This window comes from Trachurus trachurus (genome assembly GCF_905171665.1).
Source record: "Trachurus trachurus genome assembly, chromosome: 15".
Lineage (NCBI taxonomy): Eukaryota > Metazoa > Chordata > Actinopteri > Carangiformes > Carangidae > Trachurus > Trachurus trachurus.
Genome location: NC_139906.1, coordinates 7,474,370 through 7,618,548, shown reverse-complemented (window position 1 = coordinate 7,618,548; position 144,179 = coordinate 7,474,370). Strand labels below are relative to the sequence as shown.

At 40.4% G+C, this 144,179-nt stretch overlaps 9 protein-coding genes, 3 long non-coding RNA genes and 1 pseudogene across 16 annotated transcripts; all 13 read left to right on the top strand.

The window, feature by feature from the left end:
- Nucleotides 1-37,076: 37,076 nt before the first annotated feature.
- LOC310997708 (high-affinity choline transporter 1-like) lies at nucleotides 37,077-47,248 on the top strand (the record flags this gene model as incomplete). Its single annotated transcript, XM_083987498.1, has 8 exons — nucleotides 37,077-37,260; nucleotides 42,029-42,142; nucleotides 42,236-42,391; nucleotides 43,189-43,337; nucleotides 43,741-43,884; nucleotides 44,213-44,366; nucleotides 46,120-46,337; nucleotides 46,685-47,248. The coding sequence occupies 8 exons, from the start codon at nucleotides 37,077-37,079 to the stop codon at nucleotides 47,246-47,248; spliced, it is 1,683 nt and encodes a 560-aa protein (XP_083843624.1).
- Nucleotides 47,249-52,136: 4,888 nt separating this feature from the next.
- Nucleotides 52,137-58,693, top strand: LOC310998132 (uncharacterized protein). Of its 2 annotated transcripts, none has more exons than XM_083988060.1 (7): nucleotides 52,137-52,558; nucleotides 53,358-53,474; nucleotides 53,595-53,696; nucleotides 53,875-54,830; nucleotides 56,412-56,534; nucleotides 56,651-56,853; nucleotides 56,933-58,693. In XM_083988060.1, the coding sequence occupies exons 4-7, from the start codon at nucleotides 54,687-54,689 to the stop codon at nucleotides 57,405-57,407; spliced, it is 945 nt and encodes a 314-aa protein (XP_083844186.1). In that variant the 5' UTR covers nucleotides 52,137-52,558; nucleotides 53,358-53,474; nucleotides 53,595-53,696; nucleotides 53,875-54,686; the 3' UTR covers nucleotides 57,408-58,693. The 2 variants fall into 2 exon arrangements, with proteins under 2 accessions (XP_083844186.1, XP_083844185.1); XM_083988059.1 differs by having other exon boundaries at nucleotides 53,595-53,785.
- Nucleotides 58,694-59,654: 961 nt separating this feature from the next.
- On the top strand, nucleotides 59,655-62,185 carry LOC310998136. Its single transcript, XR_014595975.1, has 4 exons — nucleotides 59,655-59,736; nucleotides 60,674-60,786; nucleotides 61,169-61,362; nucleotides 61,435-62,185. It is a non-coding gene; the product is annotated as an uncharacterized lncRNA (long non-coding RNA).
- A 2,669-nt stretch (nucleotides 62,186-64,854) lies between these two features.
- On the top strand, nucleotides 64,855-68,067 carry LOC310998135. Of its 2 annotated transcripts, XR_014595974.1 has the most exons (5): nucleotides 64,864-64,975; nucleotides 65,518-65,634; nucleotides 65,778-65,812; nucleotides 66,216-66,418; nucleotides 66,499-68,067. It is a non-coding gene; the product is annotated as an uncharacterized lncRNA (long non-coding RNA). The 2 variants fall into 2 exon arrangements; XR_014595973.1 differs by having other exon boundaries at nucleotides 64,855-65,634.
- Nucleotides 68,068-70,278: 2,211 nt separating this feature from the next.
- Nucleotides 70,279-71,390, top strand: LOC310997707 (proteinase-activated receptor 2-like; annotated as a pseudogene). Its single transcript has 3 exons — nucleotides 70,279-70,449; nucleotides 70,583-70,769; nucleotides 70,868-71,390. The product of its transcript is annotated as a proteinase-activated receptor 2-like (transcript).
- Nucleotides 71,391-74,216: 2,826 nt separating this feature from the next.
- LOC310998133 lies at nucleotides 74,217-77,614 on the top strand. 2 transcript variants are annotated; one of them, XR_014595971.1, is made up of 4 exons: nucleotides 74,217-74,325; nucleotides 75,914-76,024; nucleotides 76,138-76,340; nucleotides 76,418-77,614. It is a non-coding gene; the product is annotated as an uncharacterized lncRNA (long non-coding RNA). The 2 variants fall into 2 exon arrangements; XR_014595972.1 differs by lacking the exon at nucleotides 74,217-74,325 and adding an exon at nucleotides 74,585-74,698.
- A 16,699-nt stretch (nucleotides 77,615-94,313) lies between these two features.
- On the top strand, nucleotides 94,314-95,011 carry LOC310997705 (uncharacterized protein; the record flags this gene model as incomplete). The annotated part of the gene is made up of 2 exons (XM_083987496.1): nucleotides 94,314-94,375; nucleotides 94,483-95,011. The coding sequence occupies 2 exons, from the start codon at nucleotides 94,314-94,316 to the stop codon at nucleotides 95,009-95,011; spliced, it is 591 nt and encodes a 196-aa protein (XP_083843622.1).
- Nucleotides 95,012-96,834: 1,823 nt separating this feature from the next.
- On the top strand, nucleotides 96,835-104,421 carry LOC310997704 (uncharacterized protein; the record flags this gene model as incomplete). The annotated part of the gene is made up of 4 exons (XM_083987495.1): nucleotides 96,835-97,008; nucleotides 97,156-97,334; nucleotides 97,423-97,934; nucleotides 104,288-104,421. The coding sequence occupies 4 exons, from the start codon at nucleotides 96,835-96,837 to the stop codon at nucleotides 104,419-104,421; spliced, it is 999 nt and encodes a 332-aa protein (XP_083843621.1).
- A 7,844-nt stretch (nucleotides 104,422-112,265) lies between these two features.
- On the top strand, nucleotides 112,266-113,354 carry LOC310997703 (mas-related G-protein coupled receptor member A4-like; the record flags this gene model as incomplete). The annotated part of the gene is made up of 4 exons (XM_083987494.1): nucleotides 112,266-112,448; nucleotides 112,581-112,765; nucleotides 112,875-113,250; nucleotides 113,343-113,354. The coding sequence occupies 4 exons, from the start codon at nucleotides 112,266-112,268 to the stop codon at nucleotides 113,352-113,354; spliced, it is 756 nt and encodes a 251-aa protein (XP_083843620.1).
- Nucleotides 113,355-123,141: 9,787 nt separating this feature from the next.
- Nucleotides 123,142-124,280, top strand: LOC310997702 (mas-related G-protein coupled receptor member A8-like; the record flags this gene model as incomplete). The annotated part of the gene is made up of 3 exons (XM_083987493.1): nucleotides 123,142-123,330; nucleotides 123,473-123,660; nucleotides 123,770-124,280. The coding sequence occupies 3 exons, from the start codon at nucleotides 123,142-123,144 to the stop codon at nucleotides 124,278-124,280; spliced, it is 888 nt and encodes a 295-aa protein (XP_083843619.1).
- A 2,029-nt stretch (nucleotides 124,281-126,309) lies between these two features.
- On the top strand, nucleotides 126,310-128,250 carry LOC310997701 (uncharacterized protein; the record flags this gene model as incomplete). The annotated part of the gene is made up of 3 exons (XM_083987492.1): nucleotides 126,310-126,501; nucleotides 126,657-126,844; nucleotides 127,731-128,250. 3 exons carry the CDS (start codon nucleotides 126,310-126,312, stop codon nucleotides 128,248-128,250), a joined length of 900 nt encoding a protein of 299 aa, XP_083843618.1.
- Nucleotides 128,251-137,021: 8,771 nt separating this feature from the next.
- On the top strand, nucleotides 137,022-138,157 carry LOC310997700 (mas-related G-protein coupled receptor member B4-like; the record flags this gene model as incomplete). Its single annotated transcript, XM_083987491.1, has 4 exons — nucleotides 137,022-137,210; nucleotides 137,350-137,537; nucleotides 137,647-138,006; nucleotides 138,118-138,157. The coding sequence occupies 4 exons, from the start codon at nucleotides 137,022-137,024 to the stop codon at nucleotides 138,155-138,157; spliced, it is 777 nt and encodes a 258-aa protein (XP_083843617.1).
- A 1,706-nt stretch (nucleotides 138,158-139,863) lies between these two features.
- LOC310997698 (uncharacterized protein) lies at nucleotides 139,864-141,090 on the top strand (the record flags this gene model as incomplete). Its single annotated transcript, XM_083987490.1, has 3 exons — nucleotides 139,864-140,055; nucleotides 140,211-140,398; nucleotides 140,568-141,090. 3 exons carry the CDS (start codon nucleotides 139,864-139,866, stop codon nucleotides 141,088-141,090), a joined length of 903 nt encoding a protein of 300 aa, XP_083843616.1.
- Nucleotides 141,091-144,179: the final 3,089 nt, after the last annotated feature.

Sequence of the window (144,179 nt, the reverse complement as noted above, 5' to 3'; positions counted from 1 at the left end):
CGAGTGGCCGTTATAGTGACTTTCACCGGTAAAACAGGTCGGAAAAACACGAGTGGGTTGCCTGGAACGCTACAAAGTCGTAAGTTGTGACTTGAAGCTGTAATTTACGATTTCAAAAGCCTGCCTGGAACGCAGCATTAGCGAAAACGACCGGATCACTCACTTCTGCTTTAAGCCGTTATAGAGTAAAAACAACACATGATGAAGTGATTATTAAATGAGCTTCTTAAATCCATAACCTGCTGAGTGTCTATGGATATTCTCATTCATCCAGGTCATCGTTCTTTTCTGGGCAAATTGAATCGTAAGCAACTGGACTTGTATTTGTCTGGGAAGACGTTTCGCCTAGTCTCATCACTAGTCCAAAAAAAAAAAAACCTGCTGAGGTGTGCTGAGAAGATTCTGTTCACCAAATCCCTCAGCTCTGGCTGTGTAGTCTGACTGACTCACTACTGATACACAGCTGAACCGTTTGTAACTGAGTGACGTTTAACATTCCTGTTTCGGGAACTCAGTTTGATGAATGAATGTTTAGTAATGTTGCAACTAATGGCAAAAAGATTATGTCAACAGAAGCGTTTTACAGCGGCACCTGAGCTTTAATGAAACATGCAGTGAGTGCTGGTGATTTACTGTAGATGTGATGTAGCCTACAGTGTGTCGGTATAGGTGCATGCTGTTAGCTATATGTTAGTCCTGCTAAGACACTGGAGCCTTTATGTAGCCTACTTGTCAGAAAAATGTGCACCACCTCTCTGACGTAACCGCTGCTGCAACCGCAGAGCTCATTCAACTCAATCTATCAGTGAGGGAAGGTTAAAGACCTGATCAAACAGTTAAAATCAACATCATTCTTTACAGATCAGTCGCATTAGATTAGCTTTAGCTCGATGTACACAGGGATACAACACATTTAAAAATAAAATTTAAACTGCAAAAGGAAACAACAGTTGCTTTTGGAGAATGGTATTTCATAATTCTCCCTCATTTCTGTTTTACTTTTACACTGTCACTGTTTTTTAGTTACAGTTTCCTGTTTCAGGAACTCAGTTATTTAAATTCATACAACGGTGACGCCGAGCTAAACCTTGAGTTTTACATGTTTTGTATGTTTACATTGACTGACTTTTATGATCTCATTAAAACACAGGGCTGACATCTAGTCACCAATCAACCTTGAGATAACATGATAATATAAAAGGCACACAGCTGCTGAAACAATGCGAGAGAGAAAGTCAAATGCTGAAATATAGAGGCAGATTTAAAGCAACAGCAAAGGAACTAATCTTAGACCCAGGATCCAGGATGCAGGTGCTGCGTTTGGTCGCTCTGAGTCCTCACAGCACGTGGACAGAGTTAGCACGGTCTGGGTTTTCTGCTCTTCTTCTAACAACAAACACAACAACAAACATGTTAAAGAAAAAACACTCTGGATGACTCAAATTGTTGTGATTGTATGTAATGAGGTTATATTTAATACCTGGAACCTCGACCTCTGCGCTTGTAATACAGGATAAACCCGCCCACCATCAACACCACCACCGCCACCGCTAGTGGTACGGCTATGGCAACACCAGGCCAGACTGCGGGGGGTTTTTCTGTCAAGAGAGCAGAAGGGTCAATAGTTCCTTAAAATAAACAGAGAACAGAGCAGCACACGTCGGGTGTGTGTGTCACAAACACTTAACCTTCATTCAACCACATCCTGAAAGCAGAGCAGCACGGGGTGAGGGCAAGTGAGTGTGAAGTCAGAGCTGATTATTACATTAATAATAATAATTATCATTAGTAGTAGTAGTATTACATTCAAACTGGGTTAGGGATAAGTCAAATAAATAAGTAGGCTAAAACAACACTTGAAGATAAGTACAGTGTTTACAGATGTGATCGCAGATGTTCAGCTGTGTGGAGCACGAAGTTAAGACATGTTTTTTTTTTACGAATGTGAATAAGGAACAATTTCTGTGGTTGTACCTGGTCAACTTTCAAGCACCCAGGCTCAGTCAACAACAGGAAGTTGATTCATCATAACATGATCAGATAAAAACACGAGAGACTGAACAGACATGAATCAGTCACACTTTCATTCACTAAATTCATATCGGTCTCACAAATAAACATTAACAAACGATAATATGATATAACATATCCCTACCATGTGGAGACTGTACAGGGCTGTCAGTGCAGTTGGCTGTAAAAAGGAGATATTCATACTTCAGATCACTGTGTGTAAAATAAATCACTTGAAGTCAGTCTTGAAGCAAACTTTTACAGATACTCACTCTCACAGGTTGCCTTAGGGCGTTCTCCTCCCTGTGCAGAGAACAGAGCAGGATCATTGATCAATTATAGCAGATTAAAAGTATTTTGAGTTGTATTTCATTAGCTCTAAAGCCCAGTGCCTCTGTTCAGACAGTTTTACATGTTGCTGTGTTTGCTTTTTACCTCAGAGATGCAGCTGCGCCGGTACATAATCTTCTCTACGCACTCACGAGTGACCAGAGTTGTTTCATTCTTGCTCACCACCCTGCCGTCGGTTTTTGGTCCGCTGTTTGCCAGTGGAAAGTCCTGAAGTCAGTATGTTGAAGACAAAACAAAGCAACTTTAGTGACCTTCACATGGATACACCACTGACAGATTAACGTACCTATACGTGACATATTCTGTGTGTTAAAAACAGGTTTATCTTATCAAGATGCATCTTGACACGGAAAAAGCAAAACAAAACTTGGAAACACTTAATTTCTTCTTGCTTCTCTAACTTACAGAGTGGTTCGACCATGAAAAGTCACACTGGCTCTGTTTAAAATCTGGGATCCTGTAAGTCGTCAGCCCTCCAGCCTGAGTGACGTTGCACTCAAAGTCATCTTGTCCGGTAGAAAGCCCCACAAGGACCACTGAGAATGGGAAAAAGAAAAAGAAAAACACGATCATGATAGTCAGAACATTGGGCCTCATTCACCAATATCTTCTTAAGAACCTTCTTAGATTCTTTCTTAAGTTGTTCTTAAGAAGTTCCTTAAGAAAACCCTACGTCAGATTCATCAACGCGTTCGTAAGCCTCAGAATTGTTGGCAGCTGTGTTCTTATGCCATCTCCTCGTAAGTTGAGGGCGTGTGCCAGGTGAGTCTAATTAACATAGGATTAGCATAGGTAACAGCCCCACCAATGCCCATAAAAGGGCATGAGACTGCAGGGCCGTGTGCAAACAGAACCCACAGGCACTGAGCAGAGAAGGTGAAGTGAGAAAGAAAGTTGTGCGCAAATTAAAATCTGGGAGGGAGCACCAGACTCCAAACGTAAAAAGAACTTAAGTAGTAAAAGTGGCGCTACTGCGGCAGGAATGAAACAAAGAAACAAACAAAAAGCTAATATTTAGTTTATATTTTTATATTTAGGCTATATTTAGTAGCGTCACTAGTGGATGCAGGCAGCTCTTCGGTTGTTATCAGAGGGACCACACTCTCACGTGTGCCATCATAAATATCATCATATTATCACATATGAAAAAAAAACAGTTGTGTGTAGTGTGAACACTTACAGTAAGTGCACTGTTGCAGCCCGCAATTAGGAAAAAAAAAATCATATCGGCAGCTGTATGCCCCCCCCCCCAAAAAAAAAGAGAAAAAAAAACAACTGCTATGAATTAAGTGTCTATAATGTTTTTTAAGAGACTGCAATGATTTGTCAATTATTATTATTAATAGCCTATATATGATTATTAAAAACATCATAAAAGATAAGAAAATAATTCTTATTCAAATCATATAATATCATACAACTGCAGAACAAAAGAAAACGCTATAATCGGTTATTTTTGCAGAAGTCTCAGCACCTAAAAGTGCGTAAGTATACTCCTGACTGTTCGTAGATTTTGTTCTTAGTTAAGAACAAATTCTGGATAAGAAAACATTCATGAATGCCACAATCTTCGTAAAAACTTCGTAAGTAGGACTTAAGAACAAATTTGTTCTTAAGAACGGTTCGTGAATGAGGCCCATTGTCTTCTTGATGCAGGTGTTGAATAACAGGACTCCTGATTCCAGTGTTGCCCTGTGAGTCACAGACAATTCACACAAGTTGACAGGCGTCTCCACTAAACACTAAACATTGAGGACAGATAAATTCCTTTTCAAGTGCACTCAAAGACATTACATTCCCCTTATACTCTAAACTAGGGTTTCTCAACGGGGGCGGTACCGCCCCCCAGGGGGCGTTCTGAACTTTGTGGGGGGCGCTGGGAGCGTGAGGGCTGAGAGGGGGGCGCTCAGGCAAAAATGGGGGGCGCCACAACATGGCTCCTACAAAGTTCATTTGAGCTCTACTTTTTCAACTTTTTAAGTGCAAATAACCGACATAAATAACCTACTTTTCAACTGATTTAACCCGCAAATATAACACTCATAATGCGGGAAATTCCCGCACACGTTCAAACCAACCATAGTGCGCACTACAGGAGCGCTGCTTCAGACGGTCTGACTTAAATGACACACACACACACACACACACACACACACACACACACACACACACGTCTTTGTATAGTTTAACCATAGGCTACTGAATGAAGTTAGATGGATTTTTTATACCAAGTACAGCCAAACATTAGCGTAGGCTACAGGCTGAAGAAAGAGGAATAGCAGAGCTCCTATGACTGCTCGTCCCTGCGAGGAGCAGGTGACCCGAGCCGTCTTTTTTTTTTTTTTTTTAGCGGCGCCGTCTTTACAGGTGAAGCACACGCACATGTCCGCCCGACTTTACCCGACAGGGTTTTCCTGCCGATCTAAGGTGATTTTTGGCCCCCACCTTAATAGTTACAGCGTGCATGTTGGGTCTTTAGATATAGCGTCTTGCACAAACACCCCGTTTGAAGAGGGAAGCCCGTAAATTACCAGCGGCGTCATGTCAATAGAAACCGAGGGGGCAGGTGCCCCCTCAGATTTGAGGGATGATTTTTTTTTTTTTTTTTTTTACTTACTTTACCTTACTTATTATTTTACCATCTAGCTATGATCAGTGGTCATACTGAGTGAAATGTATTACAAATAATGTCATAGTCCATCTTAAAAATACATCATTGCCTTTTTCCAAAAATCACAACCCCCCTCCTTTCTGATGGATGTGGTCTCTTCCGCCCTGACGCACACACGCGCACCTTGCCTGCATCAGTCCGTGCTTGGCGTAAAAAAAAAGAAGCTTTTCTGCTGTTTTGCTAGCAGTCCCTGGCCATGTGCATTTGTTTACAATGAAGCTGAAAAATCAATATATGGAGTGGTGAAATAAGTTTTTTGAAATACATCCACTTTATTGTTCCACATTGTTAGCCAAGATAATGTTTCTGAAATTCAGTTAACCAACTTTTCGGTCCCCAGTTAGTGCCCAAAATAAGTGATTTGAGGGCATCCTCAAAATAATTTTGCACGCACAATAGGACATTCTAGCACCAAATCAACAATCTTTTTATTATTATTATTTTTTTAACCGCAACATAGGGTTCACGTCATGATATTGTTTGTATTTTGAGCATTAAAACTTCCATAGTCCATAGTTTTCTTTGTTTGATATGTCAAGAGACTTTTGGTTAAGTAACCATGGACAGCTCCGTCATCATTACCATCATTATGGGCTGTTTTTGTTCTAGAGAACTGTAAAAAATAAATAATTTAGGTCAAATGCTGGAAATTTGAAGTCCGCTTTTCGAAAATGTTCAAATCCCTTGTGAAAACACACCTTCGTCATGAGGACAAACTGTTTTGGTGCTTGAAATATGTTTACCAGAGTCTTAGCTTCACAAAAGCAGTGAAATAGGAATAAAGTAACAGTTAAGTGTAGAAAACAAGTTTAAAGCGAAATTTTGTAACATTGTTTTTTTTTTTTTTGGGGGGGGGGGGGGGGGGGGGGGGGCGGTCAGAGGATCATGGTATGGTCAGGGGGGCGCTGGTACAAAAAAGGTTGAGAACCACTGCTCTAAACAAACACTGATAAGTATTCTTCAGTAATACTGAGTTAATCATGACACCACAGCTGTCACACTCTGCCACAGCTACCTAGTCAAATTAATGTTGTGCAACAACTTTCATTCCATTTCTATGTGAAACTATTTGGTATACAGCCTATTACTTAGACTAGACTATATGAAATTCTCAGAACCCCCTTTTCTTCTGCAGAAACCTGAACTGTGGGAAAGGCACACGCTCTGAATCACAGCCTGACCTTAAAGTATGTCTAGTTGGCATTAAAATGAGCAATAGAAAAAAGATCAAATGCATGTTATGGATTGTTTGTTTGTTCTTGCAAGCTCCAGTGGAAACACAGAATGTCTTTTTCTTAGTGAAGTGCCTTTTTGCTGGCAGAGAGCACACTCATTTAATACAAAGAACCATCAACATAGAGTCTAGTCTATGAGTCTGCAGCTTGCAAGAAAAACAAAAACCACAATAGGCTACACTCACCTGATCGTTTTTCTATTGCTCGTGTGTCAAAGACTCTTTGTCATCCTGTGACTCCTGAAGTGCTTCTGTACAGTAGGAGTGGGGATGAAAGGGCGGGGTTTCCGGGAATTCCTTCATTTATTCAATCATATAGGTCAGCCGAAATATTTCTCAGTCGTAGCTCCATAAACTAGTATTTACTATATAACGACTGACAAAGGACCGACGTACAGTAAAGAGGATTTAGTTTTCTTGTTGCAGGCATGACTACCTACATGACCGGAGCAGGAACATGACAGAAATGTGTCATCACGTGTCATCATTAAGCGTAATAAACATTCATTAAAGTCACATTAACGCCTATGTAGAAGTTTCCCATCCGTGTCTTTATCCCTTCATCCCTCTGTGCATCCTTCGCTGGAGGCTGCAGCCTCCCCCCTCCGCGCTGCTCTGCTTCTGCATCTCTCACTAATGAAACAAGTTTCGGTGCGAATGAACCGCTGCTAAATTAACTTCATGCAGTAAAAAAGTTGAAGCTTGAACTCACCTGCGAGGCACAAGGGAAACATTTGGAACCACTCTTGCATGCGTCCGCCGCACTTGTCTCTGTCTTCAACAGCTCCGCTTCTTAACACTGTCGAGAGAGAGACGGCGGGTGAACAAACAAGTGCCAAGTTACTCTCCGGGAATCACATGACCTGCATCGGAGGAGGAGGAGGTGGAGGAGGAGACAAGGCGATGGAGGGCGACGTTATCTCATAGCGTATGATCCATGCTCTGGTATTTGAGGATTTAATTTAGTCTTTAAATGAATGGAAATAAACATCGTGTTAGTTATTGTAATAGTTCAAACAAGGCAACTGAAACCAGCTGAGCCCAGATGCAGTCCTGCAAGTTTTACACCGAGTTTTTCCCAATCCAAACTCCGGGGGGAATCCAAACCACACACAGGGGGGAGAGAGATATTATTATACAATAAGTGCAAATAACTAGGGAATAAAAGTAAGAGAAAGAGAATTAATGGCAACCAGTAGAGTAATGAATTATAGAGATTAGAGAGAGAGAGAGAGAGAGAGAGAGAGAGCGAGAAAGTTGCCATGCAGGTTTACAAAACTACACAGCCACACACATGACACACCTTACATATTTCATCTTCACTGTTACTCAGTTGCTCGTGAGGGGATTCCCTGTTTGTGTGACAGGAGCAAAAGCAGAGCACAGACTGTTCACATCCCCTATGTTGTTGAAAGGACCTGGAATGAACTTTAGTTTTATCTGCTTCATGTTTCCTCGTCGTCCAGACGGCATCGTCACTCCAACACAAACATCACAGACTTATTCTGATGAGAGCACCCTGACACATAACTAAAGAAAATACATTTCATTTGGACTGGACATGCATAAGTAACCTAATTAACAAAAACATGCACATATATTAATGGACTACTACCTATAGCCTTGCATTACATTGTACTGTGATTGTATTATTATTATTACTACTGTGTTTTTTTTATTTTTTATTTTTATTACAACATCTGGCAAGGGGACTACCAACGTAAACCAGCCCTGGCTGCAATCGGGTACAACCACATTCCTTATAAAGGGATGCTGAACATTGTAGCCTACACTGTCCTCCTGAACAATAAATAAATTGAAAATGGAAACGGAAATCATCATCATCATCATCATCATCATCATCATCATCATCATCATCATCATCATCATCACAATGTCATGACATAAACCAATTCATGTGGTATGCACAGTTTGGTGTTTTTTCTTTATTTTTTAACGATTTAACGATGTGACACCGCTCCACTCGGCACAAATGAAGGCTATAATATCATATCTATAGCAAATCTAGTATTTTCTTAGTCCCATCTTGGTGATATGTAATTTGAGCTGAAATATCAGTCAGCAGTGACATCACATTTGGCCAAAATGTGCCTAATGTGACTCACAACCAGTGTTGTAACATCATTCATCGCTGACTTTTATCACCATCACAGCCAAACTTGGCTGTCTGTGACCTGTTGACCCTTATTAGAAAAACCACTCATGGTCATTTAGTTATGCTTGCAGGGATCTATGGTTGAGCTTGTGTGTGATGTGATGTATTGATTAAAACCAGATGCAGCCTGAGACACGGATTCTGAAGCCCAGACCCGACGCGGCCCGACTCACGAGCATTCATTTTTGGCCGGAACGTGCTTTCGATTGGTTTGATCGGCTCGGCCTGTTGAGAACTCACATTTAGGAGCCGATACAGATCCATGCACATCTTGGAGCTCAAAAGAACAGACAAGTAGCCCAGAAAGAGGCAGGTGCTACAGTAAAATACTGGGAGTCATGTGACATACACTCAGCGTTTCACATGAAAGAAACATAAAACGTTAAAGAGAAAATTCGAAGATACCGCCACTAGTAATACTACAGCTATTGCTACAGCTATTGAAGAGCAGACTGGCCCGTAGACCACCACCACCACAGCCATCACACGAATGAGAACAGGGCAGAAGTGGTGGAACAGTGTGGTGTGGTCTGAAAGAGGCTCATGGTGAAGCAGAGGAAACTGGCTGGTCCAGGTATTTTTCTCACCAGCCACAGCTCCCCACTAGACCAGCTCCATACAGTCCAGCCATTCTTGCCATTACAAGGATAGGAGCCTAAGTCAGTGGCCTACCAAATGTGCTCTTTTTTTTATCTGAAAATGTTGTCTTTTCCCATTATATTCTTCTAGAGTACACCAGAATGCTTAATTTCCCTCTTAAAATCATAATATTCCAGCCCCCCCCCCCCCCCCCCCGATAGGGGTTTAGTTCATCGTCATTTTTGGTTTGCAGGTAGGCTACCTATGTGTTTGTGTGTGGTGTGTGTGTGTGAGAGAGAGAGAGACATTTAACTACATTAAACATTATTATGAATAGCTAAGATATAAGATATTTGTGTGTGTGTGTGTGTGTGGGGGGGGGGGGGGGGGGGGGGGACTATATTCATATTAATCATATCATGGCATTATCCTCTATGGACCTTGACTTGGTCCTTTGACTTGGCCCGGCCCAGTGAATAGAGCGGGGCCAAGTCACAGTCCAATGGGACTATTTTTTTGTGCCGGTCCACAATGAGCTCAACAATGACCACTATCTTCCCCTGAAGAGTCTCGGGTGCATTGCCTGTCAGCTAAACAGAAACCAACACACACACACTCTCGCTCACGCACTCTCACACACACATGGGGAGAAAAGGTTTTTGACACAGGGGAACTTCCCTCACTCAGCTCTTGGTTAATACAGTATGTCCACTATGAAAATGTAGGTTGAAACCCAGGAACTATTAGGCTACAATAACTAACACGATGTTTATGAGATAACATCGCCATCTCCTCCACCTCCACCGCTGCAGCAGGTCTTGATTCCCAGAGTGAGTCACACTGGCACTGTTTTTTTCACACGCCGTCAGTCTCAGTTTACAGGGTGTGTTTGTGTCGTGGACTCGTGGTGCCACCGAGACAAGAGCTGTGACACCGGGTCAGAGACTCTGATCACGCAGGTTTGGTTTTCAGCCACAATGTGGAAGGAGCCTCCACTCCCCCTGTAAAGTCATGTATCTAACATCACAACTAGTCCAAAGCTGCATGAAGGTAAAAATGAAATATAAGGTAAATATCCTGCATGGTCCTTCTCCTCTGTGCTCCTCTGATCAGAGCGGCATCCCTAGCAGCGGTGAGTGTCTCTGAGAAGGTTAGGGAGCAGGTCACTGCTTTACTATCGGCCACTGATTGGTTTTGCAGTCTGAGGCGATCGGTAGTCGCAGAATCTGCAGATGATTAACAGACAGCAGGGAGGGAGACGTGAGGCCAGGACAGATTTTTCACTGTGGGGGAAACTCCAGTTTGCCTCTGATACTTCCCATTTGTTCCTGTGTGTATGTGTGTGCTGTGACTCTGTGGTCAGCTCCAGATGTTTCTGCTCTGTGGCTCAGCAGGTGGCTTTGTTTAGCGTTTAGTTTAGACCAGACCTATTTGTTAATGTAATGTCAATAAAAAGCAAATCTAGTGTTCAGGGTCATGGTAAACTTTATTTTCCCCTTAGTGAAATTTGTCTTGGGCATCAAGCTACATCAGTAATCACATAAAAACAGACATACAATCACATAAAATACATTTAACAATGACAACACATTGACATACAGAGACATTAGCCTACACAATTCAATTCAATACACAATTGTCAAGTGTGTGTTCATTGCCAATGCTCTATTGCGCTAGTTTTTACCATTATTCAACAGTTTATAAGCTGCAACAAATTATATTCTGAGGACATTGGTTGAGTGGAGTCTGAGGAGATTTTTGTTGCTTGTTCCATAATTTTTTTATGCCAATTATCTTCATTGCTGTGTTGTGCATGTTAGCCAATCTGTTTTTCAGTTGCAGGCCTACAGTAGCCTAGTACATGCAAACTAGGCTGTGATTCTGCTTTGTAGAAAATGAGCATGATCTGCACCATACAGCCTCAGTTGTCTCAAAAAATATAGTCTCTGCTGCAGTTTGTTGCACAAGTTACCAGCGGGCAGCGGGTGATTTCTCGTATCTTGGTGATATGTAATTCGAGCTGAAAAAATGTTCTGACTCACAAACCAGCCAGTGTTACAACAACTTCTCCATTACTCGCTGACATTGTTTTTTTTTTCTTTTTTAATCTCTTTTACAAAAGGCACATGATTTGAAACTTCCGGTAAAACAACGTTCAACTGATGGTATTGGGTAATGATTTCAGCATGCTAGCTACATGCTAGAGCTAGTATGCTGAGGTGAAATCAAGTGTGTCTGTGTGTGTGTGTGTGTGTGTGCGTGCGTGCGTGCGTGTGTGCGTGCGTGCGTGTATGCCGGTACAATCGTGTCATATTTATGGCGAGTGGATTGTGCCACGGTTACCCAGCCAAAGGATGTGGAACTGACGTCTGAACTACGTCGCCTCACCATACGCCGCCTCACCATACCCCGTCGCCTCACCTACGCCGCCGCCCCCCCTCTCCTCCCCACCACCACACACACACACACACACACACACACACACACACACACCTGCAGTTTGTAAAAAGTAGCTACTACTGCCTAAGCTGCACAAAGCACCGTCAGTGCATATAAAACACAGCTTAGGCCTAAGAAAAACAAAAAGTGAATCCAATATTGACTGGAATTCACTCAATTACTGTAAATTGGGGAAAGTGACGATGAGGGGATCGATGTAGGCTACTTTTTTTTCTTCCAACTTTATTGAACAACAGACAATTCAGACATCCCAGCTCACGTTTCAGTACAATAGCTAGATTTACACATGACAGCATAAGAGTTAAAGGAGCATTATCGCAAATCCAAATTCTTAATTCGGCGACTAGATGGAGCCAGGCGGAGCATATGGGCAAGCTGTCAGAGAGAGAGAGCAGCCTCGTTCAGTCCCCTTCTTTCTTGGTGACAGAGCTTGTAATCAATAATGTTCTTGTTATGATGTTTAAGTTCTATGATTTCTGACTGACTGGGCAGGTTGGATGAGAAACTGAGGGGCCGGGGTGAGTGTGAGGAAGACACAGTCCTGTGTGTGTGGGGGTGAGTGAGGGGGAGCAGAGAAAGAAATGAGCTGTCAGATAAGTTTGTGTTCCCATGAGAATTGTAATTATAATAAGTGTGCGATTTGTGGAAAAAAAAAAAAACAGAGGGGGGGCTCATTGGGGCATCTCCAGGTTGTGGACCTGTAGTTTATATCTACAGTCACATCACAGTATGTTAATAGACAGGCATCTATATGGGACGCTTTTAGCTATTTAATTTAAAACAAATCAGCTCAGCAAAGATGGGAAATAATATCTAATCATAATTAATTCGAGAATGGACGAGAATTAATGCACGTGAGTCTGGCCGCAATAACGGATCAGATCGGACCATCAGGTCTTTAAGAACTGTAGCAGGAATTAAGCACTTTGAGAGGTTTTGTTCATTCACTAGAACTTGTAGAAAACAGACCCAGCTTCTAACAGAGACCGGCTTTTATTTGCTCAAACCTGGAGACAGACCTGACCCAGTGCAACCGGCATCTCCAGACTCGCCTTTTTTTCTCTCTTCTTTTTGAGAATTTACAGTAAGCTACGATGGTCTGGGAGACGCTGTGCGCTACTGTAGGGGAGATGAGAAGGCTCGTGGTTCAAATGATACTTGATCTAAAGAAGCTCTGTCTGACCAGAGGGGGGTTACAGTAGCCTATATCCTCCAGTCTTTAGCCGGTCGCTGCGGAGCTTCATTAAAAAAGAAGCGCTGGTCACGGTGGAGCTGAGAAGAGCGGAGTTTCCACTGCTGCAGCTGATCAGCTGACATGTGGTCAAGACACACACTTGTCCAGGACTTCAACCTTAGAGCTTTCTGTCTTCAGACTGTCCTGGCCTGTCCCTGGACATCACACAGGGACAAATCACTTTATGCTGTGATTTAAGTAGGCTATTAAATACAGTAGGCTAATCATCATAATAGTGACAGTGTAGGCTACTGGCAGGAAAGACCATTTCTATTCTCACTGTTCTCAGGTCAAATATGTGATTAATTTCGATTAATTAATTATTAAATCGAGTCCAGGCCCTTTTGTTATAATTATAATTATGTAGGCTACTGACGACGGCGTAGTAGTGACGACACGTCTGTGGTGACAACGTGAGTTTCACACGTGAGTTTCACACATCTGTGGTGACGACGTACTTAGTTCAGACATCCAGAGCAGGCGTAAATTTGTTGGTAATTCTAACATACGCCGCCGTCACACGTTCCTTCAGTGCACTCGCCGTGACGTCGCCGCCGGTCTCTCATCTGCTGTCCCATCCACTCCCATTCAAAAATCCACACGTTCTGACGGTGACGGGAGGGGAGGTTGCTCCTTCTCCTTCTCCTGGTAATCCTTGATTTGGCACAATCCACTCGCCATAGTCACGCGTGAAATACAACCTGCGCGTAACAACGCACGCACGCGTAACAAAGTAACCATGCGTGCGCACACACACGTCGCTGCGCGTCTTTCCAGTTGTTTTGACATCGATTTCACCCCATAGAGCGTGCACGTGTGTGTGCGTGCGCGTGTGTACATGTATGTGTGTCTGTGAATGTGTGGGTATGTTCTGTTTTCACTTAACTAATGTGTGAAAACACTCATAACACTTATAGGTATCTTTTTCTTGGTATCTAGATAACTGCTTTGTTTCTCTACACGTCAGCTTGCTACTTGAGATTATTAAACCAGCAAATGAACCAGCAAAAATGGTGACATAGTTTTTTTTTGTGGGCTTATATGGTACGTGGGCTTAATACAGTAGGTATACACTTACCCAATCTTCTGTTTGTGTGTGTGAGAGAATGTGTGGGTATGTTCTGTTTTCATTTCACAAAATGTGTGAAAACACTCATAACACTTGGATTTCTAGGTATCTATAGAGAACTGTTTTGTTTCTCTACACGTTAGCTTTCTATTTGAGATTATTATAGTGTTGATGATTTTGGTATTTACTGTTCTAATACATTAGCCTACACATGTAAAAAAAAAAGAAAAAAAAAAAAGAAAAAAAAACACACACACACTGACACAACGTCAGTGCAGGATAGGTAAATTTGCAACCACATGAATTAGTTCCACGACTTTTTTTTGGATGCAGTGTACATTACAGGAACAACACAGTTTTATCTTGAGTTTTTGACTTGTCTTGTCTGCTGTCATGTGATGTGATCCTACTTTTAATGATATGTGATTGGGTTTTCTTATGTGGACCCCACAAACTACTGAACTATAATAATATTTTATAATAACTATAAAACTATTAAATATAACGTGGGAATAACGAGCAGTGACACTAAATGACTTGTGTGTTAACTTAAAACACAAAGACTGTGACTCTGTTCTGACCTCTTCTGGTGGTAAAAATATTTTAAATGCGTCCAAAAACAAGTGCAGTTTCGCACAAAAGACACAAATACATCAACACATATGGACACACACACACACACACACACACACACACACACACACACACACTGAGACACGGATACATGCACAGGTACCTGATTTCTTTGAACCCTGCACCTTTTATATGAAGTGGGGCATGGACACACACACACACACACACACACACACACACACACACACACACACACACACACACACACACACACACACACACACACACACACACACACACACACACACACACACACACACACACACACACAGATGCACAAATCATCGCAGGCAGAGATTAACAGAAACTCATGGACCACTTATTATAAATGGAGGGTGACAGAGAGAGACTGAGAGTGACAGTTTGTTTTATCTAAAACATACGACCACAAAAGTGAGCAAAGTGATGTGGGTTGATGTGGGTGGTGTCTTCACAGTAAATGAGAGGCTTTAGAGAAAGAGGGAGAAGGAGGGAGGAGCAGGACTGGTGCTGCTTAACTTTCTCTGCCCATCTACCCCCCCCAACCCCCTTCTCTCTCTTTCTCTACAGCCGCCCACCACCGATATGTCGCAGCCTCCTGAAACAGGCTCAGGTGGAGTCGCAGCGCAAAACCACAGCGCACGGTGAAGGAAGAAGTTTGATTAACCTTGAATCCTCCTAATAAAAGAAAGTCAGAAAACAAAAGGAGGGAATAGCGGAGTCAAAAATAACAAACTCCGACCTCACCACCCACGCATTGTGTGAGTGTGTTGACTCTCACTTCCTCGCCAGACACACACACACACACACACACACACACACACACACACACACACACACACACACACACACACACACACACACACACACACACACACACACACACACACACACACACACACAACAAGACGTGAACGTGGAGGATCACAGGGTAGCAGAGTGTGTTTGTGTCCTGTTACCATGGCTTTACTAAACTAGATGTGTGCACATATCACACACTATCTACCCCTCCTCCCTCCTCCTCCCTCCTCCTCCCTTCTTCCACCACATTTTCTTTTGCTCATGGACCAATGGGATTCCCCAGAGGCAGATAAAAGCAAGATCACACTGATTCAGCAGCATACTACTGTGTTCACATCCCCTCTGTATGAAACATGAATGTCTGCTGCAGCTGCATCGGTTCAGAGTGGCGGGGTTACTACAGGTCACTTCCACCCAAATTACTGGAAATCCAACTCTTCTTGTACATCATATGATCATTATGTACACACAGTGTCTGAGCAGAACGATGGAAGATATGACCTCATCATCGGCATCCAGAACGTTTATCAACACTAAACTTGTCATTACTCAGCACAACAGTGTCTGACCACTCTGTATTACACAAGTTCAGATTTACTTGTTAACTGTTAATGTATTGTAAATGGTAAAGTGGAAACTGTTGGCATAATGGAGAGATAATTTTAACTTTTAATGGGCTTTATGCACAGCTCCACTACTTCCTGAAATAAGCCAGCTCCTTTATTTCCTTTCTTACATTATTGGACCAACTGATTAATCCAGGTGTGTCTGACCTCACAACAATGGTCAGTAAGTAGTGGAGCTGTGCATAAAGCCCATTGGATGTAAAATAATGCATTACATTTAATCAGCTCATCAAATGTTTTGATCTTCAGTGAACAGCTGATATGTTATCTTTTTGTGACTTGAGGAAATTTAAACACTTAATAAAACACGGCTTCAGGACATAAACACCTAATGACCTGATAATGTTGCAGTGTGACCTTTAAGTGAGTGAGTCATAGTGGTGTAAAGTAGCCTACGTATAGTGATGTTACACAATATGTCTTCCTGCTGCATGCAGGATATTCATATATGGTCTTGTTTTTGATCAAATCTCACAAGGCACGAGACAACATCATGTTCCAAGGAAGCACTGTGGTGACAACAGTAGGTACAAGGTGAAGGAGTCTGGATGAACATGAGATCGAGAAAAAAGTGCAATGTATGTGTATGTGTGTGATCATTTATATGTATTTTGCATCTAGGTGAGGGGCAGAGGAGCAGAAATTTCCAAATATGGTTTGATGATGTGCAGTGTGGTGATGGGGGGAAAAAAAGGAGTTAATAATGGGAACTGGTTTATGTTCACAGGAATTTCGTGTTGTCCAGGGTGTGGCTCAGCACAGGTGGCTCACAAACATGCACAACTACAAAAATAGACACATAAGAAACCAAGTTCAAGTCCAAATTCAGTTTTTTAATTAAATTAAATTTAATTAATTCATTTTGTGAAATAGTGTGACAAAACAGTAACATGGGGAACACAAGGCATAAGTATCAATAGACAGTAACAGGCAATGAGAATCTATTCAACAGACAATAACATAAAATACAATGATGAGGTGCCTAAGTACCGTTATCTTGTTAAGTTAGTGCAATGTATGTGTATGTGTGTGATCATTTATATGTGTTTTGCATCTAAGTGAAGAAGGGCAGAGGAGAAGAAATTTCCAAATATGGTTTGATGATTATACAGTGTGGTGGTGGGGGAAAAAAAGGAGAGCGAGAAAACAATGGTTAATAACGGGAACTGGTTTGTGTGAAGGGGACTTTCGTGTTGTCCAGGGTGTGGCTGAGCACAGCACAGGTGGCTCACAAACATGCACAACTATACAAAAATAGACACTTAATAGAAAATGTTCTCCCACGTGACTGATCAGTGTTACGGCTGCAGGTGGATTAATCACAATCTGTGACTGATAGGCCGTGTGTTACTACGGCTGCAGGTGGATTATATATGTGGTCTTCTGGTTTACACTGAAGCAGTGGAAACACAAGACACTGTAAAACCATATCTGTGGTGAAAACTCGAGGCACAAGGCTGGCTGTGAGAAATGAACAGGATATCATATTACCATACATGATTGGAATTTCTATTCAGCTGGAGTTGAGCCACATGCAGGAGTTTCCAGATCAACCTGACTGTGCCAAAACCACATCCTGCGTAAGAGTGAATGCACTTATTAAGTTCTTGCAAAACAGCAATTCACATCTGGATATTTTTTGATATGACATCTTACAAAGTCCCACTGAAGCACGTCCTGTCCAGGTTTCATCTTACTTTTAGGGTGACAGAAATATCTGGGCAATTACATTTTGCACAGTGTACAGTATATGGCATACAGCAACTTATAGGAGCGGGTCTAGAATCTGAATCCCACTAATAGAAATCTCTGAATGTTGCTGTGGCATCTGAAGAATTTGTTCCTTAAACTGGGCTATTTGGACTTGACTCTTTGTTTCCAGTCTGGAAACATGGTCAGGTAACCTATGCACTATTTATCTACTATATAAACTGCGCAGACGTCTCCTGCTGCTGCTTATAATGTTACTGTGTCAGCATTTTATGCATGCTTCCTGTTTTACCAACTAGTCTAAAGTTCATGTGAAGTCATCAGGGTCAGACAGGGACAGAAAGTCCCTTTGCAACTTTGTTCCTACAGATGAGAAAGTTCTGCTGTGACATTATAGTTGCTCTGTGAAGTAGCTACTACAGGAAGAGAGGAAGGAAGGGTGACACAACAAGAGCGTGCCAACTTGGCCGCAGCCTGCTTTATTAACATCAGTTCCCACACACTGAAGGTACATTAAACAGGTACTAAGTCTAACGTATGATCGTCTGCAGTTTGGAAACTTAACATGTACTGCTTTAACAAACTGTGCAGCGAACGGCTGTTTATAATGTTACTGTGTCTGTGGGTTATGCAAATATTGTCTCAACATGCTTGACATTCCTCAACAACTTCCTGCCCCTACGCTCATGTGAAAGGTGATGTCATGTTTTCATAGGGGATTACTCACTGAACGGGCAGTCTCCACCTTTCTTCCTTTTCTACTTAAAGCAGAAGTGAGTGATATATTTGTGTTAATATAAGTCTTAAATAGTTATATCTTCCGACAGCAATCACTTACATAGAGTGTTTGGACCGAAACACGGGTCTCTCAGTCCCTCTGCTCTGCTCTGAGCCGAAGAGAAAACATTTATCGTATCCTACAGTTTTTATCCAATGAGGAGAGAGAACGGCATGCAGGGCTGTGTGTGCAGCCAAGGAACACCGTGAATGTGGTGACGTAGCGACGAGGACTGTTATGGTGCGTTCAAGGAAACTCGTATTTTTCCGACCGTGAAGTGGTACCAGTTCGATCTGGTACGAGTTCACCGGTCGGAAGTTACGAGTGGCCGTTATAGTGACTTTCACCGGTAAAACAGGTCGGAAAAACGCGAGTGGGTTGCCTGGAACGCTACAAAGTCGTAAGTTGTGACTTGAAGCTGTAATTTACGATTTCAAAAGCCTGCCTGGAACGCAGCATTAGCGAAAACGACCGGATCACTCACTTCTGCTTTAACTATTATTACAGGGCTCCTCACCATTTATCCTATTTTAACACATTTAAAGATTATCTGTGCACAGCTGCATGTGTCTGCTCGTCTTGTTGCAAAATGTGTTCACATACATGAACAGCAGAGTTACTGATTGTTCCCAGTAGAAACCCCCCCCATGAGTCATCATCACTTCCTCAGTGTTTGCTCTGCAGCCGTCAATGGCTGTGCACCTTCTTCTCCTGTGCCGCCAGCAGCATTATTGAATCTATTTCCCCCCCTTATGTTTTTCACCATGCTGCCTCTCAACAAAAGAAACAAACTCTTAAAAAGCAGAAAGTAGCAATTTGTGTGTTAGTTTTGTGTTTAGGGTGTGTTCTTTTTATGTTGCATTGTTGACATATTCTGTCTGCAAAAATGAAAGCAAAATCCACTTGAGACAATAAAGACATGAAGCATCTGACTCTGCTCCTGTTGGTTGAAAAGAGATCAGACCATATCACCAGATTTTCATGTTTTTTGATTGTTTTTAATTGCAAAGCAAGTTACAAAGTCAAAGTAGAACATGGAGTAAAATGTAACATGATTAATCATAAGGCAGATACATGATATGATTCATTCTTTAAAAAAAAAGACCCAACCCCCCTCACTAAAAATGATTATGTATCACACTGATTCCTTGCCATCGACAATTGTTTCTTGTTGTTTTGTTTCTTTCTCTTCACTAATCACACTTCCTGTATAGTGCTATATTTATTATTTATAGTGAATATTTATATTCATAAATTCATTACTATATTTAGAATAGATAGTATATGTTATAATATAATATCAATATTTTATTCTCTGCACAGTGGAATTTTAGTAAAAACTTAGCAACAAAGGTAGTAAAAACAAAACACGATAAAGTGGTTATTAAATGTAGCTACCATACTGTACTTAAATCCTTAGAACCAGCTGAGGTGTGCTGAGAAGATTTGTTCACCGAATCCCTCAGCTCTGACTGCATAGTCTGACTGGCTCACCACTGATACACAGCTGAACCATAAAGTCCAGTTTCAACGCAGCTAATGAATGAATGTACGTAATATTGCAAAAATGTTGCAACAGTACAGAGTTGTTTGCTAATGGTAAAAAATAACGTGTAAAGAAATGCTGAGTTTTACAGCAACACCTGAGCTATATGGGCTACTGCTGATGATTTAGATGTGAGGTACGATGCTGTTAGCTTTGTTAGCCGTAACCCACTGGAGCCTTTAGCTATAATGTTCTTCAAAATAGTATCAAAAATACTCTACAATGACAAGCTGGCTCTTTACAAGCTGTGCCAATGATATGATATATACTCCCACCTTGTGTTGTGGACGTGTGTGTGGATTCATAAACGTTGTCGCTAGCGGAAAATCAGCTGTTCATATGATAGCTAACAGTCATATCTGGCACTACGAAAATTAGTTAGCGTGGGCGTTTGCTAACGTTATGTGTTGTTGAGACAGTGGAGCGTCTTATTTCTAAGAGTTGTTTCGTCCACGTTAAACAGACCAGGGTTCGTTTCCTGGGATGGTCTGCTTCGTTTGTTCACAGGACCAAATGTAGAAAGTATCGCAATACACTGTGCATCTACACACAGTGCGTCTGTAACGTTAGCAACACAAACACCTCATAGTCCGTCATCAATCGTATTTTCCTCCGGTGCTGTTTTCTTTTCATATTCTCATTGTGAGAGTAAAATGCCCTCTGCCTCGCTGCCTGACCTGATGGTCATATTAAAAGGCTTGCTGAGCCACGATTATTTGATAAGTTAAAAAACAAACAAACAGCTAATTTAACATGGTGATCTATGCTTGCCGTTTGTTTCGCGAGGTCAGAAGGGAGGGATTTCCCCTGCAAATTTTTCCCATCTACGAGCGCCCTTTTCAACTACAGTATGACCTCATTTAGAAAGTTTCGTGCAGGACTGGCAGTGTGAAAGGAGAAACGAAACAAGTGACAAATGCAACAATGTTAAGCTCTGTGAAAACAACCTAAAACGTCTTTGCTTGTTGTATGTCAGAGAAATGTTCACCATCTCACCTGACATAGTACGTACATTAACCCCTGCAGCATCTGCAGCGCTCATTCAAGTCAATCTATCAGTGAGGGAAGGTTAAAGATCTGATCAAACAGTTAAATCGACATCATACTTTACAGGACAGTCCCATTAGACTATATTAGTTTTAGCTCGATGTACACAACAAATTTAAAAATAAAATTTGATCTGAAAAAGGAAACGACAGTTGTATTTGGAGCATGGCATTATGATTAGTCACATTTCCGATTTTTCCCTTTTACACTGTCACTGTTTTTCTGTTTCACTTTTCTGTTTCAGGAACTCAGTTATTTAAATTCATGCAACGGCGACGCTGCGCTAGACTTCGAGTATTACATGTAAACATGTTTTGTACTTTCGCATCCACAGATTTTTATGATCTGATTGAAAACAACGGGCCGACATGTACGGGCAATTTAGAGTCAGTCCGAGAGAAGAGAGAGAAGGCGATAATAAAGCCACGCCGCTGCTAATACGACGCAAGAGGGAAAGTAAAATGATAAAATGCAGAAGCAGATTAAAAGCTGAGGAACTAATCTTAGATCCAGGATTCCTCCTCGTTGGAGGTGCATTGGTCATTGGTCGCTCTCAATCCTCACAGCAGTTGGTCAAGGTTAGCAGGGTCTTGGTTTTCTGCTGGGGTTCTTCTTCTAACAACAACAACAACAAAAGTTTTAAAAACACTCTAAATGACTCAAATTGTTGTGATTTTATGTAATGAGATTATTTAGTACCTCGAAGCTGGACCTCTGCAGCGGTAGCGCAGGATCAACGCCACCATAACCACAAGTAGTAGGGCTACACCAACACCAACACCAACACCAATCCAGACGAGGTGGAGTTTTTCTGTCAAGAGAGCAGAAGGGTCAATAGTTCCTTAAAATAATGAACAGAGAACAGAAACATAAAAGTCATCGTCAATTGATCAAAAGATATCTATTTACAACATTGGGAAAATGAAACAAAAACTCAAAGTAGACTAAATTGTTATTTGACTCTGAACAGAGAATATAAATTGGCTGAATATCTCCACTCTGTCAGAGACATGAAGCACAGATGGATCCTGACCAAATACAGGCTGAGTGACCACCAACTAGCAATAGAAACAGGAAGACGGAGACAAACATGGCTGCCCAGAGAGCAGTGTGTATGTATGTGGTCACTGCTCCACAGGAGAGATAGAGAGACAGAGTTGCACTTCCTCCTCTACTGTGACAAGTATTCTCCGATAAAAACCTCTCACTTCAGGGAAATAGTGAAGAAAATAAGAACATTTCACATGTTGACCCCAGAGGAGAAAGTGCCAGTTCTGTTAGGTGAAGGGACAGCAGCTCCTCTGGCAGCTAAATCTGCCTGCCACAGCCTGAGGGACTCACTATAACATCCCAAATGCATAGATTTATATCTAATTGTGTAAAATTGTATTGTAATGTACTAAATATGAATTGTAATATTGTAATGTATGTATGTAGATATTTTGTAAAATTCTTTTTGGCAACAACACAGTTCTGTTCATGCCATTTGATTGAATTGAACAGAGCACACGTCTGTTGCATGTGTTACACAAGTGTGAAGTCAGAGCTGATTATTATTATTATTATCATTATTATTATCTTTGGCATTAAAAGTAGTAATGTAGTATTACATTGAAATTAGTACAAGTCTAATAAATAAGTGGGCTAAAACAACACTTGAATACCAGTCTACAGTGTTTACAGATGTTCATCTGGGTGGAGCAGGCGTTGAAGAGAGACTCATAAAATAGTCTTTGCTTTGCTTTAGCAGACTTCCTGTCCTACTCATCAGACAATGTTTTTTTTATGAATGTGAACTGTTTTGCAATCACGCTCAGTCAATGAGCATGAAGCAGCGGTGCAAGATACCATAACCACAAGACGATGAGGAAAAAAAACATGAGAGACTGAACCATGTCTTTCACACTTTCATTCATGCCTTCGCTCAGTTTATATCCGTCTCACAAAGACACATTCACAAACTTCTCCAGAACCATTCAATATATAAAATATCTGTCTATACAGTAAATACAACGTATCCCTACCATTAGGTGGCGGTGGGCCAGGGGTGTCAGTGCAGTTGGCTGTAAAAAAGGAGATATTTACACTTTAGAGCACTGTCTGTGTGTAAAATAAATCACTTGAAGTCAGTCTTGAAGCAAACTTTTACAGATACTCACTCTCGCAGGTTGCCTTACGGTCTATTTTCTGTGGAAAGAACAGCGCAGGATCATTGATCAGTTATGTGGAGCTCAGTAGATTAGCTCTAAAGCTCAGTGCCTCTGTTCAGACAGTTTTACATGTTGCTGTGTTTGCTTTTTTTTTTTACCTCAGAGATGCAGATGCGTTCGTACAAAATCTTCTTTATGCACTCACTGGTGATCAGGGTTGTGTCATTCTTGTTCACCACCCTGGGGTCGATTCTCGGCCCGCCGTTTGCCAGCGGAAAGTCCTGAAGTCAGCATGTTGAAGACAAAACAAAGCAACTTTAGCGACCTTCACATGGATACACCACTGACAGATTAACGTACCTATACGTGACATGTTCTATGTGTTAAAAACAGGTTTATTTTATCAAGATGCATCCTGACACGGAAAAAGCAAAACAAAAACTTGGAAACACTGAATTTCTTCTTGCTTCTCTAACTTACCGTGGCGTTGGACCACGAACATTCACACTGGCTGTGTTGAAAGTCTGGGACCCTGTAAGTCGTCAGCCCCCCAGCCTGAGTGACGGTGCATTGCAAGCCATGTCCCGTAGAAAGCCCCAGAACCAGAAGGGCCACTGAGGATGAAAAAGAACAAGAAAAAAAACCCAAACATGATCATATAGTAGTAATAGTAATAGTCAGAGCATTTAGTCTTCCAGGACTCCTCATTCCAGTGTTGCCCGGCTGCGAGTCACGGACAATTTACACAAGTTCACAGGCGTTTCCCACAAGAAAAACTTAACCTCTGTCTCACTGTGTAAACACCCGAGACACACTGAGGAGGACAGATTATTCAATAGCCCTTCTGTTATTTCAGACCTGACAATAAAACCTGCACTGTCTGTGACTGACCTTAAGTCTAGTTGGCAAAAAATGAGCAATGATCAAGTAGTAAATGTTATGCATTGTTTGTTTTTTTCTCTTGCAAGCTGCACGTGTCATCTAGATAACTCAGATAACACTGTGTGTGGGACATTAAACTCTAGTCAGATCAAGCTGAACACACAGAATGTCTTTTTTCAACAAGTGCCTTTTTACTTAATGGCTGGCAGATGCACACTGAACTTGGAGAACACAGAGAGCACACACTTTCAACACAGTGAGTCATTAAGATAAAATAGATTAAAATCAAAATAAGATGACACAGCACCTTTATCTACAGCACAATCTCACATCATGTTGCATTATCTCTCTCATGCTAAGAATACCTAAGGGCCCAACTTAACTAACCTTTGCACCTCTCTGTGTTCTTCAAGTTCAGTGGCCATGTGCCAATAAGTAAAAACCCACCTCATTTACAAGAAGGCATTGCCTGTGTTCACTTTGTTCTTTGCTGTAGTTGATCTTTCCAACTTTGAAATCTCCCAATACCACAGTGTCAGCTACACTAGATAAGATAAGAAAAAAAAAAAAAAAACCAAGCAAAACCCACAATACTTTCATCTGATTGTTTTTCTATTGATCATGTGTCAAAGACTCTTTGTCATCCTGTGTAGCTCACAGAGTGGCACACTGCAGTCACACCCCATTTCCACTTCTGCTGGAGGGTTGGGGGAATCCCGGGAATTCATTAATTCATTCATATTGGTCGGTCCAAGTGTTTATTCTAAGACAAGTTTGCATGTATCAACTGATACGAACCGACCAAACTGAATTTAGTTTTCTTGTGTTTTGCAGATGCGACGACATTACCAGTGCAGGAACATGTCTGGACATGTCTCACCAATGAAAATACGCATAAACATTCACAAAAGTCGCATTAATGCCCGATTTTCCATCTCTGTCATGTATCCCTGCTGCCTGCAGGTGCGTCGGGATGTAATCGCTGCTGCTGAATCTGCATCTTTCACTGATGGAAAAAAGTTTCCGATGCAAATGAACCGCTGCTAAATTAACTTTATAGTATAGTATCTAGTAGCTACAGAAAAAAAAGTTTAAGCTTGGACTCACATGGGAAGTACGGAGGAAAGACGAGGGTCTTCATCTAGGACTGCATGCGACGATGTCCACTCTCATACAGTCAGTTCACAGTGAGAGAAGTTTGTCTTCTGTCTTTTCACCGGGAAGCACACGCCCCGCCCGCATCCGGGGAGGCGCAGCGCAGGCATGCAGCGCGATGGACAGGCAGATATGCTCTATCTGCAGGTAGGCTATAGGCTACTGCAGATTGAGGATTTGAGCACTTAATTTAGTCTAATCTACTTTCAAATGCGTGAACTCTCTCTCTCTCTCTCTTTCGTTATTTTAACAATTCCTGGTTTTCAGCCTATGTGAAAGGAGCTTACTGCCACAGAGTCAGAGCCGCTCAATAAAACCTATAAGAGGTTATTGTGTTCCGATTACTTTGCAGTAATAGGCAAAATGTGCAGTTATAAATAAATAAATTATTCACAGGGCTGAGCTCTGGCTGAACAGCCCCCTCTACTGGAGACACTGCTAGCCTACTTTATCTGTCTATCTGTTATCCTCTTCTATCTGTTAGCCTACGTTTGTTCTTTTGCTAGAGATTTTCTCTTCGTGCAGCTGGGTGCTGTAAGGAGGCTGCGGGAGGTCAGGCATCTTGGTGAGGGCCCCACATCTTTTTCGTGCGATTACGGGCACTGGGACACACTTCTGATGCAGCATGTTTGCTATGATTCGCTGTGCTGCATGAAGGTGAGTGACTCCACCAGACTGTAGCGCCAGTCATGATCCTTTTTTGAGTGGTTAAAAAAATAAAATAAATAAATAAAATATTTGACCTGCACTTTCACATGTCAGCCCCCCCACCTCCAAACACACTACTTGCCATGTTCCATTGGCTGAAAGGAAATCAGACAATAAAACCAGATTGTCATGTTCTTTTTTTATTTTATTTTTTACAATAAGGAAGTGAAACATTGAATAGGCTACATGATTAGTCATAAGGCACATAGCAATTGTACACTAACATGTACTCTTCCAGGAGCTCAAGGGGAGGGAGTTTTTTCACACTCATGCAAAGCCTATTCTGAGCTAGAACTGGGTAATGCAACTTCTGCAAGTAAGCATGATTCAAATGTTTACATGTCAGATTTTCTGATCTGATTAAATGCCTCTTGCTAGTCTGCAAGACATCATGCTATTATCAGTGAGTCAACAGCTTTAGGTGGTTTATCCCAGTCAGCTTGTAAGAATTGATTTTATTAGCAGCCGGTGCATATTCTCATTTGTCCAGGTCATAGTATTTCAAAGGAGGTTAAATCGAAAGCAACTGGACTTAGTTGTTTGTCTAGGAAGACGTTTCACCTCTCATCCAAGAGGCTTCATCAGTTCATGTACGCAGCTAACCAGGCTGGGACTGGTCCAACTATCTGGTGTGGAGACTCACTATTTAACCTCTTGTGTGGGCGTTTCACAAGGGTGATGATGTCACTGGTTCCCTTTTGTGCTCCAAGTGCCAACGACAGTCGTTGGAGTGACAGTCGTTGGTGGGAAGTTGGTTTCGACTTCGTTAGTGTCGTGTGTGACGTCCATATGAAAAAGGACAGGAGCCTCCACATTGGGGTATACAGAAAACCCACACATACAGACCAATATCTACTTTTCGACTCTCACCATCCTCTGGAACATAAGCTTGGTGTTATCAGAACTTTGCAACACAGAGCTGATAACGTGCCCACCAGCTCACAGGCCCAAGGGGCAGAACACAAGCACCTGAGAGGCGCCCTCACAACTTGTGGTTACCCTAACTGGACCTTTGTGAAAACTGCAGCTGCTTCCAGAAAGAAAACCAGCAAAGTGGTTGAGAAAGAAAGACAAAACAAGAGAAAAAACATAGTCATTCCATATGTGTCTGGAGTATCAGAAAAACTCAGGAGGATCTTTAACAAACACCGTATCCCTGTGTATTTCAAACCCAGCAACACACTCAGACAGAGACTGGTACATCCCAAGGACAGAACACCACACACCCACAAAAGCAATCTGGTGTATGCAGTCCAATGCAACGAGGAATGCAAAGACCTCTACATTGGAGAAACAAAACAACCACTGCATAAACGCATGGCCCAACACAGGAGAGCAAACTCCTCAGGACTGGACTCTGCTGTTCATTTACATCTCAAGGAGAAAGCCCACTCCTTTGAGGACAGCAATGTCCAAATCCTAGACAGAGAGGACAGATGGTTTGAAAGAGGAGTTAAAGAAGCCATTTTTGTAAAAGTAGAAAAACCAACCCTCAACAGGGGAGGAGGTCTGAGACACCACCTGTCTCCAATTTACAATGCTGCCCTTTCATCCCTTCCCAGGAGACTCAACCATCTAGCCTCAAAGAACAACCACTGTTCACAAGTGGCAAGTGACTCCAATGACTGTCGTTAGAACACAATAGGGCACTAACGAAGTCGAAACCAACTTCCCACCAACGACTGTCACTCCAACGACTGTCGTTGGCACTTGGAGCACAAAAGGGAACCAGTGACATCATCACCCTTGTGAAACGCCCACACAAGAGGTTAAATAGTGAGTCTCCACACCAGATAGTTGGACCAGTCCCAGCCTGGTTAGCTGCGTACATGAACTGATGAAGCCTCTTGGATGAGAGGTGAAACGTCTTCCTAGACAAACAACTAAGTCCAGTTGCTTTCGATTTAACCTCCTTTGAAAAAAAAAAAAAAAAAAAAAAAGATTTTATTAGCAGTTTTAGCAGTTATTTCAACATCTTAAATGAATACACATTTAATTTATTGCTCCATATTTGCATTTTATGTCTTATTAGCTGCCAACCCTCAAGACCTCGACAATGGAAGAAACTCGGCTGATACCTGCAGGTCTATAGGCTCCAGCCCATCTGGATCTCGTGCCCTGAGTCATCATCCACCAATCGGCAACAGACAGTTTTCATTTGAAATGACAAACGCTATGAGATGGCTCAGTTTGGTGCATCCATGCCATATGTTACAGTACAGTAGATGCACCTCTGTGGCCCAGTCTCTCTTTGCTATGCAGTGTTCCTCCACGTCGGCAGTGTTTCATTGGGTCGCTCTGAAACCTCACAGCAGTGAAGCAGAGTCTGGATTTATGCTGGAGCTTTTCTAACAAAAAAAAAGAAGAAGAAAGTTTATGAAAAAAACTCTGAGTCCAGTTAGTGTGATTTCATGTATTAAGACTGTTAACTACCTGGAAGCTGGACGTCTGCACCTCCTGCAGCACAGGACAAGCCCTCCCAACATCAGCCCCACCACCACCAGTGGTACAGCGATGGCAACACCAGTCCAGACTGGGTGGAGTTATTTTGTCAAGAGAGCAGAAGGGTCAATAGTTCATTTAATAAACAAGAGAACAAAGCGCACTTCTGTTGCAAGTATCACAAACACTTAACCCTCATTCACCGCTTCACACTCTGGCAGCAGAGCAGCATGTAGGGCAGTGACCTCAGATCTTCTTCTGCGGGGTGAAGGGTGACTCATTACTTCCAACACTTCATGTTATTATTCCCTGGCTTCCTTTTTGTTCTGCTTCTGCAGGACTTATCTAGTTGCAGAGCTCCATGCCTCTGTCCCAGCTGCCTCTTGCATCATCTACTTTCCTCTGATCCGAAACCACCCCTTCCTTCCAGTTTATGAACCAGCCTGCCCACGAATATTACCATTAACTTATCCCATTTTCTATATGTCCTTTCCACATTCCATGTAGTAACCTGTTTTCTCTTCTGCACACAGCATCTATTGCACGTCTGCCCGTCCTGGGTGAGGATTCTCCCCTTTTTTCCCCCTGTTAATGGTTTTCTTGGGAGTTTTTCCTCAGTCGATGTGGGGACAGAGTATGTTGTTATGTCTGCCGTGTAAAACCATTTGAGATGAACTGTAAAAAAAAATGCTGATACAACTAAAGGTTTATGTCAAGAACTACTGTAGAGCGTGGCTGTGACAGTTTTGACTAAAACAACCACAGTTGTCAAAACTGTGGTTGTTTTAGTCAAAACTGTCACAGCCACACTCAGTCAACAGGAAGCAGTGGTGCATTACGTACATAACCTCATAACAGTATGAAAACATGAGAGACTGAAGAGGCAGGCGTCATTCGCACCTTCATTCATGCTTTCGCTCAGTTCATATCTGTATCACAAACAAACATTCACAAACTCCTCGAGAACCATTTAAAAACATCTAATATGAATATAACTTATCCCTACCATCAGGTGGAGGTGGGCCAATGGTGTCAGTGCAGTTGTCTGTAAAAAGGAGATATTCATAGGAGAACACTGTAAACTAATCACTTTAAGTCAGTCTTGAAGCAAACTTTGACAGTACTCACTCTCACAGGTTGCCTTACGGCGCTCTCCTCCCTGTGCAGAGAACAGAGCAGGATCACTGATCAATTATAGCAGATTAAAAGTATTTTTAGTTGTGTTTCATCAGCTCTATAATGCTCAGTGCCAGTTTTACATGTTGCTCTGTTTGCTTTTTTACCTCAGAGACGCAGCTGCGCCGGTACGTAATCTTCTCTACGCACTCACGGGTGATGAGAGTCGTATCATTCTTGCTCACCACCCTGGGGTCGGTTCTCGGCCCGCCGTTTGCCAGTGGAAAGTTCTACAGTCAGCATGTTGAAGACAAAATAAAGCAACTTTAGTGACCTTCACATTGATACACCACTGACAGATACTTGACATATTCTATGTGTTAAAAACAGGTTTATCTTATCAAGATGCATCTTGACACGGAAAAAGCAAAACAAAACTTGGAAACAGTGAATTTCTTCTTGCTTCTCTAACTTACCGAGGCGTTAGACCACGAATATTCACACCGGCTCTGTTTAAAATCTGGGACCCTGTATGTCGTCAGCCCCCAAGCCTGAGTGACGTTGCATGCAAAGTCATCCTGTGCAGTGGAAAGCCTCACAAGGGCCACTGAGGATGGAAAAAAAACAAATACATGATGATAATAGTCAAAACATTTCCTGTAGCCTTCCTGATACAGATATTTAAAGAACAGGACTCCCCGTGTCGCCCTGTGAGTGACAGATAATTAACATAGTTGACAGGCATTTCCACTAAGCACTTCATTAATTGGCCCATCTGACAATGTAAAAACAAAGAAACAAAGAAACAAAGCCTTTTCAAGTGCACTTAAAGACACATTCCCCGTGTCCTCTAAAACAAACACTAATGTAGCCTTCAGTAATGTGGAGTTAATCAAAGTTATTATTGCACAACACTGATTTTACTATTGGTAGAGGGCGGAGGAGTCATTACATCACAGCTGTCACTGAAAGCTGTGGGGAATTCAACATCCTTCACACTCTGCCACGGCTACAATAACTTTGATTTGTAAACTTTCAATCCAATAAGTCACACCTCGCTGGTGGTTAAAATACCTATCGTGTCCCGCTGGGGAACAATTATGTGATGATGGGTCCATGCCGGCTTAACTATATGCACCTCATGTGGCTCTTTGTTTTCCAAGGCTCATTAATATAAGTTCAGTAACACGTGCCAGTAAAAAGGCACTTTACAAGAAGTTTTAGTTAGTTTTTCTCATCCTGCTCCTTCCCATGCATGGAATGTGTGAATTATAATCTATCATTATTTTTTGTCAATAATGTATGAATTGAAAATGAAATAAAAATTAAAATGAAAAAATGTGTTCACTATGTTCTTCACTGGAGTTTATTCTTTTAGTCTTGTCTAAACTAATTAGTGTAGCCTACAGTCTTTTAATCTAGTCTTTTAACCAATAAACTGTGTACATTTAAGTTCCTTGAGTGTGCAGATGAGGATAAACTCTATGGACGCAGGTCCACGAAACCAATATCCATGCCTCAGAATTGTCTTTTGCATATAATTTATCAACACAAACAGCTCATTTAGCACAGGTAAGGCACAACTGTTCTTCTACATCACCATTACATTCATCACGTGCAAAACACTTTCAATCACGGTCAGAAAACTTTTTGCTTTACCCCCCTCTACACCTGGCTCATTATGCTCTTTATATGCCCCTTTCCCCAACATAATACCCCACCTACCACGTATTGGTCAAACTGAAAGCTGGCAGAACATATATGGGTGATTCTTAGACTACGGGCACTTTTATGTTCTTTGGTCATATTTTAAAAAATACACATCATATTGTATAATTTCCACTTTCTTTGTCAAACTAACAATAAAACCACCTTAGAAAAAATGTACCACCTTTCTATTATAATTTTTTCATACTTTTCAACATTCTTACAAGTGTCAAAATCACTGTTTTACCCTTGTCGCGCACCCAGACTTTTAAACTTCAACAGTGAAAATAATGTTTAGAAATGTGATTTATTTGAAAACTACTAATGTGCCTGAATTAATTATCAGTAAAATAACTAAAACACATTATAGTGTTTAATGTAAGACAGCCATCAATATTATTTTTTATCCAAAATATAGCTGTCGCACAGTATCACGGTCATTTCCACCACAGCACAGTAATGTCCCCTTAAAAAAATTCTCTGAGAGATTGTATGAATGGTTTCTATGGCAATGTTCACTGACATCAGAGCACATGTTGGACATGGAGGGAATTTTCAATTTCATCAACAACTATTGAAGAAAAATTAAGATAAATGTTGCTCGATCAGTATATTTATTGCACGTCATTTCCAAACATGTTATACCTTCATAGGTGTTTTTTTTAAGTTTTTTTTTTTAGTTGAATAAGTGTATTTTGCATACATGAAATCCTAAGTATCAATTCAAAGCTAATCAGTTAAGCTAGTCTGCATTTTTTCACAAAATACTGTAGAAATGTCATTTCCACCACCATCATTTCCACCACATTATCCTCTGTGGTGGAAAAGAAAGTAGTGTGGTGGAAATGACATTTATGCTTAAAGTCCAAGTGATATGGATTGTGAGAGTAGTTATTTTTTAATATTACATATTAAATTAACATTAATCAACATTAATAATATAATTATATGTTATATTCCATTTATTTATATATTTTTAAGATGCCACGTAAGACAGCAGCAGAAAGGTCACAGGCCTATAGGGGCTAAATACATTTTTGTCATCTATTATTTGATGGAACTTAGATATTGGCTTTTAGACTACACTACAACCAGGGATGGTTTTGTTTAATGACAGTTTAAGAAATGTTCAAATAAATGTCTACTGTTTCTATATATTCACGTTCATTTGTTGTCATTTCCACAACACCCTGTCATTTCCACCACCACAGACATTTTTAAAAATTATTGTAAAAGTTCTCAACACACATACAAAAAATCTCCACAATTTAAAAGGTCATGATCCACTTTACATAATAATTCAAGTTATTTATTTTCTAAAAAGCCCCTACCCAAGCAATATTAAATTCCAGATGTAGCAGGTGTACAATTCAGCAGTTGGTCCTTAAGAGATTGAATTTATTTAATTCATAAATGTATGATTATTGTGTATTATGGAAAAAATGGTAAAACATAGTTACAAAAAGGGTCTCAGATAGTTTTAGAGTGGTATAAGTTATTTATAATTAAATAACAGTTGTATATTGAGATGTGGTGGAAATGACATTTGTTCATCGCAGATCAGAAAAAATGTACAAAATTAACAATTTGCCTTGTAATCTAAGTTTGTCCTCTTACAGATCTTAAAACTAGACAAACTATTTTAACTTATGAGACTGTGTTAGGTCAGTTTTTTCAAGTTCACATGGCTAAAAGTGCACCTAGTTGAAGAATCGCCCATATGGTCATTGCAACACGGGTAAGAAAATGCCAAAACTGTGACTTAGAAGAAGACGCGCCCTTCCTGCAGAGTTCTGCAGAAGTGGAGAGGGGAGGGGGTCCCGGGGATTTCACGTAGGCTCTACCCCAGGGCTATTCAATTACAAATTCAGTGGGGCCAGATTTTAAAACCGAGACCTTAAGCTGGGCCGGACATTTTCAGCGGTCAAGAAGGTAATGACAAATGAGGGGCATTTTTAAAACCCAGCATTAGCTATTAAAAACAAATCTACACAGCCAGAAAAAAGAGAATAAGAAAATAAAAGTAGTAGCCTACCTAGTGATAGTAGTAGGCTAGTAAAGGTGTAGCTGTTAATGCTTTGAATTTGAGTTTTTTTTAGGAACTAAAAGTTTCCTGAGGCCTACTGTCTGAGTTTCCACTGAGGTTTACAGCAGGGGGTTATGTAAATCACTAAATGTAGCCTAGTCTTAAAATTAGGCCTAAAGATGAACAAAGATTTCTTTTCTAACATATTTTGATTGGTGAAAAACAAGGAGCATAAAGCCATTTGGGGCAAATGACTCTGGGAAAGTATTTGATTACGGATTATTTCTTTGAAAAGTAGCTATCCTTCAAGTTACTGTTATGATTCCATTGCAAGTATTTAGTTGCGTTAAAATTAAATTATTGGTTGGGGGGGGGGGGGGGGGGGGGGGCACGAGCCGGGCCACTCGGACATTGGGTCGGGGCCGGATGTGGCCAATTGAATAGCCCTGCTCTACCCCATAGTCTGTACCCATACAGTATACCTATGGCTCTATACCCTCAGTCTTTTTATAGACACATTTGTACGTATATCGAATGTATCGTTGCACACATTAAGACATTACTGGTGCAAGGAACACGTCTGGACAAGTCTCATCAATCATAATAAAACAAACAGAAGTCAACGCCGCCCGATCTCCCATCTCTGTCATGTTTCGCTTCATCAGCCTCTGTCTGTATACTTCGCTGGAGGCAGCAGCCTCCCGCCTCGCTGCTGCTCGGTCTGCAGCTTTCACTGATGAAAAAAGTTTCCGATGCAAATGAACCGCTTCTAAATTAACTTTATATAAAAAAGTTGAAGCTTGAACTCACATGTAAGGCACAGTGGAAAGATTAGTATCTTCATCTCCTGCAGGCGAGGACCACACAGTGCTCCCATGGCTCCACTTCATACTGATAGTTTTTCATCCTGGAGTGAGTTTATAGGCTACAGACAGTGTTGCCCACGCCCTCAAGTGGCTTCCTCTGTCTCTGAGTAGGCTATTCATCATAAGATGAAACCTGCAGGTGTATTGCAGGATTGATCTGATATTTATTTATTCAATGTGACTGGAATCTACTTCCACTAAGTCAGAGCCGTCCAATAACCCATAAAGGCACATTTACAAATAACAACAACCTTTATTGCAATAATAGGCAAAATGTGCAGTTCACAAAAGGAGGGGGGGCGAATAACAACTAACAGTAAACTAAACGCGCTAACACCCTCTGCTGGAACCTGGCTGTAACTGCACACCTGTTTGACCACACATATTGCATTGTTGCACTGCAAATCATACGTGATAGCACCAGTAGAAGCAGGAGCCCCTCGCTATAACCTGCATAGTTTTTTAATTTTTTTTTACTGTATGTAGCCGATCATTTATTTGTTTTTCAGTTATTAATGTAATGTTTACCCTGTTGTTTATATGATTTCTGCACTACTACTATGTATGTTTTGTAAATGAATGATAAATAAAGTTGAAATAAGCTATAACCTGCACAGGTGAGTCTCCCGGCTACGCCCCCGCCCCCCTATCAGACTTTACGTCTAGGCCTATAATAAGCTGGTGAAGGTAGCCTACTCAACAGTGTCCGAAAACAGGCCTGTTCATGGCGTGTCGTAAGACTCGTGCAACCACTCAGATCAGAATCACCTGAGGAGCAGGATTATAAAAGTAACGCAGTAACAGTTCATACCTGTAACATAACACCATCTGTAACACACAGTGCAGGACATCAGCTGACCAGGAAACGTGGTGCGCGCACTGCGCAGGTCAGAAGCAGAGCAGCGCTCACCTGACTTCCTTTATGACCTGCGCACAGACGGGCAGACGGCCGAATGCGCGCCAATGTCGCTATAAACACGGAAGAAACGCAGGGAACCCAGATCCACCTGGCTTTTAGTTTGAAAACCTGTTGGAAAGATGAGGATATCTACTGGTGACACACTGGTAAGTGATGACTTAACTCACTTAACTAATGCATCCACAATTAAACGTTGCAAGGTATGATGAAAATAATCATGACTAAACGACTAATCGAAAAAATAATCAATAAATTAGTCGGCAACCAAAATAATCGTTAGTTGCAACTTGTCAGTGTTGAGTCACCAATGGTGAGTCTGAGCCCCGAGCGCTGAGACACCAGCAGATCACCAGCAGGTCACTAGTGGTGACCTCTGACTCTGACCTGTGGTGGTCAGTGGTCACCACTGGTGACTCACAGTGGTCAGTGTGGAGTCACCAGTGGTGAGTCAAAGCACTGAGGCTAGGCTACTGATGTTACTGTAAGATGGGGAACTGCCCGTTAAGATGCGACTTCACGAAGAACTTTTTCATTAAATTGTTGGTTCGCTCAAGGGCAAAACTTCTTAAATCTTAATTTGCTCTGCTAAGAAATAAACAAGGAAATTATTAAAACGATAACAGTAGTTTGTGTAGAGTCTGTGAAAAAACTATCATGGATTTGGTTGTGTTGGTACTGGCTTACTGACCATACATGTATAGTAGTGTGCACAATTAAAACACTGGATCCAGCAATCAGTTCAGTGAGTTATTTGGTAGCCCAACAATGTTAGGAAACTATGGGTGAACAAAAGATGGTGGATGATTTCCTGTACAAAAAATAAAATAAAAGATAATTTCCATATAAAGCAAATAAGAGCAATCAATCAGGACATTTAAACTTAACTCACTTACAATGCATCCACAATTAAATGTAGCAAGGTAAGAGGATAGGCCAGTGAGTTTCTTTTGTCTAGTGTGGAGGGAAAAGAGAGGCAGGCCCCGATCCAGACAAGGTGGAGTCTCATATGATTTTTTTTTTTAACAGCCTGAATACAACTACTTTCCATGATGTCAGTAAATATGACGGGCCTATAGGCTATTGTTATTTTTCTGAGATTTACCCTTAACTGTTAGAAATTACAATGGCTGTAAGAAAGTGGACAGTGAATGTGCTTCTGTAACTTGGGGAAATACTCATTTGGTTTTGTTTGCATTGGACCTCATTTGCCTTTCGATGTCTTCATAGATTTCGAATGGCGCACCAAATCACAAACCACATCTCAATGGAAACAACCCGGCATACATCATCGATACAGCATGTGCTTCGCAAAATACTTCCTGGATTTCAGCATGGGAAGTTACATCACTGTCTGAGCTGAGTGAGTCACACAACCACCCATCAGCACATCTGCTGGTATCATAATTCATTGTTCCTCCTCTTGCATCCTTACTGTTTTTATGTTTATTTGGGGTTGTTGTGCCACCTAGTGGGCCACAAGCGTAAACCCTCATGTTCTCAAAAATGTTTACCGACAGTATGTTCTCAAAGTAATCAAAATATTTCAGTGTGTGAATGCAAAAATTCTGAAAAGACACTTATATAATAATAAAAAAGAGAATATCTTTGTCCTATAGTGCAATTGTATGTGTTTTCATAGGCAGGTCAGGTGCCACCTCAGGCCAGTGCAACATCTTATGGATCCACACGACCAACAAGAAATGGTAAGTCACTGTCTGTCTCCTCTGGCAGCTGCCCTCATTGAATTTGAGGTAGTTTTTTTTTTGTCTACCCTACAACAGTTATTACTGCATTACATATAAAGCAGATGTTAATATTAATAGCACATGGTTATCTAGACATTTCATCATGTTGAAGTTTGTTAATTTATATTTAAAATTTTTAAATGAATCATCGTCTCACTATACCAGGTCAACACCATCCTCCATAGATTTGCCTTATTTTCTAACATTTATTCTATTGAGTGTTGACAATTAACACATTAATTATTTCTTTCAAATCATTATTTTTTAACATTAACAGTTGTCCTGGAAGAGCTGCGCTTCATTCTTCAGTCTTTTTTCCCCCCCTGTCTCCTCCCTCGCTACAGAGACACTTGGTCAGCTGTTTTTTTTTTCTTTTTTTCAGGTTGAGTGAGTCATAAAGGGAGTGTGCATGCAGCCTGGCTGCTGTCTGCACCGCGCTGCTCTTGGACACTCAGCATGGCTCTCAACGTCCCGGGACTGATAGTCACCATCATTTTCTACCTGCTGGTGCTCGTGATCGGCATCTGGGCTTCTTTTAAATCCAGAAAGGATGAAAACAGGACGCAGGCAAGCCATGAGGAAATGGCCCTGCTGGGGAACAGGAAAATCAGCTTGGTGGTCGGCATCTTCACTACAACTGGTGAGTCTGTGTCTGTGCTGCAGTGCAGCAGCTGCAGCCCGCCGGGCCGGAGCCTGTCACTTTACATGCATCACTGGAAGGTTTTGATATAGTAGATGATTAAATTTGCATGAGGTGACTGTGTTAATAGATTATTTGTGTGTCTGAATAAAACTGTGTGCATGGGGATGACCGGACACATTTAGACGATAAAAACCGTTCGACAACCATATCGTAAATAATTCTTCGAAATTAAATTCTTTAAGTCGGCTTTCAAAAGATTTAATATGTCTGTAAAAATAAATGCAGGATTCAGGACAGGGGAGCTGAGATGCCTTTAATCTAGTGCTTCTTCGTGGGGTGGTGCTGTCCACCAGGCGGTATTCAGAAAGTGGTTTATTAGCGTTTATTTGAAGTGACTTTAAACCAAAGATTCACAAGTAGTTTAGATTAAAACTTAAAGAAGTTGCTGTCAGGATGAAAAAACAGGAAAACTGACATTGCGTGTTCGTTTATTCCAAGAGAGGACAAACAACAACGTTCCGGTTAACTCTTTATTATTAAATTGGATCATCAAAGGAATCAGATACAAGAAACTCTCCTGTTCAGGAAATCGCAGTCTGCAAGCAGTTAGCTGCAACCACCATCCCAAGAGAGCGAGAATTCTCTGTCCTCTGCCTAAAACAAAGGCGTTACATTAATTTTAATAAATTCGCACTATGTGTGTGTAATTAATCCTTATTGGTCAATAACAGGTGGGGAGTGGCTGTGGTTTAAACTTAGCCCTCCCTTTGTTGGTGCCCTCTGGCTGGCACATGTTGGTCCCATCTTCCCAGCACACAAACCTCTGGGCCTGAAACACAACAAAGCCCTCCCTACACTGACATAACTTTCCACCCAGGTGTGTGAGGGGTCAGGGCAGATAATACAGACCATTAAAGCAGATATCAGTGGAATGTTTTTGTTAATATAAGTCCTAAATAGTCCTATTTTCCGTCAGCAATCACTTACATGAAGTATTTCAGCCTAAACACGAGTCTCTCCGTCACTCTGCTCTGCTGTAACCCGAGGAGAAAATTTTCCTTGTGGGATACAAGTGTTATCCAATGAGGAGAGAGAACGGCATGAAGGGCTGTGTGTGCAGCCAAGGGATGCGCGTGAATGTGGTGACGTAGCACGAGGACCAATTGATGCCTGACAAGGGCGGGGGCTGCTAACTCATGGTGCGTTCAAAGAAACTCGTACTTTGTGTTTTTCCTTCCTGTGAAGTCATACCAGTTCGATCTGGTACGAGTTCACGGGTCGGAAGTTACGAGTGGCCGTTATAGGGAACTTTCACAGACAACAGGATGGTAAAAACACGAGCTACGGGTTACCTGGAACGCTACCAAGTCGTAGTTGTGACTTGAAGCTGTAACTTACGGTTTCAAAAGCCTGCCTTGAACGCAGCATTAGCCGAAACGGCCGTGAAGCTGATATCTGCTTTAAAACTCTTCCTCACAATGCTTCATTCAGCAGGCCACAGGCCTCTCATCCTCTCCTCCCTTCGGCCTTGGAGATGTTTTGCTTTCACTGTGGCTCTGTGTGCCCTCAGTTTACCTCTGAATGATCAAACAGGTTACTGGTATTCATTGCATTATGAATTAAGCTGAACACAAATCTATATGGTTTGCTTTAAACTCAGGGGGTTAGTCAAAAATATAAGACACGATAGGTTAGTTAAAACATGAGACTAAACTTTACTACTACTTAAAGTGAACGCATAAACAGGTAAATAAAGGCAAATGTTTCACACCACGCAGGATTAACTTGTTTAATTGGGTAAAATGAGTAAGTGCTCAGTCTAATAAAACAATCATCAGTGAGATATATTCATTGTTGATCAGTACTGTCAAAGTGGAGAATATATGTTCAGTGTTAGTTCTGGTGATGAGGTAACTGTGTGCAGCTTTGCAGTCTCCAGTGTAGAGACACAGGTTCAGCTTTATTTCATCAGTCAGTAAAACATTGGTATTCTGTTTTATTTATTAATCAGTAAGGCACAATATCAACTTCAGTTAGTAAAAGGCAAACATTCAATGTTAAGACAATTTTCACCCTAACATTGCAGACATATTAGTGGAGCAGATAAAAGCACAATTTGAGTGGAATTGTGCAAATTATGATACAAGCGTGAAATTTGGTGTATTTGTTCTGCTTCTGATCAAATTTGTCTGATTGGACATTTGAAAATCCAAGATGGCGGCAATTTTTCAAGATGGCTGCTAAATTAGCCTCATAAATCACCATTTTTATATTAACGTGTGTAGTTTTTATTTTATTTTATTGATCTTGGTGTCAATTCCTATATTTTCAAGTCTGTTGAGTTGGATTTTGTGATTTTATACAGGGTAGCGCCCAAAAAATTAATTTCGTAAAACAGTGTTTTTCAAACTGTGGGGTGCGCCTCCCCTTGGGGGGCGCCAGAGTTTTTAAGGGGGGGCACGACATGAGAAAAAAAGAACTGTAAACATTAAAACAAAAGATGAGTGAAGTGTCACCTGCACAAAGGGCTCAATGATTAATTTCATTTGCAATTATATTGCAATATGATCAATCGCGATTTTGTTACACGCAGGCTGCAATTATGCTCTAGTGTTATTTGTCATGCAAACAAGGGGGGATGGGGCTGTCGGTGAAAAGAGAAGGCAACAATGCCACACTGTTACGTTGTATGTTGGTCTTAGGCTCGGCTGAATGTACCACTACGTTGCCTGTGGAACTATTCCAGTTAAAAAAATAAGAGCACCAGGTGTGCCACACTGGGTCAGGTATGCAGCAGGACCAGTGGTACAGCGTCCTTCCGCATACATAGAGTTTTTTTTTTTTTTTTTTTTTTTAATGACTGGAGCACGAGCCGAGTTTTCCTCTACTACAGCTGAACAGCTTTGTTCATCTCGTACGTAATGTGCGTGTTATTGTGCAGATCAGGTGCACGCTCGTGGTCATGGTGATTTCCAGGGGCAGACAAGAACGCTGTAACGCTACAACAACAGCTTCTGCCACCGGCTGTCTTGGATGTTTCTATTCCGGGGTCTTACACCAGTGCGGGGGGTGTGGAGCATGAGCACATACGTTGTCCAGTTAAACTCTGATTAAGGTGTATACATGCCGAAGAAAGTCCAATTCCAATCGCATTATCTGGGTGTCTGAATCGGAGAAAAACCGATATTAGTTGGACTAACGTGTTTACATGAACTCAGTTGTCCAGTTATAGTCGGATAAGGCAATAATTCGGTTTTCTCAAGTGTCATGTAAAAACGTACTGAGTGTTACGTATTGTATGTTGGTCTCAGGCTTGGCTGAATGTAGCGCTACTTTGGCTGTGGATTTCCCAATTAAAGAAATAAGAGCGTCAGGTATGCAGCAGGACCAGTAGTACAGCGTCCTTCCACATTTTAGCCTCGGTCACTAAACCAGGGTTTTGTTTTGTTTTTTTAATGACTGGAGCACGAGCCGAGTTTTCCTCTACTACAGCTGAACGTACAGACGAAGACGTCCAGCAGAGACCTAGCACAGTCTCTTGGTGCATTTCATTATTCTAAACTTCAACCTGAAACCTCAGACTGTCCACTACCCAGGCCATCACACAGGGAGAGCATGTGTGGCTTGTGTCATGAGTGTGTTACAGAGTTCGATATGAATGTTCACATTGGTCTTATTTGTCAGTGCTTTGTTTGTCAGTGCTTTGTTATGTTGTCATTATAGTTAATATGCTGAGAAACAGGCTTGTAGCCTAAAATAAATCCTACAGGAAAGACCAGTTTATTTTGAATAAATTAAATATTGTTCAATAGCTTCAAATCAGGGCTTCCTTGCACAGCACTCTGCAGCTGCATATGTAACCAGAAGCAGCTAGAGGAACTTCTGTGTTTAGTGTGAAGTTACACAGTCATTGGTGTCCTTTTTCGTTACTTTTCCAATGAAGTTATATATACTGTAAATCTTTTTTTCTCCTTTTCCATTAATAATGTCATCTATGTGTCTAAATACAATACAATGTGTCACTTTCACAAATTAGTCAACTACACACATTTCTTTGAAAAAAAGGAACTTCAGGAGGCTAATTTGGCAGCCATCTTGAAAAATGGCCGGCATCTTGGATTTTCACATGTCCAATCGGACAGATTTCATCAATAGGCCCTAGAGAACAACCAAACCAAATTTCATGCTTGTATCATAATTTGCACGATGATTTTTCTGTTATCTACTCCACTATATGTAATCCACAGCGTAATACCAGCGTGACTTGTTTATTTGTAGGATCCCCATTAGCCGATGTCATGACATTAGCTATTCTTCCTGGGGTCCTCAATGCAGTTTTAAAAAGAAACGTAGTACATATTTACATTCATCGCTGTTACAGATCACTGTAACATGTCATCATATACACATACAGCAAACAGTCTAGTCTGAAATATTATTATTAGCTGCAAAGAATACATTATACATCACACAACACTACCAGAACAGTTCAACCCACAAATAAATTCCTCTAATAAATTATTACACATTACATATTTCTTACTCCATTGAATTTTCAATTTATTTTCTTGTTGTTGAGATTGTGTCAAGTCAACAGTGTTTGTGTCAGCCCTGGAAGTGCAGATGTCACTGACGGGAGCTACTAGTCAGCCCCTTGTGCAGTGAACATGCAACAATGACTATGGTTTATGTTGTGAGGTTGTGAGACTTCTCCTGTTTTCAGTGACAAAATTTCTAACTAGTTACAAAATTGTGCACCATGCAGCTACCTGGGTCGGAGGGACCTTCATCATCGGCACAGCGGAGACCGTGTACGATCCGAAGCTGGGACTGATCTGGGCTGTGATGCCGTTGGCCGCGACCTTGGCCTTCACCATCGGTGAGACTCTGATCTCAGCGTCAGATTTAACTTGTGGATGGAGCCGCAGAATCTGAATTACAGTTCTCCTCTCTTCTCTCCTTTCATTTGAAGGCGGTCTTTTCTTTGCCAAGCCGATGAGAGACAGGAGGTACGTCACCATGATGGACCCCTTCCAGATCAAGTACGGAAATGGACTGAGCGCACTCCTGTCGGTGGCCCCGCTGATGTCAGAAATAATTTGGGTGACATCGACACTGATCAGTTTGGGTAAGAATTTAAAAGGGCTCGACTCTTGATTTGTATCAACGTATCGTATGTGTCTGTCTGCATGGTGTCGTTTACCTTTTTAAATTTCACTCCGTGTTTGCCTGTGAAACTCAGGATGGCTGGGTTTGTTGTTACCGTCTCAGATTCCCACACGTCTCTTATGATCATTCAAAGTATATCATGTGAAGTATTTCATACTATCATTCAATTCAAATCCAAAACAACTTTATTAATCCCACAGGGGGCAATTCATTTTGAGCAGCAGGTTGTCGTGGTTTGTATGGCCTACATGGCCCACAATAAACAGACAATAAATACATAATCAGTACAACACACATCAGACAACAACAACACGGAGCTTGAAATGGGTATAGTATAAAAAATAAAAAAATTAAAATAGAGAAACCCTATGAGGAATTTAAAAGTCTGAGTGCAGAGGGGACGAATGATTTAGAGAAGCGGTTCGTTCTACACATAGGAAGGGCATAACGGCGCCCTGAAGGCAACAGAGCGAATTCACCCGCAAGGACATGGCTCGGGGAGGCTAAGATGCTCTCTGCTTTTCTGAGAATTTGCTGGTTGCAGAAGGAACTTACTCATTAGTAGCCTTATACAGGTATTTCCTTTTTTATACTGATGCCCTTCGACATAAATGCATCACATCTCTACACATGATTCATGATGTTAATGTCTTTTTCTCATTTTGCTTGAGTGGGAATCTGCATGCACCGTTTTACTGTATTTTTTTGTTAGTTTTTTTGAGTGTGCATGGTAACTGCATGTGTGTGTGCCATTAGGTGTAACCATGAGTGTGATCCTGGATTTGTCGTATGCTGTGTGTATCTGGATCTCTGCCGCCGTGGCCATCACCTACACTCTGCTGGGAGGCCTCTACTCCGTGGCCTACACTGACATCATACAGCTCATTCTCATTTTTATCACCTCGGTAAGTGAGGCAACCGCACCTCGGATGGTTTGGATTCACAGCAGATAACGGTGGATTGTTTTTTTTATATTTATTTTTGTACGATACAATCCTTGTTTACTGCACAACTAGCAGCACTGTCAGCTGTGCAAAACGCTGCCATGCCACAACATGCAAAACTTGTTTGCTGAGCAAAGTGATGGACCATGCTTGCCTTGACTCTGATAAGAGAATGATACAGTGTGAAGGGTCACCTGTTTTTTTTGTTGTTTTTTTTTGCAGGATAAGTGTAGTCAAATATAAGATGTTTTCTGAATTTGTATGTCGGTGTCTTTGCATGTGTTTTTTTTTAAGCTGCAGTGTGTTGAGCATTCAGAAAAAATGAGAAAACATAAACTCTAATTCTCTCTGTTTTTCTCCCCAGTGGTTGTGCGTCCCGTTCGTCCTCATGAATCCGGCGTCCGTCGACATCACCACCACGTCCTTCAATCGCACCTTCCAGGCTCCGTGGGTGGGCTCTCTTACTGCAGACACGGCCTGGAGGTGGATCGACATCTTCTTACTCCTGGTAAAGTCGTGACCCTGGATCCTGATTCATAACATAAACTCAGACTCCACATAAAATTCAATGTTTCATTAAAAACTGACATTTTTCTGGGGATGTTTCACTTTGGCTCTGGTTCAGTCTTACTGCCAGTATTAGGAAATTAAAAAAAAAATGTTATGGATACAAATGACCTCCTGTGATGTTCAGACAATGAAACAACTTTAGTAAAAGAACAAAGCATTATTGCCTTTGTTTCTGATGAATAACTACAGCATGGGATTAGACTTCACTTAACTTCATTTGTCTTAATATTAAAACTTTATGCATCTTTGCCTCCTCCTTCTCCCAGAGTATAGGTGACCTGGGTTTTCAGGACTTCCACCAGAGGACGCTGTCTGCCACCTCTTCAGCCACAGCCAAGCTGAGATGTTACGCTGCTGCTTTTCTCATCCCCACATTTGGGATTCCCCCCGTGCTGATCGGGGCTGCAGCTGCATCGACAGGTGAACAAGTCACAACAAAAACCTTAACAAAAAGGTTTCAACCTGAAATTTAAACTTGATTTTCATCATTGCACCAATTAGTCACTTAAAAACATCTATTTGATAGACAGGTAGGTTTGCAAAAGTGCAGAATATAGAGACTGTTTTAATGGTGGCAACGTTTCGGTGCTGTGGCCTTCTTCAGGCAAACAGTTTAAAGCTGTTTAAAACAATTAAAAGATTTTTTTTTGTGCAAGTATTACAGAGTGTAGCAGTCTCTATATTCTGTACCAATTAGTCACTAAAAGAGGATGTGATGATATCTCAGCAACACTTGGACTCAATACTTTACACAGCAACTATGACACACGAATGGTTCATATTAAACGACTCAGGAGGCAAATTGTAGTTTTTATTTATGGATTACATTGGCTGACACCCTTCTGCAGCATCGCGAGGCAGTCGGGGACAGTGCCTCTGGACTGGCAGACCGGGGTGGTGGTCCCTCTCTTCAAAAAGGGGGACCGGAGGGTGTGTTCCAACTGCCGGGGGATCACACTCCTCAGCCTCCCGGGGAAAGTCTATTCCAGGGTGCTGGAGAGGAGAATTCGGCCGATAGTCGAACCTCGGATTCAGGAGGAACAATGCGGTTTTCATCCTGGCCGTGGAACACTGGACCAGCTCTACACCCTCCGCAGGGTGCTCGAGGGCGCATGGGAGTTTGCCCAACCAGTCCACAACCAGTCCACATGTGTACGGTCCCTGTACGACCGGAGCAGGAGCTTGGTTCGCATTGCCGGCAGTAAGTCAGACCTGTTCCCGGTGCGTGTTCCACTCCGGCAGGGCTGCCCTTTGTCACCGGTTCTGTTCATTATTTTTATGGACAGAATTTCTAGGTGCAGCCAAGGGCCGGAGGGGGTACGGTTCGGGAGCCACTTGATTTCATCTCTGCTTTTTGCAGATGATGTGGTCTTGTTGGCTCCCTCGAGCCAGGACCTGCAGCATGCACTGGGGCGGTTTGCGGCCGAGTGTGAAGCAGCTGGGATGAGAATCAGCACCTCTAAGTCCGAGGCCATGGTTCTCGACCAGAAAAAGGTGGCTTGCACCCTCCAGGTCGGGGGAGAGTTCCTGCCTCAGGTGGAGGAGTTTAAGTATCTTGGGGTCTTGTTCACGAGTGAGGGGAGAATGGAGCGCGAGATCGACAGGCGGATCGGTGCGGCGGCCGCAGTAATGCGGTCATTGTATCGGTCCGTCGTGGTGAAGAAGGAGCTGAGCCGAAAGGCAAAGCTCTTGATTTACCGGTCGATCTACGTTCCCACCTTGACCTATGGTCATGAACTCTGGGTCATGACCGAAAGAACAGGATCCCGGATACAAGCGGCCGAAATGAGTTTCCTCCGCAGGGTGGCGGGGCGCTCCCTTAGAGATAGGGTGAGGAGCTCTGTCACCCGGGAGGAGCTCGGAGTAGAGCCGCTGCTCCTCCACATCGAGAGGAGCCAGCTGAGGTGGCTCGGGCACCTGTATAGGATGCCCCCTGGACGCCTCCCTCGTGAGGTGTTCCGGGCATGTCCCACCGGGAGGAGGCCCCGAGGAAGACCCAGGACACGCTGGCCTGGGAACGCCTTGGGGTCCCCCCGGAAGAGCTGGAGGAAGTGTCCGGGGAGAGGGAAGTCTGGGGATCCCTGCTCCGACTGCTGCCCCGACTCCGGATAATGCGGCGGACAATGGATGGATGGATTACATTGTTAAATCCTGTCCTTTCCTCTTTCCCTAGACTGGAACCTGACCTCTTATGGTTCTCCGCCTCCGTTTGAACGGGGTCAGACAGGTTTGATCCTACCCCTCTCCCTGCACCACCTGACCCCGCCTTACATCTCCGTCATCGGCATCGGAGCTGTGGCGGCCGCGGTGATGTCGTCCACTGACTCCGCCCTGCTGTCGGCAGCCTCCATCTTCTCCTCGAATATCTACAAGAAGAACCTGAGGACTGAGGTGAGGTTGGCGTGGTGGAGCAGATAGATAGATAGATTAATTTATTTGTCCTTTACAAGGAACATAGTTTTCACCATTGCGTACAGACGGCCTCGAGAAGTGCAAAATTACATTCATTGACACACATTCCCACATTTCATACACCACAAATACATAGGGACATAAAAAACATAAAACATAAGACCCCACACCCCACATTTACATGTACATTCCCCATGGTTATGTTCTTTTCATTGTCTTATTTAGTTAGCTATGGCAGATGGGATGAAGCTTTTGTTGAATTTTATTTCAAGAACTATCATTTATTTGTCTGCTGCTTTTCCTAATGATCTTCTGTGTGATTGTAGGCGTCGGAGAACGAGATCCGGTGGGTGATTCGAATCGCCGTGGTTGTGTTTGGCCTGGCTGGTACGTCGCTCACCTTCCTCCACACTGGTGTTATGGCGTTCTGGGTCCTGGGTGGAGAAATTGCCTACATTATGATGTTTCCACAGCTGGTCTGTGTGCTCTTCTTCACCGTCTCCAATGGTTACGGTGCCACTGTGGGTTTCCTGGTTGGGCTTTTTTTAAGGCTCTTGTGTGGCGAGCCATTGCTAGGGCTTCCACCTGCCATCCACTTCCCAGGATGCACCTTTGAAGACGGTGTTTACGTTCAGTATTCCCCCATCCGGACCATTTGTATGCTGGTGGTGTTTGCCACCATTTTGCTAGTCTCCTACCTGGCTGCTCTGCTCTTCAACAAGGGATTAATATCTGAGCAGTGGGATGTGTTCGAAGTTAAAGTCCGACCACTGACTCCGATACCGACAGGCATTTCAGCAGATTTCGGCAGCACTGAAAACAACAACAACGTAAAACCTCCGTGTGAGAATCAAGAAGGTTCAGATCCGATGCTGACATCAAAGTGTTGAAAAACACTAAGCGACATCAAAATGTCAATACAGAACCCTAAAACTGTGTCACCACTCCCAATAACTTATAAACCATAATGTGATTAAAAAAAATGAGGATTTAAAGTCATAATCCCAACAAACGTAATACATTTCCCTCAGATGTAAAAGCTTTTACCTGCTACAAACATAACATACATTCTCTGCCATTTGTGGAAAGGTGAATTTTTTTTTTCCCCACAAAAATAATAAGAAAATGAAACTTTGTTTTTGGTTTATTTACTTATACAACTGCCAACGGGTTTAAGTTGACTCATTGGGGGAGAGCAGGTATAAACACCTAAGAAACCTTGCACACGATACAGACTGTGCACCAACAGGTCCCCCTCCTACAGTACTGTATGTCAGCCTGTTCAGCACCATGGACAGCGCACAGACTCTCAGACTGAAAAGTCTCTCCTCTCACTGCGTCTTAAAGCAGAAGTGAGTGATATATTTGTGTTAATATAAGTCTTAAATAGTTATATCTTCCGACAGCAATCACTTACATAGAGTGTTTGGACTGAAACACGGGTCTCTCAGTCCCTCTGCTCTGCTCTGAGCCGAAGAGAAAACATTTATCGTATCCTACAGTTTTTATCCAATGAGGAGAGAGAACGGCATGCAGGGCTGTGTGTGCAGCCAAGGAACGCCGTGAATGTGGTGACGTAGCGACGAGGACTGTTATGGTGCGTTCAATGAAACTCGTATTTTTCCGACCGTGAAGTGGTACCAGTTCGATCTGGTACGAGTTCACCGGTCGGAAGTTACGAGTGGCCGTTATAGTGACTTTCACCGGTAAAACAGGTCGGAAAAACACGAGTGGGTTGCCTGAAACGCTACAAAGTCGTAAGTTGTGACTTGAAGCTGTAATTTACGGTTTCAAAAGCCTGCCTGGAACGCAGCATTAGCGAAAACGACCGGATCACTCACTTCTGCTTTAAGATGCGGGTCTTTTTTTTTTTGTTAAATAACATTCCCTTCAGAGTTTAATGAAGTTAAAATACAATACATTCAATTCCCTTCAAAGTTTACATTCAAAATGTGTTTCTCTTGTTCCTGCAGTTGAGTGTACAGACTGATGTATAAGTGCATAGTAGCACAATACTGCAGTATATTTTGTGTGGTAATATTATATCGATAAGAATACACAAATCTTTTTTCTTCTTTTTATTTTTTATTTTTTTAAATGTAAATTGCAACCATCAATTCAAGTTTTTTGTACCAGAATACCAGAGTAGTTTTTGTCATCATGTCTGCTTGACAATCTCATTTCACAGAAATAAAAATAATTGAAGTGAGATGAACAGACTGAGTATTTGATCTTTTCACGTAAAACAGATGAGGTCAAACTTTGCCTTTTAGGATATAATTTGTTGTAAAGGGGTGATAAATTACACTTTATCCCAATATGCTACTGCAGTTCTCCACACAAAATGTTTACAGTCCTAATATATGTGATCATAACATTGTATGATGGAGAGACTCTAGTGTTTCCTGCCCCTGATGATTTGTGACACCACAAATAATTTAAAGGCCAGTCGTGGTCCAATATTCAGCGTACTACAAGTCTAACGTGGAAACTACACTGAGAATTATGAACAAATGATGAGCTATGATCATTACGGGTACATCTCATCTGAGTCAGCTGCAGTATGAATGTTATTTACAGTACGATGGATGGATGAATAAGTGGAGTGAAAGAGAAAAAGACCAAATTGCTCCATAATTGAGGGTGATGGTATCAACAGGAAGTCGCTCTGAGGAGGGTGAGGCCGGTGGTTATTCTTTGTGCCCACACTGAGTTCACGAAGGATTAAGACATCCATGCATCGATGAATTGCTGCAAAGTCCCACCTCGTCTACTTACAGTACTGTCAGTGACGGACTGGGAGGAGAGACGCACAAACATCTGGAGCCGCTGCCAGCTGCTACTTGGGAAGGACGCTGCTGTTCGTTCACATCCACCGAGCTGATTTGGCGACAAGGACAAACGAGCAGGTGCAGTGAGATATCTTCAAACACTGTTGGATTAATAACAACAAGAGGGGAGATGCGGGTCTTGTAAGGAAACAGGAGGAAGTAGTAGGAGAAAATCTCTCCTGAGAAACAACAGGTTTTTAAGATTTATTTTTTGACAGTTTTGTAGTAATTACTGTATTGTATTATTTCAAATGTAAATTTTACCCGGATCTGTTTAAACTGGCTTTATAGCTTGACATGCTTCATGTCATGGATCACACTGCCTCTGACGGTTCATCTTCCTCCCTCACCTTGCACACCCATACAGCCACAGTAAAACTCAGTTGTCTTGTCAGTCTGGTCCTCTTGTGTGTAGCTATTGTCTTACATGGTGGATGTACATTACTCACAGCTTCTTCCATCACACAGGAAACCAGCCATAAGATGTCGTATGATAGACTCACTGAAGGCCTGAAGGTTTTGCAAAGGATAAACATCATCCCTGGCATTATCCTAACTCTCGTGGCCTTCTGTTTCCTGTGTTTCACGGTATGTAAACACAAATCCACTGATGCATTAATGGAAATTCTTATGGTGAATTTCTATTTATAAAACGTCTAGTGAATGAGAAACATTTTTTTGTTTCCTGCAGCCTCGGAGGCATCATGTCTCTGTGCTCTTTGTCACAAACCTCCTCATCTCCAATCTGGTGCTGATCTGCTCCTTTATCCCCTACGTCTATGACATGGAAGCTTTGTATATAGAATACTCAATGATTAGTTTCCACTTTGCGTTGATGATCGGTCTCATCTTCAGGATGTGTATCGCAGTGGAAAGGTATCTTATCTGTGTACCCAGCATCAATGTGCTGCTGTGATATCATACCCTGATTATAACCTTCTCGTCTTTTCCTGCAGGTACATGATCATCGCCCACCCAACCTACATCAGAGGAACTCTGACCTCTGTTCTGGCCTGTGTCGGGCCCTGGGTCCTTTGTTTTCTCATGTTTTATGTTTGTTTCGCCATGGGGCAAGACATCTTCTACTTAGGCCAACTCGTACTAATACTTCTGTCCATCATTGTCATTGTCATCATCATCGTGGTTTTGACTATCCTGTTTGTGTTTTTGACCTTCGTCGCTCTGCCTGCTGCCATCTCTGTGGCCACTGAGGAAAAACGAAGAACTCGGGGAGTTTTAGTTCTGTTGCTGGTTGATAACTTTCTGCTGATCATTCCAGCGTTAATTCTTTTGATTAATTCCCCTGATTATGAATCAAGCATCTATATTGTTCTGTTCACTGTTTTTGTGGACTTGATGATTTTTTTCTGTTTGTTTAAAGGGCCAGTTGACAGGTTTCTGGCACGCCTGTGCTATTGCATGATGGACAGTGTTACAGATGACAGCATTTGTCACAAACCTTCTCATCTCCAATCTGGTGCTGATCTGCTCCCTAGCTCCCTAGCTCCTCCCCTCCATGCCAAAACACTGCCAGTAACTTGACACTGAAAAAATGAAAACTGAAACTGAAAACCAGTGAGACAGTAACAGACAACTTTCATTTGGCAGAGGTGGGGGCTTTTCAATATTCAATAAATGTATTGTCTTGAAATTTACAACAAAGTCGCAGACTGTAAACAACCGCATAGTGTTTATGCCAGCGGCTGGCCCTGGGCAGAGACTACGAGCTGGACGGATAACATTGATATCTATGCACAGCCGGAAGCCGGATGAGTATGCAGAGACTGTCTACAAATTGCAATTCCAAGAAAGATGCTGCAAATAACTTCAATAACTTCACTGTTATACAGTATAATGACTCCGACACACTAAGTCTTCTCATTGTCATACTTGTTTTTCATGGGACCATTAAACATGACTGGGGCTTTACACAGAATACTCATAGGTCGGAGCAGCATTGCCTCTGCTCACAAAATGCTGAAATGCAAGTGTAGCTTTACCAGGGGCGGACTGGACATCTGTGTGTTCTGGAGAAGAACGGCCGGTAGTCCAGGACGGCCGTCGGCTGCCTCGTAGACGTAGTCACTCTTTTCCTTTTCTTCTAAATGTCATATTATGGGCCTACTAAAAGTAACCAAATAAATCAATAGCCAATGCATTTGCAGTAAACATGTCGTCATTTCTTTTTGGTTTAACAAACTGCAACACCAGTGTGAACCCTAACTTAAAGTGCAACCACAACAAAGCATTTCTCAAGGGATCGACAGAAGTTACACAGAAAGTTTACTGCTCTTGGGGGCCTTACGCCTTTGGCTGGCTCTGTCTGTGATCTACCTGTTACTCTTAGAAAAGCCACCAGACCCCCCCCCCCCCCAGCATCATAACATGACACTAAAGTTAGCCAAGTAAAAGAAAAATATATATACAGAAATTCGTCATTGGCTATGGAAATATTCAAAACTTGATCTGATTGTTTTAATGGCAGTGTCAGAGAGGCAGCCATGAGCAGAGCAGGAATTGAGCACCCATGCCTAGGGCCCATTACCACTAGTCTTTATACTGTTTAACAGTGAAGTTTTTGATTATTATTTGCAATAAAAAATCATCAAAATTATGGAAACGCTTATTTTTTCCAAAACAGCTGTTGTAGTTTGACCATGTGGAGACCGTTGATGTGTGGAGTGATTATAGGCTACTGTAGTTATTATTATATGCAATAAAATTCAACAAAATTACTTTTAAAAACTAAATTTTTCCAAAACAACTGTTGTGGTTTGACCATGAGGAGACCATTGATGTGTGAAGCGATTTTGGAGTCATAATACTAGATAACAGTGAAGTTATTCATTATTATTTGCAATAAATAAAAAAAAATGTTTGCAGCGTCTTTCTATGGAATTGCAATTTGCAGACGGTCCCTGCCCACTCGTCCGGCTGCTGGCTGGGCGTAGAGATAAGGGCCTTTATCCGTCCAGCCCAGAGGACGGCTTGTTTTTATATTAAAAAAACAAAGCTCGTATCTTGTAGCTCGTATACTACTACGATGGGAAAGAGGCATAATTTGTGTTTGAACAATGTTCCGCCTCAGACTTATTGATCCCAGATATTCGAATCTGTGAACAATTTCCCAACTTTACCGAAGTCATCTGGAGCCGCTGCTGCTCTGTCCGTCACTATTCGTACCTAGGAGGGACCGACCGCTGCTCGTTCACAGCCATCGAGCTGATTTGGGCGACAAGGACAAACGATCAGGTTTATAGAGACTTCGGTTGGATTAATAACAACAAGAGGGAGGACGCGGGTCTCGTAAGGAAACAGGAAGGAAGTAGGAGAAAATCTCTCCTGAAGAACTTGCCTGAGAATCAACAGGTTTTTAAGATTTCTATTAAGTTTTGTAGTAATTTTGTGACAGTTATAGGCCTACTTTCACTATGCTACTGCGTGTGTGTGTGTGTGTTTTTTTTAAACAAGTAAATACATTCCTGTTGTGCATGGGGATGTTAAAAAACAACAACGTAACGGTGTAAAAAAAATGCCAGAGTTATCTACCGTACGCATTTCCTTGTAATAGACACTGTTAGCCTATAAGTTTTGTGTAATTATGTAACAGATACGTCCAGTACTACGTAGCAATAATGAGCTATTAAAAGGCAATTCGGCATAGTTCGCTTTTCAAAATGTAAACAAATTAAGATTGAAAAACGCGACTCAAGTGTTGGTGCTTATGAACCACATTGTCCATTATGGAATTATTTTTGTATCAAATCAATCCAAACAAAATCTCTTCAATGTCAAACAAAAATAAGATCTTGAGAAAGAATAAAAATAGACAGAAAAAACTCACTGAAATAAAAAAACTGTAATCTCAAAACCAAATTGGTCCTTTAATTGGCCCTTTGTTTACAGTTCACTCATGCTGTTGTCTTTGCAGTTGCGCTGTCCATCCTTCCACGTTTTAAATTTAAATTTTACCCATTTAAACGTATGCTGACGTATTTTTGCTGTCATGGATCACACTGCCTCTGACGGTCACAGATCATCTTCCTCCCTCACCTTGCACACCCATACAGCCACAGTAAAACTCAGTTGTCTTGTCAGTCTGGTCCTCTTGTGTGCACTGTCTTAACATGTTGGATGTACATTACTCACAGCTTCTTCCATCATACAGGAAACCAGCCATAAGATGTCGTTAAAAACGTTCGAGAGCCTGAGGATGTTGAACGGGGTGAACATCATCATTGGCATTATCCTAACTCTCGTGGCCTTCTGTTTCCTGTGTTGCACGGTATGTAAACACAAGTCTATGTGTGCATTAATGGAAATTCTTATGGTGAACTTTTACTTATATGACATCTAGTGAATAAGAAACATGTTTTTCTTTTTTTTTCATTCATGTTTCCTGCAGCCTCGGAGGCATCATGTCTCTGTGCTCTTTGTCACAAACCTCCTCATCTCCAATCTGGTGCTGATCTGCTCCTTGGTCCCCACGGAGCTAATGACTGAAGAAGTAGGAATGGGAGGCTTGTTTATAGTGATGGTTCTCTCCTTTGCACTGATGATTGGTCTCATTTTCAGGATATGTATCGCAGTGGAAAGGTATCTTATCTCTATATTGGGCATCAATGCTGTGCTGTGATTATACAGTAATAATATCCTGATTATAACCATCTTGTCTTTTCCTGCAGGTACATGATCATCACCCGCCCAACCTACATCAGAGGAACTCTGACCTCTGTTCTGGCCTGTGTCGGGCCCTGGGTCCTTGGTTTTCTCATAACTTATATCTGTTTTGCCACGCTGCTAGATTTCATCTTCTACATCCTCCTACTCCTACCAATTCTTCTGTCCGTCATCTTTGTGGTTTTGACCTTCGTCGCTCTGCCTGCTGCCACCTCTGTGGCCCTTGAGGAAAAACGAAGAACTGTGGGAGTTTTAGTTCTGTTGCTGGTTGATTACTTTCTGCTGATCATTTTAGCGTTATGTCTCTTTATTTATTCCCTTGAATCTGTGGCACACTTTTTTTTCCTGTTCACTGTTTTTGTGGACTTGACTCTGTCTGTTTTAATGTTTAAAGGGCCAGTTGACAGGTTTCTGGCACGCCTGTGCTACTGCATGATGGACAGTGTTACAACAGATGATAGCATCAATCCATGAGTGAATGTAGGACAGGTGGAAAGAGAGAGTTGCTTGTTTGTTGGGCACTGAAAATGAAAAAGCAAATCTCATGACCAGAAAAAGATAGAACTTAGGGGCGTCGTTTAGCTCAGTTGGTAGAGCATGCGCCCCATGTGCAGAGGCTATATCCTTTAGCCCTTTGCTGCATGTCATTCCCCCCATCTCTGCCTCCCCATTTCCTGTCTCTCTCTACTGCTACACGATCCTGGGTCCTCCCCTCTAGCTCGGCCTCTACACGTCTCACATCCTCCCCACCCTACGGCCGGAGGTTTTTCTTTGTGCACACACAATTTCATGGAATGATAAAGCCATCTGTGCGTCTATGAGTTCCTGCGAAGTCCCGCCTCGGACTGGAAGGAATGACACAAACATCCGAAGTCGCTGCCAGCTGCTGCCAGTCACTAAAAAACTACTTGAAGGACGCTGCTCTTGGTTCACAGCGACTGATTTGGACACAAACGAGCAGGTTCGTAGAGATTTCTGTTGGATTAATAACAACAAACTATTAACTATTACATTTTGTATTCATTTTGTAACAGTTGTCTATACTCCCAGTACTGCGTAGCAATAATGAGCCATTAAAAGACAATTCGGCATGTTATTTTTCAAGATTCAGTATTCGGCATAGCAATTTTTGGACCTGCTGAGATTTTCATCCCCTGGCTTTCATGTTCATATGCAACACCTAACAACCTAAATACAGTGTGCGTAACCCCAGCAGAGCAGCAGAGCCTGGTGTGAAGCCTTAAAAGACACAAGTTTTTCCTCTGGCTGATTAAGTATTAGTGTATAGTTTTAAAAGTCTCCCAGTGCTGCTCAACGCCTACAACCTCCTTTTGTTTTGATCTCAAATTGATATGATCCCCCTCCCCCTTTTTCATAAGCCTGGGTTAAAGTTTCCCTTTTTGTTTTGTGCTTTATCTTTCAGATAAACTGTTTTTGTTTATGATTTGGAGTTTAAAGCATGGTTTATTTTGTTTTATTTATTTGTGTTTGTTGATTAATTATTGATTTTGTTTTGTTTTGGTCTCCTATTCACCCACCTAATTTAGTTATTTTATTGTATTATTTTTCTTTGGGTTGTGTGTGCAGTGTCTTACAGGTGGATTGTGGTGCTCCCATGTTTAGTTGATGCCTTCACTCCCTCTCCTCCTCACACACTTTAACCATAAAGGCCCCGGCCCTGGAAGACGCCCTGCTCTAGTGTTTTAGTATTTATGGAATAAACTGTTATACACTTAGGGCCGGATTTACTAAGGTCCCAGATAACGGGCGCTATATTGTTTGCGCCCGCTAAAATATTGCGTGTTTGGTTAGTGCACGCAAAACAGGTGATCTACTAAGAGAAACCCGCTAAATGAAAACACGTGCAAACCGCAATATGTAAATGAGTTGTAAAAGTTGTATCAGTTAGTACATGGTTTTCAGACGTGGTAGATAAAGACGCAAAAACAGCCACCGCAATCTCTTCCTGGTTTGGTAAATCACATTGCACGCGCTAAATAAATAGATTTGCATCTACTCCTCCCAGTATTTTGCGTGTTTTGGCAGAAACGCCCATATTTACATATTCATCAAGGCAAACACGCTAAATGGATCACACGTGCTATTTTGCCCATTTGAGAGACGCAATCCTCGGTGTGTCCGGTTAGTAGATCAGGTTCCACATGTGTTTGCGCGTGCAATCACGTTTGCACACGTTTTAATACACGCAAACCTTTAGTAAATCCGGCCCTTAGATTGGAAACATGTCTCCTGCCTTATAACAAACTTGTGTTGCCCCCCCCTCCACCACCACCACACACACACACACACACACACACACAGGTTAAACCCCGGGGTGGCATTGCTGGCTTTGGTTACCTTTTGATTAAAGTTAGACTATAAATTATTTGGGTACCTATACTTGCTCACCACATTCATCTTACACCCCCATAGGTACGGCCAGTCAAACTCAGTTTCAGTAATTGAGTCTTGGCAGTCTGATCTTCTGTGTATTGTCTTACATGGTGGATGTACATCACTCACAGCTTCTTCCATCACACAGGAAACCAGCCATAAGATGTTGTTGTCTGACACACGCACCGAGAGCCTGAAGGTTTTGCAATGGATAAATGTCATCGCTGGCATTACCTTAACTCTCATGGCCTTCTGTTTCCTGTGTTGCACGGTATGTAAACACTTAGCCTATACATTAATGGAAATTCTTATGGTGAACTTTTATTTATATGATGTCTAGTGAATAAGAAACATGTTTTCTTTTTTTTTCATTAATGTTTCCTGCAGCCTCGAAAGCATCATGTCTCTGTGCTCTTTGTCACAAACCTCCTCATGTCCAATCTGGTGCTGATCTGCTCCTTGATCCCCTTGGCGCTAATAACTGCAGACATGGGAATGGGAGTCTTGTATATACAAGCATTCTCAATGGCTGGTTTCTGCTTTGCGTTGATGATCAGTCTCATCTTCAGGATGTGTATCGCAGTGGAAAGGTATCTTATGTGTATCCAGCATCAATGCTGTGCTGTGATATCATACCCTGATTATAACCGTCTCGTCTTTTTCTTGCAGGTACATGATCATCGCCCACCCAACCTACATCAGAGGAACTCTGACCTCTGTTCTGGCCTGTGGCGGGCCCTGGGTTCTTGGTTTTCTCATATTTTATCTTTTTTTGCACCTACATTTCATCTACCTCGTCATCATCCCGGTCCTCATCCTCCTAACAACTCTTCTGTCCGTCATCTTTGTGGTTTTGACCTTCGTCGCTCTGCCTGCTGCCACCTCTGTGGCCATTGAGGAAAAACGAAGAACTGTGGGAGTTTTGGTTCTGTTGCTGGTTGATTACTTTCTGATTATCATTTCAGCGTTAATTCTCTTTATTTATTACCTTGAATCTGTAGCACACTTTTTTTTTCTGTTCACTGTTTTTGTGGACTTGACTCTGTCTGTTTTAATGTTTAAAGGGCCAGTTGACAAGTTTCTGGCACGCCTGTGCTACTGCATGATGGACAGTGTTACAACAGATGATAGCATCAATCCATGAGTGAATGTAGGACATACTGTAGACAGGTGGAAAGAGAGAGTTGCTTGTTTGTTGGGCACTGAAAATGAAAAAGCAAATCTCATGACCAGAAAAAGATAGAACTTAGGGGCGTCATTTAGCTCAGTTGGTAGAGCATGCGCCCCATGTGCAGAGGCTATATCCTTTAGCCCTTTGCTGCATGTCATTCCCCCCATCTCTTCCCCCCCATTCCCTTCTCTCTCTACTGCTACACTATCGATTAAACACAAAAGCCCAAAAATATATACTACAAAAGACAGAACTGCAATATCCACAACAGCCAGTTGTGACCAATACTACAAACCTGAATGTGCCTTTCATTACTGGAGTTATCAATCAAAACATATAACAGGGACCTGGGATATGCAAAATAAGCAATGGCAGCAATGGCTTTCAGCATTCCCACAATTTTCCTTATAGAAATGCTTTTTCTAGTTTTTTTATTAATTTTTATATGTAAATATTAGCAAGCTCAATAGCTTCCAGGCCATGTGATCAATTGACTCAAAATCAGTGTGGGATCATGTAACTACACTGGCTGTGCCTCTTAAATATTGTTTATTAATTTTTATCAGTATCATGTTACCTACCTGAATTAAGTGACTCTGTGAAGAAAGGTTGACCTTCTACTCTTTTTAAATTTAGTGACTGAAGTAAATTAATGTATATTTTTGTAACTGTGAATACATTTTGTATTATTGATGCGGTGGGTATCACATCGCTGTTAAATCTTTATACAAATCTGTTGTGCTGCTGTTTCTTTTTGGGTGTAGGCTAATAGCAGTCATTAGAAGGGACCCAGGCATAGGCAGAAGTTAAAGGCCTCCCTCTCCACTCTGCACAGTCCACATCAAGAACGTCTTCTGGCTTTGATCCTTGCACACAAGACGATCTCAGTCCAGATTGTTTTGGTCTGTGGTTCCCTGATGGTGGAGCAAGTGACTGAACATATCATCATCACATCTAACACTTAAACATGCCTTAATAGCACTTAATATCCACTTTTGATTAACGTCTTTACTCGACCTCTTTGCACTGTATATAGAATAAGTATAGCTACTACTTACAAGGCCCTGCATTGAAGTTGGCAATCATCATGGTGCCCAGTTTAACAAATAAGGAGCTACACCAGCTGCAAATGGCTTTGGATGAGAATAAAATAAAATAAAAATTAATATGGAAATTTAAGACAGTAAGTGCATCCTCACATCATTACAGAATCATCAAGCTCCTTTTTTTTTTTTTTTTTTTTTTTTTTACAGATTTTGTTAACGGAGCATGAAAATGACAAAAGAAAGGGAAGAGAATTTGATGGCAAGAAAAAAACACTCAAAACTACTATTGTGTCGTTGCTGTTTACTCTGACAGTAAAGGAGACTATATTTTCCTCAACTGAACTCAACCCACAATAATCTGTTAGGTCAGATATTTCTATCAGTAAGATTACAGTATGTTCTGAAATATAATTGTTTAGGTGCAATTACATATAATCAGGGATGTGACAAAATAAATGTCTCCAACAAGAAGTTCAGCTTTGAGTCAAAGGTCCTTTCATCCTTTATTCTGTGTCATTTGAGTCATTTTAATGAGTGTTATTTAGTAATATTTATCAGAGAACAGTTGGAGTTTTGTTTTGCGCCTTGAGTCAATGTGCAGAGGTTACAACACAACACTGGTAATGAAACTCAATAGCTCAGTGTGAGACAAGAAGAATGGAACTATTTGCAATACAAAAAAAAACTTTTACTAAACACATACTCTACGTTTGGATGATTTATTCACTGTATGACATCAAATAAATTAATATTTCTCCAATTTTCATAGGAAATGAATGAATGAATGTGGCTACCTTTGTCCCATGGAACCAGATGCAACTAGGCTATAGATACAAATGCATATTTCATCACAGGAAGTTATCTTGGGAATCCACACAATTTTCCTTATGGAAATGCTTTTTCTAGTGTTTATTAATTTAAATATTAGCGTTTTAGCTCAATAGCATCCAGGCCATGTGATCAATTGACTCAAAATCAGTGTGGGATCATGTAACTACACTGGCTGTGCCTCTTAAATATTGTTCATTCATTTTTATCCGTATCTCATACCCTCCCCAGTCCCCACTCTACGGCCGGTGGTTTTTCTTTGTGCGCACACGATTTCATGGAATAATGAGTCATCTGTGCCCGCCTCGTCTACTGTCAGTGACGGAGGAGAGACACACAAGCATCTGGAGCCGCTGCCGGCAAAAACGACTTGAAGGACGCTGCTGTTCGTTCACAGCGACCGAGCTGATTTGGACACAAACGAGCAGGTTTGTAGAGATTCCTAACAAGAGGGCAGATGCGGGTCTCCTTAAGGAAATGATAAAGTCCAGTAGCCTAGTGCGTAGCAATAATGAGCCATTAAAAGACAATTCGGCAAATTATATAATATCTATTATATTATTATGTAAACAAATATAGGCTACTGTTAGATTGTGTGGTATATTGATGTGTTGATGAAAAGAAGGGATCACCGCCGACAAAATGAGGCAAGGATGTTATATTTTTTGCTGTGTCATGGATCACACTGCCTCTGTCACATTTTGTTTCATCTTCATGTAGCGATGAGCCCTTTGTTTTGGCCGTTGACGTGGTTGTGTTCCTTTAGTTTAACCCCAGAGATGCCAGCAAAACGAGTACAAAACATAATCGAGGACAGTTTCCACCCTGCGCTCTGGGAGGCGCTAGAGATCAACACGGTCCCACACCTCCAGACTGACCAACAGGTTTTACCCGAGCGCCATCAGGCAACTGAACTCTCACACATACTGTAGACTGCCACATGCCTCCCGCACTGACACTGACTGACTGCACTTTAAGATTGACTGCTGCACTTTAGAGACTGTCCAAATACTGCATTTTATTGTTGTTTTATTTTTGTTGCTTGTGTGTTTCTTATATATATATATATTTATATAGTGCTCGTCTGTAATGTCCCTCTTGTATTGAAGCCCCGACATGAGAAATTGTTCCAAAAAAAATTAAATAAGTCTATATTTTAACCTTGTTTGTAGCGGAAGCTCCCAGTGTCTCAGTTCACTGCTCCCTGCACCCTGCACCACTGCACCCTACTTGCTCACCACAGTCATCTTGCACCCCATACGGCCAGTCAAACTCAGTTTCAGTAATTGAGTCTTGGCAGTCTGATCTTCTGTGTATTGTCTTACATGGTGGATGTACATCACTCACAGCTTCTTCATCACACAGGTAATAAGATGTTGTTTGGTAGACTCACCGAGAGCCAGAAGGTTTTGCAATGGATAAACGTCATCACTGGCATTACCTTAACTCTCGTGGCCTTCTGTTTCCTGTGTTGCACGGTATGTAACACTAATCCACTTATGCATTAATAGAAATTCTTATGGTGAACTTTTATTTATATGACGTCTAGTGAATAATAGAATAGAATAGAATAGAATAGAATAGAATAGAATAGAATAGAATATACTTTATTAATCCCTTGCTGGAAATTCTTTCGTCACAGAGCTCCAGTGTACAAAAGTAAAGAATATTATAGCAGAATAATACAATGCAACAACTTAAAATAGGAGAAAAAAATAAATTACAAATTAGATATTACAAAAATTACAAAGTTAAAAACTATAAGAATAAACCCCAAAATGTGCCCCCCCCCTCCTCCCATCTTTAAAATATATACATAAGAAACGTGTTTTCTTTTTTTTTCATTAATGTTTCCTGCAGCCTCGAAGGCATCATGTCTCTGGGCTCTTTGTCACAAACCTCCTCATCTCCAATCTGGTGCTGATCTGCTTCTTGATCCCCTTGGAGCTAATGCCTGAAAAAATGGATATGGGAGGCTGGCTAATAGAAATGACTGGTTTCTACTTTGCGTTGATGATCGGTCTCATCTTCAGGATGTGTATCGCAGTGGAAAGGTATCTTATCTGTGTATCCAGCATCAGTGTGCTGCTGTGATATGAATATAACCTTCTCGTCTTTTCCTGCAGGTACATGATCATCGCCCACCCAGACTACATCAGAGGAACTCTGACCTCTGTTCTGGCCTGTGTCGGGCCCTGGGTTGGGCCCTGGGTTCTATGTTTTCTTTGTTCTCTCATATTTCTTATTAGTTACGACGCAGGTAATGTTATAGTAGTTATCATCTTCTTCCTCTTCATCCCCCTACCAACACTTCTGTCCGTCATCTTTGTGGTTTTGACCTTCGTCGCTCTGCCTGCTGCCACCTCTGTGGCCATTGAGGAAAAACGAAGAACTGTGGGAGTTTTGGTTCTGTTGCTGGTTGATTACTTTCTGCTGATCATTTCAGTCTTCATTTCCTTTATTAATTCCTTTGAATCTGTAGCACTCTTTTTTTTTCTGTTCACTGTTTTTGTGGACTTGACTCTGTCTGTTTTAATGTTTAAAGGGCCAGTTGACAAGTTTCTGGCACGCCTGTGCTACTGCATGATGGACAGTGTTACAACATATCATAGCATCACTCCATGAGTGACTGATGTAGACAGGTGGAAAGGAAAGAGAGAGTTGCATGTTTGTTGGGTACTGAAAATGAAAAAGCCAAGCCAATCTTATAACCACAAAAAGACATAACTGTAATATCCACAACAGCCAGTTGTGACCAATACTAGAAACCTGAATGTGCGTGTCATTACTAGAGCCATCAATCAAAACTCATAACAGGAGCCTGGGATATGCAGATACAGAAACAGGCGCAATTTTGGTTCATTTGCATGTGTGAACGAGGACCACACCCTAGTTAGTATGCTACAATGTAACCATTTTACTGCCTTGTGTGGACCAAATAATCAAACTAGCCGTGTGAAAGTGCCCCAAGTCAGCAGCTTTGATGCTAATTTGAAGGTGATGATGATGATATGTAGTAGAGGAGCAGACAAACTGCCAAGCAGCCAGAAACATGGTGTCACAGAATATAGCGTATGGCAATCCCAAAAAGACTGATTTAAACCTTGCTGTTGAAAATTTTGTTGTCGAATGTTACTATTTTCTTACAGTAAAAATATTACTTGGTTGTCAAAGACCAAAAGACCAATTTTAGAAAATGGGGTGGGGGGGGGGGGGGGGGGGTTGTTTTATATTTGGGTCATTATGGGACTTCCTTTTAACAAGTCTTAACAAATCTTTTGTTTTATTTTATTCTCTCATTAACAACTATCACAAGTTCTTAACATTTTACCCAGGCCTTACCTCACTCAATATGCTGCACGGCTGTTGGTACAGCCCATGGTTGTCTCTCACCTTGACCATTGTCTACCTTGTCCTACCTGGTCCAAATAGATCATGTCCACCTAATCAATTTCAAGCCACTAAAGCTGAACCTTTTGAGTTGAAGTACGTGGGAGCACACCCCATCTACTGGAACTCAATCATGCAGACTGTTTTGGTCTGTGGTTCTCCGATGGTGGAAAAAGTGACTGAACATACTGTATCATCATCACATCTAACACTCACACACAAGGCTCTGCATTGAAGCTTTAGCATTGTCTCTCAAGTCATGTTGGATAAAAATGTCTGTCAAATTATTACATGTATATACTTTGCATGTCAATTTAAATATAAACATATGTTTTCTATCAGTTACATGTGATTACTTCATTCTGTCTGTGTTTTTCACCATGAACAGTGTGACCCTTTTGTGGATGATGGATCCTATATCAGACGTTATGTTGACACTACATTTGCTCGGCTCTATTCGATTAATAATTGTGTCCTCATCAGCAAAATTACTGTCATCAGTGTTATGTGAAAGGTTGACTGACATTTTGTCAACCATATAACCTGATAAGAAAGCATGAAAACATTACAATAACTACAACTGTAATTATAAAATTAAATGGGTTTATACTTTATATAGTCTACTTGCCAGCCCATAGGGCCCCATTGTGAACCCGAAAATGTTGAGTACCCCAAAGTTTTATGTTAGTAATAGATAGTATGGGTCTCCAGTATTCAGAAACTGCCGGATGCTAACTTATATATATTGGGCAATTAGCACAATTGACATAATTAGCATAGTTTTCAGCATCATCAATAACCCCTAAAACCACTCCAATATTGCCCAGATCAGCCAAGTCAATTTTGCTGAAATATTGTCTAGATAAATTAGCATAATTGCATATATGGGCAATATTTCAGCAAAATTGACTTGGCTGATCTGGGCAATATTGGAGTGGTTTTAGGGGTTATTGATGATGCTGAATCCATTTCTGATATTTTCAAAATTCAAAATGGCTGTCTAAACCGGTAGTGACCAGATTTAAACCGCCAGTGGGCCGATTTTGATGGATTTCAATCTGGTCCCTTCCGGTTTAAAACCCCTCCAATATTGCCCAGATCAGCCAAGTCAATTTTGTTGAAATATTGCCCATATAGGCAACTATGCTAATTTATGCTAATTATGTCAATTGTGCTAATTGCCCAATATATATAAGTTAGCATCCGGCAGTTTCTGAATACTGGAGACCCATACTATATATTTCTAACATAAAACTTTGGGGTACTCAACATTTCCGGGTACTCATTGTTGGCAAGTAGACTAATATGTTAATACCAGAACTACAATAGATCATTTAAGTTGTAAGATTAATCAAAACCCCTTAAATATTGTAAATTTTGTTTGTTTAGTTGATATTTTGTTTGGACAAAAAAAAAGCAAGTTTCTCATAGGGCTACACACATCTCATGAAGTTTGAAATGTAATGTGAAGTCAATATTTAGCTTCTTTTATGTCACATTTGAGACATTTGGTGAAATAGAATGACAGATAACATTTATACTCACAAGGCCTTAATTCTTCCACTGCTTTTGTGAAGTCAAGACTTTCGTATACCCATTGCAAGCACCACAACAGGTTATTATCATGACTGTGGACTATTTTTTTTTCATGTCTTCACCCAGGATTTACTCAATTAAATTTTACTGATTGTTGTGCATGTTGTGTATCTCAGCGTCAGAGGGGACATAGAGATACACTGCTATGTTATTGTTATGATCATTGTTGGGGGGGCGCCTGGGAGTAATCTCGCCTAGGGCACCAACATGGCTAGAGCCGGCCCTGAGCTGTAGTGTGGGATAATCAAAGAGTAGGTGTTTGTTATACGGTTTTAAGGCACAAAGTGAAATCAAAGAAACACCTGACGCAAAGCAAAACTTTGGTTTAAAATGCGTGTGGCAATCTGTAGATCTGTGCGTTATTTCACCCTGCCTGAGTTCAGGCTCACAGGCTCAGGCTGCCAGGCTGCAGCAGCTGCCTATACCGCTACATACCACTAGTCGGCGCGGAGCACCCAGGGATTTTAAGCGGTTTCATTCAAGTTGTTGCTCTTATGCCCAAGAGTTCCTGCGAAGTTCCGCCTCGTCTAGGCTACTAACTTACTGCCAGTGACGGACTGGGGGGACAGAGGCACAAACATGTAGAGCCGCTGCCAGCTGCTGTCAGTCACTAAAACACCTACTTGAAGGACGCTGCTTTTTGTTCACAGAGACCGAGCTGATTTGGATACAAACGAGCAGGTTCGTAGAGAGATTACTAATAACAACAAGAGGGAAGATGCGGGTGTCGTAAGGAAACATGAAGTGGGAAAAAAACCTCTCCTGAAGAACTTGCCTGAGAAACAACATGTTTTTTTTAAAGATTTCTATTAAGTTTTGTAGTAATTTTGTGACAGTTGTCTATACGTCCAGTAGGCTACTGCGTGTGTGTTTTTTCAACAAGTAGCCTAAATAAATTCCTGTTGTGCATGGGGATGTTAAAATAAAAACAACGGCGGTGTAAAAAAAAAAAGCCAGGGTTATCAACCTTACGCTGCGTAGGCCTACGGTAGCCAACGCATGTAAGTAGGAAAAGTAAGTAGCCTAAGTAAAACTTTATTTATATAGCACCCACCCATCATAGTACGCGTACACAGAGTGCTTCACATTATGGAAAAAACGCATTCAATCACACAAACAGTATAACATTTCCTTGTAATAGACACGGGTATGTGTGTGTGTGTGTGTGTTGAGGCCAACGCAGCCTTTCTGTCCGCTGCTGCTCTTATCTGTCCCTCACAGAGAGAGAGAGAGAGAGAGGGAGAGAGAGGGAGTACACAAGATGCTGCCTCATCGATAACTCTGCGTGTGCACAATAATGCACATGGATGAGACGTGACAGTGGAGCGATTTAAACTTTTGTGAGTTATACATGCTGTTGTAAACATTGCTGCTGTTCTGAAACATGCACAGTAGCAGTCACAGTAGTCATGTCTTGGTTTTGTCACATTTTAGATGTGTAGCTTGTACTTTGCACTTGCACTCAACGTGATTTTTTTTAAAGGACCCGGCCCTAGAAGAAGCGACAACCTTTTTGGGGTAAATTGCAATTGTTCTATTTTTTTAGTATTTATGGAATAAACTGTTATACACTTGGATTGGAAACACGTCTCCTGCCGTCTCAGTATAACGAACTTGTGTTGCCCTTGGTTTAGAATATTCAGTTGATAGTTTTATTCACACCTTTACTCACAGCTTCCTCCATCACACAGGAAACCAGCCATAAAATGTTGTTCACCGAGAGCCTGAGGGTTTTGCAATGGATAAACATCATCGCTGGCATTACCTTAACTCTCGTGGTCTTCTGTTTCCTGTGTTGCACGGTATGTAACACAAGTCCACTTATGCATTAATGGAAATTCTTATGGTGAACTTTTTTTATATGATGTCTAGTGAATAAGAAACATGTTTTCTTTTCTTTTTTCATTCATGTTTCCTGCAGCCTCGAAGGCATCATGTCTCTGTGTTCTTTGTCACAAACCTCCTCATCTTCAATCTGGTGCTGATCTGCTCCTTGATCCCCTTGGCGCTAATAACTGCAGACATGGGAATGGGAGTCCTGTATATACAAGCATTCTCAATGACCGGTTTCTGCTTTGCGTTGATAATCGGTCTCATCTTCAGGATGTGTATCGCAGTGGAAAGGTATCTTATCTGTATATCCAGCATCAATGTGCTGCTGTGATATCATACCCTGATTATAACCTTCTCGTGTTTTCCTGCAGGTACATGATCATCGCCCACCCAACCTACATCAGAGGAACTCTGACCTCTGTTCTGGCTTGTGTTGCGCCGTGGGTCCTTTGTTTTCTCATGTTTTATATTTTTTTCGCCTTCATGCACCTAGCTTCCATCTACCTCAACGTGCTCCTCATCCTCCTACCAATACTTCTCTCTGTCATCTTTGTGGTTTTGACTTTCGTCGCTCTGCCTGCTGCCACCTCTGTGGCCATTGAGGAAAAACGAAGAACTGTGGGAGTTTTAGTTCTGTTGCTGGTTGATAACTTTCTGCTGATCATTTCAGTCTTCATTTCCTTTATTAATTCCTTTGAATCTGTAGCACTCTTTTTTTTCTGTTCACTGTTTTTGTGGACTTGACTCTGTCTGTTTTAATGTTTAAAGGGCCAGTTGACAAGTTTCTGGCACGCATGTGCTATTGCATCACGGACAACAGTGTTACAACCAACCAACCAAGTTTAGAGAATGGGGGCGGCGGGGTTGTTTTAGATGTGATATAAAAAAGATAATTTGTCATTATGGCACTTCTTTTTAACAAGTCTTAACAAATCTTTAACATTTTAACGTTTGTATCAAAAATGCCTCTTAACCCAACTAATTTCTAGAGATACCCAGGTGCTACGTTTGAGGACTGGCGATTCTCTGACCATAAAAATCGGAAAGGTCAGGCCTTACCTCACGGCTGTTGGTACAGCCCATGGTTGTCTCTCACCTTGACCACTGCCTACCTTGTTCTACCTGGTCCAAATAGATCATGTCCACCTAATCAATTTCAAGCCACTAAAGCTGCCTTCAAAGTAACCTTTTTGAGTTCAAGTACGTGGGAGCACACCCCATCTACTGGAACTCAATCATGCAGACTTAAACTCACTGTTAGCCACTGGGTGTTTCTCAAGAACGTCTTCTGGCTTTGATGCAGACTGTTTTGGTCTGTGGTTTCTCCGATGGTGGAACAAGTGACTGAACACATCATCATCACATCTAACACTCAAAACATGTCTTAATAGCACTTAGTATCCACTTTCGATGATCTTCTTTACCCAACCTCTTTGCACTAACTGTAGATGAAAGAAGTAAAGTACTTACAAGCCCCTGCATTGAAGCTTTAGCATTGTCTCTCAAATCATGTTGGATAAAAATGTCTGCCAAATTATTACATGTAAATGTATATACTTTGCATGTCAATTCAAATATAAATATATATTATTTTCTATCAGTTACATGTGATTACTTCAGTCTGTCTGTCTTTTTCACCATGAACAGTGTGACCTTTTTGTGGACGATGGATCCAATATCAGACGTTATGTTGACACTACATTTTCTCGGCTCTATTTGATTAATAATTGTGTCCTTATCAGCAAAATGAATATGAGATAATAACAGAACGTTACGAGTTGTTTTGTCAGGTAAATTCATGCAAAACCGCTGATGCGCGTTGCGTTCAGGGACAGTTTTTCAGCAAGCAGACTCTGTATTCACCTCGAAAACGGCTCAGTTTCGCAACGTTCTGTCATTATCTCATAGCGTGGTGAATGTGAAGGTCACAACTTGTCCACCAGAGCGTTTTGGAGTTGTTGGATTGTGTATTTGATGAGTTTGATGTGGGAAACCAAGAAATCCCATGAGCCTCCGTAGCGTAGCTCTGAGCAGCTCACGGCTCCGCTCCACCATTCTAAAAATAGTTTACGCCAACAATTAAAGGTAACGAACATACTGCTATGACTATAGCGATTATGGCAATGGGCCAATTTGCCAAAATGTTGAACTATCCCTTTAAAAGTTCATGTATATCATTATTACACTTAAGTCAGGAAAGCAAAGTTTATATCACTTTAATAAACTGAGACAATCAGCAGCAAAGTTTATTTTGATTTGATTGATTGATGACCACTCTGTCATTATAACAACAACTCTCTTATTCTTACATCTTCATATTGTCTGTTTTATACATTTTAACATTGCTCTTGTTACTAATGTCCAACCAAAGTTAATTTTTTTTGTTTCAATTCTTTATTCATAATTTCTAAATAAAAACATATTATTTGTTTACTTTTTGTAAACGTATTTTTTGTATGAAAACAAGAACAAGAACCAAGAGACAGACAGAAGACTGCTGGGTTTACAGGGGCAGAGATGAATGAAGGTGGTTTGAGGGAATCCAAGTTGATACCGGGGAATCAGTCCAAGATGCTTCTGACGTTTCAACAAGACATTTAATTGTGGCTTCATCTGCTGTGCTGCACTGTGACAGCTTCAAGAAATACATTAAACATTCTGTTCAAAGTTCATGTGTATCATTATTGAACTTTAGACTGAAAAGTAGAACGTATATCACTTTAATTAGCTGAGATAATCTGCAGCATGGCCACCGTGCTAATATTACCTCAGCTCTCTCAGACTTAAATCTTTTTCTGTTTTCTGCAGGTTCAACTTTCTCCTGATTATAAATAATGTCTAACCAGAATTGCATTTTTGTTTGTAAGTTCTTCATTGTTATTTCCTATGAACATACTGTCTGTTTATCTTTATTAATTGTAAATTTGAACATCTTTGGAAACCTCTTTACCCACCACAACTTTCTAATAACATTTCTCCCACTTGCAGGTTGTCATTTGGGCACTTTTAAATTATGTAATGCATATTTTCAACAAAAGTAATAGGAAAAAATGAATACAGAGATGCCATGCACACATGTTTTACATCCGGCAGTAAAAAAGTGAAACACTTCACTTCGTGAGAAGCAGAGATGAAGCAGAGATTAGATGAAGAACCTCCTTCGTGGTATATATTGCAGAGTTACTGCATAGATGTGACCAGACTGATGAGAAATCATGAAATAAACATCCAGGTTATTTTCCACCAGCTTTCAAAGGTAAACTTTCTGCTGCATTATTTCTCTTAATCTATGTCTAACATAATTCAGAAAAAAACAGTTAAGTTATTTATACATGGACCTGGACTGTTGATGTAAATTAATATACAGTTATATTTTTTGTTTGATATTTTCAGTTTTTCCTCTCTCTTGCCTCATGTTTTTGAGATTTGGGCTAATTTTAATTTTTTTTTTTTTTTTTTTTTACACTGTACTACAGTTGTACTGTGTGGAAAATTGGTAGGTAATCAATGTGTAGCTATCAGGAACTAATGTAATATTAATACTAAACATTTTATCAAATTACTTTATTACACCTATCACAGGATGTGTGTGTGGGGATATCCTGAAACAGTGAAAATATAGCCAATGTAGACAAAGCCTAAAATTTTACTATACTTTTGACTAATGATTAACTTTATAACCAACATTAGAATTTCAATAGTGATTAGGATTTGGAAGTAGAGGTTGGTAATATTCACCATTGTGAAACATAAAACACATCAGCAGACACTCAAGATTGAGTGGAGATGCTCACAAGATTAAGATGGCTGATTCAGAGCAGTCGCTGCGACCAACAAGACAGATTTTAACAAGATGGTGGTAAAGAGAGGAAACAACAGGTTGCTACGGATTACGATGACCCCGAGGGCTCAACACACTGCAGCATGCAAACAAAATCATCAATTTGACAACACACGTCACAAGGAGGAGGGAGAATGTGAATTTCTTTGTTTACGAAGAAGATAATTTTATTTCCACCATCTCAAATGAAGTGAATCCAAACGACTGTGTGAGCAGCAGTTCACAGCTTTAGCATCATCACTGAACAGTATGAAGTAAACATCAAGAAAAAACTTGTTTTACTGTCAAACAACAGGTTTCACACTGAACAATGGAAGATTTCTATAACACCTATGAAAGCTACAATGACAGCAATATCGAGTACAACTTTGAAAGCAACATGCCTCGAAGATATGAGGACTTCATTGATGTGGTGTTGTGCATCATCATCAGTATCGGCCTCCCACTGACCCTAGTGGCCATCTATGGACTTTACTCTCAGGTGAGAACTCAGTTCATGACTGAGGAAGAGTTTGATGACAAATTCATATGAGTGCAGTTTTCAGCAGAACAAGATAAAAACATGTCATCAGTTTCCAACCACTGTGTTTACTCTTCTCAATGTTTTCCTGCAGGTCAGAAAGGATCACGTGGCTCCGATCTACATCATCAACCTTCTCATTTCTGACATCGTTCAGCTCTGCTCCATGATCTCGTTTGTGGCAAAACCTCAGAATTTAATCATTACAATCTTCAATGGAATTTATGCACATAGCCTGATGGCCGCAGCGTTTGCTTCATGGTGTGTGTTTCCCTGGAAAGGTAGCTATAGCTGTGTGTAGCTTTTCTCTGTCTGAACATTTTATTTCATCATAATTCAGATGCTCCACAAAGACGATGTGTGTGTCTGTCTATTACAGGTATTTGGTCGTCGCCTGGCCGCTGTGGTACCACTTCAGAAGAAACATCAAGACCTCTGTGGTGTTCTCTGTCATGGTCTGGGTCTTTATTCTAGTCTTAATATTTGTTATATCCTTCAGTTTTGGAAATCATCTTGAGGCCATGGAAATCATCTATGCTGTCCTCCTCCTCCTCCCCCCTTTCCCTCTGTTCATATTCTTCCTGTTTGGGACCATTAAAGCTCTGTCTGCAGCCATCAGTGTCCCTCCTGATGAAAAACGCCGAATTGTGGCCATTTTGGTTTTGGTGCTACTCATTTACACATTGTTGTTCTTGCCTGTCACCATTGGTTTCCTTGCAAAAGCATCAAGGAATCGTTTTACCTTCACTGTTTCAGTGACTTTCCTGAGGTTCAGTCCTCTTGCAGACTTGTTTCTCTATGTTTTCAGCAGGAAAGGAGCTGCAGACAAGTTTTTGGCCTGTGTGTGTCGTTGCAGGATGAACAGTGACAGAGATATCAGAATGAATGATATCAACTTATAGACAGTCACTCCATGTAGACAGAGAAAGAAGGAGAAATAGAAAAATTGAGGAAGAAATGTCTAACTACATATTCACTGAGCACACAAAGTTTTGTTTTCTCTTCATGTCTATTAAAAGTTGATGCTTTGTTATATTATCAAGTAGCCGAGAGATAATCTGCAGCATGATCGCTGCCATTATAACCACATCTCTCATTTTTACATATTTGTCCGTTTTATGCTTGTTTAACTTTTGCACAATTATAGTTTACAACAGTACTGTAGTATTTGTTGTAAGTACTTTCTACATTATTTTTGATAAACAAAACAATATGTAACTTATTTATATTTGTTCATTGTCAATTTGAGCACCTTTGGTATCATCATTTCTCACAAATCCTTTCTGAAAATATTTGTCTCAGATAAATCTAAAAATTTAATTTAATTAAGCTTTATATGACTACAATAAAAACAACAGAGGGAGACAAAGACACAGAGAAGCAAAGCGCCTACAGTTTATAGCAAGTTAATAGTTTCTAACATGAATGTGACTCCCAGCATAATAAATTAATAATAATAATACATTTTTACCTCTAATGCACTTTTCATAAAACAAATCTCAAAGTGCTTCAAATTAAAATCTGTGCATATACACATAAAATCAGCAGTGATATGCTCTTTTAAAAAGGTGGGTTTTTAGGTAATGTCCACAGCAGTGCCCTCTGGTGGTCTGGGAGGCCACTCCAGAGGGGGGGGCAGCAGAGCAGAAAGCCCACTCCCGAAGCGTGTGCCCCTTGGAGTGTGTGGGGGCATCAATGTGTTGCTGCAGATTTGAACAGTCAAGTGGGTGGAGGAGCTCAGCAGCAGAGTGACATGAGGGGGTATCTACATGAATGTTAAAGCAGAAGTAAGCAATCCGGTCGTTTTGGCTAATGCTGCGTTCCAGGTAGGCTTTTGAAACCGTAAATTACAGCTTCAAGTCACGACTTACGACTTTGTAGCGTTCCAGGCAAACCACTCATGTTTTTCCGACCTGTTTTACCTGTGAAAGTCATTACAGTATAACCGCCACTCGTAACTTCCGACCCGTGAACTCGTACCAGATTGAACTGGTATGACTTCACAGGTCGGAAAAACACGAGTTACGGGTTGCCTTGAACGCACCATAACATCTTGTCAGCGGATGGAGTTAGCAGCCCCCGCCCTCGTCATGGATCTATTGGTCCTCGCCCCTACGTCACCACATTCAGGCGCATCCCTTGGCTGCACACACAGCCCTTCATGCCGTTCTCTCTCCTCATTGGATAAAACTTGTAGGATACGATAAATGTTTTCTCCTCGGCTCAGAGCAGAGCAGAGTGACTGAAAGACCTGTGTTTCGGTCCAAACACTCTATGTAAGTGATTGCTGTCGGACGATATAACTATTTAAGACTTATATTAACACAAAAAATATCGCTTACTTCTGCTTTAAGGTCAGGGGGGCAAGATTAATTTAGGGCAGAAAATACTTCTGGCTCATGCCACGTTTCACTAAGGAAAGGAGACAGGAGATCCAATCTTTTTTTAAAGGGTATAATCCTGTACCTTTTTTGACAGGGACTGTGTATAGTTAAATTTTGATTAGTGGAGGGACAGCAAACAGGTCTCTGTAGCGGGTGTAGTACAGTCCAGTCTGCTCCGTGTTGAATTCACTAGAAAACTACATTCAGGGAACCATAAAAAAATAAAAAATAAAAATGTCGCAATACATTTTTTCTTTTTCTGACCCTAACTAAGAACTCTTATTGCCTAAACCTGATGACTTGAAAAACCCCACCTCTTCCTGAGAGGCAGAGATAAGAAGCAGCAGAAATCCCATGACAAATCGCCTTCATGACACAAGTTGCAATTTTTTTTGTTGCATTAGACAAGACCAGACTGATACAAACGAGAAAACTGTCAAGAGGAATATCCAGGTTGTTTTCCACCAGCTTTCAAAGGTAAAGTTTGTTTCACAAAATTTCTCTCCACCATCATTTTGGTCCTTGTCGAAAGGTATAACACGGACCTCTGGTATCTCTCTTTTCTTTTCATAAAGCTCAGTCCTCTTGCAGATTTATTTTTGTATATTTTATTAAGGAAAGGAGCCACAGACAAGTTTTTGGCCTCAGTGTGTTGTTGCAGGATGGACAGTGACACTGATACCAGCAGACCAGCAGCATAAATGACCACAGGTTGTTAGGCAGAGAGACAGAAGGAGGAAAAAATCAGAGGAAGTAAAGGAGGCACATAAGACCATAACCGGCTTGAAAAGAAGCAATGAATTCAGTTATCCTCCCTTGCCTTCATTTAATCTTCTAATCCTGCCCTTTAACCGGATATGATCTATTTTAATGTAATCTGTGCTTGTAAGGAAAAACCTCCAAGAGTGTATTTTCCCAATACACTGCTATTATGTTTTCATTCTCTATATGCTTTTACTAATATTTTTAATGCATTTTCTCTGTAAAGCACATTGAATGACCTTTGTGTAACATAATACTGTATAATATACACATATTTTTTTGCTTTTCCTTTTCTAAATTGCCGTTGTTGATTAAATGATTGAATTTCTTGAGGAGACATTTGATCATGTTGGAAATCAGTCCTTTCTCGCTCTTGCCATAATGCATAGTATATGCGCGCACAGCAAAACGTGAGGGCTGGCTTGACGTTAGTAATGTTTCAAGGGTGAAATTACCAACAGGAAGTCGCTCTGAGGAGGGGTATCTTAACGGCCGGTGGGTTTTCTTGATACGCACACGATTACATGAGTTTCTGCGAAGTTCCGCCTCGTCTACAAACTTATTGTCAGTGACGGACTGGAGGAGGAGAGACGCACAAACATGTGGAGCCGCTGCCAGCTGCTGTCAGTCACTAAACAACTACTCGAAGGACGCTGCCGTTCGTTCAGCTGATTTGGATACAAACGAGCAGGTTTGTAGAGATTTCTGTTGGATTAATAACAACAAGAGGGAAGATGCGGCTCTCCCAGTCCCTCCTGAAGAACTTGCCTGAGAAACAACATGGTTTTTTGAGATTTCTAGTAATTTGTAGTAATTTTGTGACAGTTGTCTATACTTTCAGTACTGCGTGTGTGTTTTTTTAACAAGTAAATAAATTCCTGTTGTGCTTGAGGATGTTAAAAAACAACAACGGCGTAACGGTGTAAAAAAAAAAAAAGCATTTCCTTGTATTAGACACTGTATAATGTGTGTGTGTTGAGCCCAACGCAGCCTCTCTGTCCGCTGCTGCTCTTATCTGTCTCTGAGGGGCGGAGAGACGGGACAGTGGAGCGACTTAAACTTTTGTGAGTTATACATCCACCAACATCACTTCCTTGTGGTGCTGACACTTACAGTATTCAATGAGCTTAAATACGATTATGTTTCAGAAAAGCGCCCATTTGTGACTATAAGTCTATTGTGACATTGCTGTTGTAACATTGCTGCTGTTCTGAAACATGCACAGAAGCAATCACAGTAGTCATTTCTTGGTATGTCACATTTTAGATTTTGCACTTTCACTCACGTGATTTTTTTTCTGCAAGACATGTTAATGTGCACCTAATACCATATTGGCCTTGGTTGGGAAATTGGTCCAGCGTGTTGACTGCAGTCCTGAAGGCGAGCAGGCCTTCTCTAATAGTAATAGTAAATTTAATTTAAAGCAGAAGTAAGTGATATATTTGTGTTAATATAAGTCTTAAATAGTTATATCTTCCGACAGCAATCACTTACATAGAGTGTTTGGACCGAAACACGGGTCTCTCAGTCACTCTGCTCTGCTCTGAGCCGAGGAGAAAACTTTTCTCGTATCCTACAGTTTTTATCCAATGAGGAGAGAGAACGGCATGCAGGGCTGTGTGTGCAGCCAAGGGATGCGCCTGAATGTGGTGACGTAGGGACGAGGACTGTTATGGTGCGTTCAAGGCAGCCCGTAACTCGTGTTTTTCCAACCTGTGAAGTCATACCAGTTCGATCTGGTACGAGTTCACGGGTCGGAAGTTACGAGTGGCCGTTATAGTGACTTTCACAGGTAAAACAGGTCAGAAAAACACGAGTGGGTTGCCTGGAACGCTACAAAATCGTAAGTTGTGACATGAAGCTGTAATTTACGGTTTCAAAAGCCTGCCTGGAACGCAGCATTAGCCAAAACGAACGGATCGCTTACTTCTGCTTTAATTTTATTTATTTATTTTGATATGAAGGCCTGAAAAAAAAACGCACATACTGCCCTTTTATGATGTTGAGCCCCTGCCCCTCTATAGTCATGTACGTCCCTGACTTTAACCATAAAGGCCCCGGCCCTAGAAGAAGCCCTGTTCTTTTCTACGATGCTGATTAATGTCAACAACCTTTGGGGTAAATTGCAATTGTTTTTTGGAATAAACTGTTATACACTTGGATTGGAAACACATCTCCTGCCATCTCAGTATAACGAACTTGTGTTGCCCCAATTGGTTTAGAATATTCAGTTGATTGTTTTATTCACACCTTTACTCACAGCTTCTTCCATCACACAGGAAACCAGCCATAAAATGTTGTTCACCGAGAGCCAGAAGGTTTTGCAATGGATAAACATCATCGCTGGCATTACCCTAACTCTCGTGGTCTTCTGTTTCCTGTGTTGCACGGTATGTAACACAAGTCCACTTATGCATTAATGGAAATTCTTATGGTGAACTTTTTTTATATGATGTCTAGTGAATAAGAAACATGTTTTCTTTTCTTTTTTTGTTTCCTGCAGCCTCGAAGGCATCGTGTCTCTGTGCTCTTTATGACAAACCTCCTCATGTCCAATCTGGTGCTGATCTGCTCCTTGATCCCCTTGGAGCTGGCGACTGGAGACACTGGAGTGGGAGGCGCATATATAATATTAGTCACAATGATTGGTTTCCTCTATGGGATGATGATCAGTCTCATCTTCAGGATGTGTATCGCAGTGGAAAGGTATCTTATCTGTGTATCCAGCATCAATGTGCACTGCTGTGATATCCTGAATATAACCTTCTCCTCTTTTCCTGCAGGTACATGATCATCGCCCACCCAACCTACATCAGAGGAACTCTGACCTCTGTTCTGGCCTGTGTCGCGCCCTGGGTTCTTTGTGTTCTCATGTTTTATATTATTCTCGCCATGTACCTAGCTTCCATCTACCTCGTCATGCTCCTCATCCTCCTACCAATACTTCTCTCTGTCATCTTTGTGGTTTTGACCTTTGTTGCTCTGCCTGCTGCCACCTCTGTGGCCATTGAGGAAAAACGAAGAACTGTGGGAGTTTTAGTTCTGTTGCTGGTTGATAACTTTCTGCTGATCATTTCAGCGTTAATTCTCTTTATTTATTTCCTTGAATCTGTAGCATTCGTGTTTTTGGTTCTGTTCACTGTTTTTGTGGACTTGACTCTGTCTGTTTTAATGTTTAAAGGGCCAGTTGACAAGTTTCTGGCACGCCTGTGCTATTGCATGACGGACAAAAGTGTTACAACCCACCAACCAAGTTTAGAGAATGGGGGCGGGGGGGTTGTTTTAGATGTGATATAAAAAAGATAATTTGTCATTATGGCTCTTCTTTTTAACAAGTCTTAACAGATCTTTAACATTGTAACTTTGGTATCAAAAATGCCTCTTCACCCAACTAATTTATAGAGATACCCAGGTGTTACATTTGCGGACTGGCAATGATCATTCTCTGACCATAAAAAGAAAAATGTTCATGCCGGTACCACCCACCACAGCACCTTCATATATACCTGTGCTGTCAAAACGGTAGAATTTATGCAAATGTATGCAAATTTTATCATGTTAGAAAACAATTTCAAAAAACTTGTAATACATTTTTTGTTTGTCTGATTGTAAGTAATCAACTGGGTAATTTTCATGGAGATATCTAAATGTATTTTTTTTTACCCTATTCACGTGAGAAAAATAATTAATAGGCATATGCATGCGCTATATATTGGTCTTTTTTGAAACTTTCCCCTAATGGGATTCTTCAGGGCTTTTTTCCCCTCACTCAGGACATGTTGAGGATACAAAATCAGTTGAGTTTGCTTCTGTTGCAATTTGTTCAAGGTTGGCCCCCATTTTGGCTTAAAATTACTGGACTATCTGTACTCAACCTCTTTGCACTAACTGTAGATGAAAGAAGTAAAGTACTTACAAGCCCCTGCATTGAAGCTTTAGCATTGTCTCTCAAATCATGTTGGATAAAAATGTCTCCCAAATTATTATATGTAAATGTATATACTTTGCATGTCAATTCAAATATAAACATATATTATTTTCTATCAGTTACATGTGATTACTTCATTCATTCTGTCTGTGTTTTTCACCATGAACAGTGTGACCTTTTTGTGGATGATGGATCCTATATCAGACGTTATGTTGACACCACATTTGCTCGGCTCTATTTGATTAATAATTGTGTCCTCATCAGCAAAATTACTGTCATCAGTGTTATGTGAAAGGTTGACTGACATTTTGTGAACTATATAACCTGATAAGAAAGCGTGAAAACATTACAATAACTACAACTGTAATTATAAAATTAAATGGGTTTATACTTTGTTAATACCAAAACTGCAATAGATAATTTAAGTTGTAAGATTCATAAAAACCCTTAATCCTCTAATTTTCTTAATGAATTTGAAGTCTGAGAGTTAAAATTTTAAAATTAAAACACAAGAAATTTCTCACAAGACTTGTTGAAATCAATTATCTCAAGAGGAAGTTGGGCTACGCAAGAACGTCACAAAAGCAGAAGACGGTTTGTACATGATGGTGCATACAACCAGTGTTGGGAAATTTCACTTTCTAGATTAAAGTTCAAAGTTCAGTTCACATATTTTAAAATGAACTAGTTCAGTTCATATAGTTCATAATTCAAAAATTTGAAATAAGTTCACAGTTACAAAACAGACCTAGTTCATAGTTCTTTTTTCTTTTCTTTTTATTCCCAATATGTTGCTACAAGCTATTATTTTTCAAAATGATTGCTTCAGCCCATATAAAACCACAGAAGCAATTATTTTAGCAGTTTTAACCAGTATTAGTTATAGTTACTACTTTACTTTCTCCAAAAAGTAACTGAGTTACAACGTGATGAAAGTAATTACCAGGAAAAGTAACTACTATTTTATAAAATTCTCAAATATGTCAAATTACTTGGACGACTTGGACTAACCCCCGTTTATCTTTTAGTATTCCTCCATACAGACACTCTGCCTCCTCCATGCGCCACTGATCCAAACAGCTGATAGGTGTTGCCAGATTGGGTGGTTTTTCAGCGACATGTTAACGCCTGTTTACAGTGTGTTGTAACTGGGGTTTTTCCCAGAAGGCTCTATGGAAATCTGGCACACTCCTGAACAAAGTCATACTGTGAGAGAGCGCCGTTCACAAACGCCAGAATGAACGCGTTCACAACAAGGTTCATCAAGTGGAAATACGTTCAGTTCACGTTCGCCCAAAATGATTTCAGGTTTTTTTTGTTTTGCTTTCTTTTTTTAATCTCACCTTTTTCCATTTATTTATTTAGTGTTGTTATCATTACTACGACTATTATTTTTTACTATCATCATCTTCCCTTATCTTCATTTTTTTCTTCTTTTATTGTTATTTCTCTGTTAATATGTTAATATTATTTCTTTACTTTGTTTAAATTATTTGTTAGGTCAAGATGAGGTCATGTTATAAGCCTTTCGGGTTTCTGGCCTCACCTGCACATTTTTTCGTATCTTCCTCCCTATTAAGAGAGAGAAGTCAATGTATTTGTTTTATTTCATATGTGCAAGTCCCAGCTGGGGCCCAGGCCTCCGGTTCAGCTTCACCACCACCAGTTTTGTTCAGGCAGTCGGCCACGTTGTCGGGCATCCCTTCCCCCTGCTGATCTTCTTCTCCGCTGGGACCCTCAGAGCCCTGTCTGCCGCCACCTCTGTCCATCTTAAAGAAAAACTGCGAATGGTTGCAACTTTAGTCCTGGTGCTGCTGAAATACATAGGCTACTGCTCTTCCTGTCGTGCCAATGTTTACCTCACATGGTCCGTGATTCACACCTGTACTTATCGTTCCTCCAGTTGAGTCCTCTTGCAGACTTGGTTCTGTATGTTTTCATGAGGAAAGGGACTGCAGACAGGCTGCTGGCCTCCCTGCATTGTTGCAGGATGATGTACTTGCCATGAACCAAAAGGCCACTGAAGAAATCTGCACTAGTGGTGAGTCATCTGGACAAGCAAGTTCTGCAGTGTTTGACCAATTAAAGATGAATGAGAATGACAAAATGGAAGTGAACTGATCTAAAAATGACTCCCTTGACATAAAAATGACTTCCTTGTGCCATGTGCACAAAATTTAAAATGTATGTCCATTTTTGGATCTGTAAGCAACACACTTCTAAAACTACAGTACTTAAAAAAAATTCTGTAACATTATTTACTGTTTCCTCAAAATTATATAGGCCTTTTATTTTTTGAGTTCTTTCGAAATCTAAGACAATTTGAATAAAATTTCCATTTGCCAGCCACAGCCTGTTCTCATGTGATCATGAACTGATGTCTTTAACTAACTTTTTAAGACAAGGTAATAATGATTATCACACTGTTCATGCCGGTAACAGCCTGGTGGGTGTTGAGTTTTCCTGACATTGTTTGACCTTAGACAAAGCCCCAGGTCAATTTGAGGTCATTCATTATATGGTTATTTTAACCAGTTGCATTTGATACACAGTAGGGGGCCACAGAGGCACAATTATGATTATCTGTATCAGTATTTGCGTTCAGACTCCAGTCTCCTGTTGATGTGTTGTAATACCAGAAGCTAAGATGCCATTTAGAATAATGTCAAGCTTATCATGGCAAAGAGCTAGTCATGGTCCCCACAGGTAGAAGAAAAAAGGTCAGACAACATGTCATAAATGTGGAACATGTCTCTGCAAAACTGTTGTTTTTAGTTTAACCAGAGTTTTCCTCATCAAGCCTCTTATTTCCAACCTTATCCTACTCCACATGATGGTTGAAGTGAACAACCTGATGAACCGTTGACTTTTTTTGTCTGATGGTGACGGTCTGTTTCATGATGTGTTTCGTGTATGTCTGACTACTTCATATATGCTTCGTATAGTGTTATATATTATGTAAGTGAAATGCAGATGAAAGCATAAGGTTTTGTTTTTGCAAGTCAAACAGTTATGAACCAATACAAAGAAGTATTGAACTTACTATACACAGTTTTCCTACATATTTGCATGGATAATCACATTGTTTTCCTTAGAGGTAGACACCATGTCATGTCACCAGGAACTGAATTACACATTATTAGACTGTGTGGATGGAGAGGAGAAGCCACAGACTCTGCTAAAAGAAACTCATCCAGGTTGTGATCCAGCAACTTCCAAAGGTAACGTTTCTGTCACTTATGTCACTTTATTCATAACCTTCAGAACTGTTAAGTCATTGACATGTAACAAGGGGACTGGACTGTAGCTGTACAGTCATCAACAGTTTATGTTTTTTTCCCCCCATTTGTCTTAAAGACCAGTGAACTGAGGTTGGTGCTAAAATGCTGGATAAATATAAGATTGATCCTGGATTATAGCTGGTCTCTATTTGTGTGAACAGCATTATTATCCGCTTTTGTGTAATCATTGATTACTTTGAGGTGGTTATTAAAAAACCCGCTTGTCTCATGTTGAAGACTGTACCGTAGTTTAAAGTAGCTAAACATTTATTTATGTGGCTCCTCTGACAGAGGGAAAATGATAACAAAGTGTTTCACATGAAAATGCAAATCCTTCAAAACAAAAATAAAGCAATGACGTGCACATACAGAGGAAAAAAAATAAAAGATTCACCTCACAGCTTTAGTATTATCACTGAACGATATGAAGTCTACATTAAAATACATGCTCTTCTCTATAACAACAGATTTTATAGAAAGATGGAAGATTCCTACATTAACAACATCTCAGTGGACAAAAGTTACAATAACACTACTGACAACACTGGAAAAGGTATATCCACAGGAGACGTGGTGACGTGCATCATCATCAGTATCTGCCTGCCACTGACCCTAGTGGCCATCCATGGACTTTACTCTCAGGTGAGAATTCAATTCATGACTGAGGAGGAGTTAGATTTGATTTAATTAGATGCAGTTCTCAGCAGAACAACATTTAAAAAAACAACAACATTTTATCAGCTCACAACATGTTTCCAACCACTGTGTTTACTGGACTGGTTTCCTGCAGGTCAGAAAGGATCACATGGTTCCAATCTACATCATCAACCTTCTCATTTCTGACATCATTCAACTCTGCTCCCTGATTGTTTTTGTGTCAAAACCTGAGAATTTCATCATCAGAGAAATCCCTCGTTTTACTTGCTATGTTGGTCTGATGGTCAGCGTTTTCTTCATGACGTGTGTCGCCCTGGAAAGGTAGCTATCAGTCTACTCAGTGTGTGTGTAGCTTTTTTCTGTCTGAACATTTTATTTCATCATAATTCAGATGCTCCACAAAGACGATCTGTGTGTCTGTGTATTACAGGTATCTGGTCGTCGCCTGGCCGCTGTGGTACCGCTTCAGAAGAAACATCAAGACCTCTGTTGTGATCTGTGTCGTGGCCTGGGTCTTTTTTCTAGTCTTTGGCTTTGTTATCTATTTCACGAAGAGTTATGATTACAGACAAATCATCTATGCTGCCCTTCTCCTTCTCCCCCTCCCTCTGTTCATATTCTTCCTGTTTGGGACCATTAAAGCTCTGTCTGCAGCCATCAGTGTCCCTCCTGATGAAAAACGCAGAATTGTGGCCATTTTGGTTTTGGTGCTACTTATTTACGCACTGTTGTTCCTGCCCAGCATCATTTGCTTCCTTGTAGGAGAAGAAAGAAGTGATGCTACATTCTGGTTTGTCGCTAACCTTTTGCCAAGGTTCAGTTCTCTTGCAGACTTGTTTCTGTATATTTTCTGTAGGAAAGGAGCTGTGGACCAGCTTTTGGCCTTTGTGTGTCGTTGCAGGATGAACAGTGACAGTGACATCAGCAGAACAACAGCATGATTGATTGAACATTAGCTCCAGTTAATGGAGAAAAGACAGACAATGTCGTCTTCTGGCTTTGATTTCTGTCAAATTGTGGGTTCACCTACTGTGTCACTGTGAAAGTAAGAAAATGTACATGAAAACTCTCTCTTTTTTATATCTGTATTTTGACTGTTTTCTGTTGTCTGAAAGACAATAAAAATTGATTACACACAAAAAACTTTTTCCCAGTAAAAAATGGTGTCCAAGACGTAAAGTTTACGTATAAGCCTTTGAGCAGATGCATCAGCTTTCTTGTGTTTTGAAATACATTTTTCTTTTTTTAATAAATCAGATCTTATTTAGGTACATTAGGCCTACTGTTAAACTATTCAATGGTAAATATGAGAGGTGCTTTTTTATTTTTATTTTATTTTTATTTTTTTACAAAGACTGGAAGAGGCTAAACTGTCCAATCAACAAGGTAAATATTTTTCTATGAACTTGTCGCTAATATGGACAGAGTTTAAAAGCCTATACCCCATTTTGACAGTTAATGAAATGCAATAATGTTGCTGACAGACTCGCGTTACATTGTTGTTTAATTAAATATATAAATCTATGACAAAGCCGTTTCTTCCAAAAATGTCTGCATGATTTTATTTTGAAGTTTCTTGTGTGCACTTCCTGCCTGACAGTGGAGGTCTGCAGCCACACCCACTTGAATATATTACACAGATTATCATTTTTGACTCAAACCTAAATAGCAATTTTTTTGGTAATTTCTTTGGTATCTGTTTCTAAACTATTTTCATGAATAATCTGTGTCATAATGCTGCTGAATAAAGCAGTACATAGTGTGGCATAATGAGGTGAATTGTCAAGGAAAATGGTGAAAAGTTGAGCAGGGAAGCAAAACTTGTGAATAATAAAAATCCTCATTGGCACTGTGATACTGCTTCAGCAATTCTGCAAGTTAAAATCAAAACTAGTTTTCATGTGTCTGTTTTTAAGCCACTGCTAGAATGTTTGTCCAAATCATGTTCTCACGGATAACATCTGTATATATTATTATACTGTACCACAAAAGGAAATTGTTGGTGACCCGAGTACCTTCCTGTTTCTCAGTTATTTCTCAGTAAGCATACATTTAAAGTAAATTGTTGCATTAGACAAGAGTGCCACAGATGAGAAAACAGTCAAGAGGCATAATCCAGGTTGTTTTCCACCAGCTTTCAAAGGTAAATAATATGCATTATTTGTCTTAATCTATTTATAACCTCATTTGCTCTGACTGTAGGTGGACAGTAATCTACAGTTACTGTCTTTTTTCCTCTCTCTTGCCTTTCTTGATAAAGTAACTTTATAAAATGTATCATCAAAGTCATGCACCCATGTCTTTTCATAGACATAGTGGCAGAAATCAAATTATCAGTAACCACTTTTATGACGTATGAAGCAACATTTTTGCATCAAACACTTATACACTACAGACTCTAAAAGGAACAGCTTTAAAAGGGAAAAAAAAGTGTCACATTATTCACTACATATACTGCAAAACTGTAAACAGATTCATAGGAATTGGACTTTAGCTGTACTTTCATCTCAACTTATATTTAGTTTTGGTTTCTTCCCCCGAGTTTCAATAAAATAAGAATAACTTGTGTGTAGTATCATATTTGTGTTGTGTTTAGTGTTATCTCTGACACATCTGTGTCAGCTTTCCGTCTATGGATGACAACATTATGTTTCATATTTATCTTTCTTCATTTATTTACGGGGTGGGGTGGTTAGCAGTTAAGCTGAAGAAAAGTTTTTGGCCTGTGTGTTTCGTTACAGGATGAACAGTGACAGAGATAACCAACACGTTCTCACTCCCAGTGCGTCAACAGCCTGACGAACGGTCACTGTCCCTCATCGTCACATGCCTGACTCATTAGGTGCCCGTTTTTCGTCAGGTTTTGACGCGCTCGACTTTCAGTTGATTCCAATGCAATCCCCTTCGCGGCGATATGTGACGCTCAGAGCGTTTTTTTTTTTACTTTTCCTTAAAGCTTTATTGAACCTGATGCTGCTGTGTCTGATGTAGCTTTCGGCAAGGACATCCTTTCGGTTATTTATTTATTTATTTAGTGATCATGGTGTTTGGCAGAATAATCAATCAATAAATAAATAAATTACGTCCGTGTTGGAAGCTACGTCAGACCAAAGGGGGTTGTGGATTCTACAGGTGAAGACCACTTCCGCGTTCAAAAAGCTGCTCTGTTTAATCAATATTCTGAAGAAAGATCTGATTATTAGCCATAACGCTGTAACCATCCAAGGAAGACTGTGTAACAATATTATGTGCTTCTGCTGAGTCCAAAAGCCCTGTGTAATATCAACTTTATTTCAAGAAAACACGCTTTGTTTCCAATGTCATATCATGGAGAAGCACTACATTACCCATAATCCTCATATTTATCAGCGACGTGTCTGGTTGAGCTTGCTGTTACCAGCAAATGAAAAAATAAAACAAATTGAGCTTAAATTATTTTCTTAGTAACTAAAAGGTCTTAACATCTTTTTTGTTTTCATAAAAAAACGGTGCTATATTGTTAAAATTCAACAATAAAGTGCATAAAAGTTGGCTTGACTTTTTTCTTTTTTTTCATAATTTTCACCAGCATCTTTCTGGTCCACATCACATCACATTTATTGTAATTTTTAATTCAATGAGTGAAATTTTATTTTTTATCTGAAAAACATTATTATGAATTCAAGGGTCAGAGGTCGACTGATTCAGTGTTAAATTTAACCTTTTTGACCCTGTTTCCTTGAATAAATCACTAAGACTTTGATGCGGGAAGCTGAGATTTTGATTTGATTTTGTTCAGAGCACTAGGGACAAAGTTTCTGTAGAATTTCAGACCTGTCGGACCTCCAGAAGGTCTGGTCAGCTGAGTGTCCAGGCTCGTTTCTCGGCCTTCAAAGCCTAGATTTAGAAGCCTTTTGTCTAATGACGTCCACATTCTTGGGGTTATAAGGCTGAAAGTTTAATGTATTTGTCCGGGGCCTAAGGCCATCCACCATGTGCAATTTCAAACCCGTGCGACCTTCACAAGTGTCAAAGGTCGCTGATCTGTGACCTTTTTGACCCCGTTTCCTTGAATAAGGCCCCGTCCAGACGAATACGCGGCTTCACCGAATCTGATCTTTTTCTTAATCGTTTTGAAAAAAATCTCCGTAAACACGGCATCGTTTTCAAAAATATCTGCGTCCACACGATCACCTGAAAACCATTGAAAACGACCCAAAACGCTGTAGTACCTACATACTGCAGGCGTGTGTGTGGAGTGTGTGTGGCGCTGTAGCGCTGCTTGCCACACATAAACACTTAAGACAGCTGAAGAAGACGGGAAGTCCCCGCTGTAATTCAATAGAAGAAGTCCCCCGCTGTATTCAAACTCAAACATGGGATTAAATGTTGACAGGGAGTCGTGTCAGAGTAAATATTACGATCAGTGATGATTAAACAGACGTGATTCAGCCGCAGCGTCTGAGCGACGCGACGTTAGTCGGCCGTTGTTGTTGTTACGTGCATAGACTGTCAGTGTGCAGCTGCTGCTGCAGCGGTGTGTGTGTGTGTGTGTCTCAGGTTACAGGTAGAGCGGTGGGGGGCATGACATCATCGTTTCTGAAAAAATCCGTATTGGCCGTCCAGACGGATACGCTGGGGAGGCGTTTTCAAATTTTCCCACTCTGGGACCCGTTTTCAAAAAATACCGTTTTCACCCCCTGAAAACGCCGGATTCGTGTGGACGCGAGGCCAATCCAATAAAGTATTTATCCGGATTCGAAAAAAACGGATTCGTCTGGACGGGGCCTAAAACACCAAGACTTTGATGCGGGAAGCTGAGATTTCAATATGTGGTCCAGAATGTCTAGTATATTGTGTGTGCAAAGATTCAGAGCTCTGTGACATTCAGAAGGGTCACAAATAGCCAAAAAGCAATGCTCCTTTCTCTGACCTCATATTAATGGAGAAATGTTTCAACAGCAATTCTTTAATAGCTTCCAGATGCTTTGGCCTATCAGGCTGAATTTTTAGCTAAAGGAGCTGGTGTACGATCAGGAAGTAGGGGAGCTGTGCATAAAGCCAATTGGTAAGTGTCAAAGGTCACAGGGGTCAAACATCAAAGTGAATCCAGCCATTCCTGCTTTTTCTCAACAAAACATACACGCTTTAAGTTATCATCATGAAATATAAATATGTTGTATATCAGAGAGTCCTCTATCTGAATATTTTGGTCCCGTTGCTCTAGGGGCCCCGGGGGGCCACTTGGCTTTCCCATGCTCCCACAGAGTTGGGTCTTGGGGTGAAGGATAAGGGCCTCACCATGAAGTTTCAAGTGATTTGGTCGGTTTCTATGGAAACGGCGGCCTCAAGATAAAAAAAAAAATTTCACTCATTGAATTAAAAATTACAATAAATGTGATGTGATGTGGACCAGAAAGATGCTGGTGAAAATTATGAAAAAAAAGAAAGAAGTCAAGCCAACTTGAATTTTAACAATATAGCAACGTTTTTTTATTCAATGTTGAAAACAAAAAAGATGTTAAGACCTTTTAGTTACTAAGAAAATAATATAAGCTCAATTTGTTTTATTTTTTCATTTGCTGGTAACAGCAAGCTCAACCAGACACGTCGCTGATAAATATGAGGATTATGGGTAATGTAGTGCTTCTCCGTGATATGACATTGGAAACAAAGCGTGTTTTCTTGAAATAAAGTTGATATTACACAGGGCTTTTGGACTCAGCAGAAGCACATAATATTGTTACACAGTCTTCCTTGGATGGTTACAGCGTTATGGCTAATAATCAGATCTTTCTTCAGAATATTGATTAAACAGAGCAGCTTTTTGAACGCGGAAGTGTTCCCCCCCCCGCTGGTTTGACGTAGCTTCCGACAAGGACGTAATTTATTTATTTATTGATTGATTATTCTGCACCAAACACCATGATCACTAAATAAATAAATAACCGAAAGGACGTCCTTGCTGAAAGCTACGTCAGACACAGCAGCATCAGGTTCAATAAAGCTTTAAAGGGATAGTTCAACATTTTGGCAAATTGGCCCATTGCCATAATTGCTATAGTCATAGCAGTAGGTTCGTTACCTTTAATTGTAGGTGTAAGCTATTTTTAGTACAGCGGAGCGCAGCAGCTGGCTGCTCAGAGCTACGCTATGGAGGCTAAGGGAATTTCTTGGTTTCCCTCATCAAACTCATCAAATACAAAATCCCAAAACTCCACAGCGCTTTTGTAGACAAGTTGTGAGCTGCACAACCACCACGCTATGAGATAATGACGGAACGATACGAAACGGAGCCGTTTTCGAGGTAAATTCATACAAAACCGCTGATGCGCGTTGCGTTCAGGGACAGTTTTTCAGCAAGCAGTCTCCGTATTTACCCTGTATTTACCTCGAAAACGGCTCCGTTTCGTATCGTTCCGTCATTATCTCATAGCGTGGTGGTTGTGCAGGTCACAACTTGTCTACAAAAGCGCTGTGGAGTTTTGGGATGTTGAATTTGATGAGTTTAATGAGGGAAACCAAGAAATTCCATTAGCCTCCATAGCGTAGCTCTGAGCAGCCAGCTGCTGCGCTCCGCCGTACTGAAAATAGCTTACACCTACAATTAAAGGTAATGAACCTACTGCTATGACTATAGCGATTATGGCAATGGGCCAATTTGCCAAAATGTTGAACTATCCCTTTAAGGAAAAGTAAAAAAAAAAAAAAAAGTTTTCCTCTGCTCACAGCGTCTTTCAGTGCCGCATTCAGTGCATTAAATGTGCAACAAATGTGCTGTGAGAATTAATAATCAAAGAACAGAATATTTTACTCAAGGACGCAGTGTAAAACAAGGATGCTGTTTGAGTCCCACATTATTCAACCTGTACATAAATGAACTGGCAGACCAGTTGGACCGCTCAGCAGCTCCAGGCCTCACACTCTTTGACACAGACATTAGATACCTGCTCTATGCAGATGACCTCATTCTGTTGTCCCCAACCAGTGACGGTCTTCAACATAACCTGACCATCCTGGAACAATACTGCCACAACTGGGCCTTGGATGTTAACTTCAAGAAAACCCAAATCATGATCTTTCAAAAAACCCAGATGTCTTGAAAACAAATATCATTTTACACTAAACAATAGGCTAATTGAACATACAAAACATTACACTTTCCTTGGTCTGACTATATCTGCATCAGGAAGTTTCAATTTGGCAATAAATGCACTCAAAGATAAAGCACGTAGGGCAATGTACGCATTCAAAACTAAACTAATCAACATCAACATTCCAATTCGAAAGATTTATATTTAGAATATTGGGAAAAGAAAAGAAAAACTCACAGCAGACTAAATTGTTATTTAACTCTAAACAGAGAATATAAATTGGCCGAATACCTCCACTCTGTTGGAGACATAAAACAAAGACGGATCCTGACCAAGTACTGGCTGAGTGACCACCAGCTACAGTAGCTGTAGAGAAAGGACGACACCGACAGACATGGCTGCGCAGAGAGCAGCGGATATGTGCTCACTGCTCCACAGGGGAGATAGAGACAGAGATGCACTTCCTGCTCCACTGTGAGAAATACTCTTTAATAAGAGACTCTCACTTTAAATAAATAAGTAAGAAAATCAAAAGATTCCACCTACTAACACCAGAGGAGAAAATGTCCGTCCTGCTAGGAGAAGGGACAGCAGCTCCTCTGGCAGCCAGGTATGTGTCTGCTTGCCACAAGCTGAGGGACTCTTTAGCATCCTGACTTGCACCATTGTTGTACCTGATTGTACTGGATTCTATTGTGGTGTAGTTTTATGGAATATTGTTTATTTGTTATTGAATATTGAGATGTGTATATGTACTGTATATATGTTATATTGAAATGTATTTGTGAGTGGTTTGTGCAGTGCTTTGGCAACAACGGGTTTCTGTTCATGCCAATAAAGCTAATTGAATTGAATTGAATTGAATTGATAAAAGCATGAATGATATCAACCTAAAGGCAGTCGCTCCATGTAGACGGAGAAAGAGGGAGAGAAATAGAGGTAGAAATGCAGTTATACAGGTTATAAATAGGATTCAATCATTCCTGTTTTTTATTCTTTGTTATATTTTTTTCTACATTGTTTCTCAAGAGGCTAAGTGACATATTGCTGGTTTACCTTTATTACATGTCAACATTCTGCTTACAACTTCTATAGTAAATGATTTTGCAGGTCACATGAACCAACACAAATTAATTAATGTGCAATAAGCCAACCATGAAACTGAGTCTGTGCCGACCTTCTCTTCTGTTGCTGCTATTTTTTTTTATGTCCCCGTCACTACACTACATTTTCTGAAAATCAGAAAACAAATCCAGAAGGTCTGTATAGTTTGTTCTCTCTCTCTTGTCTTGAAGACAAGTGAACTGACTTTGGTGCTAAAATGCTGCATCTCTCTGAAATGTATCTAGTTTTTTTTTTTTTTTGTATTTGTGTGACAGCATTTAACAGATTTAGTATTATCATTCAATCATTTGAGTTGGTATTAAAAAACCTGCTCTCTCACGTTAAAGATTGTACAGAAGTTGTACTGTGTCTAAGTAAAGTTAAAACATAAACATTTATTCATATCACAGCTCTAACAGATGAAAAACAATAAAAAAAATTTCAAATAAATGTTCAAATCCTAAAAACTAAATGGAGGCCTACCAGGCAGTTTTTTTTTTACCTCTCTTGTCTTAGAGACCAGTGAACTGAGATTGTGGGCCCTAGTCTCGTAGACCGCGCAAAGTCTAAGTGCAGCGCAGCTTCGCCACGCCAACGGGGCGTGGTCCAGGTCCTTTTCGCAAGATTGGTGGGCCGCGCAGTCAGACTTAGACCAGCGTAAACCCTCCCCTCGTCCCTCCCACCGGCGCAAACGGCGAAGAGGGAGGAGACAGGGCGGGAGGGAGACAGGAGGAGGAGAGAAAGGCGTGGAGTGGGTTTGACACAGCCGAGTCAGATCTTCACCAATCAAATGAGCTCCTCTCCTCACCTTTAACTGCGCGGAGGGTGATGCGCGCTGCAAGTTTGTCATTTTATACTTGGACATGGACGGAGGAAACAGCGACGCCAGAGGCCGAACCTCTCCCCGGAGGAAACAGCTGTTTCCCCGGAGGTCCGAGCTCAGAGTGACCAATAATGAGTTTACTAATAATAATACAAATATCCTTAATCAGGTTTGATCTGATACACTGAGAACCCCTGCCCAATATAAGAAACAACAACTAATAAACTAATAAAGAAACTCACATTTATTCAAACCCTGTGCAAGATGATGAGAGGTGTAATCACAACATAAACAAACACCATGCGTAACGGATGAAATCAGCGTAAAGGACGCGCTCTCTCTCTCTCTCTCTCTGTCCGTCTCTTTTTTTCTCTTTTTTTTCTGTGATAGAGATGCTGAGTATACTGTAGTAGGCTATATACTGACTATCTGATACCGAGGCAGTGGTGGTGGACTAAGAGAGATGAAGATTTGTGTTTTGTTTTTCATTACGGCTGCCTGATCTGGTCGCTGGCGCTAATGAATTAATAAGTAAATAAATAAATAAATAAAGCGATCATCACAAGGGCAGAGTGGTATCTCAACACGGCAGCGACATGCAGTCATCCACCCTCAGTCCTGCTTTTGGGACATCCACCACAGCTGCTTTTCAGTGCCAGTTCGTCCCTGCTGTGTTAATTCAGGTGGAGTTTCCTTTACGCGCCGACAGCCTTTGATCTCTGCTTTGATCTGACGTCAGATGTGACGGGACAATCTATATAGATATAAATTCACGTGTTGATTCCATTAGTTGCATTAAATAGTGGTTATTGTGGATATTTATTGCATTGAAATGTGTCTGGAACTGTGGAGATCTGCCTGTGAGGTCTTGGTGACGTGTGTGCACTGCAGGTCAGTCAGCCAAACTTCCACTGCACCTGCTGCGCTTCGCCCTGCGCTGAGATTAGACCTGGTTGGAGGTGGCGAGCTTTCAGCGCAACCTCGGCGGGACATTTTCGCACAAAACTTCCACTGCACCAAGCTGAATCTGTGACGCCTCCCCCTGCTGCGCGGCCACGCCTATCTCAGCGCAGCGCGATCTACAAATCTCCCAATCTGACTTTGCGCTCGGCTGCGCTGGTCGAAACTTGCATTAGACCAGCTGCGCTACCTTGCGCCACCTGCGCTGCGCCACCAAACTAGGGCCCTGTAACTTAAATGTTGGATCACTCTGACGTTTATTCTTTATTATATTTATTATACCATATTTGTGTTAACGGGTTTAGTATGATCTCTAACACATATGATATTGAGAGACTTAACGATTTTTCAAATTTCAGGGTTCACTGGAAGATGGAAGATTTGCATGTCAACAACACATCACTGAACAGAAGCTATCATGGCTGCGACATTGAAGACATCATCACCAGATGTCATCTCTTCAAAGAAGCCATCAAGTATGTGGTGCAATGTATTGTCATCGGTCTTGGTCTCCCTTTGACCCTTGCAGCCATCTATGGAGTTTACTCAATGGTGAGAACATTATATTTATATATTTGTTCTTTTAATAATAATAATAATAATAAATTTTATTTGTAACGCGCTTTTCCAAGTGCTCAAAGACGCTTACATAAAAACACAATTTAAAATACAATGCAGTAAATTATCACAGTTAAAATACAAGAACAAGATACACAAATTTAATTTATGGATTAAAAGCCAGTTTAAAAAGGTGGGTTTTTAAAAGTGATTTGAAGGTGTGGGGGTCTGTACAGTCTCTGATGGGTTGGGGGAGTGAATTCCAGAGGGTGGTTGGTCCGGGGGGGTAGGGTCAGGAGATTTCCTGCTGAGGATCGGAGGGCACGGGGGGGGGTTGTAGTGGTGAAGAAGGTCTGTGAGGTAGGGGGGGGCCAGGTTGTTAAGTGATTTGTAGGTGAGCAGGAGGATTTTGAATTGTATACGGTGTGCGATGGGGAGCCAGTGCAGTTTCTGGAGGACAGGGGTGATGTGTTCTCGGGAGCGGGTGTGGGTGAGCAGGCGGGCGGCAGAGTTCTGGATGTATTGCAGTTTATTGAGGAGTTTGGATGATGAACCGTAAAGGATGCTATTGCAGTAGTCCAGTCTGGATGTGATAAAAGCATGAATCAGGGTTTCAGCAGCAGAGTTGGTGAGTGCGGGGCGGACACGGGCAATGTTTTTGAGGTGAAAGAAGGCGGTTCTGGTGATGTGGTTGATGTGGTGGTCGAACTTAAGCTGGCTGTCGAAGATGACTCCAAGGTTCTGGATGTGTGGGGAAGGGGACAGAGTGCAGTTGTTGAAGGTGAGGCTGAAGTTTTGGGTTGTTCTGGTGCAGGATGTGGGACCGATGATGATGATGTCTGATTTGTTACTGTTGAGTTGGAGATAGTTTCTTTGCATCCATTTGTTTATTTCGGTGAGACAGTTACTGAGTGTGGAGTGGGTGGAGTTGGTGATGGCTTTGGTGGAGATGTATAGTTGGATGTCGTCAGCGTAGCAGTGAAACTGGAGTCCGTGATGGTGGATGATTTTTCCGAGGGGGAGCATGTAGAGGATGAAGAGGAGGGGACCAAGCACTGATCCCTGGGGGACGCCTTGTGACAAAGGAGCGGTGGTGGAGGTGCAGTTGTTGATGCTGATGAACTGTTGTCGGTTGGAGAGGTAGGAGTGTAACCAGGAGAGTGCTGTGCCAGTGATGTGAGCTGAGGATTTCAGTCGGGAGAGCAGGATGGAGTGGTTGATTGTGTCAAAGGCTGCTGTGAGGTCGAGGAGGATGAGGATGTTGAGGTGTCCGGAGTCTGAGGAGAGGAGGAGGTCGTTGGTAATCTTGAGGAGGGCTGTTTCGGTGCTGTGTTTTGATCTGAAACCGGATTGAAAGCATTCAAAGAGATTATTGGAGGTGAGGTGGGTTCTGAGTTGAGAGGCTACAGCACGTTCCAGAATTTTTGACAGGAAGGGGAGATTGGAGATGGGGCGGAAGTTATTTGGGTTGTCAGTGTTGAGACCAGATTTCTTGATGATGGGTGTGATTGCAGCCAGTTTGAGGGTTTGAGGAACAGAACCAGAACTGAGGGAGGTGTTGATGATGTTGGTGATGAGTGGGGAGATGACAGGGAGGCAGTCCTTAATGAGTTTGGATGGGATGGGGTCCAGGGTGCAGGTGGAGGTTTTTATACCGGTCATGAGAGTTATTAACTGTGCTGGGGATATTGGAGAGAACTGTGACAGGGGCTGGATGGTGGCAGGTGGTGAGGAAGGAGGTGAGGCTGGTGGTGAGACGGGAGGGATTCCAGGGGCGTTGAGGTTACTGTAGATGGTGTCTATTTTTGTTTGAAAGTGTGAAAGGAAGGACTGGCATTTTTCTGTTGTAAACGATGAGGGGGTGTTGTCGTGAGGTTTGAGGAGTGAGTTTATGGTGGAAAACAGAGCCTTGGGGTTATTGGAGCCAGAGTGGATGAGATGAGAGTAGTAGGTGGTCCGGGCTGCGTTGAGTGCATTTTATTTATTTATTCACTGCATGTCTTATGTCTGTGGTAAAGTCTGTGGAAGATGTTGGTAAAACGACTTGATTAGGTCTAGGCAGTAAAGGGTATCGGTTAGGGTTAGAAAAAGAACATTTTCCTTCATCCTTTCTTTCCAGCCACTGTGTTTACTCTGCTCAATGTTTTCCTGCAGGCCAAAAATGATCACGTGGCTCCGGTCTTCATCATCAACCTTCTCATCTCTGACCTCATTCAGCTCTGCTGCCTTACTGTTCAAGTGGCAAATCCTAATAAATACATTAATAAACATACCACGTATGAAGGAACCAATGATATGATTTACTTTTTCGGACTGACGACCAGCATTGGCTTCATGGTGTGCATCGCCCTGGAACGGTAGATATCATTTTAGTGTGTATGTGTGTAGCTATTTCCTGTCTGACTATTTTATTTCATCATAATTCAGATGCTCCAAAGACGATGTGTGTGTCTGTGTATTACAGGTATCTGGTCGTCGCCTGGCCGCTGTGGTACCGCTTCAGACGAAACATCAAGACTTCTGTCGTGGTCTCTGTCGTGGTCTGGATCCTTCCTCTTGTCCTTAACCTTGTTGTCTATTTCAGTGTTTCTAAAAAGTCCAGGGAAATCATCTTTGCTGTCTTCCTCCTCCTCCCCCTCCCTCTGTTCATGTTCTTCCTGTTTGGGACCATTAAAGCTCTGTCTGCAGCCATCAGTGTCCCTCCTGCTGAAAAACGTAGAATTGTGGCCATTTTGGTTTTGGTGCTACTTATTTACACAGTGTTGTTCCTGCCCAGCATCATGATGTTCCTTGTTCAAAAATTCAGGTCTAACACGGACCTCCAGTATCTCTGTTATCTTTTCATAAAGCTCAGTCCTCTTGCAGATTTATTTCTGTATGTTTTATTAAGGAAAGGAACCACAGACAAGTTTTTGGCCTCAGTGTGTTGTTGCAGGATGGACAGTGACACTGATACCAGCAGATCAACAGAATTAGAGATCACAGGTTGTTAGACAGAGAGACAGAAGGAGGAAAAGATCAGAGGAAGTGAAGGAGGCACATAAGACGACCATAACTGGCTTGAAAAGAAGCAATGAATTCAGTTATCCTCCCTTGCCTTCATTTAATCTTCTAATCCTGCCCTTTAACTGGATATGATCTACTTTAATGTAATCTGTGCTATTATGTTTTCGTTTCATTCTCTTAATATGCTTTTACTAATATTTTTAATGCATTTTCTCTGTAAAGCACATTGAATTACCTTTTTTTGTAACATAATACTGTATAATGCAAACATATGTTTTTGTTTTTCCGTGCCCAGAAATATACTTTAAAAAAAAAGTGGTTAAGTCCTGTGAAAAAGGTTAAAATGTTTAAGTTCCATTTAAGATGTTAAAATCATTATTCATTATTAATCATTATTATGAATGAACACAATTGAAAAGATTACATAAAGTTTAAAAACCTACCAAAGGAACTGGTCTATGATCTACTTGCTGAGCCTGTTCTGAGGGATGGTGCTTGTGATTGATTAGTCATGTCTGCAAAGACCAGCAGGGGGAGCTCTTGCTGCACTGCTCATAGACTGTATATTCTTAGTGAAATGAGGTTGTCTCCAATATTGTTGTAGCCAATTTGGATCTGTGTGTGCTTGTGTGAATGAATGTGGGTGTGTCAGTGATGAGGCACTGTGGTTGCTAGTCTATTGGTACCCAGCCTTTTGTACTGTAGGTGTTTTTTTTTTAAGATAAGTTAATAAAGTGTCAAACTCATTCCCATTTTTTACACACCATCATGAGTTGGAAATGTATTCAAATTCTGTCAGAGTGGCTTTTTTTGTAGTTAGATTGCCACTACAAGTATTGATATCTCAAATTTTGAAGGTTCAACATTTATAGTTTAGCAAGAATTTCACTCTCAGCAATTAATTCACTAGAAAACTACATTGTATTTATTAGTGGTGAAGAAGAGGCTAGATGAGGCAAGACATACAATATAACTCGATATGCACTGAAAACACAAAACAAAGTTCATATCACTTAAATGTTCTCCAAAATGCTTGGAGCTGTCACTTTGCAGGTTGTGTTCAGGGAACCATCAAAAAACAAACAAACAAACAAAAAGTAGATGTGGTAAAGGACACTGTCACTTTTCACTTCCTGAGAGGCAGAGATAAGGAGAAGCAGAAATTTGATTACAAATCGGCTTCATGACACAAGTTGCAAGTTGTTGCATTAGACAAGACCAGACTGACACAGACGAGAAAACAGTCAAGAGGAATATCCAGGTTGTTTTCCACCAGCTTTCAAAGGTAAAGTTTGTTTCACATTATTTCTCTCAATCTATTTATAACCTCATTCATCAAATCTGTAATGTTATTGATTACCACTGGCTGTAGGTGGACAGTAATCTACAGTCAGTGTCTTTTAGCCTCTCTCATGGCTTTAATGAAATTAATTAGATTTTTGTGCTGGATGCTGGATTAATAAAAATGACACTCTAGCATAGTTGTACCGTGGTAGGAAGTCAGTGTAAGGCTATCTGAAACTCATCAAATTCATCATTGCGGTCAATATTCTGTAATAAAAAATGCCAAATGTTGATAGTGTTAGTCTCTCGATAATTAACTTGATCATTTTGACCAGAATCACAGCATCAGCAGTTTTCTACTGAGAAGATGACGGTGATATTCAACACACCAGCAGAAACCTCACAGTTTTTTCTCAGTAGACTCGAGGACGACATTCACCTCACGGCTTTATATATTGTCACTGAACGATGTGAGGTCTACATTAAAATACATGTTCTTCTGTCTGACAACAGATTTTATAGGAAGATGGAAGATTTCTACATTAACAACACCTCAGTGGACAAAAGCTACAATAACAGCAACATTGAGTCCGACAGCAATACTGTGAGAACATTATTTATTGTGGAAGTGGTGACGTGCATCTTCATCGGTGTCGTCCTGCCACTGACCCTAGTGGCCATCTATCAACTTTACTCTCTGGTGAGAACTCAGTTCATGACTGATATGAGGAAGAGTTTGATGACAAATTCATGAGTGCAGTTTTCAGCAGAACAAGATAAAAACATGTCATCAGCTCACAACATTTTTCCAACCACTGTGTTTACTCTTCTCAATGTTTTCCTGCAGGTCAGAGATGGTCACGTGGCTCCGATCTACATCATCAACCTTCTCATTTCTGACATCATTCAACTCTGCACCATGATCATTAGTGTGGCAAAACCTGATGATGACAATATCTCAAGTGTGATTTATATGTATGGTCTGATGGCCAGCGTTTGCTTCATGGTGTGTGTTTCCCTGGAAAGGTAGCTATCAGTCTGTTCTGTCTGAACATTTTATTTCATCATAATTCAGATGCTCCACAAAGACGATGTGTGTGTCTGTGTATTACAGGTATCTGGTCGTCGCCTGGCCACTGTGGTACCGCTTCAGACGAACCATCAAGACCTCTGTTGTGGTCTGTGTCGTGGTCTGGATCCTTCCTCTTCTCTTTATTCTACCCCACAGTTTTGGAGTTTATCCTAACACCATGCTTATCCTCATTGGTCTCTTCCTCCTCCTTCCCTTCCCTCTGTGCATCTTCTCCCTGTTTGGGACCATTAAAGCTCTGTCTGCAGCCACCAGTGTCCCTCCTGATGAAAAACGGCGAATTGTGGCCATTTTGGTTTTGGTGTTACTTATTTACACACTGTTGTTCCTGCCCATCATCATTGTGCTCCTTGCAGAAGAAGCAAGGAATCATGATTCCTTACTTGTCGCTGACACTTTGGCAAAGTTCAGTCCTATTGCAGACTTGTTTCTGTATGTTTTCAGCAGGAAAGGAGCTGCAGACAAATGTTTGGCCTGTGTGTGTCGTTGCAGGATGAACAGTGACAGAGACATCACAACAGTGACAGAGATGTCAGGTATCAACTCATAGGCAGTCGCTCCAGTAAAAGAATTAGAAAAAGAAAAACGGAGGAAGAAATGTATAGAGACCAATCATACTGTTGTCCTCTGACGCGATTTGCAATGTCATGCCTGACTATATATTCACTGTAACACATCGTCATCATCAAATGAATTTGTAGCACTGCCTGAAAGGTATTGACTCTGGCAGCCACAAACGTCTCACTTGCACTGCACCATCAAGGTCATTTTTATTCACATGGCATCATTGTATGCCACTTGAAGCCTGATTTTTTTAATACCTTTCCCACAATTGAGCAGAATAGAGTGATGTACAATAGGCTCTAAATGGAGTCAGCTTTACACCATCAAAACACATGCTGAATTTCAGTGCCAGGATGTTCGCCTGTGCATACTGCGGCACTGCCTGTAAATGCCATCATCATCAGTCATTTCATCTGTGATCCGATGTCCAAGATACTTAACCTTATCACTTGTACAGAGGTCATTATTAGACCATTTAAAATCTGGAAGATTCTGACATTTGTCTTCTTTTGTTCTGATTAAAACAACACTCTTACAGGCATTATATTTAATCATTTCCCATGCCATACAGTAGTCAGTACAAATATTAAGGAGCTGCTGAAGACCAGCGGGTCTCGGGCTAAGGCCAACCAGGTTTCACCAACATAATACACCATTACACCAATCATCCACTCAGTCTTATAGGCATTCAGTCTAACGAGAAGTTTTGTTTTTTCTTTTGGTCAATTAAAAGTTGATGAAAATTATTATTATATCATCAAGTCTGCATGATCACGCTGCCATTATAACTCTTTTTTTTTTTACACCTTTGTCTGTTTTTGGCTTGTTTAACTTTTACACAATTATAATGGGTTTCCAACTCAAATTGTTTGTTGTAAGTTCTTTCTACATTATTCATTTAAAAGAAAAAAAAAATAAACTAAACAACATGACTTGTTTGTCTTAATTCATTTTAAATTTGATAAATCTCACTAATATTTTGTCATCAAGGGGCATCATTTAAAAAAAAAAGAAGAAAAAAAAAGCTTTAATCTAACTACAATAAAAACAACCGAGAGAACGACAGAGAAGCAAAGCACCTGCAGTTATGTTTATAGTTTATTACATTAATGTGACTCCCAGCAACAAATTCACCAGAAAACTATGTCTGACTTCCTCAGTGGTGAAGATTAGATGAAGCAGAGATCATTAAGGACCCCCCCCCTCTCATGACTTATCATGCAGTGTTGCTCAATTTCACATTATTAGATTGGATGAAGAGAGGAAACAACAAACTCTGCTAAAAGAAACTTATCCAGGTTGTGATCCAGCAGTTTTAATACAACGTTTCTGTTCCAGAGTTTGTGTCACATTATTTGTTACAATCTATTTATAACCTCATTTATAAAAACGGTTAAGTTATTGATGACTGTGGATGGACAGTAATCACATGTTTTACTTTTTTCAATTTTCCTCTCTCTTGCCTTTAATGCAATTAACTTGATATTTGTGCTAAAATGCTGGATTAATAATTTGTTCCAAATTGCTTCTGAACCGTCATGCATGTGTTTTTGTTCGTGCTGCACAGAGCCTTACCAATTGGGCTGTATGTGGCCCCTGAACTAAAATGAGTTTGACACCCCCGATTTAAAAGGTTAAGATTAAATAAAAATGGATTGCCAAGGTCAAAATTTCTTTTACAGTATATGTAAAACTACCAACTTGACAAAGGAAGTAAAATACAATCTACTTGTTGCCTGTTTTGAGAGATGATGCTTGTGATTGATAAGTCATGCTGCAGAGGTCAGAAAGCGGAGCTCTTGCCTCTGTGCTTCATTCTCAGTGAAACAGAAGCACTGTGTCCTGTATATTTATTGGTATCTCCCCTTTATTGGGGGTTTAATACAGTTCATAGCAAGAATGTCACACTCAGGAATGAATTCACTATCCGCCTGTGACTGTCTTCATTTCTGGTGAGGCAAGACTGAAAACACATCATTTTTTAAAAATGTTTTTGTCTTTTAAAAGTTCATGTACACTATTACTAGACGTCAGTTCAAAAGTTCATCATCATTTGTATAGATAACCATCTTTGTTTTCGTCAGGAGAAGAGAGCACAACCTTTTTTTTTCATACAGCATATCATGTTAATGTTCTCCTTTTTTCTTTTTACTTTTTTTTTTTTTTAACAAAAATGACCTCAGCAATATGAAGAGAAAAAACACATCTTTTCACTTCCTGAGAGCAGAGATAAGAAGAAGCAGAAATAAGATGAAGAAACCGACTTCATGATATATCAAGTAAACTGTTGCATTAGACAAAATCAGACCGACACAGAAGAGAAAACAGTCAAGAGGAATATGCAGGTTGTTTTCCACCAGCTTTCAAAGGTAAAGTTTGTGTCACATTTAATCTATTTACAGTATAACCTACATTCTTAGTGTAAAAACTGTAAAGTGACTGACAACCTAGAGCACTGGAAGAGAGAGTAACGACACGCATTGGTCCAATGGAAGCGCCTCCTGATGGACGAATATGGGTATTGCAAAAGTGCCCAAGAACTGACATCTCTGCATTGTTGGTGAATGAGCAAGTGTGGTATTTTCAATAATTTAAGGACATTTCTAGATCACCCACGTTAATAGCATCATTGAGGACCCTTTACAGATAAACATGAACACATAGGCAAGTAAAAAAACAACAACAACAAAAAAACAGTTGTCTACATTAATGTTTCAATCTACATTTTGTAATAAACTAATTATAAGTATAATTTGATATGACCAAGACACCTAAAAACAAAAACACAGCCGTTTTCATCAATTTACAAGCAGGTCGGCAACATTGGAGTGAATGGCTTTTCTGGGCGCTTTAGCAATACCCATATCCTGCCACTCGAGGCACAAAACCTTTACCCCTTGAGTCAATGGTGGTGTCGTTACTCTCTTTTAATTAATTAATTAGTTAATATGCTTCACATAAATTTACAAAACTAAAAAAAGAAGAAAAAAGCAATGACGTGAATGAAGAGAAATAAAATAAAAACTCACACCCTCACAGCTTTATTCTAACTGAACAATGTAAGGTCTGAATTTAAATACATGTTCTTTTTCATAAGTTATAAGATTTTATAGGAAGATGGAAGATTTCTACATTAACAACTCCTCACTAAGCTACAATAACAGCAACATCGACGACTACAAAATTGACATCAACAGCAACATTGTCAATCGTTCATTCATCAGGGATGTAGTGACGTACATCATCATCAGTATCGGCCTGCCACTGACGCTAGGGGGATCTATGGATTTTACTCTCTGGTGAGACATACTAACAACAACCTCTGGTATCTCTCTTATATTTTTGTATAGCTCACTCCTCTTGTAGATTTTTTTTATATAGTATATTTTTGGGGCATTTTTTTGCCTTTATTTAATAGAATAGTACAGAGAGACAGGAAATGGGGAGGCAGAGAGATGGAAATGACATGCATAGAGGGCTGCCCATGCATGACTGTAGCATATGGGCCGCAAAAAAATGCCTATAAAGGTTGGAGTCAAAAATGATGATTTATGATTGACGATCAAATGTCTTCTCAAGAAATCCAATCAATAACCATATTTCAGAAAAGGAAAAAGCACATTTATTTATACTGTATTTTATCATACACAAATGTCATTTAATGTGCTAAGAAGAAAACATGCACTAAAAAACTAAGGGCCCTAGTTTCGTTGACCGAGCGAAGTCTAAGTGCAGCGCAGCTTCGCCACGCCAACGGGGCTGGACCAGGTCCATTTCGCAAGATTCGTGGGCCGCGCAGTCAGACTTAGACCAGCGTAAACCCTCCCCTCGTCCCTCCCACCGGCGCAAACGGCGAAGAGGGAGGAGAGAGGGCGGGAGGGAGACAGAAGGAGGAGAGAAAGGCGTGGAGTGGGTTTGACACAGCCGAGTCAGATCTTCACCAATCAAATGAGCTCCTCTCCTCACCTTTAACTGCGCGGAGGGCGATGCGCGCTGCAAGTTTGTCATTTTATACTTGGACTGGACGGAGGAGACAGCGACGCCAGAGGCCGAACCTCTCCCCGGAGGAAACAGCTGTTTCCCCGGAGGTCCGAGCTCAGAGTGACCAATAATGAGTTTACTAATAATAATACAAATATCCTTAATCAGGTTTGATCTGATACACTGAGAACCCCTGCCCAATGTAAGACACAACAACTAATAAACTAATAAAGAAACTCACATTTATTCAAACCCTGTAAGCAAGATGAGAGGTATAATACAACATAAACAAACACCATGCGTAACGGATAAAATCAGCGTAAAGGACGCTCTCTCTCTCTCTCTGTCCTCCTCTCTCTCTCTCTCTCTGTCCTCCTCTCTCTCTCTCTCTCTCTCTCTGTCCGTCTCTTTTTTTCTCTTTTTTTTTCTGTGATAGAGATGCTGAGTATACGGCTATATACTGACTATCTGATACCGAGGCTGTGGTGGACTAAGAGAGATGAAGATTTGTGTTTTGTTTTTCATTACTGTACGGCTGCCTGATGCGCTAATGAATTAATAAGTAAATAAATAAATAAAGCGATCATCACAAGGGCAGAGTGGTATCTCAACACGGCAGCGACATGCAGTCATCCACCCTCAGTCCTGCTTTTGGGACATCCACAGCTGCTTTTCAGTGCCAGTTCGTCCCTGCTGTGTTAATTCAGGTGGAGTTTCCATTACGCGTGCCACAGCCTTTGATCTCTGCTTTGATCTGACGTCAGATGTGACGGGACAATCTATATAGATATAAATTCACGTGTTGATTCCATTAGTTGCATTAAATAGTGGTTATTGTGGATATTTATTGCATTGAAATGTGTCTGGAACTGTGGAGATCTGCCTGTGAGGTCTTGGTGACGTGTGTGCACTGCAGGTCAGTCAGCCAAACTTCCACTGCACCTGCTGCGCTCCGCTCTGCGCTGAGAGTAGACCTGGTTGGAGGTGGCGAGCTTTCAGCGCAACCTCGGCGAGACATTTTCGCACAAAACTTCCACTGCACCAAGCTGAATCTGTGACGCCTCCCCCTGCTGCGCCGCCACGCCTATCTCAGCGCAGCGCGATCTACAAATCTCCCAATCTGACTTTGCGCTCGGCTGCGCTGGTCGAAACTTGCATTAGACCGGCTGCGCTACCTTGCGCCACCTGCGCTGCGCCAGCAAACTAGGGCCCTAAAAGTTAATTTATTGCTTTTTTTCAAGCCGGTTATGGTTTGGTGAGTTCGTCTTATCGTTTCTGTGGCGCAGTGGGTAGAGCAGGCTCCACACTCCTTGGTACCTTTTTCCAAACTGTTTGAATGGATCACTTTTGTCATCATGTTGGTGAACAAAGCAGAACATAGTGTTGAAGTTAGTCATTACATTTGGAAAAAACTTTTGAATAATAAAAATCCTCATTGATTGACACTGTGCAACAGCTTCAGTAATTCTGCAAGTTAAAATCCAAACTAGTGTCATGTGTCCATTTTTAAGCCACTGCTTGTAAGTCTAAATCATGTTCTCATGGATAACATCTTGCATCACACCACACAAGGAAATGATTGATAACCACAGTATTTCTTCCTGTTTCTCAGAAAGAAAGAAAAAAGTCATTTCAGAGAACATACATAGTACACAAAGCAGATATTGTTTTACATTTTTGCTTTGTTTTTTTTCTGTGTGTGTGTGTTGACTTAGGTCAAAGTGTCGACCTGTTGTTGATTATGTCTTGTTCCACCTGAGTGGAAAATGTGTTGTTAACATGAAAGAAACATGGAAGCTACAGCGTGTCTGTGTGTTCTTCTATTTTTACCTGTTACAGACACAGAGAAGCAAAAAGCACCTACTGTACAGATTATAACAAGTTTATGTGATGGATTGACTTTATCAAGAAGCTAATCATTGATTGATTGAAACAGTCACAGCACAAATAGGTCATGTCTGCAGAGACCAACTGGGGCAGCTCTGGCCTCTGTGCTTCATTTCAGATTTCAGACAACTTTATGTATCTCCGAGGGACAATTCAGTTTAGCAGACTCAGTTTCATTAAAAGACAGATGAAAAGAAGATCCATGATGTCGGGCAATCAGTCTGTGGCAAAGACTCCCACAGCACATCATTAAATCAATAACACAGTTCTCAGTGAAACTATCAAAGCACTTTGTCCCATATATTTATTGATATCTCACCTTTTCAGGGTTCAACATTTACAGTTTATTGCAAGAATGTCACTCTCAGCAATGAATTCTGTTTTCATTAGTGATGAAGATTAGAGTAGATTTTATAATTTGCCTCTCCGTTTTTTGTCTATGTGTGTTATCAAACAGTGACTAGCACAGAAGTCCAACAACAACCAGATGCTGTTCAACCCAACCTCACCCCTCCAGGTGGCACTGTTGCTGTCAACATGGGCAGCAAAAGTCCAGATGGTGAAAGCTCTTCACCCACTACACCTTTCTGACAGTATCTCTTCCTGAAATCTCACTTACAGGTTGTCTTCAGACCACTATTAAAAATCTGCTTTAGTATAGATTTGTGGAATGAAATGAAAACATTTTTTCAACAGAAGTATAGCAAACATGGGAACAGAGATGCCATGCAACACTCACGTGCTTTATGGTTAAAGTGACATCCGGCAGACAACACTTGTGTTCACTTCATGAGAAGCAGAAATATGATGAAGCAGAAATTAGATGAGGAACCTCCTTCATGCCATATTTAGCTTGAGTTACTGCATAGATGTGACCAGACTGACCAGAAATCAATGAAATAAACATCTGAGTTGTTTTCCACCAGCTTTCAAAGGTAAACTTTCTGCTTTCATTATTTCTCTCAGTCTAACCTTATTGATAGAAACTTTAACAAAGGAACAGGACTGTTGATGTAAAACAACATGACTTACAGTTATATTCTTTGTTCGATATTCTTTTTTTTCCGTCTCTCTTGCCTTATGTTATTGATATTTGTGCTAAAATGCTGGATTAATTGAAACTGACACTGTACTGCAGTTGTATTGTGTTATGTTGTGTGAAAATTTGTATGTAATCAATGTTGGCTATAAGGAGTGTCTTAAAGGAGTTGTATGTAAGATTGTGGCCAAAACTGTTGCTGCAGTCAAATTTAAAACACTGCAGCGCGTTGTTTGCCCCTAGAATCAATGTTGATAGCCACACGCTAACCTCTGCCCTTCTCCAGCTTTGTGGCTCTGGTACCCCGAGACTCACTTACAGTCTCAAAGTAAAGATGATCATCATGTCTCTCTGTAATACTGTATGTTAGACTGCATTAGTTACTACCTGCAGTGAGAGGGATGAAGCAGCAGTTCACCTACATCTGTTGTCATAGTAAAATATCAACGATGTGTTCATGTTTCTGTAGGTTGAGTACGTTGTAGATGAATATTTAGCTTTTTACCCTGACAGTTTTATTGCTCTAACTCACAGAATATGGCTGTTATTAAAATGAACATTATTACGTAGTCTCTGGTGACATATTGAGTGATTTTATACTTGCCATACATTTCTTCCTGACAGCTCATTTAAGCATTTTATTAAATAACGTCATCAGGGTCAATATCCTGAAACAGTGGAAGTACAGAATAGCCAATATGGATGCAAACTTAAAATATTACTTTAGTCTCGACTAATAATTAACTGAATAACCAAAATGATCATTTAAATAGTGAGTACAGGTAAAGGATTATGTAGCGATGATAATATTCACCATTGTGAAACATACAATACATCAGCAGATACTCAAAAACTTTTATTTACAGTGTAGAAAAAGAGAAACATTGAATATCTGATGTAAGAATTTAGAGCCATGTGTGGAGATGCTGTCAGGATTAGGCTGATTCAGGAGCAGTCGCTGTGAACAACCAGAGAGACTTTAACAAGATAGTGGTAAAGAGAGGAAATGACTCAAGACGGCTGCCGATTATGGCAAACTGCAACATGCAAACACACCAACAAAACTAAAGAGCCAGAAAACAACATCACCAACACTTGCTGAAAAACTCGTGACACAACACAAGTGTTTCTGAGGACACAAATTGAAGATTAGTGTTGTTTGAAGATAAAGAGAGTTTGTTTAGTTTATTATGATAATTCAGACATTATTGAAGACGTCCTTTAGCTTAGACTGAGCCTGTAGTCAGATCTGTCACTTTGTTATATCCCCAGAAACACTTCTGTTGTGTGGAGAGTTTTTTCAGGTATAGTAAAGCACTATATAATCACAGACCATTTACCATTTGTATATTTGCAGGTGTTATCAGTTTTCGCAGTGCATTAGTCATTTTGTAGGATGATGGAAGATTTCAACTTTAACAACACCTCAGTGGACAAACGCTACAATGTCAGCAACATCAAGTCTGACTATGAAATCGACTTTATCTTCATCAAGGACATGGTGTTGTGCATCATCATCAGTATCGGCCTCCCACTGACCCTAGTGGCCATCCATGGACTTTACTCTCAGGTGAGAACTCAGTTCATGACTGAGGAAGAGTTTGATGACAAATTCATATGAGTGCAGTTTTCAGCAGAACAAGATAAAAACATGTCATCAGCTCACAACATGTTTCCAGCCACTGTGTTTACTCTTCTCAACGTTTTCCTGCAGGTCAGAGATGGTCACGTGGCTCCGATCTACATCATCAACCTTCTCATTTCTGACCTCATTCAGTTCTGCTCCACGATTGTTTATGTGACAGCTCAGAATTTCATCATCAGAGGAATCTTCTTTTCAATTCACATTTATGGTCTGACGGCCAGCGTTTGCTTCATGGTGTGTGTCGCCCTGGAAAGGTAGCTATCAGTCTACTTAGTGTGTGTGTAGCTTTTCTCTGTCTGAACATTTTATTTCATCATAATTCAGATGCTCCACAAAGACGATGTGTGTGTCTGTGTATTACAGGTATTTGGTCATCGCCTGGCCGCTGTGGTACCGCTTCAGAAGAAACATCAAGACCTCTGTCGTGGTCTGTGTCGTGGTCTGGATCCTTCCTCTTGTCTTTCTGGTCCCATTCCATCTCTGGCCTAATTATGAGGTCTCAGGGGTCATCTTTGCTGTCTTCCTCCTCCTTCCCCTCCCTCTCTTCATATTCTTCCTGTTTGGGACCATTAAAGCTCTGTCTGCAGCCACCAGTGTAACTTCTGATGAGAAACGGCGAATTGTGGCCATTTTGGTTTTGGTGCTACTTATTTACACACTGTTGTTCCTGCCTTTTATCATTTGGTTCCTTGCACAAGGAGGAAATCCTAATCTCTTCTGGTTTGTCTCTGTCCTTTTGCTAAATCTCAGTCCTCTTGCAGACTTGTTTCTGTATGTTTTCAGTAGGAAAGGAGCTGGGGACAGGTTTTTGGCCTGTATGTGTCGTTGCAGGATGAACAGTGACATATCAGAATGAATGATATCAACTTATAGGCAGGCGCTCAATGAAGACAGAGAAAGAAGGAGAGAGAGAGAGAAAAAGGGAGGAAGAAATGTCTAACTGGCCTATACATTGACTGAAAAACACAAAGTTTTCTTTTCTCTTTTTGTTTATTAAAAGTTTATGTACATCTTTATTAGACTTAAGTCACAAAAACAAAGTTTATATAACTCAATAACTGAAATGATCTGCAGCATGATCATTATCCACCTTGTCTCTCTTGTTTACATCTTTATTTTGTCTACCTGTTTAACTTTTACACAGTTATAAAGGATTTCCAACTACAACTGTAGTTTTTGTTGTAAGTTCTTTCTACATTCTTTCTTAATAAACTAAATAACAAACACCTTGTTTATCTGGAAAACTGTTGTCACATCTTTTCTAACAACAATAAAAACAACAGAGAAAGATACAGTACAGAGACAGAGAAGCAAAGCACTTACAGTTTATAGCAAGTTTCTAGTTTATAAAATGAATGTGACTCCCAGCGATGAATTCACTAGAAAACCACATCTGTCTTCCTCAGTGGTGAAGATTAGATGAGGCAGAGTCACATCATTAAGGACCTCCCTCATGACTTATCATGCAGTGTTGCTCAATAACACATTATTAGACTGTGTGGATGAAGAGGAGAAACAACAGACTCTGCTAAAAGAAACTCATCCAGGTTGTGATCCAGCAGCTTTCAAAGGTAAAGTTTCTGTTATAGCACTTGTCTCACTTTATTTACAACATTTTAAATCAAAACTCTATGTATAACCTGTTACATCAAAACAGTAAAGCTATTAGTTCATAACAAGGGGACTGGTCTGTAGCAGCAATGGCACCGGCACCGGCAACAAATTCACATAGGCTACTGTGTTTCTCTGGGAAAGATACAGTATCAGACAGTTGCCAGTACCACAGATCCTACATAATGGGGCTTTAAGAGACCAGCGAACTGAGGTCTATTCTAAAATGCTTCATCACTCGACTCATCCTGTCCTTTGAACAGCACTTCACAACTTTGGTATCATCACTGAACAACGTCAGGTCGACATTAAAAAACTTGCTCTTCTCTCAAACAACAGGTTTCATACTGAAGAATGGAAGATTTCGATGGCAGCAACATCAGTTACAACTAGATAAAGTAGCATTTCCTGATGGAAATGCGTGTGAATGCTGAAAGCAGCTGAACGCTGTTGCAGAATTAGCAAATAGTGCAAGCAGTGATTACCATTCAAATGGTTGACCAAGGTAGGTATCGAACCCACAACCTCATGGTCAGCAGACTTTCACTCTGCCTCTAGGCCACAGTGTACACACAGTTGCAGAGACTGTTGTCTGTTGATGAACTGCACTCTGTCTCACTCTGAAGTTAACGAGCCCAAAGCTGTAGTTCCAGTGCAAATCAATCTTAGTGCAGTGGTATAAACAAGAAACATGTTAACACAAACCAAGATTGAAAGAGGTAAAGAGAATAGGTGGGGGCGCATATGCATTATCAAGTTTGATCATGTGACCAGACCAAGTGGTATTGGTTAAAGTTCAAAGTGGCTGACACACTAACAAGACTGTTCAGGTGGGATTTGAACCTGTGACCTTGTGGTTGGATGGCAGGAACCTTATCCACTAGGCCATTCCAAAACTTCCAATGAAGTAGAGGTTGAGACTTTGATGAATGTGAGATTTTTCAATGATGCTTAAAAAAGCATTATAAATGAGCCAGTAGAAGTTTGTCTACAAATCAGAATTTGAATGAAGTCTCTAGCAGAAAGTACGACATGAATGAGGCAGGAATCGAACCCATGACCTCATGATCAATAAACCTTTACTCTGCCACTTCGCTAGCCTGATGCATCAGCCGCTTACTTCATTACATTTCATATAGCGTCTGAACACGAGCCATAGGGATTCGTTTGCTTCCGGGAGGCGGTTGCTTACATTTGCTTCAACTAATCACTGCTGCTTGGTGGTCACGTGTGCTATACACCGGTTAAGCTCATAGGTTAATCTTGAGCGCTTGAGTTCAACGTCATCGCCTTCACTTACCCGTCTGTTTGCTGATTGGGAGCGGACGGAGCAAACCGAAACGCATTGCTAGTGTCCTGACTACATTGTTGAGGCAAATGAAATTTGCCGGAACCAGTAGGCGGCGCTAGCCTGGCTACCACTTCGCCACAGAGAGCACACACATAAGCATGTTGCCATTGTAATGTGATGATGTGCTGCAAACGGTGGCAGAAGCAATTAATGCGTCTCTTAACGAACACCTGTAACCAATTGAGGGTGGGGGAGGGGAGCAGAATTCAACATCACATAACAAGAGTGCTCAGCCTGGATTCGAACTAGTGACCTTGGGGTTGGCAAGCGGCCACCTTACCAACTGGACTACAGACAGAGTTGTGGAGAAGAGAGGTTGAAGAAGATTTGAAGAGTTTCAAGACTGTTCCAATGCATTCTCTATGGGGAAAGAGAAATAGTTGAATATTGCAAAAAGTATGAATAGTTGAAAAGAGAAAAGTAATAGCACACCTGTCCCGAAAAGGCTGAACATTTTGATGTGAGAATTGTTGAAATAGCACAAAGTATGAAGGACTAGTTAAGTGCCAAAAGTATAAAGAAAATGGCCGAACAGAAGAACAATAGTGTGAATGCTTTCAGCATTCACACTAACTACAGCTACACTTATGGCAACCACACCTCCATCATAGACGAGAAAGACGGAACATTCATCAAAAATGTGGTGACGTACATCATCATCAGTATCGGCTTCCCACTGACCCTATAGTGGCCATCCATGGACTTTATACTCAGGTGAGAACTCAGTTCATGACTGAGGATGAGTTTGATGACAAATTCACATGAGTGCAGATTTCAGCACAACAAGATAAAAACATGTCATCAGTTTCCAAACTGTGTTAACTCTTCTCAATGTTTTCCTGCAGGTCAGAAACGGTCAGGTGGCTCCGATCTACATCATCAACCTTCTCATTTCTGACCTCATTCAATTCTGCACAGCACTGACACACACACACACACACACACACACACACACACACACACACACACACACACACTGTTACCCTGCATCTACAGGAGGCTGTTCTTCTCATGAGCAAACATATGAGAACCGTTTCCGCAGAATAAACGTCATGAACATCTCTGTGTTTTCACATTAGGACTTTCCTCCACTTTCTGACCGCCGGTTTTACAACGACCAGAGAAAGGAGACCTGACCGTTCTCCCTCTTTTCAAACTTTCACTTTGTAATTCTTCCCTTTGGCTTTAGCTGCAGCTGCTGCAGCTCAAACTATATGCTCACGACAGGAGGTGGTGTATCAGACAGCGGAGAGTGACAAGCCGCTTATTTCTCCCATGTGATGTCAAGGAAATATGACCATAGCCGATAATCGAAAGCGACCAAAAAAAAATGTCACAATCTCAATTGGAGATCGTTTTTTCTCCCAGTCGTAGTAGCTTAATTGGCAACCCAGAGGCCGAAATGCCACCAACGCAAAACACAAAACACAAAACCAAAACATAAACATGATTTGCAGGCTGCATATAAAATGTGTTAAAAGAATATTCTGGCTGTGCTATTGTTGTCAGTTAGATCAGTATTTCAAATTAACATGATTTCTTCGTCTCTGCTGACATAATGAGTGGTTTTATGATTACTTCCTGTACATTTCTTACATAAAGTTCCTTTAAATGTCAACATTCTGTTTACAACTTTTATACTAAATGGTTTTTGCAGGTCACACAGTTGTGAACCAACACAAACAAATTAGTGTCCGCACTAGTCACACACCTGCATAGTTTTCATAAACATTTGTATAGATAACCATCTCTGTTTTCCTTAGAAGTAGAGAACACATCATAAAGAACCTCCTTCATAACATTATCATGCTACATTCGCTGAATTACACATTATTAGACTGTGAGGATTCAGAGGAGAAACAACAGACTCTGCTAGGAGAAACTCACCCGGCTTGTGATCCAGCAGCTTTCAAAGGTAAAATTTGTTTTTCTTTCCCTGACCATAACTGTAAAGGTGTTGGGACTGGACACTACTGTAGTTCTTGTCATCTACAGTTAGCTCATGTGTTTCCCTCTTGTCTTAAAGAGGCAAGGCAAGGCAAGGCAATTTTATTTGTATAGCCCATTTTTAGTTTAGTTTGTGTCAAAGGGTTTTACATGGCATCATAACAACATCCTCTGTCCTAACTGAGATTGGTGCTAAAATGCTGGAGTGCTCTCAGATGTATCATGTATTATAGCTGAAACTACTGTATTTGTGTGAACTAGACACAGGCCAGTATGATTGTGACTTCATAATAACCTTGAGCAAAAATATCACATTTTCACAATATTGTGGTTTTGCAACTACAGTACAGTACAGACACACACGCTCACACACACAAAGCAGGGGCACAGAAGTTCTGCAGACTAGATACAGAGCTGGGGACAATATTTGTTTTGTAAAAGCTGATCAGCAGAGATGTTCTTCTTAAAAACAAACAGACACTAAAATTCAACATTTCTCTGACAGACGCAGGCAGCAAAGAGGAGCTGATTGGAGATACTACTGTATATTGTCTAAACCTTTGGTGCTGAGGGAAAACCCTGTGTATTGATGGGGGGAAAGCTCTTGGAGTACTACCTTTAAAACTCTGTCTTTGAGTCATTTATAATCTAAAGGGAAAACAGCTTCCTATGCTTCCTAGCATAGGAACGGTATGGTTGAAAATATTAGTGGTTTAGAAACACTTTTTTAATACCTTGAAACTGGAGACAGCATTTTACAGCATTAGTTTTATCTCTGAATACTTTAAAGTGGAGAATAAATTACCTGCTCTTCTCTTAAACAACAGGTTTACTGTTGAAGAATGGAGGATTTCAACGTCAACAACACCTCAGCGTACGAAAGCCACAATTACAGTGACTACAACTATGATTACACAGGAATCAGCTATAAACAATATGTACTGATCAGAGATGTGGTGTATTACATTGTCACGAGTATCGGTTTTCCACTGATCCTATTGGTCTTCTACGGAGTTTACTCTCAGGTGAGAACTAATTGAAGTCTTAATGACGGATTCATATGAGTGCAGTTTTCAGCAGAACAAGATAAAAACGTATCATCAGCTCACAACATGTTTCCAACCACTGTGTTTACTCTTCTCAATATTTTCCTGCAGGTCAGAAAGAATCATGTTGCTCCGATCTACATCATCAACCTTCTCATTTCTGACCTCATTCAACTCTGCTACATGATCGTTGAGGTGGCAAAACCCGAGAATTCCCTTTTTCTGGCCAATGAGGCCATTTACATTTATGGTCTGATGACCAGCGTTGGGTTCATGATGTGCATCGCCCTGGAAAGGTAGCTATCAGTCTTCTCAGTGTGTGTGTAGCTTTTCTCTGTTTGAACATTTTATTTCATCATAATTCAGATGCTCCACAAAGACGATCTGTGTGTCTGTGTATTGCAGGTATTTGGTCATCGCCTGGCCGCTGTGGTACCGCTTCAGAAGAAACATCAAGACCTCTGTTGTGGTCTGTGTCATAGTCTGGATCCTTCCTCTTGTCTTTCTGGTCTCACTCATGTTCTGGAGGTCTCAGGTCTCAGGAATCATCCTTGGTGTTTACTTCCTCCCTCCCTTCCCTCTGTTCATATTCTTCCTGTTTGGGACCATTAAAGCTCTGTCTGCAGCCATCAGTGTAACTTCTGATGAGAAACGGCGAATTGTGGCCATTTTGGTTTTGGTGCAACTTATTTACACACTGTTGTTCCTGCCCATCATCATTGGGTTTCTTGCAGGAGAATATCGACATGATTCAATGTTCCGGTTTGTCTCTGTGCTTTTGGTAAGGTTCAGTCTTCTTGCAGACTTGTTTCTGTATGTTTTCAGTAGGAAAGGAGCTGCAGACAGGTTTTTGGCCTTTGTGTGTCGTTGCAGGATGAACAGTGACAGTGACATCAGCACAGTAACAGTCTGAATGGTAACATGTGATATGCAGTCGTTAGATGCAGGCAGAGAGAGAAAAGCTGCGGAAGTACAGCAGGCAAAAAGTAAAATAGAAAAGGAAATGTAGAGACAAAACAGATACTGTCGTCTTCTGATGTGATTTAAAACTAATAATACTACTAACTATATATCCACTAAAAATATTAAGTTTTCTCTTTTTAATCTATTAAAAGTTCATGTCTATCATTATTACACTTTAGTCAGGAAAGCAAAGTTTATATCACTTTAATAAACTGAAATAAATTACAGCATGACCACTATGTCATTATAACAACAACTCTCTCATTCTTACATCTTTGTTTTGTCTGTTTTCTGCATTTTAACTTTGCTTGTGTTACTAATGAACAGTTTAAAAACTGGATTTTTTTCTTCATAATTTCTAAATAAAAACATATTACTTGTTTACTTTTTGTACAATTCATTTTGTATGAAAAACAGCAGGAAGGTGATGGTGGTTCTCAGGTTCTCGTTTCAGCTCAGAGCTTGTGAGGGGTTTGTGTGTGTTAACTGAGAGTACAGGGACAGGCGACGGTCAGAGAGGGCAGGCTGGGGTGGGAGTCAAGAAATGGGAATCAAAAGCAGGATCAGACTGGGCAGAATGTGACAAAGAGGTCATTCACCTGCATAGTTTTCATAATAATTTGTATAGATAACCATCTCTGTTTTCCACATGAGAAGAGATCACATCATCCATAACCTCTTAAAAACACGTTGTGTGTTTATAGTAGTCTACAAATGAATTAATTGAATTCATTAGGAAATTACACCTGTCTTCCTTCATGGTAAAGATTAAGTCATTAAAGGGATAGTAGCATTTTTTTTGAAGTGGGGTTGTATGATCTACAAATAGCCCCTAAATACTTAAAGTGATGTAAATAAAGTGTAATAAAAGTAAAGGGGGAGATATTGAGCCAGCACGTGCAGAAGGGCGCTGGTGCTGGAGCACCTTCCCCGAAAACCTGTCAGACACACCATAACATGAAAATAATTATTGCTACTTGCATTTTTGCTGTAAAACAGGAGTTCTGGTGTACAACCCGTGGCCCAGTTAGTAGGTTTTGCAGTGGTATTTGTGCACATTATTAGATGTATGGTAAGATGACCTGACAAAGTAAACTTTCTGTGCGTGTGTGTGTGCCTGCAACATACCTTTAAGTTATAGCCAACAGCTAACCACACACACACAGACAGTGTGCTGCTTGAGGGGGAAAAGTATGTCAGGCTTCTTGTTATATAAATAAATAAATATAGGTGCTTTTTTTAAGCACCTGCCCCCCCCCCCAAAGGTCTCTGCACTGGCCTGCCCAATACAGTGTGGTTGGACCACTTAGACCTATGTGAACTGGTTGAAAAACAGTATAATATGGGACCTTTAAGCTGTAGACGAGTCTTTAGCCTGTGTGTCTGTCATTGCAGGATGTCAGCAGAATGATGTCAATAGGAAGTCGCTCCATGTAGACAGAGAAAGAAAGAGGCACATAAAACGACCATAACCGGCTTGAAAAGAAGCAATGAATTCAGTTATCCTCCCTTGCCTTCATTTAATCTTCTAATCCTGCTCTTTAACTGGATATTATCTATTTTAATGTAATGTGCTATTATGTTTTCATTCTCTTAATATGCTTTTACTAATATTGTTAATGCATTTTCTCTGTAAAGCACATTGAATTACCTTTTTTTTGTAACATAATACTGTATAATGTACACATATTTTTTGTTTTTCCTTTTCTCAATTGCCATTGTTGATTAAATGATTACCCAAACCTAAATACCTAAATAAAAAAAAATCCCCACACTCTTTGGTATCTGTTTCGCTTTCCATGAACCATCAGTGTCACAATGCTGCTGAATAAAGCAGAACATAATGACGTACTAAAAGAAATGATTTATCATCTCTGTGCAAGATCTGCTATAAGTTTGAGAAGTGTGAGACTGAGTGATGTTGCAGGAGAGCAGCTCCTTCCAGCAGCAGCTCAGCATGTAGCTTGTACAGTATGTTCATATGCATGGGTTAGGGTTATCATAGGTATAACAGTCATAATACTGAGTGCAATGGGAGAACAAATGGGAATATATAAGGTAAAAAAAAAAAAAAGTTTTTAGCCTCTCTGTGTTAAAAATAAGTTGTGAAAACACTTAAAAAGAGCTCAATCAATATCAATGAATATCAACTTTATTGTCCCCAGAGGGAAATTTGCCTTGGACAATCAAAGCCTGCATTTCATATAGACACAAGACAGACATAACAGTACATTTATGACATTAAAAAAAAAACATAAAACGAGGGGTAAATATTATAATTCATAGTAAAGATGTTGCTGTGCTTCATTCAATTGGATCCACAATACTGTATCAGGTTCACTGTGGCCCCATATGTTTATTGATATCTCCTCTTTTCAGGGTTTTAACATTTATTGTTTATAGCAAGAATGTCACTCTGCAATGAAATCACTATGTCTGTCTTCATTAGTGGTAAAGATTAGGTGAGGGGAAGGGACATGGTGAAGTGAAATTCTTACCTTAGTAAAAAAGACTTTTGCTGATATCTTTGGACTGGAGATGCTAAAACTCTTCACATTTCCTGTAACCAAAGAGGATGCTAATATGCTTTGCTGAGTAAATGGTGGCTCAGCCCTGCAGCGCTGGCAAGGTATTAAGGGTGTTTCAACTGTAAACATCTCTCAACCGTATAAGGAGAAAAAAACACCTCTGTTCTATTCTTAAAATGCAGTAGCGGAAGCAGAAATTACCTATTTTTTTCTACATTGTTTCTCAAGAGGCTAAGTGACATATTGCTGGTTTACCTTTATTACATGTCAACATTCTGCTTACAACTTCTATAGTAAATGGTTTTGCAGGTCACATGAACCAACACAAATTAATTAATGTGCAATAAGCCAACCATGAAACTGAGTCTGTGCTGACCTTCTCTTCCGTTGCTGCTATTTTTTATGTCCCCATGTCACTACACTACATTTTCTGTCCCTCAAATACTTATTTTCCTCTGGGAAAATAAGTATTTGAGGGACAGAAAATCAACAAACAAAACCAGAAGGTATGTACAGTTTGTTCTCTCTCTCTTGTCTTGAAGACAAGTGAACTGACTTTGGTGCTGAAATGCTCCATCTCTCTGAAATGTACCTAGTTTTTTTTTTTTTTTTTTTTTTTTGTATTTGTGTGAACAGCATTTAACAGGTTTAGTATTATCATTGAATACTTTGAGTTGGTATCAAAAAACCTGCTCTTGACTCACATTGAAGACTGTACAGAAGTTGTACTGTGTCTAAGTAAAGTAAAAAAACATAAACATTTATTCATATCACAGCTCTAACAGATGAAAAACAATAAAAGGTTTTTCAAATAAATGTTCAAATCCTAAAAACTAAATAAATGAATTTTACTCAGTGAACTGGAGGCCTACCAGGCAGTTTTTCACCTCTCTTGTCTTAGAGACCAGTGAACTGAGATTGTAACTTAAATGTTGGATCACTTTGAAGTTTATTCTTTATTATAGCTATTATACCATATTTGTGTTAACGGGTTTAGTATGATCTCTAACACATATGATATTGAGATACTTAACATTTTTTTAAAATTTCTGGGTTCACTGGAAGATGGAAGATTCGCATGTCAACAACACATCACTGAACAGAAGCTATCATGGCTGCGACATTGAAGACATCATCGAAAACATCATCACCAGATACCCTTGTCTTTTCTTCAAAGAAGTCATCATGTATGTGGTGCAATGTATTGTCATCGTTCTTGGTCTCCCTTTGACCCTTGCAGCCATCTATGGAGTTTACTCACTGGTGAGAACATTATATTTATATATTTGTTCTTTTATTTATTTATTCATTGCATGTCTTATGTCTGTGGTAAAGTCTGTGGAAGATGTTGGTAAAACGACTTGATTAGGTCTAGGCAGTAAAGGGTATCGGTTAGGGTTAGAAAAAGAACATTTTCCTTCATCCTTTCTTTCCAACCACTGTGTTTACTCTTCTCAATGTTTTCCTGCAGGCCAAAAATGATCACGTGGCTCCGGTCTTCATCATCAACCTTCTCATCTCTGACCTCATTCAGCTCTGCTGCCTTACTGTTCAAGTGGCAAATCCTAATAAATACATTAATAAACATATCATGTATGAAGGAACCAATGATATGATTTACTTTTTCGGACTGACGACCAGCATTTGCTTCATGGAGTGCATCGCCCTGGAACGGTAGATATCAAGTTATTGTGTACTGTGTACTGTGTGTAGCTATTTCCTGTCTGACTATTTTATTTCATCATAATTCAGATGCTCCACAAAGACGATGTGTGTGTCTGTGTATCACAGGTATTTGGTCGTCGCCTGGCCGCTGTGGTATCGCTTCAGACGAAACATCAAGACCTCTGTCGTGGTCTCTGTCGTGGTCTGGGTCTTTAGTCTTGTCCTTAACCTCGTCATCGGTTTCAGTTTTTCTATAAAGTCCATGGAAATCATCTTTGCTGTCTTCCTCGTCCTCCCCTTCCCTCTGTTCATATTCTTCCTGTTTGGGACCATTAAATCTCTGTCTGCAGCCATCAGTGTCCCTCCTGCTGAAAAACGTCGAATTGTGGCCATTTTGGTTTTGGTGTTACTTATTTACACACTGTTGTTCCTGCCCAGCATCATTCTGTTCCTTGTTCAAAGATTTGCGTATAACCTCTGGTATCTCTCTTTTCTTTTCATAAAGCTCAGTCCTCTTGCAGATTTATTTTTGTATATTTTATTAAGGAAAGGAGCCACAGACAAGTTTTTGGCCTCAGTGTGTTGTTGCAGGATGGACAGTGACACTGATACCAGCAGATCAACAGAATTAGAGATCACAGGTTGTTAGACAAAGGAGGAAAAAAATCAGAGGAAGTAAAGGAGGGAAATACCAACTGACCAAACCATAACCAGCTTGAAAAGAAGCAATAAATTCACGTATTCTACATTTATAATCTTCTAATCCTGCTCTTTGTAATCTGTGCTATTACTGTATGTTTTCATCCCATTCTCTTAGTATGCTGTTTTTACTATGTATTATTTTTTCAATGCATTTTTTCTGTTAAACACATTGAATGACCTTTGTGTATAAAATACTGTACAAATAAATTTGGTTTACCTTTTCTAAATTGCCATTGTTGGTTAAACGATAGTAAGTTTGAGAAGTGTGAGACTGAGCGATGTTGCAGGAGGCGAGCAGCTACTTCCAGCAGCAGCTCAGCATGTTTGTGTGTAGCTTGTGTGTGAATAGTGGGTGAGAGAGCAAGAGAAGCGGAGACAGAGAGACAGAGAGCGCAGTGATGCAGGTGAGCAGGGAGTTAGCCTGTTAGCAGCATCGCTGTGAATGAAGAGATGCATGTGTCATGTGTCATGTTATAAGGGGTACAGTATAACAGTCATTATACTGTGCAATAGGAGAATGAATGGGAAAATATAAGGTAAAAAAAAAAGTTATAAAAACACTCTTAGGGAGATCTTAGGGAAAATATTATAATTCAACGTAAAAAAAAAAAAAAAAAAAGGAAAAAGAAAAATTGATTGATTAAAGGGGATTAATTCATTGTTTTTCATTAGTTTTAGGTTAAAAATGATCTGCTCATCGGTTGTGTTTGTGATTGATTTTATTAGCGTTGTCGCTTTTTTATTTTTGTTTTATTCACATTCAGTAATATGATAGAGAGTGCAGGTAAAGTTACAATTTGAAGGCTTGTTTCTTTTTTCCTGTAAACTGACATAGGGTTAGGGTTAGGTTAGGGATAACTATGAATTGAAATGGATTGCCATGGTGATTCAAGATTAACTTTATTGTTTTTGTTTGTTTGTTTTTTTAACCTGATGAAGGCGCTTTGACCTTGACCTCCATGGTCAAAGAAAGATTTTTTTTGTAAAAACACTGTCCTACAAAAGGTATTACAAGACAATCTACTTGTTGAGCCTGTTTTGAGAGATGATGCGTGTGATTAGTCATGTCTGCAGGGACAAGAAGGGGAAGCTCTTGCCACTTGGCTTCACTCTGAGCGAAACTATCAGCTTCACTGTGGCCCTTGTATGTTTATTTATATCTCCCCTTTTCACAGTTTCAACATTTATGGTTTAGAGCAAGATCAGTTTGAAAGTTCATCATCATTTGTATAGAAAACCATCTTTGTCTTCCTCAGGAGAAGAGAGCACATCATCAGTAACTCTTTCTTTTTTTTTTTCTTTTATACTTCATACTCCAGGATGCTTGGAGCTGCCTACCTGACAATGTGCAGGTTGTGTTCAGAGAAACATAAAAATATAAAATATATTTTAAAAAACGAATTACTAATAATAATAATAATAATAGTAGTAATAATAATAACAATACTAAAATAATAATAATAATAAATATTATGATATTAAGGATTTTTTTCTTTCTTCTTTTTTTTGTTGCTTTAAATAAACTCAGCAGTATGAAGAGAAGAACCACCCCTGTTCACTTCCTGAAATGCAGAAGAAGAAGAAGAAGAAGAAGAAGAAGAAGAAGAAGAAGAAGAAGTAGAAGACGAAAGTGGATTACCTTCATGGTAAAGGAAATTGTTGCATTAGACGAGACCAGATTGATACAGACAACAAGGGAAATATCCAGATTGTTTTCCTCCAATTTTCAAAGGTAAAGTTTGTGTCACATTATTTCTTACAATCTATTTATAAACTCATTCATAAAAACTGTAAAATTATTGATGACCACTGACTGTGGGTGGAAAGTAATCGAAGGTTAGTGTCAATTTCTTCTCTCTTGCCTTTAATCTCATTAATTTGATTTTTGTGTTAAAATACTGGATTAGCAAGTGTGCATGTGTGTGTTCATGACCTCTTTTCTCACTTACTAGTACACCACTTACAAAAAACTACTACTCATACTTGTCAAAGCCAAACACACTTTGTTCAGAACAGTTAAAAACACAATCAAAATAGAGTGACAAATTAAAGTTTGTGTGTGTGTGTGTGTACAGTGTTGGGGCCTTGTTAGTGTGACAGTTGACGGTTCCTGTCACTATGCCTCCAATTGATCATGTGCCCTGGCTACTTGGCCAAAGGGATGTCCCTTTGGGTGACTGGCAAGCGCGCATGACTATTACCCGGGAGGTGTGGGTTCAATCCCCGCCCGGGCCCTCTTCACCTTGCCACATTCTGGCGTTGTTGGCAGGATCCATGTAGCACTAGGGGTGGGTCCATGGATTCCTAATGTGTGGCAGCCTGCGCGGAAGCACGAGGACGTGCTTGTGAAAAGAGGGGGAGAGATGTGACAGTTGACGGTTCCTGTCACTATGCCTCCAATTGATCATGTGCCCTGGCTACTTGGCCAAAGGGATGTCCCTTTGGGTGACTGGCAAGCGCGCATGACTCTGACCCGGGAGGTGTGGGTTCAATCCCCGCCCGGGCCCTCTTCACCTTGCCACATTCGGTAATCAGTGCTAGGCTGAAACAATACAATACAATATTAATATTTATCATATTATCAAAAAATTGTATTAAACTCATTATGGTGAGTGTGTGTGTGTGTGTGCGTGCGTGCATGCGTGCATGTGTGTGTGCGTACATGGTCCTTGCTGAAAGCTTTAACAAGATGACAGTAAACAGGAAGGAAACTGGGGCAGTGTTAAACTAGAGCACCCGCCCCATGTGTTGAGGCTATAGTCCTCACTGCAGGCGACCCCGGTTCGAATCCCACGCCGAGCGGCCCTATCCTGCATGTCATTCCATTTACCCCCCTCTCTGCCCCCCATTTCCTGTCTCTCTCTCAACTGTCCTGTCCATTAAAGGCCCAAAATAATATAGGCTACTTAAAAAAAAAACAGGAAGGAAACTCAGTGGTAACAGCGGAAGAGAAAGTAAAGTAGAAATAAACCTTTATTCATGTAGCACCTCTGACAGATGAAAAACAATCACAAAGTTATTCACATAAATGTACAAAAAACAAAACAAAAAACAAATGAAGCAATGATGTAAATAAAGAACCATTAAATAAAATAAAGAAAGGGCCTGGCTGAATACTAATGTTTCCAGATGTTTCCTGAAGCCATCACAGGATGGATCACATACCATCTCTGTCAACATGGGAATCAAACCCACGATCTTAAGGTCAAGACAAAGCTGATCAGACAGACAAATGATCATTAAGTCACCTGTGTGCTGGTGTTTGTGTGTGTCTCTGTGTGTGTGTATCTCTTTAATCACATGAAGTTTCGTGTGTGTGTTTGTGTGTGTGGGAGAGGAGTGCGCGCATATGTGCCATGTGTATGTTACCTATGTGTTTTGGTGTGTGTGTGTAACTGTAATCACATGAAGCTACCTGTATGTGTTGGTGTGTGTGGCTCCAGGTGGATTGTTTATAAACATGTTAACGAGCTCTAGGTGGATTGTTTATGAAGTTAACGAGCTCTGGCCTGAGGCTCAGAGGTTACCACGGCAACTTGAGGTGGTTGCCAATAACGATAGGGGCCCCCCAGGCTGAGACAGACAGAAACGTTAAGAAAAAGAGCGATTTTCTGCCTCTGCACTGGTCTCGCATTTAGGCTTACTGTGACAAAACGATAACTCCTATCAGAAAAAAACACAGATCAACAGTGCTGTAAGGACTTCCTGAAAAATTTGGTACGATTTGGTGTTTCTACAGTAAATATTTTGGAGACACTGGCAATTTTAAAACAGGGGTCCATTCTGCTTCTGTCAAAAAATCTTTGTATTGGAGTCAATGAGGAGCAGAGACAGACGTGGCCGCACTCAGAGGCTTATTCTGTAAATTCTGTAAGTCTCTCTGATATCTTGAGCACATAGTGAGAGAGATAACAAGATTGTCTACAAATTTGGAAAAAATCATGTGTGTAGAGTGTAAATTGTGGCCGGGCCGAGTGTGGAAAGAGAAAAATTCTGGAATTTTTCTGGGCTCTCTCCCACTCTAACCGATGATGTCACGCACTCTGACAAGAACATTCCGTGCAATACACACCCATTATAATCTCATAATTTCTCCAAAAATGATCATGATCATTGAACAGTGATTGATGAAAAACTATAATACCTATCAAAACATGGATTAATACACTAATACACAAGACTTGTGTCTACTATTTAAAGTTCAAATTAAGTCTCTAGGTGAAAGTATGCCTGAGCAGTAGACGTTTGTAAAACTCCAATTATTGTTCTTTTTCGCTCTTTTTTTTCTCGCCTGTCCCATTGACTTCAATGCAAAACTTACGTCGCGAAAAATTCATAAACTGTTGAGAAAAGTAATAGCACACCAATCCCGATCAAGACACATGTTTTGATATATAATTTGTAATTTGTCTAGTAGCGAATTTGTAGTGAACCGAAAATAGTCCGGAAGAGAAATAATTAAACAGAAAAAATCCACACAATAACAATAGTTATTGGTGCGCTTGCCCCATGGCCCTAATTATTTTCATGACGTGGATCATGTGACCAAGGTCACAAGGTCACAAGGTCATTTCATTTATCTAAAATTATTGTTATTATTTGTCAAATGTTTTTTTTTGAAGGGCCAGAGGGAGGCCTTCACACACATGCAAGAAAAAAAAAAAAAAAAAAAAGAGGCAGCGACAAAGGGGAAGATACTCCAGCACCCACCGCTCCCCGCTCTGCATGTGCTTGAGCATTATCACTGAACGATGTCAGGTCTACATTAAAATGCATGCTCTTCTCTCTAACAACAGATTTTATACTGTAGGAAGATGGAAGATTTCTACATCAACAGCACCTCAGTGGACAAAAGTGACAAAAACAGCAACATCGAGTCCAATGATGAAACTGACATCAGCAACATTATGAAACTTGTATTCATCAGGAACGTGGTGTTGTGCATCATCATCAGTATCGGCCTGCCACTGACCCTAGTGGCCATCTATCAACTTTACTCTCTGGTGAGAACTCAGTTTATGACTGAGGAAGAGTTTGATGACAAATCCATGCGTGCAGTTTTCAGCAGAACAAGATAAAAACATGTCATCAGCTCACAACATGTTTCCAACCACTGTGTTTACTCTTCTCAATGTTTTCCTGCAGGTCAGAAAGGATCACGTGGCTCCGATCTACATCATCGACCTTCTCATTTCTGATCTCATTCAACTCTGCTGCATGATCGTTTATGTGGCAAAACCTGAGAATTTGATCATCGAAGAAATCCTTAATTTTACATACATTTATGGTCTGATGGCCAGCATTTGCATCATGGTGTGTGTTTCCCTGGAAAGGTAGCTATCAGTCTACTCAGTGTGTGTGTAAATTTTCTCTGTCTGATCATTTCATTTCATCATAATTCAGATGCTCCACAAAGACGACCTGTGTGTCTGTGTATTACAGGTATTTGGTCGTCGCCTGGCCGCTGTGGTACCGCTTCAGACGAAACATCAAGACCTCTGTTGTGATCTGTGTTGTGGTCTGGATCCTTCTTTTAATCATTGGCCTTTTTTTCCATTTCATGACCAGTTATTATTTCAGGCGAATCATCTATGCACTTATTTTCCTCCTTCCCCTCCCTCTGTTCATATTCTTCCTGTCTGGGACCATTAAAGCTCTGTCTGCAGCCATCAGTGTCCCTCCTGATGAAAAACGACGAATTGTGGCCATTTTGGTTTTGGTGCTACTTATTTACACTCTGTTGTTCCTGCCCAGCATCATTTGGTTCCTTGCAGGAGAAGAAAGAAGTGATGATATCTTCTGGTTTGTCTCTGACCTTTTGCTAAAATTCAGTCCTCTTACAGACTTGTTTCTGTATTTTTTCAGTAGGAAAGGAGCTGTGGACAAGTTGTTGGCTTTGGTGTGTCGTTGCAGGATGAACGTTGAAAGTGACATCAGCAGAACAACAGGATGAATGATAACACAATTATTGTTAAAAAATATTGTTAGAAACAAGGTCAAATAGAAAATGGAAGAGGAAATGTAAGCAAATGAGACAAGACAGAGACTGATGCTTCTGACTTTTCAACAAGACGTTTAATTGTGGCTTCACCTGCTGTGCTGCACTGTGACAGCTTCAAGAAATAGCTATAAAGCTATATCTTTTTCTTTTTTCTGCATGTTTAACTTTCTCCTGTTTATAAATAATGTCTAACCAATTGTTGTAAGTTCTTTCTACATTATTTCTTATGAACATACTGTTTGTTAATGTTTATTCATTGTAAATTTGAACACCTTTAGCTCTTTACCCACAACTTTCTGATAACATTCCTCTCACTTGAAGGTTGTAATTTGGGCACTTTTAAAAATCTGCTTTTGTATAGATTTGTGTAATTAAATTAATGCATATTTTCACTATAAGTATATAGGAAAACATGGTGTATAGTAAAAATGACATTCGGCAGTGTAAAGACAACACTTGTGTTCACTTCGTGAGAAGCAGAGATAAGATGAAGCAGAGATTAGATGAAGAACCTCCTTCATGCCATATATTGCAGAGTTACTGCATAGTTGTGACCAGACTGACGAGAAATCATGAAATAAACATCCAGGTTATTTTCCACCAGCTTTCAAAGGTAAACTTTTTGCTGCATTATTTCTCTCAATCTGTCTAACATCATTCAGAAAGGGTCCCTTAATTAACGTTAGTTAGTACATTATTAAGCATTAATTAACTGTTTACAGATATATTCACAATCATTATTATGTATTACTTAAGATTAGGAAATACATTAATTAATGTAGCCTATTAGTAAGCAGTTAATTAATGTTTACTACTCAAAGTTACTTAATAAATTATTAATTAATAATAAAAGTTGAATAATCATTATCTATCTATTACTCAGCATTAATTAACACATTAGTTTATGTATTAATGCTTAATAATGTACTAACTAACGTTAATTAAGGGACCCTTATTGTAAAGTATTACCAAACTGTGAAGTTATTTATACAGTACAGGACCTGGACTGTTTTTTTCTGTTTTTCCTCTCTCTTGCCTTATGTTTTTGGGATTTGGGCTAATATGCTGTTTTTTGTTTTGTTTTGTTTTAATTTTACAGTGTAGCTACTGCAGTTGTCTGTAACGTTGGTAGGTAATCAATGTTTGACTATTGTGATATTGATACTAAGCATGTTTATTAAAATACTTTGTTACAGTTATCATTGGGAGATATCCTGAAACAGTGAAAGTATAACCAATATAGACACGGCCCTAAAATTTCACCATACTTTTGACTAATGATTCACTTTAAATTCAAAATTATCATTTCAGTAGTGCGTAGTGAAGGATTTGGGAGTAGAGGTTGGTAATATTCACCATTATGAAACACAAAACACATCAGCAGACTAGATTAAGATTAGATTAAGATTGAGATGGCTGATTCAGAGCAGTCGCTGCGACCAACCACAAGATGGTGGTAAAGAGAGGAAACGACTCAAGATGGTTAAGGATTACGGTGGCCCTGAGGGCTCAACACACTGCAGCATGCAAACACACAAACAAACTAAAGAGCTGGAAAACAACACCATTAATTTGACAACACATGTGCTGAAAAACTCACAATACAACAGAGGTTTTTCTGGGGACACAGAAGTTTTTGCAGTTGTTAACAGTTTTTGCAGTGCATGCATCGTCAGCTGTGAAGTTGTTTCCTGAATTGTTGTGTGTTTGTGTGCATGTGTTATTTTAAGAGTACAGTATGTTGAGCTCTCAGGGCCACCGTAGAAGACGGTTGCTGAGCCCACATGGCACAGGGAGGAGGGAGAATGTGAATTTCTTTGTTTAGGAAGAAGAACATTTTATTTCCACCATCTCAAATGAAGTGAATTCAAACATCTGTATTTGTGTGAGCAGCACTTCACAGCGTTAGTAATCATTACTGAACAGTACGAAGTGAACATCAAGATGTTCTACTCTCGAACAACAGGTTTCACACTGAAGAATGGAAGATTTCTATAACAACATCTCGCTGCACGAAGGCTACAACAACAACATCAAGTATGACAATGAAAACAACACCATCACCCCCATCAGAGATGAAGAAGTTCAGTTTATTGACGATGTGGTAACGTGCATCATCATCAGTATCGGCCTCCCACTGACCCTAGTGGCCATCTATGGACTTTACTCTCAGGTGAGAACTCAGTTCATGACTGAGGAAGAGTTTGATCAAATAAAAAAATGCATTAAAATAAATCATATGAGTGCAGTTTGTTCAGCAGAACAAGATAACAACATCACAACATGTTTCCAACCACTGTGTTTACTCTTCTCAATGTTTTCCTGCAGGTCAGAGATGGTCAGGTGGCTCCGATCTACATCATCAACCTTCTCATTTCTGACCTCATTCAACTCTGCTCCATGATCTCGTTTGTGGCAAAACCTGAGAATTTCATCATCAAAGTAATCTTCAATTCAATTTATGTATATAGTCTGACGGCCAGTGTTGGATTCATGATGTGTGTTTCCCTGGAAAGGTAGATATCAGTCTACTCAGTGTGTGTGTAGCTTCTTTCTGTCTGAACATTTTATTTCATCTTATTACACGGCTCTATTGAATGCTGCTCTCTGATTGGTCCAGCTCTGCGTTCTGCGGTCTGTTATTTCTGTATAACGGACCGTCGTCAAGTATAACAGACCGTTGCTAGGGACGGCGCTCTGATCAGCGCAGCACAGAAAAGAGAAATTATGCAGGATATTTACCTTGTGTTTCATTTTTACCGTCATTAAACAGCTTCGGCCTAACAGTGATGTTAGATAAATGACTTGTAACCTGTTACAAGTAGAGCGGAGGCTCCTTTCACATCGTGGCTGGAAACCAAACCTGCTGATCAGAGCCTCTCACCCGGTGTCACAGCTCTCCTCTCGTCTCGGTGGCACCGCGGCTCCGCGACACAAACGCACCGTAACAGTAAAGTTAATCTCTTGTTTGTGACAGAAAAAACTACACACAATACACACACCGTAACACGTGTATGGTAATCCATCGATCCACTGATTGATTATCAAAGGCTTCAAATGCACGAACGGGAGGAGGCTCAGCAAAACAGCGGAAGTGACCGGTCTTGCAGATTCGCTAAGTTAAATGCAATTTTAAATCGATGAAAGTCGTATTTTGATCAACATTATGTTTCAAATTAATTATTTCACTCGTAAACCGTGTAATAAGCGGGATAATGTACAGTTGGTCGGTTGTTATGGAGAAATAAACCCCTTCATGTTGAATGAAACCCCTCCGCTTCGCGTCGGGGTTCCATACAACCTGTCGGGGTTTATTTCTCCATAACAACCTCCGAACTATACATTATCCCTTACATAATTCAGATGCTCCACAAAGACGATGTGTGTGTCTGTGTATTACAGGTATTTGGTCATCGCCTGGCCGCTGTGGTACCGCTTCAGAAGAAACATCAAGACCTCTGTTGTGGTCTGTGTCGTGGTCTGGATACTTCCTATTATCCTTTTCCTTATCATTATCCTACCCATCCTTATTAAATATGACTTAACATTTATATTTGGTCTTTTCTTTTTCCTTCCCCTCCCTCTGTTCATCTTCTCCCTGTTTGGGACCATTAAAGCTCTGTCTGCAGCCATCAGTGTCCCTCCTGATGAAAAACGACGAATTGTGGCCATTTTGGTTTTGGTGCTACTTATTTACACACTGTTGTTCCTGCCCATCATCATTGTTATCCTTGCAGGAAAAGGAATGAGTCATGTTACCTTCATATTTGTTGCTGGACTTTTGCTAAAGCTCAGTCCTCTTGCAGACTTGTTTCTGTGTGTTTTCAGCAGGAAAGGAGCTGCAGACAAGTTCTTGGCCTGTGTGTGTCATTGCAGGATGAACAGTGACACTGATATCAGCATGAATGATATCAACTTATAGAAAGTTGCTCCATGTAGACAGAGAAAGAAGGAAAGAGGAATGTCTCACTAAGCATATTCATTCTGCCATTATAACCACATCTATCATTTTTCTATCTTTATTTGTCTATTTTTCTGATTCTCTTACAAAGTTATAAAGAGTTTCCAACTAGAACTGTAGTTTTTGTAGTAAGTTCTTTCTACATTGTTTATTAATAAACGAAACAATATTCAGCTTGTTTGTCTTTGTTCATTTTAAATTTGAGCACCTTTCCTCACACTCCTTTCTGACAACATTTCTCTCAGACAAATCCTACTTGTATTTTGTCATCAGGGCAGCTTTATTCTAACTACAATAAAAACAACAGTGGAAGACAAAGACACAGAGAAGCAAAGCAGCTACACTTTATTGCAAGTTTCTAGTTTTTAACATGAATGTGACTCCCAGCAATGATTTCACTAGAAAACTACTTCTGTCTTCCTCAGTGGTGAAGATTAGATGAGGCAGAGATCACATCATTAAGGACCTCCCTCATGACATATCATGCAGTGTTGCTCAATTTCACATTATCAGACTGTGTGGATTTAAATGAGAAACAACAGACTCTGCTAAAAGAAACTCATCCAGGTTGTGATCCAGCAGCTTTCAAAGGTAAAGTTTGTGTTACATCATTTATCTCATTTTATTTATAACCTGATGAAAACAGTAAAGTCATTAACAGTAAAGTCTCTTCTGCTTTAAAGACCAGTGAACTGAGGTTGACAGCTTGAGTATCATCACTGAACAATGGCAGGTCGACATTAGAAACTTGCTCTTCTCTCAAACAACAGGTTTCACACTGAAGAATGGAGGCAAGAGGCAACATCGACTATGACTACAACACCATGAATATAGATAAGGTAGAAGCATCATCATCAGTATCAGCCTGCCCCTAGTGGCCATTGATGGACTTTACTCTCTGGTGAGAACTCAGTACATGACTGAGGAAGAGTTTCATGACAAATTCAAATTCATCAAGACCTCTGCTGTGGTGTCTGTCATGGTCTGAATCTTTCTTTTAGTATTTGGCCTTGTTTACTGTTTCACGACTATTATTCCAGAAACATCACCTATGCACTTACTGTATTCTCCTCCTTCCCCTCCCTCTGTTCATGTTCTTCCTGTTTGGGACCATTAAAGCTCTGTCTGCAGCCATCAGTGTCCCTCCTGATGAAAAACGACGAATTGTGGCCATTTTGGTTTTGTTACTACTGATTTACACACTGTTGTTCCTGCCCAGCATCATTTTGGTCCATTTTTGGTCAGGTATAACAGGGACGTCTGGTATCTCTCTTTTCTTTTCATAAAGCTCAGTCCTCTTGCAGATGTATTTCTGTGTGTTTTATTAAAGGGACAGTATGTAGCTTATTTGGCTTTTTATTAGCAAAAATCAAATATTGCTTTCACAAAGTCGAATCATAACCGCATACAAATGAAAGCCGTCTCGTAGCTCAGAATAAATTGTTAACAAATACATAGGTGGTAGGTGCACCCACCGCAGGCTGTCATGTTACATCGCTATCTTTGAATACAGTGCGCAAAATTGGACAAACCTGGCTCAAGTGCACTATTGAGTGTCTGTGCTTGTGCCCCCGGAGGATGATCGATGTAGTTGTTTTTGTTTTTTTCTGCCGTTACAGAACACTCAGGGTGCTAGTTAGCATTAGCAGCTAGGCTACATCTTACAATGTTGAACTGTTCTTATACAAAGTGCAGCCAAACACCAGGCTGAAGAGAGAGGGACAGCAGAGGCTGCTCTGACAGCTGTGGAGCTGCAGCTGAACCGGCAGGAGAGCACAGCGACCCACGTCCTTTTTCCTTTTTTTTTTAGCAACGCCGTAGTTACAGTTGATCATACCGTATCTATGTCCGAGTACGTTGTCCTCTGATCTTCCTTCATGGGACGGCACTGCGTAACTGGCACATCCTGTGTAAACCCTCCTGTGTAACTTTTTGCAGTGAAATATGACTGAAGGCACGAGTGGAAGTCTACACATGTGTTAAAAAAAAAGAAGAAGAAATTGGTGGTAATTGCTCAGAGATATTGTTAGCGGTTAGCGGTTAGTTTGCAAACGTGTTTGTCCTCGGCGGCCACCGTCACTTTGCAGACGGGAGAGGTGAGTGAGTGAGCGCTGCAATCTAGAATCTGAACACTGGATGTCACGGTTTAGCCCAATACTACATACTGAAGCTTTAAAGGATTTTCTTTTCTCTTTTTTTTCTTTCTTTCTTTCTTTCTTTTTTTTTTTTTTTTTTACTAAAAATGACCTCAGCAGTATGAAGAGAAAAACCACCCCTGTTCACTTCCTGAAATGCAGAAGACGACGACGAAGAAGAAGCAGAAATTAGATTACCTTCATGATAAAGCAAATTGTTGCATTACACGAGGCCAGATTGATCCAGACAACAAGGGAAATATCCAGGTCGTTTTCCTCCAACTTTCAAAGGTAAAGTTTGTGTCACATTATTTCTTACAATTTATTTATAACCTCATTTATCAAAACTGTAAAATTATTGATGACCACTGACTGCAGTCACACACACACACATCAATAGGCTATATGTATTTATATGTGTGTATGTACATGAAAGTCTTGGTGTCTAATTGAGAGGGTGAGTGGGTTATTGATATTATCATTAATAACAAAAGAAAGTAACTAAGAGACATAACCTACAGAAACATTCACAAACAAGAAGCCTGACATACTTTTTCCCCTCAATCAGCACACTGTGTGGTTAGCTGGGGGCTATAACTTAACTTATAGGCTACAGGTGTCGCAGTCACACACGCGCACATGCACACACACACACATACAAACATCAAGATGTTCTACTCTCGAACAACAGGTTTCACACTGAAGAATGGAGGATTTCTATAACAACACCTCGCTGCACAAAGGCTACAACACCTCCATCAACCACAACTTTGAAGAACTTGAGTTTACTGGCAATGTGGTAACATGCATCATCATCAGTATCGGCCTCCCACTGACCCTAGTGGCCATCTATGGACTTTACTCTCAGGTGAGAACTCAGTTCATGACTGAGGAAGAGTTTGATGACAGATTCATATGAGTGCAGTTTTCAGCAGAACAAGCTAAAAACATGTCATCAGCTCACAACATGTTTCCAACCACTGTGTTTACTCTTCTCAATGTTTTCCTGCAGGTCAGAAACGGTCAGGTGGCTCCGATCTACATCATCAACCTTCTCATTTCTGATCTCATTCAACTCTGCTCCATGATCGTTGAGGTGGCAAAACCTGAGAATTTCATCATAAAAGTAATCTTCGGTGTAATTTACATTTATGGTCTGATGGCCAGTGTTGGATTCATGGTGTGTGTTTCCCTGGAAAGGTAGCTATCAGTCTACTCAGTGTGTGTGTAACTTTCTCTGTCTGAACATTTTATGTTATTGTTACGCGTCCTTGGGTGTCTTGAAAGGCGCTATATAAATCAAAACTATTATTATTATTATTTCATCATAATTCAGATGCTCCACAAAGACGATGTGTGTGTCTGTGTATTACAGGTATTTGGTCATCGCCTGGCCGCTGTGGTACCGCTTCAGACGAAACATCAAGACCTCTGTTGTGGTCTGTGTCGTGGTCTGGATCCTTCCTTTTATCCTTCTACCCGTCATTTTTAGTTATGTCTCAATGTTTATCTATGGTCTCTTCTTCCTCCTCCCCCTCCCTTTGTTCATTTTCTCCCTGTTTGGGACCATTAAAGCTCTGTCTGCAGCCATCAGTGTCCCTCCTGATGAAAAACGACAAATTGTGGCCATTTTGGTTTTGGTGCTTCTTATTTACACACTGTTGTTCCTGCCCAGCATCATTTGGTTCCTTGCAGAAAGAGACATGAGTCGTGTTACCTTCATATTTGTTGCTGGACTTTTGTTAAAGCAGAAGTGAGTGATCCGGTCGTTTTCGCTAATGCTGCGTTCCAGGCAGGCTTTTGAAATCGTAAATTACAGCTTCAAGTCACAACTTACGACTTTGTAGCGTTCCAGGCAACCCACTCGTGTTTTTCCGACCTGTTTTACCGGTGAAAGTCACTATAACGGCCACTCGTAACTTCCGACCGGTGAACTCGTACCAGATCGAACTGGTACGACTTCACGGTCGGAAAAATACGAGTTTCCTTGAACGCACCATAACAGTCCTCGTCGCTACGTCACCACATTCACGGCGTTCCTTGGCTGCACACACAGCCCTGCATGCCGTTCTCTCTCCTCATTGGATAAAAACTGTAGGATACGATAAATGTTTTCTCTTCGGCTCAGAGCAGAGCAGAGTGACTGAGAGACCCGTGATTCAGACCAAACACTCTATGTAAGTGATTGCTGTCGGAAGATATAACTATTTAAGACTTATATTAACACAAATATATCACTCACTTCTGCTTTAAGGTTCAGTCCTCTTGCAGACTTGTTTCTGTATGTTTTCAGCAGGAAAGGAGCTGTGGACCGGTCTTTGGCCTGTGTGTGTTGTTGCAGGATGAACAACAGTGACACTGATATCAGCATGAATGATATCAACTTATAGGCAGCCGCTCCATGTTGACAGAGAAAGAAGGAAAGAGGAATGTCTCACTAAGCATATTCACTCTGCCATTGTAACCACATCTATCATTTTTCTGTCTTTATTTGTCTATTTTGTCTGATTCTTAAACTCTTACAAAGTTATAAAGAGTTTCCAACTAGAACTGTAGTTTTTGTTGTAAGTTCTTTCTACATTGTTTATTAATAAACAAAACAATATTCAGCTTGTTTATCTTTGTACATTTTAAATTTGAGCACCTTTCCTCACACTCCTTTCTGACAACATTTCTCTCGGACAAATCTTACTTGTATTTTGTCATCAGGGCAGCTTTATTCTAACTACGATAAAAACAACAGTGGAAGACAAAGACACAGAGAAGCAAAGCAGCTACAAGTTTCTAGTTTTTAACATGAATGTGACTCCCAGCAATGATTTCACTAAAAATCTAAATCTGTCTTCCTCAGTGGTGAAGATTAGATGAGGCAGAGATCACATCATTAAGGACCTCCCTCATGACATATCATGCTGTGTTGCTCAAGTACACATTATTAGACTGTGTGGATTTAAATGAGAAACAACAGACTCTGCTAAAAGAAACTCATCCAGGTTGTGATCCAGCAGCTTTCAAAGGTAAAGTTTGTGTTACATCATTTATCTCATTTTATGAGATGAAAACAGTAAAGTTATTAAAGGTAAAGTCTCTTCTGCTTTAAAGACCAGTGAACTGAGGTTGACAGCTTGAGTATCGTCACTGAACAATGTCAGGGCGACATTAGAAACTTGCTCTTCTCTCAAACAACAGGTTTCACACTGAAGAATGGAGGCAAGAGGCAACATCGACTATGACTGCAACTATGACTACAACACCATGAATATAGATAAGGTAGAAGCAGCACCCTCCCCTACAGTACATGTGGTGTTGTGCATCATCATCAGTATCAGCCTGCCCCTAGTGGCCATCGATGGACTTTACTCTCTGGTGAGAACTCAAATTAAAATTAATCAAGACCTCTGCTGTGGCCTCTGTCATGGTCTGGATCTTTCTTTTAGTATTTGGCCTTGTTTACTGTTTCACGACTATTATTCCAGAAACATCACCTATGCACTTACTGTATTTTCCTCCTCCCCCTCCCTCTGTTCATATTCTTCCTGTCTGGGACCATTAAAGCTCTGTCTGCAGCCATCAGTGTCCCTCCTGATGAAAAACGACGAATTGTGGCCATTTTGGTTTTGGTGCTACTGATTTACACTCTGTTGTTCCTGCCCATCATCATGTTGGTCCATTTTTGGTCAGGTATAACAGGGACGTCTGGTATCTCTCTTTTCTTTTCATAAAGCTCAGTCCTCTTGCAGATGTATTTCTGTGTGTTTTATTAAAGGGACAGTATGTAGCTTATTTGGCTTTTTATTAGCAAAAATCAAATATTGCTTTCACAAAGTCGAATCATAACCGCATACAAATGAAAGCCGTCTCGTAGCTCAGAATAAATTGTTAACAAATACATAGGTGGTAGGTGCACCCACCGCAGGCTGTCATGTTGCATCGCCATCTTTGAATACAGTGCGCAAAATTGGACAAACATGGCTCAAACGCACTATTGAGTGTCTGTGCTTGTGCCCCCGGAGGATGATCGACGTAGTTGTTTTTGTTTTTTTCTGCCGTTACAAAACACTCAGGGTGCTAGTTAGCATTAGCAGCTAGGCTACATCTTACAATGTTGAACTTTTTTTCTTTTTTTGGCAACTCCGTAGTTACAGCTGATCTTACCGTACCGTATCTAGTATATCTGAGTACGTTGTCCTCTGATCACTGCGTAACTGGCACATCCTGTAAGTCCTCCTGTGTAACTTTTTGCAGTGAAATATGACTGAAGGCACAAGTGGAAGTCTGCACGTGTTAAAAAAAAAAGAAAAAGATTAAAAACCGAAAGTAATTGGTCAGAGATATTGTCAGCAGTTAGCGGTTAGTTTGCAAACGTGTTTTTCCTCGGCGGCCACCGTCACTTTGCAGACGGGAGAGGTGAGTGAGTGAGCGCTGCAATCTAGAATCTGAACGCTGGATGTCACAGTTTAGCCCCAATACTACATACTGAAGCTTTAAAGGATTTTCTTTTCTCTTTTTTTTTTCTTTCTTTCTTTTTTTTTTTTTTTTTACTAAAAATGACCTCAGCAGTATGAAGAGAAAAACCACCCCTGTTCACTTCCTGAAATACAGAAGAAGAAGAAGAAGAAGAAGAAGAAGAAGAAGAAGAAGAAGAAGAAGAAGAAGAAGAAGAAGAAGCAGAAATTAGATTACCTTCATGATAAAGCAAATTGTTGCATTACACGAGACCAGATTGATCCAGACAACAAGGGAAATATCCAGGTCATTCTCCAACTTTCAAAGGTAAAATTTGTGTCACATTATTTCTTACAATCTATTTATAACCTCATTCATGAAAACTGTAAAATTATTGATGACCACTGACTGTGGGTGGAAAGTAATCGAAGGTTAGTGTCAATTTCTTCTCTCTTGCCGTTAATCTCATTAACTTGATTTTTGGGTTAAAATACTGGATTAATAAGTGTGCATGTGTGTGTGTGTGTGTGTGTATTCATGACCTCTTTTCTTACTTACTAGTACACCACTTACAAAAAACTACTTCTCATACTTTTTGCATCATATTTTTCAAAGCCAAACACACTTTGTTCAGAACAGCTAAAAATCAAATTTAAATCAAATCAATCAAAGGGCGACAAATTAAAGTTGTGAATCTACAATCTCATCATCTACAATATACAGTTCTGAATCTACAGAAAATGACATATTAAAATATTGACAATGAAATGAAAAAAAAAATATATATATATACAGGTATATAGATATGGGTGTGTGTGTGCGTGTGTACAGTGTTGGGGCCTTGTTAGGTAATCAGTGCTAGGCTGAAACAATACAATACAATATTAATATTTATCATATTATCAAAATATGTGTGTGTGTGCGCGTGTGCCCGTGTGTGTGTGCGTATATGGCCCTTACTAAAAAATGCAACAAGATGACAGTAAACAGGAAGGAAACTGGGGCGATGTTTAGCTCAGTTGAGGCTATAGTCCTCACTGCAGGCGACCCCGGTTCGAATCCCGCGCTGAGCGATCCTATCCTGCATGTCATTCCACCACACCCCCCTCTCTGCCTCCCATTTCCTGTCTCTCTCTCAACTGTCCTGTCCATTAAAGGCCCAAAATAATATACCTAAAAAAAAAAAGGAAGGAAACTCAGTGGTGACAGCGGAAGAGTAAGTAAAGTAGAAATAAACCTTTATTCATGTAGCACCTCTGACAGATGAAAAACGATCACAAAGTTCTTCACATAAATGTATAAAACTTAAAATGAAGCAATGATGTAAATAAAGATCCATTAAATAAAATAAAGAAAGGGCCTGACTGAATACTAATGTTTCCAGATGTTTCCTGAAGCCATCACAGGATGGATCACAGACACATGAGGAGAGAGCTCCATTTGGAAGCCATGACTTGAAAAGTCGCCACAGGTCTTGTTGTAGGTTTGAGGGATGACCTCACAATTTTAATCAATAGTCTTTCACCGCACACACACATCAATATATGTATATGTATATAATAAAAGTCTTGATGTCTAATTAAGAGGATGAGTGGGTTATTTATATTATCATTAATAACAAAAGAAAGTAACTAAGAGACATAACCTACAGAAACATTCACAAACAAGAAGCCTGACATACTTTTTCCCCTCAAGCAGCACATTGTGTGGTTAGCTGGGGGCTATAACTTAACTTATAGGCTACAGTTGTCGCAGTCACACACGTGCACATGCACGCGCACACACACACACACACACACACACACACACACACAATGTGCACGAATACCACTGCAAAAACTATTCATTAGGTCACCAGTTGTACACCAGCAGAAAATGCAATAAGCAAATATTCTCATGAGGTCAGGTGGATCATGTGACCAAGGTCAGGTCCTTTCATTTATCTAAAATTATTATTATTATTATTTGTCAAATGTTTTTCTTGAAGGGCCAGAGGGAGGCCTTTACACATACACACACACAAAAAAAAGAGGCAGCGACAAAGGGGAAGATGCTCCAGCACCCACCGCTCCCTGCTCTGTATGTGCTTGGGCATTATCACTGAATGATGCATGCTCTTCTCTCTAACAACAGATTTTATACAGAAGGAAGATGGAAGATTTCTACATCAACAGCACCTCAGTGGACAAAAGTTACAAAGACAGCAACATCGAGTCCAACGATGAAACTGACATCAGCAACATTATGAAACTTGTATTCATCAGGGACGTGGTGTTGTGCATCATCATCAGTATCGGCCTGCCACTGACCCTAGTGGCCATCTATCAACTTTACTCTCTGGTGAGAACTCAGTTCATGACTGAGGAAGACTTTGATGACAAATCCATGCGTGCAGTTTTCAGCAGAACAAGATAAAAACATGTCATCAGCTCACAACATGCTTCCAACCATTGTGTTTACTCTCAATGTTTTCCTGCAGGTCAGAAAGGATCACGTGGCTCCGATCTACATCATCAACCTTCTCATTTCTGATCTCATTCAACTCTGCTACATGATCGTTTTTGTGGCAAAACCTCAACATTTCATCATTGGAGAAATCCTTCGTTTTACATACATTTATGGTCTGATGGCCAGCATTTGCTTCATGGTGTGCATCGCCCTGGAAAGGTAGCTATCAGTCTACTCAGTGTGTGTGTAACTTTTCTCTGTCTGATCATTTTATTTCATCATAATTCAGATGCTCCACAAAGACGTTGTGTGTGTCTGTGTATTACAGGTATCTGGTCGTCGCCTGGCCACTGTGGTACCGCTTCAGACGAAACATCAAGACCTCTGTGGTGGTCTGTGTCGTGGTCTGGATACTTCTTCTAGTCATTGGCATCGTTTTCTATTTCGTGACCAGTTATTATTTCAAGCGAATCACCTATGCACTTATTTTCCTCCTTCCCTTCCCTCTGTTCATATTCTTCCTGTCTGGGACCATTAAAGCTCTGTCTGCAGCCATCAGTGTCCCTCCTGATGAAAAACGACGAATTGTGGCCATTTTGGTTTTGGTGCTACTTATTTACACACTGTTGTTCCTGCCCAGCATCATTTGGTTCCTTGCAGGAGAAGAAAGAAGTGATGATATCTTCTGGTTTGTCTCTGACCTTTTGCTAAAATTCAGTCCTCTTACAGACTTGTTTCTGTATTTTTTCAGTAGGAAAGGAGCTGTGGACAAGTTGTTGGCTTTGGTGTGTCGTTGCAGGATGAACATTGAAAGTGACATCAGCAGAACAACAGGATGAATGATAACACAATTATTGTTAAAAAATATTGTTAGAAACAAGGTCAAATAGAAAATGGAAGAGGAAATGTAAGCAAATGAGACAAGACAGAGACTGATGCTTCTGACTTTTAAACAAGACGTTTAATTGTGGCTTCACCTGCTGTGCTGCACTGACAGCTTCAAGAAATAGCTATAAAGCTATATCTTTTTCTGTTTTCTGCATGTTTAACTTTCTCCTGTTTATACATAATGTCTAACCAATTGTTGTAAGTTCTTTCTACATTATTTCTTATGAACATACTGTTTGTTAATGTTTATTCATTGTAAATTTGAACACCTTTAGCTCTTTACCCACAACTTTCTGATAACATTCCTCTCACTTGAATGTTGTAATTTGGGCACTTTTAAAAATCTGCTTTTGTATAGATTTGTTTAATTAAATTAATGCATACTTTCACTATAAGTATATAGGAAAACATGGTGTATAGTAAAAATGACATTCGGCAGTGTAAAGACAACACTTGTGTTCACTTCGTGAGAAGCAGAGATAAGATGAAGCAGAGATTAGATGAAGAACCTCCTTCGTGCCATATATTGCAGAGTTACTGCATAGATGTGACCAGACTGACGAGAAATCATGAAATAAACATCCAGGTTATTTTCCACCAGCTTTCAAAGGTAAACTTTCTGCTGCATTATTTCTCTCAATCTATGTCTAACATAATTCAGAAAAACTGTTAAGATATGTACATGACAAAGGACCTGGATTGTTTTTTATGTTTTTCCTCTCTCTTGTCTGTTTTTGAGATTTGGGCTAAAATGCTGCAGGGGGTTTAAATTTGCACTGTACTGCAGTTTTATGGAACATTGGTAGAAAATCAATGTTTGACTATCGTAATATTGATACTAAACATTTTTATTAAATTACTTTATTGCAGTTACCATGGGAGGATATCCTGAAACAGTGAAAGTACAGCCATTATAGACACAGCCTCAAATGTTACTACACTTTTGACTAATGGTGAACTTTAAATTCAAAATTATCATTTCAGTAGTGCGTAGTGAAGGATTTGGGAGTAGAGGTTGGTAATATTCACCATTGTGAAACATAAAACACATCACAACACAAGATTAAGATGGCTGATTCAGAGCAGTCGCTGCAACCAACAAGACAGATTTTAACAAGATGGGGGAAAAGAGAGGAAACGACTCAAGATGGTTGAAGATTACGGTGGCCCTGAAGGCTCAACACACTGCAGCATGCAAACACACCAACAGACTAAAGAGCTGGAAAACAACATCATTAATTTGACAACACATGTGCTGAAAAACTCACAATACAACAGAGGTTTTTCTGGGGACACAGAAAGTCACACAGTTTTTGCAGTTATCAGTTTTTGCAGTGCATGCAGCAGCTGGGTGATGTTGTTTCCTGAAATGTAGTGTGTTTGTGTGTGTGTGTTATTTTAAGCTGCAGTACAGTATGTTGAGCTCTCAGGGCCACTGTAGAAGACAAGGTTGCTGAGCCCACATGGCACAAGGAGGAGGGAGAATGTATTTTCTTTGTTTACGAAAAGAAAATTTTATTTCCACCATCTCGAATGAAGTGAATCCAAACAACTGTATTTGTGTGAGCAGCAGTTCACAGCTTTAGTATCATTACTGAACAGTATGAAGTGAACATCAAGATGTTCTACTCTCGAACAACAGGTTTCACACTGAAGAATGGAAGATTTCTATAACAACATCTCGCTGCACGAAGGCTACAACAACAACATCAAGTATGACAATGAAAACAACACCATCACCCCCATCAGAGATGAAGAAGTTCAGTTTATTGACGATGTGGTAACGTGCATCATCATCAGTATCGGCCTCCCACTGACCCTGGTGGCCATCTATGGACTTTACTCTCAGGTCAGAACTCAGTTCATGACTGAGGAATAGTTTGATCAAATAAAAAAATACATTAAAATAAATCATATGAGTGCAGTTTGTTCAGCAGAACAAGATAACAACATCACAACATGTTTCCAACCACTGTGTTTACTCTTCTCAATGTTTTCCTGCAGGTCAGAGACGGTCAGGTGGCTCCGATCTACATCATCAACCTTCTCATTTCTGATCTCATTCAGTTCTGCTGCATGATCTCGTTTGTTGCAAAAACTGAGAATTTCATCATCAAAATAATCTTCGTTGTAATTCACACGTATGGTCTGACGGCCAGTGTTGGATTCATGATGTGTGTTTCCCTGGAAAGGTAGCTATCAGTCTACTCAGTGTGTGTGTAACTTTCTCTGTCTGAACATTTTATGTTATTGTTACGCGTCCTTGGGTGTCTTGAAAGGCGCTATATAAATCAAAACTATTATTATTATTATTTCATTCAGATACTCCATAAAGACGATGTGTGTGTCTGTGTATTACAGGTATTTGGTCATCGCCTGGCCGCTGTGGTACCGCTTCAGAAGAAACATCAAGACCTCTGTTGTGGTCTGTGTCGTGGTCTGGATACTTCCTATTATCCTTTTCCTTATCATTATCCTACCCATCTTTATTACTAATTATGCCTTAACATTTATATTTGGTCTTTTCTTTTTCCTTCCCCTCCCTCTGTTCACATTCTTCCTGTTTGGGACCATTAAAGCTCTGTCTGCAGCCATCAGTGTCCCTCCTGATGAAAAACGACGAATTGTGGCCATTTTGGTTTTGGTGCTACTTATTTACACACTGTTGTTCCTGCCCAGCATCATTAGGTTCCTTGCAGGAAAAGGAATGAGTCATGTTACCTTCGTATTTGTTGCTGAACTTTTGCTAAAGCTCAGTCCTCTTGCAGACTTGTTTCTGTATGTTTTCAGCAGGAAAGGAGCTGCAGACAAGTTCTTGGCCTGTGTGTGTCATTGCAGGATGAACAGTGACACTGATATCAGCATGAATGATATCAACTCATAGGCAGTCGCTCCATGTAGACAGAGAAAGAAGGAAAGAGAAAACTTGAGACAGAAATGTCTCACTAAGCATATTCATTCTGCCATTATAACCACATCTATCATTTTTCTGTCTTTATTTGTCTATTTTGTCTGATTCTTAAACTCTTACAAAGGTATAAAGAGTTTCCAACTAGAACTGTAGTTTTTGTAGTAAGTTCTTTCTACATTGTTTATTAATAAACAAAACAACATTCAGCTTGTTTGTCTTTGTTCATTTTAAATTTGAGCACCTTTCCTCTCACTCCTTTCTGACAACATTTCTCTCAGACAAATCTTACTTGTATTTTGTCATCAGGGCAGCTTTATTCTAACTACAATAAAAACAACAGTGGAAGACAAAGACACAGAGAAGCAAAGCAGCTACACTTTATTGCAAGTTTCTAGTTTTTAACATGAATGTGACTCCCAGCAATGATTTCACTAGAAAACTACTTCTGTCTTCCTCAGTGGTGAAGATTAGATGAGGCAGAGATCACATCATTAAGGACCTCCCTCATGACTTATCATGCTGTGTTGCTCAAGTACACATTATGTGTTTCTCATTTAAATCCTGTGTGGATTTAAATGAGAAACAACAGACTCTGCAAAAAGAAACTCATCCAGGTTGTGATCCAGCAGCTTTCAAAGGTAAAGTTTCTGTTACATCATTTATCTCATTTTATTTATAACCTGATGAAAACAGTAACATTATTAACAGTAAAGTCTCTTCTGCTTTAAAGACCAGTGAACTGAGGTTGACAGCTTGAGTATCATCACTGAACAACGTCAGGTCGACATTAGAAACTTGCTCTTCTCTCAAACAACAGGTTTCATACTGAAGAATGGAGGCAAGAGGCAAGATAGACTATGACTGCAACTATGACTACAACACCATGAATATAGATAAGGTAGAAGCAGCACCCTCCCACACATGTGGTGTTGTGCATCATCATCAGTATCAGCCTGCCCCTAGTGGCCATCCATGGACTTTACTCTCTGGTGAGGACTCAGTACATGACTGAGGAAGAATTTCATGACAAATTAAAATTCATCAAGACCTCTGCTGTGGTCTCTGTCATGGTCTGGATCTCTCTTTTAGTATTTGGCCTTGTTTACTGTTTCACGACTATTATTCCAGAAACATCACCTACCGTAAGTAGGCTACTGATTTTCCTCCTTCCCCTCCCTCTGTTCATTTTCTCCCTGTTTGGGACCATTAAAGCTCTGTCTGCAGCCATCAGTGTCCCTCCTGATGAAAAACATTGAATTGTGGCCATTTTTGTTTTGGTGCTACTTATTTACACACTGTTGTTCCTGCCCAGCATCATTTGGTTCCTTGTAAGAAAGGTCAGGTATAACAGCGACCTCTGGTCCTCTTGCAGATGTATTTCTGTGTGTTTTATTAAGGAAATGAACCACAGACAAGTTTTTGGCGTTTTCGTGTGTTGTTGCAGGATGGACAGTTACAGTGATATTGTACAAGCAGATCAACAGCATGAATGTTCACAGGTTGTTAGGCAAAGACAGAAGAAAAAAAACAGAGGAAGTAAAGGAGGCAAACAAGACAAACTGATCAACGAAGCAATAAATTCAGTTACCCTCCATGGCCTTCATTAAATCTTCTAATTTAACTGAATATTATCTGTTTTGTATTTTGTTCTGTTATGTCTTTATTCCATTGCGTTTACTTTTACTTTTCTGTTAAGCAAATTGAATTACCTTTGTGTACGATAAAATACTGTCCAAATAAATTCGATTTTCCTTTTCTAAATTGTCATTGTTGATTAAATGATTGGATTTCTTCAGACATTTAATCATTATCCATAGATATGTATATAACATAGTTGATCATCATTGACTCAAACCTAAATAGCTAAAAAAAAAAAAAAAAAAACACTCCTCCACTTCCTAAACACTTTCAATGAATCATCAATTTCGTAATGCTGCTAAATAAAGCAGAGCATAGTGAATCATTTCTCAAGAAAAATGGTAGAAGGTCATCACATTTGGTGAATGATTTTATTAACCATATAGCATAACATAACATACAAACATAAATTAGGAACAATATACTATACAAACAATTAGGAGCTTAAGGGTAAATATTAAAAAGGTGATGCTTCCTTGTTTAATTAATTTTTCATGTTTGTGATTGATTGCTCTTGTCTTTCAGCTGGAAGAGGTTGAATAATATAAAAAATAATAAAATAAAATAAAAAATGCCATCCTGCCAAAGGAATTGATCAATGCTCTACTTGTAGAGCCTGTTTTGAGAGATGATGCTTGTGATTGATTAGTCATGTCAGCAAAGACCAGAAAGTGGAGCTCTTGTCTCAGTGAAACTATCAAAGATTAGCAACTGTCCAGTACATTTATTATCTCCCCTTTTCAAGAGAGATAAGAAGATGTAGATATTCGATGACAAACCGCCTTCATGACACAAGTTGCAAATTGTTGCATTAGACAAGACCAGACTGACACAGACGAGAAAACAGTCAAGAGGAATATCCAGGTTGTTTTCCACCAGCTTTCAAAGGTAAAGTTTGTTTTACCATATTTTTTTTCTCAATCTATTTATAACCTCATTCATAAAAACTGTAAAGTTATTGATGGCTATACTGACTGTAGGTGGACAGTAATCTACAGTTAGTGCCTTTTTCCTCTCTTTTACTTTTGATATTAACTTGATTTTTTGTGCTGGATGCTGGATTAATAAAAAATATATATATACTTTAGTGTAGTTGTACTGTGTTGGGGCTTTGGTAGATAATCAATGCAATTAGTTTACATTAGTTTCTGATAGCCTTAGTAACGTTATCATCAGGATCAACATCCTGAAACAGGAAAAACCCAGTGTTGATAGTGTTGTTCTCTCTGATTGATAATTAATTTGATAATTATGATCCGAATCATCACATCATCACATGTGTATTTATTTACATTTTTGTTGATGCCTGTGGATGTGAATGAATCAGTGTTGTTCTAGTCGTGCTGCCTCTCTGTATTATAACAAATCCAATTACCTCCTCTGCCAATGACACTTTCTCATGGAAAAATAGAGTACATTTATTC

What these genes read in the sequence shown, in the direction of transcription:
- LOC310998132 (XM_083988060.1), top strand. Translation starts at nt 54,687, where the DNA reads ATGAGTTCCTGCGAAGTCCCGCCTCGGACTGGAAGGAATGACACAAAC. An exon ending in TCTGTTTCCTGTGTTGCACG is followed by an intron (nt 56,535 to 56,650) that starts GTATGTAAACAC and finishes TGTTTCCTGCAG; the next exon opens with CCTCGAAAGCATCATGTCTC. An exon ending in ATGTGTATCGCAGTGGAAAG is followed by an intron (nt 56,854 to 56,932) that starts GTATCTTATGTG and finishes TTTTTCTTGCAG; the next exon opens with GTACATGATCATCGCCCACC.